At 45.6% G+C, this 130,296-nt stretch overlaps 3 protein-coding genes across 5 annotated transcripts in view; 1 reads left to right on the top strand and 2 right to left on the bottom strand.

Annotated features, from left to right (window-relative positions):
- Window positions 1-2,610, top strand: part of ZC3H8 (zinc finger CCCH-type containing 8) — a 26,449-nt gene extending 23,839 nt beyond the window's left edge. For both annotated transcript variants that reach the window (XM_045808931.2, XM_045808932.2), the window contains exon 9: window positions 2,025-2,610. The gene's annotated coding sequence lies outside the window, so the exon portion shown is untranslated. The remainder of the gene's footprint in view (window positions 1-2,024) is intronic.
- A 14,106-nt stretch (window positions 2,611-16,716) lies between these two features.
- Window positions 16,717-65,497, bottom strand: FBLN7 (fibulin 7). Its single transcript, XM_045808934.2, has 8 exons — window positions 65,224-65,497; window positions 43,418-43,577; window positions 38,488-38,658; window positions 28,269-28,394; window positions 25,369-25,506; window positions 24,279-24,416; window positions 23,047-23,185; window positions 16,717-21,225 (listed from the first exon to the last, which is right to left on the bottom strand). The coding sequence occupies exons 1-8, from the start codon at window positions 65,299-65,301 to the stop codon at window positions 20,853-20,855; spliced, it is 1,323 nt and encodes a 440-aa protein (XP_045664890.2). The 5' UTR covers window positions 65,302-65,497; the 3' UTR covers window positions 16,717-20,852.
- An 8,605-nt stretch (window positions 65,498-74,102) lies between these two features.
- Window positions 74,103-121,544, bottom strand: TMEM87B (transmembrane protein 87B). Of its 2 annotated transcripts, none has more exons than XM_087863671.1 (19): window positions 121,086-121,544; window positions 117,440-117,500; window positions 112,783-112,874; window positions 110,254-110,391; window positions 109,263-109,316; window positions 107,947-108,037; window positions 106,436-106,497; window positions 105,804-105,987; window positions 101,450-101,549; window positions 97,440-97,533; window positions 91,921-91,996; window positions 90,139-90,243; window positions 89,998-90,056; window positions 88,465-88,568; window positions 86,769-86,842; window positions 82,490-82,563; window positions 80,758-80,810; window positions 78,585-78,615; window positions 74,103-77,447 (listed from the first exon to the last, which is right to left on the bottom strand). In XM_087863671.1, the coding sequence occupies exons 1-19, from the start codon at window positions 121,242-121,244 to the stop codon at window positions 77,388-77,390; spliced, it is 1,671 nt and encodes a 556-aa protein (XP_087719797.1). In that variant the 5' UTR covers window positions 121,245-121,544; the 3' UTR covers window positions 74,103-77,387. The 2 variants fall into 2 exon arrangements, with proteins under 2 accessions (XP_087719797.1, XP_087719796.1); XM_087863670.1 differs by lacking the exon at window positions 91,921-91,996 and adding an exon at window positions 95,828-95,903 and having other exon boundaries at window positions 121,086-121,542.
- Window positions 121,545-130,296: the final 8,752 nt, after the last annotated feature.

Here is a 130,296-nt window from a genome sequence, read left to right on the forward strand (position 1 = left end):
TTTCCATTTATTTATGTCTTTATCTTCTTTCAGAAATGTTTTGTAGTTTTCATTGTACAAGTCTTTCACCATTTTGGGTAAATTGATTCCTAAGAATTTTATTCTTTTCGAGGTATAGTAAATGGAATTGTCTTCTTGACTTCCTTTTCAGATTGTTTACTATTAGTTTATGGGAATGCAGCTGATTCTTATGTGTTGACTTTATATCCTGCTGGTTTGTTGAATTCATTTATTCGTTCTAACAGTATTTTTGTGGAAGCTTTAAGGTTTCCTACATATAGATCATAGATTCTACGTATAGATTATAGATATATAGATGAATGTTTTCTTAACATGATAAAATATATTATACCTTATTAAGAAAAGTAAGCATCATGCTAAATGGGGAAACAGTAGAGGCATTTCCACTAGAAGAGTTTATGTCCAGTGGGACTGTCTAGTTTCTGAAAGTTGAATAGAATTCCCCTCTGAAAACATCTGTATCTGGTGCCACTTTCATTAAGAATGTCCTTGATGAAACAGTAAAAATTATTAATGTTGTGAAACCTCGATTCTTGAGTATGTGTCTTGTCAATATTATGCATAGCGAAATGGGAAGATGTATAAAGTATTTGTACATACTCAATGGTATTCTCAAGGAAAAACATCTGTGTGCTTTTATCTTAATTGCAAGCTGAATTAGCTGTGTTTTTTCATGAACACTCAACAACTGAGGGGCAGACTTTTTTTCAGATGTGGATGCTTGGCAGGTACTTCTTCACAAACGAATGAAATGATTCCATTACTTCAAAGAAAATAACTGAAAATATTTGTTATCAATGATAAAATTCTGGCTTTTGAGCAAAAATTATAATTTTGGAACATTTGATCTGTCTCTGTGAGGTTGATAGCTTTCCTGTACTTTTTGTAAGATTGGTTGGTGATATTAAAGACTGGTGATATTTTAAAATGTGGTGTTTTAAATAATGTATAATGTATAATGAAACGTTTGAAAGGTATGCATAAATTAGTAAGCTAAGATTTCCAAATAAATAGTGCATGGTGTTACAAAATTATGGGTTAAACATCCATCCAACCTACAATATAGATCCCTGGGGGTTTTTTGTTTTTTGTTTCTTTAAAGATTTTATTTATTTATTTGGGGGTGAGAGCAAGAGAGAGACAGCGTGAGCAGGGGGAGGGGCAGAGGGAGAAGCAGACTCACCGCCGGAGCAGGGAGCCGGACACGGGGCTCGGTCCTGGGACTCTGGATCGTGACCTGAGCCGAAGTCAGATGCCTAACTGACTGAACCACCTAGGCACCCCAGATTACTGGGTTTTGATGTAACAGTACAAAAAGTTCCTTCTTGTGGTTTCAGATTTTATATTGCAACTGGAAATTTGGTTGCATTTGCTTTTAGTATTTATTTGCCCACCACTTTATTTTTTTAGCTTTTCTGAATAAGTTTTAGCCTTTCTCATATGGAGTATATAGTTGGGTTTTGTTCTGTGAGCCAAACATGAAATCCTTTACTTCCTTTGATAAGTGAATTAAGCCCATTCACATTTATTAAAATTACTGAACATTTGGGTTAGTTTCTGTCATTTTGTATTATAGTTACTGTGTAAATTATGTTACATTTGTGTGTCTTCCCTCTATGATGCATTTTCTTTTTTTGCTCTTTTATAAATTTTGCTTTCTTCATCTCATTTTTATCCTTTTTCCACTTTTATCCAATAAACCTTATTAAGTTTCCATTAAAATCGGTCCAGTTTTGTAATATAGTCTACATTTTTGACATGATCTCTTTTTTTGTATCATTTCTGAGGTCAATCAACTCTTGTTTCATTATTTGCATTTTTTGTCTTAGTTTTGAATTTCAGTTCAGGTTTTTTCATATTCCTAAGCAGGGATATTTAATTCAGTTTGGATTTTTGTGTTACAGTTTGCTGCTGCTGCATGGTTTTTTGGGGGGAAGGGAGTAGGGGTGGCTAAGTTGATAATTTTCATTGGCTGATGTGTTTTTGTTGTTTTTTTCCTGTAGTTTTGTATAGATGAAGAATACTTATGCCTACGCCTGTTCAAGACTGTTGATTTGGAGTGGTTTACAGGAGTCCTCATTTAAAGCGCCCTCTTGTGTCACTATGATGTTGTGCATCTTCTTTAATGGGTGGTGAGGAGGGGACAGAATCTAGTCTACCATTGAGGGAATTAGTCTTCACCAAGATGTGCCAGTCAGTGGAACAAGAGAGGAGCATATATGGCAGAGATGCTGGCTGGTAGGTCAATGTTGTGGTAGTAAATTGCAGAAGTCTTTTCTGATTCAGTTTTGTCAATAAAGTAGGAAGCAAGGTTAGGCTGAATGAGGATAGATGAGATACAGGAGATCGAAGAGAGAAAACTCAGGTTTCTCTAAGAAGACATTGGGATAATAGGTAGATGATGACTATATGGTTAGATCTTTTCGTGTCATTAAATACATTTGCAACATATTTTTAATGGCTGCTCACAATTTTGTTTTATGACTTAAATTATGATTTTGTGTTTTTTTTTAAACCACTTAACTGTTTTTTCCAATTTCTTACTATTGTAAATAAAATGGAACAATGTCTCTTGCTGTGGCATCCCTACACTTGGAGTTCTTAACTTTTTTGTTGTTAAGACATGAGAATGGTTATCTTTCTCATTGGTTCATGAACTGTAGTGAGATTGTACACTTGTGTAACATGTAAATTTTAGAAGTGTGATGCTATCTTTAACACAATAGTCAAAGGCAGAATTCTCCAAGCACAAATCATGAAATTCAAATATGCACTTTTATATAGTGGTACTGATTATTATTAGAACAATACTGTGAGACTGAAACTGTCAGCATCATATTGCTTTATTGCTGGGAAGAATGATAGCATCACTGACTTGCTGTATACACAGAGTATACCAAAGGTAGCAAATTCTTAGCAAAGTTCTGTTTGAAAATATGAGTCAGTTACTTTGTTTGTAACCTAATACTGCTAAAGAAAGAAAGGGAATTGTGTGTGCTTCAAGCAAAAGTTTATCAGAAAAGACCTAGGAAAGAAAGAAACCAGGATAGTTCCTGGGCCCTTAGCATCGGGAGCGTATGAGCTAAGAGTGAGTTGTCTTTTCATGCGCCATTGCTGTCTGCCAGGGTGATTGGTTCACTCCCTGGCAGTGGCTGGGGAGGAGGGCAAGACAATGCACTAGAAGCTGCCAGAGGAACTCCGAGGAGATAGACTGAGTTGATACTTCAAAAGGATCCATTACAAAAGTCTTCAATAATTTAATGAAATTATGCAAAGGAGTGATTATATTACCTGTAGAATTGGTACTTTGTATCTTTTAAACATCACATACAATTCAAAGGATTTCCAGATCCTCTCATAGCTCACAATAGAAGGTCAATTTTATGGCAGACCTGTGTGTAAGCTAACCTCGGTCAGCAATAAGCTAGCACTCGTGCACACTTATCAGCTGTGGACACTGTGCTATTTTATTTAATACTGTTTAACTTTCTTATTTAAGCCATATTACTCTATGAGATAGATAATAGGATCAATGGCATAGAAAAGGGAATAAATAGAAACATTTACCTTCTATTTTTTCTATTTCCATGAACCTTGAAAATACTTATATTTGATCCTCTATGACAGTTCAACAGTTTATAACCTTATAATGTTACCTCATGTTCAGTTCAATACTGATGAGGTATAAACATTTACCTGTAAATTTCATGTATAAGAAAACAATTTTATATTCCAAGGGGCACTACCCATCTCACTTGTAAACTTAGAAGACCAAGGAGAGGTTTGAGGGACTGAGAAGTCAGAGAAGTTAAAAAAAAATCTTACTTTACAACTCCTGTTTTGAAGAGGCAAACATATTTGTGTCAGTGAAACCTCTGAACTTCTGTTAAATCAAGTTGAGGAGAGACCTGTTCTCCCCGATGTGCCCTTCATGCCTAGGGCAGCCATTAGGCTGTGGGTGTCTTACTCTAGGTTATTATTGCACCCTTCAGCACACTCTCCTGCCTCGATTTTCCACTTTCTGCTCTCCAGTTCACTCTCTTTTCCCGTTAGAGCCCATTTCCCAGTGTCCTGCTTGAGCCCTGCCCCCACCCCGAGCAGTACCCGAATCGAGATCCATTTGTCCGCCAGGTCTCCAGCGCCCCGCAGTATGGCCGTCTCGGCCGTACCACGCGCAGTTCCTGCTGCCTTGTGCGCCTCGCTGCCCCTCTCGGTTTCGTCCTGTGAAGGAAATGTCACTGACCCTGGACGCAGTTCCAGGCAGGTCCATGAGTACTAAAACCAGAATCAGTCAAAAAACATCTGGACCAGAAGAAATGGAAGACCACGGTGATAGGAAAGGCTGTACGTGGATTTCCGCATCATGTGCCGGCGTGGTTATCTCGGCTACATTAGGGTTATCTCTGATCTTTTTTAGAGCCGAAACAAAAAGGACGAAGTGGTTATCCGTTCAACCTCCCATTATCAGAAAGGAGGTGGCATGTAAAACCTCACCTCTCCTAATAATTCATGCAAACAGTTCTCACGTGGGTCTGCTTCACGAGTAGAATGAACACAATGTTCATTTCTAAGATTCGGTGTGACAGGTTTCATATAACTTTTTTTGTGGTCAGTTACTAAAAGCCCCAAGACAGTAAAACTCAGTTTTTTTTCAGTTGGTAAGACGATAGAAGTCGGGTGTGTAGTCTTTTGGTGTTTTGACTTGATCTGGTTGTAGAGCTTCAGGAATTCAGACCCAGAGATGTTAAATGACTTGTCCCTTGTCTTAATAGGCTTCCTGACTTCCAGCACAAGTATCTTAGTTCATTGACTGGTTTTGCTAAGCATAGCCATTGGAGGGTTCCTTTCAAAGATTTCTTCTGAGCTGTTGCTTGTTAGAGTTAAAATACTATGATTTGGTGATATGACCTAAGGAATATGGGGCTCATACTGCCAATTAGAAGCACGAATGCCGCATTTGGGGTTTGGGGAGATCAGAATATCTCAGGTCAAGCACCTGCTGAATGCTAGGATCATACATATGAAATCCTTTTCAATACCTGTTACAATCCTATAATAGGGATTATTATAGCAATAGTAGTTGTTATTACTATTTACTGATAAGGAAACCATGTTTATTAGAAGGCATTACCTGCCCTGAGTCTCCACAGCTTATATGCTTAATTGCAAACCATCACATATATTTTCTCCCTAACAGAATTGCGGTTTTGCTTAGGTATCCTTTCCTCCTCCATTATATCATCCGTGCTTTGTAGATGGTGGGCTTTGGCCTCAACCGTTAGGGTTGTATCAACAAAGATCTAAAGTTGTGGTTCTCAACCTTGGCTTCGCATTGGAATGTTTTTAAAGGGAAACTTAAAACAGTGATGCCTGGGGCCTGCTATCAGAACTTCTGATTTTCTTTTGGCAGGGGCAGGATACAGGGAGGCCTGAGGTGTGGACATGAGATTTTTGGTAGCTTCCAGGTGATTCTAAAGCATAGCCAAGGTTGAAAACCATTGGTCTCAGCAACTAATGGAAGTGCCATTCTTGCCGGTGGCTGGCTTAGGCTTGAAATATGAATCCCTGTCCTCTGGTACACTTCTGGGGAAGTTGACATCTCTTGAGACACAGAAGGAGGTTAGACATTGCCATGTCTAAATATGACACCCGGAACTGACGCAGCTGTCTTACGACCTCAAGGGGAGCTAGCTAACCAGCCGCAGGTGACAGAGAAGGAAGCTGGGGAGAAGCTGGGTCCCTGATAACAACTGAGCCGTGGAATTCCTCAGCCTTAGAAGATACCAGCCTTCACGTTTCACGTTATACCCAATGAGTAACGTATTTTCTTTACTCCTTAAGCCATTTTTATTTGAGTTCCCTGTTACCTGCAGCCAAAGGCAAGCTAATAAACATGAGCCAAGAATCAGACCTCCTTTCATCTGTCCAAAGTTCACGTTTCTCCCCTGACCACCTTCTTCCCTGAAGACAGTGTTCCCTCCGGCATGGAGTAGAAACTGGGAGGGCATAGATATATTTAAGGGAAAGGAGAAAATGTACATGTTGGGTCTGGAAGGATAAGATGCCCAACCCACCTCTAAGTGGTGTTGATTCCTGTGAAATTTGCAACACTCTTCACATTATTTAAAAATAAAGTAAGAAAAATGTAGACAGGGGCGCCTGGGTGGGTGGCTCAGTTGTTAAGCGTCTGCCTTCGGCTCAGGGCGTGATCCCAGTGGGATCGAGCCCCACGTTGGGCTCCTCCGCTGGGAGCCTGCTTCTTCCTCTCCCATTCCCCCTGCCTGTGTTCCTTCTCTCACGGGCTGTCTCTCTGTCAAATAAATAAATAAAATCTTTTTAAAAAAAAAGAAAAATCACATATTTTTTGTTGCTATATGTCATTCTGGATTACGTGTTTATTTTCATAGTTAACATCTCTGCATTGGAATGTATTTTATAGTTGATGGAATATCGTATTTCACTCAGCAGGTTATTTTTTCTTATTGGTGCATAAAAAATGATGGATCTTACTGATAAGTTAGTGACATTTAGATTTGATTGAATGTAATTTTAAAATTGAACTTGTATATGTATATAGTCAAAAGTTTACTGTGAAATAAACTTACGAAATTTATTTTGGATTAATAAATTATAAAAACATAAAAAAGCGTTTTTTTGTGTGTGAAGAAGAGTGGTTCCCTGTCTCCCAACTTCCCCTGCCCTCTTTGTGGTAGGCAGATTCTAAGGTGGCTCCCAAGATTCTTTGCTCCTGGTGCACACAACCTGTTTAACGACTTCCCTCTGTGGGCTTCACTTTGTGACGGATTTCACTCCCGTGATTATCTTACATGATGTGTCAAAGAAGAAGTGGTTTTACTTCTGATATAATTGAGATCTTAAATCAGTTGGTTTGGAATTTAATCAAAAGGGAGGTGTTCCCAGGTGAGCCTAAGCTACAAGCAGGTGAAAACTTAAAAGAGGCTGGGTCCTTCCTAAAGCCGAAGATTAGAACGGAGCTTCTCCCACTGGCCTTGAAGAACTAGGGTGCCATGTTGTGAGAGGGTCATGTGTCTAGAGCCGAGAACAACCCTCGAATGATGTGGAAGAAGTGAGAACTCAGTCTTGAAACCACGAGTTACTGAAATCTGCCAACCAGCTGAGTGAATTTGGAACAGGTGTTCAGGGCTCATTTTGTATATTCCCACCCCAGCCCTCAAACCAGCCGTTTCTCTAAGGAGCTCAGATGCCTTCTAATTGAGAAGAGTATTTATAATCCAAGATGTCGGTGCTGCGTATGCTTATTGCTATTGAGTTTGGTCAGATGAAGACGGGCCCCAAGAGCACAGATCAAAAAATGACAGTCTGGGGGGAATGGGGCTTCTGAGGCGCTCCGGCTCTGTCATACTCACTCTGGGGACCACTAGGGTGAGGGTTCTGGTTTTCACGGTTACTGTAGTTGGGCTGTAGATCTTCAAGGCTGCTGGGGAGAGGAGAATGAGAAGAGGGCCAGTCATTGCCACAAGGCATTTTACCAAGATTCAGCTGTTTTTCTTGAGTAAATTCTCTGTTGTAAGCCTTTAATTTCCAGAATTCTGAAAAAATTGGTTTTGACTGTTTTTGCCATTTTTCTCATGCCTTTTATGGAGTGGTGGATTTTCAGAGCTTAGTCTGCCATTCCGGAAGTAGAAACTCTGGTTCACGTTTAAATATTGTTTGACATCATAATACCTTCTCCCCCCCCCCTCTGCACTTTAGAGATATTTATTTGTGCCTGGTGTGAAGACTGAATGTGTGCCGGCTTCTAGTCCTTTCATTTCACAACTCCCCCTTTCCTGCCTTGCTGTCCAGGGACTCCTCTTTCTGGCAGGATGCTCTTTGTTCCCTAGTATTTGGGACCTTCACTCCTGTTCCAGATTTTTAACTACCTTTTTTAAGGAGTTCCACAGAAGTGGTCTTATTTACCATTCACATAAGTCTTAAATACAAGTTTCATATCCCAGCTGTGTCCTATGCAAAAATACTTCAAATTTATTTGCCTGCATGTGTTGCTTGGCAGGCATATTTGTTACATAATAATATAAACTAGACTTTAATCTTGGACTTCCTGAACAAATTTGTGATTCAGCCCCATATCTGCTGACACACCAGCTCTTTTCAGCTTTCTGTATGCCCGCGGATTGCAAGCCAATTTAAACTTCCTCGCGGAGCTGAACTCTGTTAGGTGAGCCCGGAATCAACAGAAATGCGCCTTATTTCAGCCAAATGCACATGAAACAGTCATTTCAGTCCATGAAGAGGGAAAACCTGGTCCCGGTGAATTCCTGATTGTCTCAGAGGCTGAATGCCCGTCCTTGTGCGGCTGTCAAGGGTTCTATGTTCTCCCCGAGCTGGGGAGACGATGTGCGCGGCCCCGCGGGAAGCAGAAGCCCGCGCAGCCTCCCTTGGCCGCTGCCGCTCCAGCCTGCCGGCAGCTCTGCAGGGCTGCGATCTTCGGGATGCGCCTCCGGCTGAATCCGTACCAGGAGAAAAAAAACAGAAAAGAATGACCCTGACTTTTTAAATGGGATATGCAGCGCCCCCCCCCCCCCATCTGGGGACCAAAAGGCAAGACAGAGAAGAGGGTGCCCGGTAACGAATGGGGAGACGCTATGGGTGCCCGTGGCCTCCGTTTTGCTCAGTCCCAGCGAGAATACCGTAGCTGTGCCAAGCGTGGTGTGGCAGCTGCGTGAAGGACCGTGACCCAGGCCTCCCGGGCCCACCCTCGAAACAGCAAGGCCCCAGGTCAAATCCCGGGATTGGAAAACAGGGGTTTAGGACCTCAGTCGTGCCTGCAGGGGTCATTCTCCCTGTTGGCCTGCTTTCCTCCGAGGCCTGGCCCCCATCTCTGTGGTCAGGGGACCGCTGTAGTGAACGCCGGACACGGCGCCCTTCATCCCCCCCACCCCCAGCTGGGCTCAGCAGCCCCTGCACTCCTTGTCTTAAATGGTCCTCCCTGATATTCTGGAAGCAACACAAGGGCATTCAATGTCTCTATCTTGTTCCAGGCTGTATTCCCCGCAAGGATCAGGCACATAGAAGACCCTCACTCAGTATTCATTAAATCATTATAAAAAAAATATTTGTTTAGAGAGAGAGCATGCAAGTGGGGGCTGACGTGTCCTGAGCGCACGTAGGCTGGGCTGAGCTATGACGTCCCGCAGGTTAGGGGTGTGAGATGCATTTTCCACTTCTCCATCTTTTCACTTATAATGGGCTTATAGGGACATGACCCCATCATGATGCAAGATCTGTACGTGACATTCACGTACACAAGGGAGGGGCCTTCGAGGCTTTGCCGTTCCTCCTGAGCCACCCGGCCTCCCTTCTCATTTCCAGACTCAGGACTCTTTAGCGCCGTCCCCGACTACCTAGGACACACTCGCGGTTGAGCTCCGCCCGCCGGCGGATCCAGGGCCCGTGGTGGAGACCGCTGGTTGCTCACCTGGGAGTTGATGCCCATCAGTCAGAGACCACCCGGGACCCGCTTAGAGTCAACGACGACAGGTTTATTATTTGCTGTGGCGAGGGAGAGGTTGCGTTTCGGGGGGCTGCGGGCCATCTCAACAGGAGGGAGTTAGGGAAGGAGAATTCGGTTCTCGATCCGAGAGTGCGTCATGGGATGGTCTCGGCGGGGGAGTCAGACTTCGTCAGCTGGAGAGCTGCAGGCAGGGTCGGTGGTCTTGCGTGTGAGTGAGCGAGTGTTGGAGTTTACGCTTGGACGCTTTGTGACGTGCACGCCCTGAAGGGGGCAGTTCACGGGGTGCGTGAGGCCTAGAGCGCTGCGCTGTGTCAAGTCGTGGTTTCTGTGTCGGTTCCCTGGTTCTGCGCCGCAGCCCGGCTGGCCGCAGAGCAGGTGCTCACTCCGTGTCGAGGGGAGAGTGTGGCAAAAGCCACGAGGGGAGTGCCTGTCTGACCACCGTGTCCCCCCCGCCAGCAGTGAGGGGACCGCGGTGCCCGGGGAGCCGGCCAGGGAGGTGTCTCGGGTTCGGGGCGGGCCCTGCCTGGCCTCGGAGGAGTTTCTGTGGAATTCCCATCCGGGTGTGTTTCGCCTCACTTTTGATCTAGATTATAAATCGTATCTTCTGTTTGTCTAAGAGGAAAAGGGAGGCACCTGGGTGGCTCAGTCGGTTAAGCATCCGACTCTTGAGTTCGGCTCAGGTCATGATGTCAGGGTTCTGGAACGGAGCCCTGCGTTGGGCTCCGCGCTCAGCGGGGCGTCTGCTTGAGATTCTCTCTCTCCCTCTGCCCCTCTCTCCTCTCTCTTTCTCTGAATAAATAAATAAAATCTTAAAAAAAAAAAAAGAGGAAAAAGAAATGCAGGCCATGCTTTCTGGGTCTTAGGGCACAAGTTGACTGTTACCAAGTCCTCCCCTTGCTCTCTAACGTCGCTTGATGTTAATGACAGCAGAGACTCTCCCGGAGTGTGCTCGTTCAGTGGCAAGCCACAGAGGGAGGGGGCTCCCATGGCGGCGCTGTGGGAGTAGGAGCCGCACCCCTTCTGCTGTGGGAATCCTGCTGGAGGGGGGAGAGTAGAGTGGAGGGAGGGAAGGGAGGGGAGACCCCGAGGGGAGAATGGCTTTGATTTTGTTTCCAGTCCTCTAGGCTAATCCAGGGTTAGGATTAAGCGTCCAAATTCCTTCCTTATCCCTGGAGTCAATGACTCTTTTTATGAAATATGCTGATTGAGCCCTTTGGGCTGGTACTGCAGAAAGAAGTAGAATTATATCATTACTAGTTGTAACATGAGCCAATTTCTCTTTTAAAAAAAGAAATAAAGGACACAATGTTTGAAAATCAGCCTCCGGAAAGTCCCCAATGTGACTCTGTACTCCTTGCAAATGGCCTTCTGGGACTCGAGCAGTGGTTACACCGACGAAGTGATCATCTTTCTTGACAAAGACAAGGATGGCCGGGCCGGGATGTGGACTTCCCAAGAGAGGCATGTGCGTGGCCGATCTTGGCTGCCCGTGTTCCCCGGGGGTTCTCCGGGTTGGAGACGACCCCTCCCCCAGCAGGGCAGATGGTGGACCCTCAGCAGCTGTTCTGGAGGCGAGCCTGGGATCCAAGGTGTGAATGTTTCCTAGGGTTGCTGTAACAGGCACCACAAACTGGGTGCCTTAAAACAACAGAAATTTATTCTCTCATAGTTCTGGAAGCTACAAGTCTGAAATCAGGGCTCTAAGGCGTGACCTTGCCTTGCTTCTTCCTAGCTTCTGGTGGCAACTGGCAATCCTTGGCATTTCCTAGCTCTGACTGTGGATCCAACCTCAGCCTCTGTCTTCTCTCCCGTAGTTGTGTCTATGTCTCTGTTTTCTCTTCTTATAAGGATACTAGGTGTTGGATTGAGGCCCACCGTCACTTTCATTTAACAGCTTACGTCTGTGAAAACCCTATTTACAAGCAAGGTCACAGTCACAGGTACCAGGGGTTAGGATTGAACATATCTTTTCAGGAGGACACAATTCAACCAACAACACAAAGCCTGCTCTGCTCCAAGGCGAGAGGTTGGGGTAGAGCTGGGGTTTGGCCTTTCCAACTTCCTAATGCTCTCCCGTGGTGCTGGGAAGCACACCTCAAACTTTGAGACCTACCATTCTAGCCCAGTTTTGCAACTGAAGATATCAGTCATGTGCCTGACTGTTCGTTTGTGGTAAAGCAGGTAGAAGGAGTTGAATTTATTCCATTCCTCCGTCTACAGCATAATCTCATCATCAACGATGGAGGGATTCTTTCTCCTTTATTTTTTCCCTTTCTGCGCTGAACCAGTCAGGCTAGTTACACTGGGGTAACAAACAATACAAAAATCTCCAGGGCTTGAAACCACAAGGACAATATGACACTCACTGTTCACGTCGTGGGTCAGTTCACTGCATCACTCAGGCACCTGAGCTGAAAGGGCGGCCTCCACCTGAGTGGGGCCAGCCGCCATGTTGGAAGCTAGAGGACTTGGGGGTTCCACTGGCACAGCCCAGTCCTTGGCCCTGAAGAGACGTGTACTACCTCTTAGCCAGGACTGGTCCCACCCCAACCACAGGGGACAGAAGTGCAGGCCTACCATGGCCCCCCCAGAGGTGAGAGAATAGGAATGGCCTCACCAAATTCACCAGTGTCTGCCAGGAACGCCATTTCTCTTCTTTTGTGGCTTGTTCATCACCTTGTTCACAGGTTTCCATTAAGGGTTTCCTATCTGTAGGAGGCCCTCACTCCTGTTTCCTTCCTATTCCTCTAATATTCCCTTTCCCAATCTATCATCTCAGGGCCCTGCTCTTTACAAACTGAATTAAAACCAGGTTGTTTATGGCAGCGATGGGTAGTCCCTCTTAACCCATTCACATTGGACCTCATGATTGAAGGTTCTTCAGTCATCAGTTGATGGACAAGTATTGAGCACCTTCTGCGAGCAGGCAGATGCTGGGGCTACGTCAGCGGGCGTGCAGACGAGATGTCAGCTCTCATGGATCTGGGAGTCAGGCCGGTTAGATTCAGACTGTATTGGGCTACAAACAGCAAGGACTCCATCTCTAGCCCATGGACACCGTAACCATGTTATCTCATACAACAGGAAGTCCAGAGGTGGGAAAGGTCCAGGTGTATTTAACTGGGACCCCAGCTCCATTTCCCTTGGCTCTGTTTTTAGCCAGGAGGCTTTTTCCTTACATGCTCTTCTCTTGTGGTAAAAAAAAAATGGCTTCCAGCAGCAACCGTGATGACATATTTCTTCCCGCTCAGTGGAAAAGAGACCTTTCCAACCATATTGTAAGAAAGTCCTTCCCTTCCCTCTGCCTGGGACAGTCCCTGGATGTATAGCGCTCACTGGGGAAGGCCCTGCAGGGCTGGGTCCAGCCTGGGTCTCTGACCCTCATCAGCCAGGGAGGACGCACCGTGTTGCCTTGGAGCCTGGAGGGTAGGGGGTGTGGTGGTGCCCTTCCCCTAAGACACAGGCTGCAATAAGGAATGTATTTGTTGGCTAGTGCTGCCGTAACAGAGTCCCAAAGACTGGGTGATGTCACAGCGAAACCATTTCCTCACAAGTCTGGGGGCTAGAAGTCTGAGATCAAGCTGTCAGCAAGGTTCATTTCTTCTGAGGCCTCGCTCCTTGACTTGTGGATGTCTGTCTTCTCCTCCCTCTGTCCTCATGTGGTCTTCCAACTGTGTGTATCTCTTTCCTAATCTGTTTTTACTTTTTATTTTTTAAAAAAGATTTGTTTATTTATATTTGCGAGAGAGAGCGCGTACACAAGTTCGGGGGGGGGGGCAGAAGCAGGCCCCCTGTCAAGCAGGGAGCCCGATGCAGGGCTTGATCCCAGGACCCCGGGATCATGACCTGAGCCAAGGCAGACGCTTAACTGACTGAGCCACCCAGGAGCCCCCAATGACCTCATTTTAACTGAATTACCTCTTTAAAGACCCTGTCTCCAAATACAGTCACATTCTGAGGTACTAGGGATGAGGACTTCAACATAGGAATTTTGGGGGGGTGGTGACAGAGTTCAGCCCCCACCAACGAGGGAAGGTGGTCTGGACAAAACAGGCTTCTTTTCGGAAGGTAGAAATGGCAAATGGATACTAGCTGGGCAACCAGCAGGGTCTGTGCTATGGGGAGAGACAGAAAAAAAAAAAAAACAGGTAACAAATACAATGATTTCAGATAGAAATACTTTTAAAGAAAATGCAGCAGAGTAAGGCCATCAGGAGGGACTGCCGAGGGTGAGCAGCGTTGGCAAGGGTGGCTGGGACGGCCTCTCTGACGAGGGGCTGTTTGAGCTACACCAAGTGGAAGGCTGAGCAAGGAGCACTGCGGGGAGGAAGCCGCAAACCCAAAGGCCCCCAGGCAGGAATGAGCCTGGCAGAGTCAAGGCGCAGAAAGGAGGCCCGTGCGTTTAGGAGCATCATGAGCAGTGGTCCAGGAGGTGGGCGGGGCCAGACCACTCTGGACTCTCGGGATTTGGGGTTACATTCTAAGATCCAGCTGCCTTTGGGGAGACACTGCAATTATGACTGAACATGGAGTGTGTTGAATTTCCACCTGGTCGAGTAACCGCAGAGATGTATCTGTCCCGTGGACAGGCTCGACTACCTAAAACCAGCATCGCTGGGAAAAAGACCCCCCCACCCCCACCCCAGAGGGCGGTGGTCTCATCTCCAGCATTCAAGACTGGGACCGCAACCAAGTCTGCCACCCCCTGCTGGCCAAAGGTGGGAATGAAGGAACCCGGACCGGAACTTCTACTAACCAGAGGGAGGTCGAGGAGGTGGGGGATGAGGAGCAAACCCTTCCTTCCTGTGATGGCACTTGGCGCCTTCGGTAGGGAGGACGGATGCGTCCAAGAAGCAGAGATCTTTGTCTTCAGAAACATGTCTGACAACTCAGCCAACTAGAAAGGGAAGGAAGGCGAGCCATTGTACCAGTGTCACTGTGTGACTGTAGTGAACACTGGCGTAAGCCAGGTGGACATACCCCAGAGCCTGTTTTCCCCCTAAAAAGTGTATCTAGAGAGCTTCCTGGAGATAAAGAACTAGATTGCTAAAATCTAATTTTTCATTTGGAGGTGGTCTGATTCAGAAAATTCTTTTAGCCCAAACCCGCTTTTCACCAAGTCGTGCACTGTCGTTTGTAAGTTAGCAGACTCCGTGGCTGTGCCAGTGCTGGGTTTTGTCTGGGATCCTCCTTGTGAGAGTGAGTATAGCAGGCTGTGGCCTGCACTTCCCGCTGGAGTTCCTCTACCGAGAACCATCTGAAGGGCTTACTTCTCCACCAACTGGTCCCGACCCTTCCAGTGGTCTCCTTCCCCCCACCTCGGACCTTGGCGAGCTTGCAGCACCATGCATGTTGGACTTTAACTCTTTCTACCATCGTCAAAGGTACCCTCTTGTGATAGAAGTGAAGATCTTATCTCTCAACGTAAGTCCTGTCTTAGGCAGGGGTCACGTGTTTGAAAAGGACACCCAAAAGAGGTTGAGCAAGGGAGGATAGAAAGGACACAAGGCTATCGGGTAAAACTCACAGGCTGGAAGCCAGATTTCATGAGGCATCGGAACCCGAAAGAGGAAACTAGAAACGGCAGTTTTAAAACATGGCCCCCAAATCCTTTAAAACTTCTCAATTCAACTCAGCTTGACTCTGTGAAGACTCACTGGTCCATGTCCACTCCCCTTGACTCAGAGGCTGCCTGTGACTACTTCAACCAACAGTGTGGCAGAGGTGACCCCATGTGACTTCTGAGGCTGGGTCACAAAGGCCATGCCTACCTCGTTTTCTGGAACACGCACCCCAGCAATCCTGAGGCACCGTGTCAGAAGTCTGATTATCCTGGGGCCACCACACTGAGACAGCTGAGCCACATGAGGAGCCCAAGGGTGGCTGTTCTGGTCATCAGTCCCCGTCTCCACGTTTCCCAGCCCAGATCGGACAAGCGAGTGAGTGAATGACCCTCGGGTTGTCACAGCCCTGGCCCTGGAGGCTTCCTAGCGGAGGCAGGTGCAGATATTGTGGGTCAAATACAGACCATCCCCCTGTGCTCTTTCTGAATTCCTGACCCACAGAATCCATGAGCATAATACAATAATGGGATATTTCATACAGCAGTAATAACCAGAACACAAAATTAGGCTCCCCTGCAAGTCCCCATGGTCTCTTGTTCCCTCTCTTTCCATGTCGGCGTCATTGTTCTCTCTGTGTAGATGCTTTTCCTTTGAGCCCAGAAGCCAGTGTGGTCATCCTAGGCCTTGCTTTACATCACTCCTTCATTCAAACACTCGAGATTCCGGGTCATCACTGCAAACACCGAGAGGTGGGGACCTCACTGTCACCACACACGATTACAGTATTGGCAGCGTCTCGGCTCCCTGGATGGTCTGCGTGCATTTGTGCATTTGCTGGACGCTGACCCCTCTCGTGCTGCTTCTATTCTCATAGCACTCACCCCTCTTTGAAATCATGGACTTTTCTTGTTTTCCTATGTATTATCTTCTCACTTGCTGAAACGTAAGCTCCATGAGGCCAGGACCTCAGAGAGTCGATCTTGTCAACTTTTGTGTCCTCGGCAACTAAAAAGTGCCTGCAACAGCATAGACATTCAGGAATATTCATGCAGTTCATAAACACCCGTAGATTTTCCTGTGTTCCAGGTAAAAGTCACGACAGTCCACCTTTCCATCCCTGCAGTGTGAGCGTGGGAAAAGCTGAGGCAGCGGCTGGTGGCAAGTGACCCATTCCGGTCTGGCTTCTTCGTGTCTGTCCTTGGGGCGTGTGACTCTGCAGGGATATTTCCTTCTAGGCTTATTTTCCTTTTTGTTCGCTAGTGTTGGAGATGCTACATTTAAAAAAATATGACTCTTAAAAGTTATCCAAAAACTTAGCTAACTTTCCGTCTCTCATGAGTCAGTGATCCGCTTGGCTGGACTCTCATTTCTTGCTGGTGGCTGTTGACCGCTGGGAGTCCAGGACAGGCAAGGGGGCTAGTCATGGAACGACCCTGCATTCGGGGCTCTCTGTCCTTCCCAAGGAAGGTCTGGTGGGTGTGCAGATGTGAGAACTACGGACACCACTGGGGCCTTCTCTGATTCAGGAATAGGAATTCCCATACACTGTCGCAGATAGAAAGCAGTGTAATCCTTGTGGAGGAAAAAATTGACCTCAGAGCTACAAAGGCGAAAATACAAGAAGACAAATGCATATTGCTGCAATACTTTTAATAGCAAAGGATTGGAAACAACCCAAATGTCAATCAGGTGACTGGTTGAATAAACAATCGTATGTATGACCTCATAATGGAACATTTAATAGAATATTCTATCCGGTTCTATGGAATGATATTCAATATATTGTTATGGGGGAAAAAAGCAAGACCAAGGAAAGTGTGAAATAGTGTGCTATCATTTATCATTTGTTTATATATATATTTATGAATTTAATAGAAGGGTGAAATGTAAAAAAATTTATCTAAGGCAGAAGGAGGAAATAGGTGGAGGGGACTGGGTCAGAATACAGATTTCTCTGAATGAAGCTCCTTTCATGGATTTGACTTTGGAGCCATGTAAATAGTTTACATAATTATAAAAAATTAAAATGAAAAAAGCAATTTTTCAAAATTTAAGCAAAATAAAGTGAACCATAACCCTGATTCAAGTTTGGAACATAGCCACTATTCTAAGTTATTTTAAAATGGTAATTTGACTGAACATCCCTAATGGCAAAAACCTTAAGGACAAAAAGAATTGCAAAACAAAATTTTAACTGTTTTCAGTAATTATTTTTTATGATAGTTTGGGCATTGTTATTCTGAGGATTTAAAACAATGTGTAATTATTTTGGTGATTTGGAGAAAGAGGTTTTTAGAAGGAGTAAAAGAAGAACAGACATAAAATCAGTAAGGTTACATTAAAAACCCTGTAGTCCTGAGTTGAATTGGAAGTACCATTATAAAATCATGTAGTTAAAAACACCCCCCCCCAAACTCATTGTACATATTTCCTAGTTCTGTCCACTGACACCAAGAGACAGTGACCAAACCACTACCAATGAGCACTCCTAGCACCCAGATTTTGGTCTCTAATTATTATTCCCCACTAAGAGGAGCCAGGGATCCCTGGGAATCACTGGATGACTTCGGGGCTGGGGCATAAAATCATAAGATGAGCTTCAAACATCTTGTCATACAAGATAATTACGAAATATCAAAGACCACTAGGGTCATGTGAAAAGGAATCAGCCAACTTAACACAGTTCCCAAGAGCCAAAGATGGGATAACATGAGTAACAGTAAAAGATAACAATTGCAAAGGACTGAAACACACATGAAATATGATTAAATCAGGAGTTCATAATGTTCTCAATGAAAAGAAAACAACTCTCACTGGACAGCTTGGAAAGATGCCAGAAAACCACCTTGGAAACTGAGGAAGGGGAAAAAGCCAAGATTTTAGGCTGCCTTCCTCTACAAACCAAACCTCAGGGTAACCAAATGAATCACTGATAGAAATTAAGTTTCTCTTTATAAAGTATGCCAGCTAACAAACAAAGAGGAAACAACAGCACCAGAATATTGTTTGCAGCCCCTAACGAAGTTACGAGTCTATGCAATAATCATGAACGGCTGCTCCCATCAGAAAAGAGAGGCAGCTAGAGAGTAAATGGCTCCCACCAGAAGTACCCATCACCACCAATAAAGTCGTCTTGCACAAATAAACACAACTGGACTCTGACTTAATCTCCAGATACAACTACTGATGCATAAGAAATGGGACAGAGGAACATGTTAAAAGACACTACAGAGACGCACCCGGGGAGACCCAGGCTGTGAGAAATTCTACAGGGCACACCATTCAGTACTGATTTCCAACAGGCCTCCAGTGATCCCAGTACGTGCTACCAGGTGAGAGCCGATGCTACATTTAAAGGAGACTCAAGAGACGTGTCCACAGATTACAGAGCATGGACCTAACTCAAACAAATGAAAACTCCTGAGCCACTCAGAAGTTTGAACAATGACTGAATAGTTGAAGGTATTAAGGAAATAGTGCTGATTTTTAAAGTGTCATTGGTATGGAGGTTAAGCTTTTTCAGAAGTCCTTGTGGTTTGGAGGTACATGTTGAAATATTTACTGATGAAATGATATGATGTCCAGGATCCGCTTCAGAATCATCATCAGGTGGGGTGAGAGAAGAGGTGGGGGAAGGTTGGCTGTGGGTTAATTGTTGAAGCTGGTGGTTTGCACGTGGGGTTCACCATGCTGTTCTCTCTACTTCTGTACATGTTTGCAACTATGCATGATAACAAGTTTTACAAGCCCCCTGCCAATGATAGGAAGCTCTCTTACCTGGAAAGGGGTGCAACTCCTAGCTACTCTGTTAACTCCTCACTACTCTGGCCTAGTGCATCCTGCAGCTAGGAAAGGACAAGGGAGAAGCTGGTTTCTCCAGGGGAAAGTGAGTGGTAGAGACAGTGCAGAGACAAGGTATTGCCCATGGAGGAAGGGCCCAGGCACCATCCACAAGAGGGGGTCCCAAGCTGCCAGGCATTCATATACTGGTGCTGCGGGGATGGGGGTGGATGTGGGATTTCATAAATGGGAAGCAGCTTTGCTTATGGTAGGTCCTGGTGATGTAAACCACTGGTTTACACTGGGCCTGTATGGCATCCAAGTCCCCACCATACGCCAGTCTAGGCGGGTGTATGATGGCAGCTACACTGCTCTGTAGCTCCCTAAATCACTCTTTGCCTGCTGGGAGGTGAGAGGCTTGCCCCTGGGAACCAGTCCTGCTCCCGGCAGGAAGGAGGAACGCACCGCTGTGACACTGTACTTTCAGGGTCATGGCCATGCTCTCGGATGGCCCTCCCTGGCGTTCTGCACAGGGCACTGGATGGCATGCGGGCTTCCAAGCCGAGTCATAGCACCATTTGAAAACACAAGGCTATGGCTAATAGTGTGAAGACAAGCTGTGACAACCCGCCAAGGCAGCTGTGCAGCCCCCGTTCTGCTGTTGGGAGAGACTGCAGCCAAGCCATGGGAGAAGGAACATGTCAGAAGCAGGTCTTGACTGTGTCTCGCTCTTTGACAAAATAAGACAAGGATAGGTTTTTCCTAGAAACCATCTTGGCGTAGGACTCAATCACTAAACGGGCAACACACCTTCTCCGGCTCTGTCTCATACCAAGGCAAATAGAAGGAATTTTAAAATAAAACATCTGATGAAATATCACCTAGATTAGCTTGTATTTGGATACTGAAATCTCCTCCCAATTCAGTTGGCTTTTAGGTTTTAACACGAATGCTCCGCACCCCAGCCCATGCCCCAGCCAGTGCTCACTTTCTTCAGTCACCTGGAGGGCACGGCCCCTTGGCTCCTCCTTCAGGAGTAGAAGGCCCTGGAATCAATGTAACTTCAAGCATTTTCTTAAGCTCGCCACAGCCAGATGTGGCCTTACCAATATCCTGTTTGGCCAAGCCAGATTTCTATTGGTGGTGTGATCCCAAGGTCACCTCCACATCTTTTTCTTGTGCATTTATCCCAGTGGGTCCAGCCTAGATTGGAAGAGAGCCAGGTGTCCCTTCCTAGAAGGCACTGGCCTAACTCATGTGCACGGACAGGCCAGGTGGGCACCAAGGGGTAAGAGACTTTATTTCTCCAGTTGCGAGACCAGGTTATGTTCTGAGATATGATGTCTCAAAAGGGAATTCATTCAGGCAGAACTTAGGCTTTAACGTTGGTTCCTTGGTCTAGAAGAATCTGCATGGGGGTTCCAGGCCCTGCCGTGGCTTTCTGATGAGAAGGCTGGCAGGCATGTCACAGAAGGGAATGCGGACAAGAGCACCGTGCTGGGCTGTGGCAGGAGGCCTGCTCCCTATGCCGCACGAGTGGGGCACGATGGGCCCCCAGCATGCTGGAACCGCTTCGTTACAAGGCTTGACTATAACCGTACAGAGGACTGACAGGCATCTCAGACACATACCATCAGCTTTTCCCTCCCCAGCTGGTTCGAACCCACAATGCCATTCAGCCAGCATTTTGAAAGACTGCCCACTTCCCTGTAAAGATTGAGAGAGTTAGTGCATAATCTATGGGAAGAGCTTAAAGCAGAGAAAAGAACACTGTGACGGCAGCAGTCGTAGCTGCCCTTCCGTGCCACTCCCTGCAAGAGTGTGCGGCCCTGCCCTAGAAACCTGGGGGCACGGGCAGGTGGGTGGGTGGGCGAGTGGGCAGGGCAAGGCAAGGTGGGGAGAGAGAGCCGTGGCAGTCTGGGCCCACAGCCAGATCTCTGAGGAAGCGAAATGAGCCCAGATCTCCACACCGCAGTGACCCCCCGGCTGCCTTAGAAGTCATAAGGGGACACAAAGATGGTGACCTTGGACACGTGGTTGGCTTGGAAGGAGCGATCCAGGTATTCTGACATGTCAACATCCACCTCTAGCGTCTGAGGCCCCTCCAGGGTCTGCACGAGGATCAGCTCCCCTGTCTGCCGGTCTGAGCGCTGCATCACAAAGTGGCCCCGGCTGTTCCCGCCCACGATCCCAAAGCGCAGGCTGTTGGGTCCAGGTCGGCCGGGGGCTGAGGCTGTGGCCATGCGGAAGAGCGTGATGGGCGTCTTCAGGTTGGAGGGCAGAGAAAGGTAATGGAAAGAGATGGTCTTGGGCAAGTGGCGGCAGGGTCGGCTGTCCATGGGGCAGGGGTTTCGCTCACACTGGCTGGAACAGAGAGGCAAAAAACGGAGGGAGTCAGCCTTGGGGAGACTTCGGGAGGGGCTGCTCTGACCTGGCTTGTCTGCCCCACTGCCTTCCTGCAGAGGCGTCCGGAGTGACCTTTCCCAGACACCAGTCCCTCAGCACAGAGGCTCAGAGCTGCTGGCAGGTGAGGGTGGCGGGGTGCTCCCCGGACCCACCTGTATATGTACACACGTACACGCATATTTATACATGCTGTTACCAGAGTTTTTACAGACAAGTGAAGCCGGGATGATAAACCAGGTGCCCCTTCTGCCCGTGCCAAGACCTTTCTCCATAATGGTGGGACCCCAGCACGCAGCTGGCAACACCCTGGAATGCGGTGCTCTGCACGAGGTGAACTCTGCAAACACCCAGGGTTTATTCTTCAAGAGGAAACCCTGCCTTTCTTAACCATTGGGAACCACGATCTTGTGGAAGTGTTTCTGATATTTCTCCACCTTATCCAACACATAGATACGATTTAGCATATTTCGTGACTCATATAATCACAGTTATGCAGGTTGAATATCGCATCCGGCTGATAATCAGGGATGTCCCCAGAGGCTATGACAGTACAGTCCCTTCACCGAGTGACTTCGGAGGAAGATCCTGGCGCCTTCAGTCTCAGTAAATAACTGCCCCTCTTCAGTGCCACTGACTTTCCTGAAGCTTCTACTCCGCTAGAGCCCAAAGGGCAGTTCAGGGGTCTGAGCTTGTGAGGTTAATTCACTCTAAAGACAATGCTAGGGCGCCTGCGACCTCTTTTTCAGAATTCATGTACTTCGTGATGGCTATTATTCCCCGGAAAGGCCTGTCTCCCAGCTTTTGAAGAAAAAACACCAACCAACCATTAGGTGCTGAGGTTCCTGGAAATCAAACCTCCGAAACCAGTGGAAAAGTCCATCGACATGATGCAAAGTGTAGGGGACATGCAGTGTGACTGGAACCGACCAGTTATTAGCCGCGTGAATAAGAGAGAATGCTCCTCTCCCGAATCTGCGTGATATGTACCTGCCTCCCGGTAAGGTCACCACAGTGGTCTGCCCTCCAGTGGCCCCTCACCCCCAACAGTGCTGCACCTGCGTGGCTATAATCTCATCATCCTGCAGGTCAGCAGGGGAACTCTTGGAACGTTACTCCTACCAGGGCAAACTGGGTTATTTATTTATTTATTTATTTATTTATTTATTTTTAAAGATTTTATTTATTTATTTAACAGAGATAGAGACAGCCAGTGAGAGAGGGAACACAAGCAGGGGAGTGGGAGAGGAAGAAGCAGGCTCATAGCAGAGGAGCCTGATGTGGGGCTCGAACCCAGAACGCCGGGATCACGCCCTGAGCCGAAGGCAGACGCTTAACCGCTGTGCCACCCAGGCGCCCCAATGGTTATTTATTTTTTTGCAAAGACTTTTTATTTGTTTATTTGACAGCAAGAGAGGGCAAGAGAAGGAACACAAGCAGGGGGAGCCAGAGAGGGAGAAGCAGGTTCCCCACTCAGCAGGGAGCCCGATGCGGGGCTCCATCCCAGGACCCCAGGATCACGCCCTGAGCGAAAGGCAGACGCCTAACGACTGAGCCGCCCCGGTGCCCCAGGGCAAACTGGGTTATTACTGCACAGAGCAGTGGTGCATTAAATGCAACCAGCAAAGGGAAAGGGAAGCTCAGAAAAGCCAGACTCCCAGCCCCCTGCCTCCCATCCTTCCTTGGATCTAACTGTATCTTTTAAGAACCTCTGCATCTGGCCCAGCCCCCCTGGGTGGGGGACCGAGGCGCCCAGCCGCGGCTGGCCCTGGCCGTACTCACAACGGGGAGGTTTTCACGTAGCTCACGTTGCCGCTGCCCTCCGGGCACTCCGGGCTGACGCACTGGAAGCCCCCACCGGTGTTGATGCACATGGTCCCCTGCGGACACACGAGCTGCGGGCTCACACACTCGTCGACATCTGAAATAAGGGACCCCCAGGAAGAGTGAAGATCCCCTGGCGTCCCTTCCATCACAGGACCCCATGAAAAACCCCGACAGGTGCTGGAATGTGGCGAGTTTCTAAATACCCAATACTTATTTTTCAAATGGGACACCCTGCCATCCTGCACTATGTGAAATCCAGACCTTGTGGAAGTGCTGCAGAACCACACTGGGGAGCACCCCTCCCCAGGGTCCTGTCCTTCCGCGGGGTAGACAGGTGACAGATGGGCCAGAAGTACAGGAGGGTGACCGGTCAGGGGTCACGATGCATCTCTCAGATCTGCCTCCTCCTCAGCCTACGGGGTCTCCCCTCAGTGGCTATTATCAGCCCCTGTAAGAGTCTTCTGGAAAGCCTTTCTCCTCAGCCTCACCCCTCCCCAAATGCAGATGTCCTCACTCTCCTTTGTGGGAGTTCTCTGCTGCTGCCTTCGCCCCACCTGGAGGCTGCTTCTTCCCAATCTGCACAATCCTACCTGGGCCTTCTTGAGTACTGGTGGGATGGATGGAGGGAGGGAGGGACAGGTAGATGGATGGATGGATGGATGGATGGATGGATGGATGGATGGATGGTTGGATGGAGGGATGAAAGGAGGGATGGATGGATGAAGGGAGGGATGGATGGTTGGATGGAGGGATGGATGGATGGATGGATGGTTGGATGAAGGGAGGGATGGATGGATGGATGAAGGGAGGGATGGATGGTTGGATGGAGGGATGGATGAAAGGAGGGATGGATGGATGAAGGGAGGGATGGATGGTTGGATGGAGGGATGGATGAAAGGAGGGATGGATGGATGAAGGGAGGGATGGGGAGGGAGGGATGCATGGTTGGAGAGATGGATGGAGGTGTCTTCTTTTCCAGTCCCAGCTTCTCTGATCCTTGCAGCAGAGCCCCACTAGGACGTCACTGGGGAGCAGCCTCTTCTCTCACATTCTACCTGAGCTCACGGGGGAGCCCTCTGCCTTCTCCTCTGCTCCTTCTCCCCCAGTGGCTCGGAGCCGCTGTCTGGGACCAGCCAGGCTCTCTCTTGCGCCCTGCAGCCACCTGCCTCTGCAGCAGCGTCACTCACCCTCACAGCTCTTCCCATCGGCCAGCATCCGGTACCCGCTGGGGCAGGCACAGCGGTAGGAACCTGGGGTGTTCACACAGGTGTGCATGCAGAGCCGGGGGCGTCCCTCCTGCCCGTAGAGCTCGCATTCATTCACATCTGGGGACAGAAGTGCCCAGTAAGACCAGGAGCCATGTGATGGACAGCCACCAACCATGACCCAGGATGGCTGTGTCTCAATTCCTGGTGGCAATGGCCAGTGTGGCTAAGTGGCTGGGCCTGGGGGGCTGGCCAAACCCTATACCCAGCAGAGCACCGGAAGAAGAGCAAGCATGCTCCTCTTCCTCCCCAGCCAAGGGCCCAGAGGGCTGAGCGGAGGGATGAGAGGAACCTACATGGTGGACCCTAGACAGGTTCCTCTGTCTAAGGCTGAGAACTAACGGGGGACCCTGCAGAGGCTGGCAGATCAGGCCGGCAGCCCAGACTACTGACCTGCATCCCAGCCCCACCCGAACTGGCCTCGTCTTTGGGATTGGAGGAAGAGGGTCTCATTTCTGCTGCTGTGGCCACTTTGGTAATCAGGAGAGGTTAGCTAAAGTTGCCTGCCTGGGTCCATAAACCTAAGTGGAGAGGGGAGCTAGAGGACTGAGTCCTGGAGCCCTGCACAGCGCAGGGGGCCTGTCTAACCAGCACAAGGACTCAGCTCCTCTCTGCCACCCGCCCCTGTGACTGCAGCCGGGATGGAGGGGAGAGGGGGGGATGGAGGGGAGAGGGGGGGATGGAGGGGAGAGGGGGGCTTGAGGCTCTTCTAGATGGGTGTGCTGGTTTGGATGGCACTGTGGCTGGGTTCTGAGATGGGGACCAGCCTGGGCACCCCCGGCTGCTTTCTCCACAGTCTTGATTTCTTATGAGCGCCTCTGATGTCTACATTTCAGCAACCATTAGGTCGACACGTACCTAAAACGCAAAGTGGGCCGGGCTTGCTGAGACTTTGCCCCACCCCGCCTTGCAGGTGCGCCCCGCATCTGGGGGGTGGCGGGTGGGAGCCCTGTTCTCTCCTGGGTCCTCCCCCTGCTTCCCCCCCTCCTCCCCCGACGGAGCCCGGGCCTACCCTGGCAGACGCTGTCGCCCGCGGCGCCGCTCAGGTGGAAGCCGGCCTCGCAGCTGCAGTGCTGCGTCCGCTCCACCTGCGCACAGCGCGGCGCGCGGCTGAAGGCGGGGTCGCCGGCCTCGCTGCCGTCGGGGGCCGCTGCGGGGAGAAGACACCCTCAGTGCCGGGCCCTGGCGCCCCTGGCGCCCCTGGCGCGCCCAGCCTCGGGCAGGGGCCGGGAGGAGAACCAAGACCGGGAAGCGGCCCCTTCTCAGAGCTTACTCTGGAGCAGGGAAAGGAAAGACAAGTGAGTGACCAGAAAGCCGCGGCCGCCCGGGGCCGCCCAGAGGGGCCGGAGCTCGGGGAGCGCCGCCGAAAAGCACCTTGCAGGAACCCGCACGCCTGCGACTGCACAGAGAGGGCCGGCAGGCGTGTTAAATCCACGTTTTCCCTTCAAGAGGCTTTACAAACACCAAAATGCTAACAGTGATTCCTGGAGTTTAAACCTACGGAATGTAAAACAGGACTTTTTTTTGGGGGGGGGGGGCGGGGGTCTTTTCTGTTATTGTAATTTTTAAGAAAAAGATTTTATTTATTTATTTGAGAGAGAAAGAGAGCACGGGGGGGGGGGCGGTGTGGAGAGGGAGAGGGAGAAGCAGGCTCCCCGCTGAGCAGGGTGCCCCTTGCAGGGCTGAATCCCAGGACCCGGAGATCATGAGCTGAGCAGAAGGTAAATGCCTAACCGATACCCATGTTGTAATTTTATACTTTTCTAAATTATCTAAGCTTCTGGTTTTTAAACCAGGAACATAATTTTTTTTTCTTTTTAAGATTTTATTTATTTGACACAGAGAGAGCACGAACAGGAGGAGGAGTAGAGGGACAAGCAGACCCCCCTCTGAGCAAGGAGCTGGATGCAGGGCTGGAACCCAGGACCCTAAGATCATGACCTGAGCTGAAGTCCGACGGGTAATGGACTGAGCCATGCAGGCGCCCCAGGAACATCAATTTTCTAATCAGAAAAAAAAATAAATTAGTTTTTGAAAGTTTTTGAAGGATTTAGGGCTCCCGTATGGTTAGGGGAGATGGTAGAGGAATGGGTGGTGAGAGTAATGATGCGGAAGAGGACACCCAAGGAGGTGTCTCCACGGCAGCGGGGTTCTCATAGTCAAACTCATAGAGCAGGAAAGCAAAATGCTGGGGGGGGGGGCGCTGGGAGAAGAGGAAATGGGGAATTAGTGTTTCAAGGGCAGAGTTTCAGTTTTGCAAGGTGAAAAAGTGGAGGTGGATGGTTGCACAACAGTGTAAATGTATTTAGTGCCCCTGGCCCGTGCACTTAAAATAGTTAAAATGGTAAATTGTGTTATGTATATTCTACAGTGGGGGTGGCGAGGATGGTGAATGGATTTAAAAAAGTATTCGGAGAGAGGCTCCCCCTAAGAGCTGGGCAGACACGGGCAGAGCTGACGGGAAGGAAGGCTCTAGGCTGGGGGACCAGGCGAGCAAGAAGCCCGGCCTTTGCTGGGTTAGTCATGGAGACCACGGGGTCACAAGCTGGCTTCGGGTTCACTGCTCCCTCCCTCTTCCCCTCCCCTGCGGAGGTTCTTGTCATGGGGATACTTCATATATAAAGTGCCCCCTGGACCTGCGGAGCGGCTGCCTAAGGTCCTGACCGCAGAAACCCTGACACGGAGGGTTCAGAACATTCAGGGTCCAGGACCAGCTCATTTGGGTTGAAGAGGGCCCATTTCTTGTTCCTTTCTGTTTGTAAGTAGGGGGAGAGGCAGTGGAGCTGTCAAGGAGACCCTGCCTCTGGCCTCTGTTTCCACAGAGTGCGGCTCCAGGGGGAGAGGAGTTGGGCTCCTGGGGGAGGGCAGCTGCATTCTGAGAAAGCTCCCAGCAAAGCTGACTCAGCTGAATGGAGCCAAGACAATTAAGCGGCAGATCTCTGGGGGCAGGACTGAACACTGGCCTTGGACTGAGTCTGATGCAAGAATATCAAGTACTGACAAAGTTCCTACTCTCTGGATACTACTGTTTCTCTACACCGAGATTCCACATAGAAATCCAGACAACCAGACAGGACACTCCAGGGATTTCTGGCAATGAAAGAGGACATCTTTAGGATTTGACTCTTTTATATAGGAAATGTGGGGTACAGCATAGTGTGGGAACCTTCATAGATTCCTTATCAGATTATCTTGGCCTCTGTGAAAACCGCCACTTTGTGGCCTCTAGACCTTCTGGCTAGGGATGTATTGAGACTCAAAATGTGGATAATAAGCTCACCACCAGGGGCACCTGGGAGGCTCAGTCAGTTAACTGTCTGCCTTTGGCTCAGGCCCTGATCTCAGGATCCTGGGATGGAGCCCTGCATTGGGTTCCCTGCTCTGTGGGAACCTGTTTCTCCCTCTCCCTCTGCCCACTCATGCTCTCTCTCTCAATAAATAATAAAGTCGTTTTTTAAAAAAAATCTCACCACCAGTCGAATGTCTAGTTGCACAGTCCTGAGGGGACTTTGGCCTGTATCAGTAAGTACTGACTTTGCAGAGTGTTATGGGAGCGTTTGAAAGGAAGAGCCATTCTGTTGATCTGCAGAGAAAGTGTGGACCAAGTGAAGGTGGAACAAGGAAGCTTCTCGGGCCAAATTCCCAGTCTGGGGAGCTTTCACACTGAGGGTCAGTCCCTCTACCTGCAATATCTTCCATGAAAAGGATCAAAACCCTGGTTACACAGAAGAGCTAAATTCCATCCCAGATAGCCACCTCAGGGGATCAGAGGGATCAGGGGTCGAAAAGCCCTCTCTCCAGGCGGGGAACTGAGCTCCTGCCACATCTTCATTTGGTGACCCACGACGGGGGGGGGGGTCTCCTCTCTGCAGTGGAACGTCCTCACCCAACCCCATGGCAGCCTGTACGTACCTGTCTGGGCCTGGTGCTGACAGCGGCTCCCAGTCCTCCCCGGAGGACAGATGCATTTGTACTGGGTGACTCCTTCCACGCAGGTCCCCCCATTCTGACAAGGCTGGCTGGAGCATTCGCTGATGTCTAGGAAAAGAAATCATTTTCAAATACAAATTCTAAAACGAACCAAAACCAAAGCTGGGTTACCTTCCTTTACTTCGGCTTCTACTCGCCCCCTCTGGCCTCGCCGCTGCCCCTAGCAGCAGGAGCTGGGCGGGGGCTGATGGAGCCGAGCTGCAGCCCACCCACCGTTCAGCAAGCCACAGAGCCATTGGCACACACCGTGCTCTCACCTGGAGCCCTGCCTGGAGGAGTGGACCCGTCACCCAGCCATGCTCCCCAGAGGCTCCGTTCCCTAAGTTACAGGGTAGGCTGCCCCAGGTGCCCACGCTACCTTTGAATCAAGCCAGACTGTCCCCCACACCTCTGCCTTAGCAGCCAGCACCCAGGAAGAACACAGTTTTAAAAAAAGATTTTATTTATGTATTTGTTTCTAGCACAAGTGGGGGGAGGGGCAGAGGGAGAGAGAGAACCCCAAGTAGACTCCACACCCATCGCAGAGCAGGACAAGGGACTTGATCCCGTGACCCTGAGATCAGGGCCTGAGCTGAAATCAAGAGCTGGACGCTGAACCGACTGAGCCACCCAGGCACTCCAGGAAGAACACCCTTTGAATAAGAACCCAATTCAGCGGAGTTATAAGAGGGAGAGATGGTCCATTATAGCTTCCAGAGAAGGGGAAAACGAAGTCTCTCCAAATTCCCACCCAGTAGCCCTCCTGTGCTCATTTCCTGTGCACCCAAGGAAGACTTTCTTTTGACTCTCGACTTTTCCTAAATGGTGGAAAAGGAAAATATTCCTTGCTCATACACGTAGCAGTCCTGTGGGAAAGCTATATATAGAAAGAGATTATATATTTAAAAATTTAATACGTTTCTGTGTGGTAGGATTCCAGGCAACTTTTCTTCATTTACACTTTTTTGTACTCTTCTGTTTTTCCACAATGAACTTTTCCACGATAAATTTTCTACTTAGAAAAAAATATATTTTTTTAAAACCCTCAGGCCACATCTGCTTGTTACGAATCCTTAAGCCCAGTCTTTTCTTTTTTTAAAGCCCAGTCTTAATGCACAGAGCACAGGCCCTTCCTCCCCAAGAGAGAAGTCTGTCAGTTCACTGACTTGACCACAGCATCTCGGGAAAGGAAACTGGAAACCTCTCCTTGCTGGCATACGAGCATCCTTTCCTGCTGTATCTATCAAGAGGAAGAAAGGTGCTTTGCTCCTGATGAGAACAGCAGCCTTGCTGTGGGTGGGTTGGCAGGGACTTCGGTGTCCCTCCTGCCTCCTCATTGCTGGGATGTTATATAGACTGTTGTGTGGCTTCTGTTAGTCATGAAAGGGCCCAGACCGTCCCAAATGCTGCTAATCCCCGGGGAAGGAGCCCTTTCAGCTTCTCAGGAACCTCAGCCTGGCTGTGCTCTCTCCTCCGTTCTGTTCTCAGATGACCGGTTTGCAGGAATGTGTCTGGAATGACACTGTAGACAAAGGCCACAGAGCGTAGAATTCCCATTTCTGCCCGTTGTCCAGCCCCCACATCGCTAACCCGCAGAGTCTGAAAGTGGGGAGACCACGAGGCCATGACGTGGTGGGCAGAGAGCCAGACAGGATGAACACTAGCAGCTTTCAGTCTGGCCCCAGCGGGAACGGCACCATCGTCCCTCTCCCCTGTGGGCCTCCAGGGGAAGGGACTGGGCCTGGCTGCACCTGGGGGCGGTGGGGAGATGTCACCGGCTCAACAGAGAAATGCACAGGTGCCCCAGGACCCTGGGCTCCGTCTCCCCGTCTGGACCTTGTTGCCCAGGATTTTCGTTTCTAGACAGGCTCCCCACACTCTTTCTTATCTCAGGCATTCCGTGGCCCAACGCCCAGTCCTGGCGCCCCATCTGTGTCCTGATTGAAGTCCAGTCGTCCTCACCTTCACATCTGTCCCAGGCTGTGGCTTTGAGTTGAGTGCAGGGTGGGTTCGGAGCTGTCGAGAGGGCAGAGGCTGAGGAGAGGCTGCCGACCCAACAGCATGGCTGCGGATCTGTTCTGTCTACTGTTCAGTGCGCACTTACCAACCCCCGGAGCTGAGCTGTGTGTTTTATATGCACGATCTGCTTTTTTCCCCCTTTTATTTCTAATCCTTTCCTGTGTTCTGTCATCTCATTTCAGATTTTCCATTTCCCCGCTCACCTCATTGCTGAGGCTTTCTAATTTTTATTTATGCTGTCCTTTCATAGTTTTTTTTTTTTTTTTTTTTTTACCTTTTTCAAATTTCTTCCCGCTTGTTGGGAAATATCAGGTAATAGTTTTCATCTGTTTCATGGCCATTTTCTGGCATTTCCTCATTGTCTATAGGGACTTTTTATTCTCTTTTTCTCTTATAATAGTTTGCATGGGATTTGACAAAAATCCTTTTCTGTTCCTCCCATTTGGGGGAGATGAGTTTTCCTAGATGGCCGGTCCAGCTTCCCGACTTTCCGCCTGGCACTTCCGTGGCTGTTTCTAGTGCGGCTCAGGATTTCCCCGCTCCGCCCCTTTTGTGCTCCTCTCCTGCTTTCCCTGGGCCATCTCTTCCACTTGCACCGACTTTCTTCGTTGGGCTCCATTTGGATCCTCCTCTCCTTAGAAGCTCCTCAATACTGGGCTTTGTCCTGGAAAGTTTCGAAGACCTAGGGGCCAGCAGCGCGCTCCAGCAACTGAGACTTCCTGTTGAAAAGCTGCAGCCCGCCCTTGCGAAAACCAGCCCAAGGAAAGCCAGAACTGGAGCGGGTCCTAATAAGATCATTAGCTTTCAAAGAAAAAGAAAAAAAAAAATCCTTTGGGCATCCAGGCAAGAAGACCGAGATACTGACGATGGCAACAGCAGAAAACTGCCACAGAAGACAGGGGTGCATATTTAACATACTCAGGGAAAGAAGAGGTGAGGCAGACAGCTGGTGTCCAACCAAACTGGGGTCCAGAGGGGGAAGTGGCCCACTTTCTGAAAGGGCAAGAACTCGGGGGATTGCCCCCAGTCCCTCTGGAGGAATAGGCTGGATGGGGACAGCAGTGAGGCTCCCCAAGGCACAGCATCCCAAGGAGGGCTTCCCGGCAGCGGTGTCTACCACCGTTTGGCCCAAACAAAACAAAAATCTTCCTTAGATCTGATCCAGCCCCTGGAGTTAGCTACCAGTTTATAAGAGATTCAGAGACCACAAAGGTGCAAACTTCCAGTTGTAAGATAAGTAAGTCCTGGGGACGTGGTGTGCAGCGTGGGGACTGCGGCTAACACTGCCGGGCTGGTGTATAGGGGAGTTGTTAAGAGAGTAGATCCTCAGAGTTCTCATCACCAGGGAAAAACCATTTCTTTTCTTCTTCTTTTTGCATGTCTGTATGAGAGGATGGATGTGAACTAAACTTGGGGTGGTCATCATTTCACGATAAATGGGGTCAGGTCCTTATGCTGCACACTTTAAACTTAACACAGTGCTGGATGTCAATTACGTGTCAATAAAACTGGACGAAAAAGAAAGAAAGAGATCAGAAGATCACATTAAATGACCCCTCGGGGAAGCAGTTAGCAAACTGCAAGGGATTGGGGGGGGGGGCGGGAGGAAGGAAGAAGAAGAGGAGGAGGAGGAGACTGTAGACTTTTATAAAAAGGTGTAAGAGAGGGGCGCTTGGGTGGCTTAGTGGTTAAGGCTCTGATTGGCTCAGGTCATGATCTCAGGGTTGTGGGATGGCGCCCCAAGCCTGGCTCTGTATTGGGTGTGGAGCCGGCTTAAGATTCTCTCTCTCTCTCTGCGCCTCCCCCCTTTCTCCATCTCTAATAAAAATAAAACAAAAAATTTCAAAAACCCCACAAACTTAAAAAAAAAGAAAAAGGCGTAAGAGACACATCAACCAATTGTAATGTGTGACACTTACTTGGACCCTGGTTCAACCATAGTGTTAAAACCGTGTGAGACACTTGGAGGAATTTTTACCCTGACTAGATATTTAAAGATAATAAGGAGTTTGCTGTATTTGGATATGTGAGGATTGTTATACTGTTCTTTCTACTTTAGTGCATTTGAAATTTTCCATATTGAACAGTGTTTTAAGATTGTTTTTCTTGGCATTATTTATGATTATGAAAACCTGCACACAACAAAGAAATAGTTCAGTAAAGTGTAGAATAGCCCTGGGGGCACCTGGGTGGCTCAGTTGGTTAAGCACCTGCCTTCGGCTCAGGTCGTGATCCCAGGGGTACTGGGATCGAGCCCCACATCAGGCTCCCTGCTCAGCGGGGAGTCTGCTTCTCCCTCTGCCTCTCCCCTCTGGCTTGTGCTCTCTCTCTTGCTCACTCTCTCTCTCTCTAATAAATAAATAAAATCTTTTTAAAAAAAGAGTATACAATAGCCCTTCGGAGGACGTGTTTCATAATCATTGAAGGTTATGTTTAGAAGGAAGCGTTAATGAAGATTTGCTGGTGTTAACATCTATACACAGAAGCTGTTGACTATGGAAGACTGGCGTACACGTGCCCAGATAAAAGTCTGGGGGGAAATTCAGTTTCTTAAACATGATCCCTCACGCATTCATGGATCACTCGGTGAGTTAGCCAGCCAGTCGCTCAGTAGCTACTAAGAGGCTCCCGTAGCAGAGGAAGCTCTTTCTACTCAAATCCTTTTTTCAAGGTCTCTGAGTAAAGGCCTCGTACACCGCAGGTGAGCGCGCTGTGCTCTATTCTGACCGCAAAATACCCTTCCAAGCCCTCGATCCCGTGCCACAGCCCTGCTTTTCCAGCCTCCTTGGGCTCCTCCTGTCTCCTGCACCCTCCCTCTCCAACTGACCAAAGGTCCGGAGCCACTTCTGTTCTGTCTCTACCCTCTCTTCCCCGCTGCTCTTACCGCCGTGCGTGGATTTCAGTCCTGTCATTAGGCTAGTAACTCCCAAGTGTGTATCTGTGCCCCACCCTCCCACCGTCCACCTGACTTCCCTGTTGGGAAAGGCAGTCTCAGGCCTGCAGGCTGTGGAGCCCCATTTGGCCGAATCCTTAACATGAGGTCAAGAGCCCACTCAACCCCCCCGTGCAGGGCTTACCGCTCCTGCGGGGTTCTCGTCCCTGATGCTTCACGAGGGGTCTTTTGCTCTGCTCACATGTGGATGTCAGTGGCCCTCGGCTTTCAATCTTTCAGACTCCATGGGAAGGGGCTGGAGAGGGGTCCCCTGTGCCCCCCAGGAATTGCTCTGTGTCAGTGGCTAGCCGCCCTATCCGGCCCCCACCCCTGAGGCTGATCTTGCTGTCTCCTCCCTACGTGAGCCAAGTGCTCCATCCAGTGTCTGACCGTGCCGCGTTTTCCTGGGTAACTCCAGGACTGGGATGCCGCGGGCAGTAGTGCCCGGAGTGCTCGCTGGGTTGGGTAACACAGTGTTCTGCTCGACGCCCTCCGTGGGTGGAATTCATGGTTCTCCGCTAGGATGTCGTACAGATGTTTTAACTTAACGTGGCCCAAATGGAGTTCTGGTTAATGACCCCCACAAGGTTGCTTAAAAACAAACCTACACTCATTGCTCAGTCTTCACTATCTCTATAAATGACACCATGTGCCCCCCAACATTCAAGCGGAGTTGGGGAGCCTTGACTTCTCTTCCACGCAGACAGCCCACATGGGGTCGTGGCAAGTTCTGTCTCTGGGTTTGCTTTCACTCTCCTCTGCCGTCTCTCTCCCCTGGACTTCAGTAGCCCCCACGTGGTTTCCCAGCTCCCTTCCTGTCCCCCCCACCCAGTGCACCTGTCACACAGCAGCAACCCACAGGTCCGATTCACACCTCTCTCCGTACACTTGCTTATTGTGCTGCAACTGCAGTCCTGCCTCCTGCGCGGCCTCCAAGGCTGCACGCGCTGGCCTGGGTGTCCCGCCCCCCGCGCCTGCTCTCACGCTCAGCTCACACCTGCTCCAGGAGCAAGGCTCTGTACTTTCTATGTTTCCCCAAACACGCCAGATTCTTCTCGTCCTTACGGCCTCTGAGCATTGTTTCTCCCTCTTCCTAGGACAGCGTCTTTCCCATGCCCCCCCACCCCACCCCACTCATCACGAGACCAGACCCCCTCAACACCCTTCCATGTCTCTGCATCCCCGTGACCGCCTCAGAGAGGCCCTCCCATGTTCCTGCCCCCATCGTACACATTCTCAGCCCCTTCCTAGATATCGTCAAGGCACTGTCCACAACCCCCCATTTCTTCACCTTTCCATTTGCCTATCTGTTTTGCTAGTTTCCACTTTAGCAGGTGAGCCCCCACGAGGCTGGGCTGTATCTCTAAGATTCAGTCTGAGTCGCTAGCATCAGAGCTGATGTTCAATGAAAATTGGTTGAATGAATGAATAAAGGTTTAAAAAAGGGGGGGGGGTGACTGCCAAAAACAATTCTTTTTTCCCAGCATGGGAGTAAGGGAAAAAGTTATTTATTTCTCTCAAGTTCTTTCTTTGGTTACCAATGTTGTCAAAGCAACAAGGCCTGTGGCGATGGTTCTCCCAATGCAGAAAGCTTCAGATCTTAAAAACATGCCCTTCCAAGAAAGAAAGGAGAAAAGGGAAACAATCCAGGGAGCCAAGTGGCTGCTTTCCATTTTGGAGCTCTGGAGCCTACCTCTGCCCACAGGGCTTTTTAATAGCAGGATTGTGTGTCATTTCCTTTTATGCCAAGTTGGGTTCATCACCTTCGTTCTGAGCATCCGGCTGGGGATGGGGTGAGGGGCAATTATTGAAGAGCTGCTACATCTTTCACTGTCACTGACATTTTGGGTCTTGAAACGAATCCCCTGTGATTAAGAAGATTCTTTTCCCTCTGTGGTCACAACACAAGGACCACAAGACTGCGGGTATGGAAAATGAAGCGGATGCATGCGTAGCTAAGATTCTAGGCCACTCGGGGGGGGGGGGTGTGGAGGTCACTGGATTGTCGAACCCCCCAGCTCACGTCCTGCTCACACTGTTAGCACTATTACAAGAGGTCACCAACCAGCAGATCGGAGCCCTCCTTCTCCCTTCTGCCAGGCTTGGGTGGCATGCCTTTGAGGCTCTTACTGGAGACAGCATCCATTAGTCAAATAAATTCCTGCTGAGGACAGAAGTGTCAACACTGGCACCATCCACAAACCAGGGAGAAGTCATGTGCCTGGAGCTGACTGGGCCCCTGGGCTGTGATGTTATCAGAGTTGTGTTGTTTTGTTTTGTTTTTTCCATCACCACCACAGGGTGAACTCCCACGCCCCGTTCACACTTAAAGAGAGGACGAATGTCCTTCTGAGATCTACGTGTGGACTGGCCACTGCCTCGTTCCCTGAGCCAATCTTTCCAGGGTTTAGATAGTGAATGTGGCCCCAGTAGAAGTCCCAGGTGGGCTGCGCCAAGCAGTCCTCAGGCAGGGCGGTCAAGGAAGAAGACAAATGGCTAGGAAGGAGGCTGAGGGCAAGGGGAGACAAAGAACGCACAGCAAATCTGGAATGAGGTGGTGAGTTCAAGGGCGAGAGTCAGGAAGTGCACCACGTTGGACAACGAGGACTTGCTGGCCGAGCTTGGCGTTGGTCCTCCAGGAAAAGGCGGCTCTCCACATCTCAGGAAAGGAGACTGCTCCGTGGGGCTGGGTGCCCTGATCTTTGTAAGGGCTAGCCTGGCCTTCCCAAAATGTCCATGCAGGTGGCGGTGAGCATGTGTGGGTAAGTCTCGCCTGGCCAGGGTGGACGCACACTCAGTCAGGACATGGCCCTACTGCTGGCTTGCTGCAGGCCACATTCTGACTGGTGAGGGCCCAAAGCGTATCACTGCTTCAAAATTGTCAGTATCTTCTCCTTCTGGCAGTGGCAAGATCCAGCAAAGTGGTGTTTCTCAAGATTTAGTTAACATCAGAATCACACTGAAAATGTAGATGGCCAAAGTCTCATCTATAAAGATCTCACCCAACTCAATAGGGTTTTTGAGGCCTCAGAGCCTGCCTTTCACAAGCTTTCTCGGTGACTCCGGAGCAGCTGAAAGTTTGAGAACCACGGCACACAAATCACGATAGGGTAGGACCCTCTGTTCCACGGAGGGGTCCTGCTGCGGGGCGGCAAGGCGCTGATATATACCTAACACGTGCAGGCTCAAGACGGAAGCTGGCAGACATGCCCAGGGTCCTCTGGGGAGGCGTCCTAGTCAGCTGCTAAGATGGAGCTGGGCTGCGGGGAGCATTTTGGGTTCCTACCCTTGTCAAGCCCCTATGCGTTCCTTTGGTCAAGCCATTCCTTGTGACTATGTTCCCAAGCCTCTGATGTTTCTTACACATTTGCCTAAAAATGCATTTTTTCAGCTGTCTTCTCCGATGAATTTTATCTTTTCATTGAAACCACATTGTGCTCACTGTAAATGCACATCACTACTGAGGACAGAATACTTGGACAATACCGGAGCAAGACAGAAAACAGCACATGGGCAAAACGTGCTTCTGCGCACAGTACTGCTGAGGGAGTGGGCTGGGGCAGCCCATCTGAAGAGCAGCATGGGAGTGCTTGGTTCAAAGGAGTGCGCTTGTGGCCAGTTGCCCCCAACTCCAAACCCAGGGAGACAGCCCCGGAGACAAAGAGGGGGGATCAGAAGACCTTGCCGGCATGGTGGAGAGCTGACCACCATTTGGGCGGCCATGACCGGGGGCATGGTCAGGTAAGCCGTAGGGGGCACCCCATGGAGGGTGATGTGGTCAAGGGAGCACCTGAGGGCAGCGAGAAAGAAATCAACTGGGGCCCATAACTCAACCTGTAAGTTAAGCATACAGACACCCTAGGCAATGACCATGAGATGCCATTGTGTTCCCACCTCCGCTGCCATAGTTTGTTACCTATAAGGTGCTTACCCTGGATGGAGATTTTTCAGGGTCAAGGGTAAATCCAGATACTGGCATTTCCCTGGGCGTGTTTGCCAGTTACCTGGCTCGTATTTCTAGGCTGGTTCCCAGCTAGGTCTGAGAGCTGGTCCCTGCAATCAACCTTCAAACCATTGTTTCTCCTAGGAGATGGGAAATGGAAGTCTAAATCCATGAATGTGGTTCTGGCTGCCCGGTCTCCGCATGTCAATCCACACAATCTGTCTTTAGAGATGATACATTTCCCTTTTCCTTTTCTTTTCTTTCTTTCTTTCTTTTTTTTTTTTTAATTAGAGAGAGAGAGGAGGGGAGAGGGGCAGAGGAAGAGGGAGAGAGAGAATCTTGAGCAGGCTCCATGCTCAGCACAGAGCCTGACTCAGGGCTCCATCTCACAACCCTGAAATCGTGACCTGAGCCGAAATCAAGAGTCAGACACTTAACCGACTAAGCCACCCAGGCGCCCCGAGATGAGATATTTTCTAATGTTCCATTACGTTTTCAAGTTCTCTATGCATTCAAATCCTGCTCTTGGCAACATATTTATATAACATTTGCATTTCCCTTTCAACTCTTGGGTTAAAATCATGAACGTTCTGCCCCGGCAGACGTCCTCTGGGCCCTGCTCTAAAAATGACTGGTACCCACGACTTTCTGACCATAGACGTCTGAAAAGCCTCTTCTGCTACAGAATGCTATGTCTGATTTTCCTCTACATCAAGAAAGTACTGCTCTCGAGCTGAGAAGAGAAACCTTTTTAGGCCCACTTCCTACCCCAGTGGTCACTCCTGGACCCTGTTTACACCAAGTCCCAAAGCAGACACAAAAGACGCCTGGGAATTTCCTTAACCCTACGGGTCATCAACAGCCTTGGAAGCTGCAGCCCCAGAACATCGGTAAGAGCCCGTCACCTGCGTCCGGAGCAGAGTGAGGCATTGAGGAGCACAGACTCTGGGGTCAGAGTGTCTGGGAGTGAATCAACTTAGCCTGCTCCCCAGCTGGGTGGGCTGGGGCAAGTTCCTCCATCTTTCCATGCCTCGATTTCCCCAAACGCAAAACAAGACTGAATTGGTGAGAGGGTTTGGCAGAGCCCCTGCAGGCCAGCCCAGGCCTGGCCCGGAGGTGAGTCATCGGGCATGTGGCCACTATTCTGCAGCTGAGGAATGGTGGAGGAATCTGACAGAAAGTGTCCAGCGAATGACCCTTTCTATCCAGCAGACTCCTGCTGGGCTGCGACAGGTCCAGCCCAGGGAGACGAGAAGGAGGGTCTGTACCTTTACAGTAGGGCTGCTCCCCCGTCCAGGTGCCGTTGGGAAGACACACCACGCTGCTGGGTCCAAGCAGCTGGAACCCAGGGTTGCAGGTAAAATGGACTTCATGATCCACTAAGTACTTGCTTCCAAACTTCCTGCCGTCCGGGGGGGCACTCAGAGCAGGACAGGACACTGTAAGGACAAAACGAAGGACCATGGTCACTTAACATCTCTCTCTGTTACAAGACTTCTCATCTCTAAGTGCTCCTGTGATGACTGCCTCCTCCAGGCCATGCACCGGGCTGGACATCGAATCCTCAAAGCACTCCGGGACATGGGGGATACGTGCCCCCTAGTGAAAGCTGAGCCGGCGCCTCAGAGACATGGAGGGCACAAGGCGTGGCAGCATGGGAGGGTCAGATCCTGGACCCATCCCCCCCAGGTGCAGCTGGCCCACCCACTCCCACCTCCCAGGAGCTCTAGCCTGTCTGGGTTTCTTAGGCCTTCTGAACAGGCCAGAGTCAGGCCCACTTCTAGGCCTTGACTTTTGCTCTTTTCTTGGCCTGGAATGTTCTTTCCCCAGAACATCCCCTCTCTGGCTCCTTCTCTCTACAGGTCTCAATCGAATGCTGCCACCTCGCTTAGTTCAAACCTCCCCAGGCACTCTCTACCCCTTGAGCTCACTTTGCTTTCTTCTTAGCATGTGTAATTATTGGAGGTGTCTTCTTGAGATATTTGTTTCCATATCGGTTGTCAGTGTTCTCCCTCCAAATGCAGCTCGAGAGGGCAGGGGCTTCACCTGGCCTCACATACCTGATGTGGCCCCAGCACCAGCCCAGTGCCTGGCACACAGTGAGTGCCCAATAAATAATTCTTGAACAAATGAAAAATTTTTATTGAGGGGCTTACCATGTATCAGGCACTATATTAGGCACTTAGGATAATTTGTGAACAAAACAGACAAAACCCAGATCTCAGGAAGCCCCCTTCTTTTTCTTAAAATTAATTAATTATTTATTTATTTTTATGTAAAGTTCGATGATTCATTAGTTGCGTATAAAGCCCCCTTCTAACAGGGACGCCCACCAATAACCAAGATCCACAAGCAGATGGCAGAGGGTGCTAAGAAGTGAGAAGTGTCATGCAGAAGATAAGGTAGGGAGTAATGTAGGGGATGCCAGGGGAGGGGGCCAATTTTGAGTGTGGTGGTCAGGGTAGGCCTCATGGGGGCAGAGTTGAAGAAATGAAGGCCAAAGCATGCAGATATCTGGGAAGGACAGAGGGAACAAGCTGGTGCAAAGGCCCTGTGGTGGGAGTGTGCCTGGCAGGTGTGAGGAATGTCAAGGGGAGCACAGTGGCTGCAGTAGAGTGGACTAGCGGGAAAGCAGTTGGGGGTGAGGTTAGAGAGGCATCAGGGAGCCAGAGAGTTTGCGCCGAGGCATGAAGTGGCCGACTTCCATGGTGATAGCAGCAGCTGGCAGCAGCCTGAGTGTGAAGTGTCAGGTGTGAGGCAGGGAGGAGAGGGGGCAGAAGCCGGGGATGAATGTGGTGTGGACCAGGGCGGGAGCTGGGAGCAGAGATGGGCGGCTTAAACGCTGGCCGTGCCATGAAGGCAGAACCAAGAGGATTTCCTGCAGGTGTGCTCCGGGCTGCGGGGAGACGGAGAGGCTCCCCACTCCTCCTCTACCTGCGGCTGGCTGCCTCCCACGGCCAGCACTAGTTGAGTCAAAGTCCCGAAGGTGGGACAGGTTGGATTTGGATTTTGTTTAGTTGGAAATTCAGAGGCACTTCTAAAATGCTTTTTTTTTTTTTAAGATTTTATTTTTTTTTGAGAGAGAGAGAGCACAGGTGAGAGAGAAAGCATGAGTGGGCGGGGTGGGGGGAGAGGAGCAGAGGGAGAGAGAGAAGCAGACTCCCCTCTGAGCAGGGATCCCGATGCAGGGTTCAATCCCAGGATCCCGGGATCATGACCTGAGCTGAAGGCAGACGCTTAACCGACTGAGCCACCCAGGTGCCCCTAAAATGCTTTAAAGTAAGCTCCAAGTGTCATTTGTGAAAACGCTCTTTGGGTTTTAGACAGATGGGAAAGCGGTGTTGCTTCAGCTGTGACAGCTGCCGCAAGTGACAGAGAATCACTCGGCGTCTACCACGACGGGAACATCGGCGCACATGGTGATCGGGAGGCTCCCTGGACCCTGACGGGCCTCCCTGTCCCAGCAGGCGGCAGGCAGGCCCCTGCGGCTCTGCCCACGTATCCCACCCGCGTCCTGCACGGAGCAGCCACGGCAGGCTGGCCTGGGAGGACGGGCACAAGCTGGCCCCTCTGAGTACTCACAGTGCCCTCTGGTTACCGGGGGACCCTTGCTATGCCCTTTTCCTCTAGTAAACGTTCGATGTGGGGCCCAGTGGTAATCACTTTGTGAGATGGCAGCGAGAGTGAGCGCACATCCCCGTGCGTGGCCGCTCCCAGGATGCAGCCTCAGTCCCTGCAAATAAACGTCTTTATAGCTCTTTTAAAATATCAACTACTTTAGTGTGCTGAAAGGGATTTCAGATGCTTTGGGGGGAAAGGAGTAGGGTTTCTTTGGGGATGAGAAATCTTTAAAATCTTCCAAGCAGAAATTCTACCTGCCAGAGCAACTCACAGGCGAATCGTACTTGAGTAAATACGACAGCATCTGGCACACGGCAGGTGCTCAGCGAGTGTTAGTGGAATTAAGAAATGGTACAGATCAATGACAAATCAGTTTGTAGCCACTTCTCAGACGGGAGCCACAGGCCTCTGTCCAGTGGAAGGACGTGCCCCTTGGCTAATTCACGATGAGCACGACGTGGTGAGGCGCCCGGGCCACGGGGAAGCTCCCCGCACCCTCGGGAATGAAATCACCGTGTAAGACAAGAGCTCAGCAGTGAAGCAATCGTAGAGCTTCAGGAACATGAATGGAATGAGGCTGCCTGGGTAAGCCCTGATGCCGATCGGGTGTGATGTTCCCCAGAGAGAAAGGCTGGGAAAATAGGAGGGTGATTCCTAGAAGCCAGAAAGGGGAAGGCCAAGAATTCTCCAGGACTAGAAATTATTCTTCCTGACTCCCAGGAAATGCCTTTAAAAAAAAAAAAAAAAAAGTAAATGATCATTTCCCTACAACCTGCAAGCTTCTGGCTCCTCCAGGTACAGCCCCCCCCCGCCCAGCCCTGGCCGCGCAGTGGGGATCCTGACAGCTGCTTGCCTCTGTGTCCAACACATGGGAGAGACAGATGCACTGTGACAATATCTAAAAAGAGAATTGGCCACTTTAAAAAATCCCGTATGGTTCAAGGAAGAAAGACCCTGAATCTGGCACTAAGAGGACCAGTAATGGAACAGGAGCTACCTGTCTGTTCTAGCGACAGAGGCCTCCGTTTTATGAACAATCGCTTGCAGGTTCTTCTTGGAAGCTCCCCGGGACCATAGGAGCTGTGATCCTGGAAAAGCAGAAAGGCTCCCTGCAGTTGAGCCTCTTAGCAGGAAAAAAAAATTCAGATCTAATACGTAGTACTGCTAACTCACTTCTTTGGCCTCGGTTTCCCCATCTGCGGCACAAAGGAAGGATGCCCTGCCCGCCTCTCGGAGTCTGGCTGTGGTGAGCCCCCCTGAAGGCTGGGGCCTCACGGCGCCTTGGAAAGGGTGAGGACTTTGGCGGGCAGGTCTAGCTCTGCTCCGGTGGAGCCAAGGAGAACAGCCGCCGACTCGGTGCTGGTGGGACTCCGGATCGGCTACCACACTCTCTGAAGAGGTAGGAAAACCAGCACCTTCCCCGGGAAACTTCATCTAACACAACAACGAGGGCCCTCGATAAATGTGTCTGAAGTGAGTAAATGACGTCAGACATTCCCGAGGTTCATGACTTCGCACATACGTGGTGACGGCCTCCCTGACCCGTGTCACCCTGAGGAGAGGCCACCTGGAGGCCAGGTGGAAGAAATCCAGTCACCCTTCCAATGGCCCCACAGTGAAAGCTGTGACTGCGACCACCAGGAAAATGCCCGGTGTCTGTCATAGTCCCACCCTCTGGGGAGGGAGTCTGGGGGACCCACTGGAACCTCACTGAACGGGAATTGCCCTCAGCACCCCCACCCCCATCCCCACCACCACTGGGGGACTCATGTCAGAGGACTAACTGTCATGCCTGAGAAAGTGACGCCAGTATTGTTTCATGGGCTATAGCAGGCATGACACACTGGTGTGGACGATGGTGCAGGGGCGGTTGTGTGTGTGTTCGGCTGGGGGTGGGGGCTGGGGGGGTGCGGAACTCTCTGTGCTTTCCATTCAGTTTTGCCGTGAACTTAAAAGTGCTAGAAAAAATTGTCTATAAAAAAAGAAAAGAAAAGAAAAGAAAGGATGCCTGGGTGGCTCAGTTGGTTAAGTGTCTGCCTTCGGCTCAGGTCATGATCCCAGGGTTCTGAGATCGAGTTCCACATCAGGCTCCCTGCTCAGCAAGGAGTCTGCTTCTCCCTCTGCCTCTTCCCCCGCTCATCCTCTCTCTCTCTCTCTTTGACAAATAAATAAAGTCTTTTTAAAAAATTAAAAAAAAAAGGAACCAACTGGGGTCTATCTGGGTGGGGACAGGGAAGGGGAAAGCAGCGCATGCTTTCAGAGCCGTGCCTTTCCACAATTCTGCAAGGATGATATGTGGACAAGAGTTATCAAGCCTAGAACGAACAGGTCTGAAAGGAAGCGGGTGACAGTCAGATGTGGGAGAGGAGAAGCAGCAGATGCTTCTTTGACATCCTCACTGCGTGCTCCCTGCCGGCCGGGGCTGACAGATGGGCCCGGCCGGGCAGCGAGGCAGGGAAAGGCCTAGGGATCTGCCTCCGGACAGAGGGAGGCGTGGGCAGGTGGGGGTGCGGGGAGAACGCACGGGGGAAGGGCCTGCGTGACGTGCGGGCCCAGCGGCGCAGATGCGGGACCCACCTGGGGGGGCGTCTGCGCCCACTCTGTTCACCGAGCTGTGCAGCGCCGCCAGCCGGCTCTTCATGCTGCGGATGCCCTCGGCGAAGCGGGTCTCCTGGCCCTTCAGCACCTGCTGCAGCTGGCGGATGGCCGTGAGGAGCTGCTGCTTGTTCAGACAGTTCTGCGGGGAGAAAGGGTCACTAGCACCACCGCTGTGGGGGCTTCGGTGCCACACGCCCGCTCGCAGCTTCCGGAAGCCACCCAGGCCCCTGGGCCCCCGATGCCCCCGCGGCTCACGGAGCGGCTGCACAAGGCGCCCCGACAGCTGGCGCTGAGTCAGGTCACCAGACGGAGGGCCCCAGCGCACAGAACACAGCGCCAGCTCGCTTCCCGACAAAAACAAAGCTCCTGCTCTGAGCCAAGGGCAGAATTGATGATTCTCAACGATCGGGGGGTTGAACGGTCCGTTCAACCCAAAGGGCCTTAGAGTCAGTCGTCTGTTCCTTCAAAAGACTCCCTCGTTCTTCGCTCTGAATTCATGCTCTGAAATCTGGGCTTGGTGACCTCGGTCTTTCTTTCTCTCTTGAACATTGTTAAAAACAGATGGATGATAAAACATAGAAAACAGGCGAAACAGGAATGCTCCATGCTTCCTGTACTTTCAAAAATGGAACAAGGCAAAGACAGAGAACCTCGGTGGAGTCAAACCAGCGTTCAGAGACCATCAACGCCCCGTGCCTGTTGCAAAGGTCTCAAAAAACTTTAAAACCAGAACAAGGGGGCAGGTGCTTATCACGATAAAGACTATCTCACTTAAAGCATCACACTTATTGATAAACATCCGAAGCTTTCCAGCTGTTACCTTTGAGAGTCAGGACATGAAAAGGAGTAAAGAAGGGGGTGAACACCGATCGCCATTGGCCTTGTGGGGGGGGGGCATCACCTGCGGGCTGTGTGTTACCTCGGCATAGCCTTGTCTAACCTGACTCGCATCACCTGCACAGAACAAAGGAGAACATTAAGAAGATAATGAGGGTTATCTCCAGGGACGGGCTTATGGATCATTTCTAATTTTATTTTTTATACCTAATTTTTTTCTACAACGAGCACTGGTTTTTATCATTTTAAAAATTTTGCTGAAAGGCAGCAGGGCGGCTGGGAGTCACGTGGCCGCCACAGCCTGGGTGGCTTCCAGGCTCGCCAGTGGGGCGCTGTGGCCACGGTGAAGACACAGCCACGGCCGCTCTCCCAGGGAGGCGGCCAGGCCGCGGCACCTTGGGGATTTCACCAAACAGATGACTCACTGGCCTGATTCAATGGATGCTTTTGACACAGCTGAATCCCCAGTCGCCCCTGGAGCTCGTTAATCCATGGGGGCTCCTTGGCCTCCACCCTACCAGGGCCTGACTGGGCCCGGCCCCAAACGCAGTTGCTGGGAAGAGAAGTTTTGTTTGTTTTCCTTCTTTCTCCCCCATTGTGGTCCTTCCCACGCAGGTTCTGGGGCACCGGGCAGTGACCTCCTGCCATCAGTCCCCTGCCTGCCCAGCACTGCAAGGCCACCCCACCCAGACCTGATTTCCTACACCCACCCTCCCTCCCTTAAAGAAAAAAAAGAAGCGGCAGCTGCTTATACACTTGATCTCAGCCAAAAGGCCGAGACGGGATAGGAAGTCGCTTTTACAGATGGTTTTGTGACTTGTGTGTGATTTACATTTGTGAAGTTCCTCACAGTTTGCAAAGCTAAGTCTGCTTCAAAGACTACTACTGGCTGGGAGCAACCCTGGGAAGGCCTGGAAGGTCTCTCTTTCATAGATGAAAATATATAGGATGCAAGTCTAGCGACATTCCCCACACCATGCAGCTTAGGAGTGATAGAGCCAAAATGGGAACCCCAGTGACTTCCGTCCCAGAGCTACCACCCCCAACCCCCAAGCCCCTCGGCTGTACGTGCCCCAGTGGACCGTTTTAGGTCCTGTCTCATATGTTCTTCACACATCCCTGTGTGGTGAATGGTTTTCTTGATTAATTTGCACTAGAAATTGTTGACTCTATGACCCAAGCAAAATATCCCACAGGAGCAGCCTTCTGACTCCTGAGCAAGCGTCAGGTGAGGGAGCATGGCAGTGAGGGTGGGAAATGGGGAGGGAGTTCAGGAAACATCCCTGACTGCACTGAGCCAGGCGAGGAACTGCCTCCCTTTTGTACAAGGTGGCCAGGGACCTGACAGCTGGGAGAGGGTTCTCTGGGTCACAGCTGCCCCAGGGGACATGGGAGGGCCACATTTTGAAGTGGGGGAGAGGAGACCAGTGCCAAGGCCTCTGCCAGGTGCCTTGGGGTGGTGCCATGGGGCTCCGGTAAGTAGAGAAAGAAGGTCAGAGTATGTGGAGGAAAAGGGGGCCTGGGTTCCACTTGGCCACTGGGCAGCCAAGTGCGTCAAATTGGCTGTTGGGCCCGGGCACAGCTGTCCTGTGTTTCTGGTGACATTTTCCAGAGCCCTTCCCAGCAGTGGACAATGGGCACCAACCTCCCAAGCCTCATTATGGTGAGATGTGCTCACCTGGCCAGTCACAATGGAAAAACCTTCAAAGACCAAGCACAGTAGGGCTGAATCCCGGGGCGGGGGGGAGGGCGAGGGCAAGGTTTCGGGCAGACTTGCTGAGGGAAGGTCTCGAAACCCTGGCCCATCCCTGCCTCCAATCTCACTGGGGTGAAGCTAACCGAACAAATAAGTATAAGAAAGAACTTTGTGAGCGCAGAAATAAACTCATGCACTTATGTTCAGTTAATTTATGACAAAGGTGAGAACACACAATGGGGAAAGAACAGTCCCTTAATAAATGCTATTGGAAAAATGGGACAGCCACATGCAAAAGGATGAAACTGGACCTCTATCTTATACCATCCACAAAAACGAACTCAAATTGGATTAAAGACTTGAACATAAGACCTGAAACTGTGAAACTCCTAGAAGACAACATAGGGAAAAGCTTCTTGACATCATTCTTGGCAACAATTTTTTGTATTTGACACCCAAAGCAAAGGCAACACAAGTGAAAATAAACAAGCGGACTACATCGAACTAAAAAAGCGTCAGCATAGCAAAGAAAACCATCAACAACATGAAAGGCAACCTATAAAATGGGAGAAAATACTTGCAAATCACATATCTGATAAGGGTTTAATATCCAAAATACGTACAAAGAAATAAAATCTTTTTTTTTTAAGATTTTATTTATTTATTTGACAGAGAGAGACAGCCAGTGAGAGAGGGAACACAGCAGGGGGAGTGGGAGAGGAAGAAGCAGGCTCATAGCGGAGGAGCCTGATGTGGGGCTCGATCCCAGAACGCCGGGATCACGCCCTGAGCCGAAGGCAGATGCTTAACCACTGCGCTACCCAGGTGCCCCTAAAATCTTTTTTTTTTTTTTAAAGATTTTTACTTATTTATTTCAGAGAGAGAGCACACACGAGCTGGGGAGACAGGCAAAGGGAGAGAGAGAGAGAGAGAAGCAGGCTCCCCGCTGAGCAGGGAGCCCCACGTGGGGCTCAATCCCAGGACCCTGGGATCAGGACCTGAGCTGAAGGCAGACGTTTAACCGACTGAGCCACCCAGGTGCCCCTAAATAAATAAAATCTTAAAAAAAAAAAAACCCACAATGAGATCACCTCACACCTGCAGAATGGCTGGTATCAAAAGGACAAGAAATAACAAGTGTTGGTGAGGATGTGGAGAAAAGGGAACCCTTGTTCAGTCTTGGTGGGAATGCAAATTGGTGCAGCCACTGTGGAAAACAGTGTCTGAGATTCCTCAAAAAAATTCCTCAAAAAACGCAAAATGGAACTACCATTTGATCCAGCATTTCTACTTCTGGGGATATATTCAAAGGAAACAAAATCACTCTCTCAGAAAGACATCTGCACCTCCGTGTTTGCTGTAGCATTTTTCACACTAGCCAAGATATAGAAGCAACCTCAGTGCCCCACAATGGATGAAAGGATAAAAAAAAAGTGGTATATATAAACAATGGAAGGGAATATTATGCAGCCATAAAGAAGAAGAAACGCTTGCTATTTGAGACGATATGGCTAGACCTTGGGGGCATTATGCTAAGTGAAATAAGTTGGACAAAGACAGATACTATATGAACACACTTATATGTGAAATCTAAAATACCAAACCACAGATACAGCAAACAGATTGGCGGGTGCCTGAGTCAAGGGGTTGGGGGGTGGAGGAAAGGTAGGAAAGAGGTCAAAAGGTATAAACTTCCAGTTATAAGATAAATAAGTTCTGGGGATGTGCTGTAGAGCATAGGGACTGCAGTTAACTGCACTGTATTGTACATTTGAAAGTTGCGGAGAGAATAGGTCTTAAAAGTTCTCATCACAGGGGCGCCTGGGTGGCTCAGTCATTAAGCGTCTGCCTTCGGCTCAGGGCGTGATCCCAGAGTCCTGGGATTGAGCCCTGCATCAGGCTCCTCCGCTGGGAGCCTGCTTCTTCCTCTCCCACTCCCCCTGCCTGTGTTTCCTCTCTCGCTGGCTGTCTCTCTCTCTGTCAAATAAATAAGTAAAATCTTAAAAAAAAAAAAAGTTCTCATCACAAGAGAAAAACAACTTGTAACTATGCAAGGTGATGTTAACTAAACGTACTGTGGTGAGTATTTCACAATATATCATATATTGATATAGCTGTCAATTATATTTCAATAAAACTGGAAAAAAATAAAAGAAAGTTCCCAAGATTAGAAAAGAAAAGAAAAAAGAAGAGAAAAGAAAAGAAAAAAGAAAAGAAAAGATCCTTGTGCTCTTGGCAAGCCAGGGTGCTGGAGTCAGGGCCAGGGAGGGTGCCAGGGAACGCAGAGAATTCTGGCCTTTTGATATGAGGCCTGATGGATCTGTACGGCAATTGCTACTAACATGGGATTCCTTGCTCCCAAAGGGCTAGAAATGGATCCCTCGAGAGCCATGCTCAGAACCCGGCGCCTGGAGTGGGACTTCGGCCCAGGCATTCTGGGTTCATCTGCAGAGCTGGGTGCTGAGGCGGGCATCCTTACAGACCAAGTCAAGTGCTCAAGACATCTGTATCATGGGAGCAAAACACGTCATTGGAGGGGACTAAGGAGCTCCATGCTTCCCTTGCCAAACTGCGAAAGCTTCATCCTTTTACTTGATCGTAAAAATAAAGCACATTCCCTGCCAAACAACTCAAAATCCTGAAAACACATCAAAACAAAGAACAAGTCCCATGATCAGAGACAACCACTGTTAACTTCCTGTTTGTTTTTAGCTTCTGGATCAGACACACACTCACATGCCCACAAGCATCATCTTGCATACCCTGGACCACAGAAGGCCGGTTCTAGATCAGCTCTTCGTTCTCCAAACCTGGGCGTGGCGTCGTTTCCATGTCAACCAGCATAGCCACTCGTAGGACCCTGGACCTCGATTTCACTTCTGACCTCTGTGCTCTTTTCAGTCTGGGGAGGAGCAGTGGCATGGGAGACAAGTCAGTTCTCCTTTGTCCATGTAGCCCTTGGCAAGGTTGGTCCGAGGGGGCTGCGAGGGCCTCCGGGGCTGGGGGACAGGAAGCAGGCCCGACACTCCGTGTCACCCACCTGCACTGCCACAGCAACAGCTGGCTTGGGCCCGCCCCTGCCCATCTCAAGCTCTCAGACCCCAACCATAAAAAGCCACCATGGGCTCCATGTTCCCTTTCACAGCCAACCTCCCATTCCGGTGGGAAGGCTCATGGAAGCCATGCCTGGGCAAAGGTCAAATCCAGACAGGGCTGGCATGCGGAGGGCTCCATGCAGGGAAGGAAAGGCATACCCCAGAGGCTGAAGAAGTCGCCGCTCAGGGCCCCAACTTTCATGGGCCTCTTCCAGGGCCCTCAAGGGGCCCTCGTTTTTAATATTTTTCTTGAAGAGATCCCCTCAACTGGTGTAAGTTTCCATCCTTTCAAAACCTGGCTCCACGCCTGGCTTATGCCATTGACAATAAATAATGCAAAATAGTTTGTTTCTTTGAGTTAATAACCTTCTTTGAAATGGAACCAAGAAGAGACATGCAGCGAAACTCTTCCACCTTTGAGGAGAAAAGACCAGGATTTGTGGGGTCTGTGATCAAAGCCTTCAAAGGGGTAGACACTTCATGTCACTCAAGGCCGATGGCAGCATCTGCAGAGAAGATATGAGCCAGTGATGGAAGTAGCAACAGAAGTCACCCCACCTAGCTGTTCCCAAGCTGGGGTGGAGGTGGCATAGATGGTTCCGGAACACACAGGCCAGTGTTAAGAGCTGGGAGGGTGGAGGCATTGGCCCAAAGGCTCTTGGAAGTAACGCAGCCACAGAACTGCGCTCCACGCATCCTGCCATCCGCAGGGAAATCTTGCCCACCTTCCCCTCAACTCGTTCTCTCATAATATTTACTCCAGAGGATCTAAAGGACACTTCTCGGAGCTACGACAGTCCCCTTTCTCTGAGACTAACGAGTGGCTTGGGAGATGTGGGCCTCTAGAGGCATTTTATACCTCAAGACCCTACCTGCCGGGCCAGGGGTGGACACAGACAAAGATGTTATGTGCCCCCTGCCCCAGTTCACCCCGTCACCATGCCAGAACCCAGTAGGCCTGACCCCTGCCACTACACCAGGCCTCCCGGCCACTTGGGTTCAATTTATAAATGCAATTCAAGACCCAGAGCTGGCTCTCAAGGCACCTAAGGGCATGGGTGAAACTCCAGTGTGTGCATGGCGGGGCGGGGCGGGGGGGAGCTTAAGGCTCTTGTTCTCACGTGACCTGGCTCGATGGTCTTCCTTACAATGGCAGTCTCGATACAGCGACAATTCCCAAGAGCCACCTCGGTGACAGTAGCTCCCGAGACCCCTCCAGGTGGCCACGGATGACCCCTCAGGCATCAGAGGGGCCGTCTCTTGAGCTGGTTTCTTCTAAGCCACAGCTATGTGTCCTGTCAGCATTTTGTTAATGGGAACACAGATGTTTTGATGCCTTTAGGTCTAGGAAAGGACAGAGCAGCCTTGCCAAATGTGTGCCTGCTAGCCAAGGCTCGAAGCCCTCCACGTCTGAGTCATGTCGGAGTCGTGCATGTTTTCTCTCCAGAAGTTATTTTAATTTTAAACCAAGTCAGAAGCGGGTTATAACTCCTTCGACTTCTCTCATCCCGGTGACCTCTACCCAGCCCCCAAGAAGAGGAGAGAAAGTGGACGCTTCTAGGGGAAGTGAGAGAATTTGGCTTGGGGACTTGTCCAAGGCCCTTGTATTGGTCAGGGTTCTCTGGAGAAACAGAACCAACGGAATGCAATTGTGTGTGTGCACATCCTACTGAGGGAGACAGAGGGTGAGAGGCGGATTCATTTTAAGGAACTGGCTCATGCAGTTATGGGGGCTGAGAAGTCAAAATCTGCAAAGCGTGTGGCTGGCTGAAGACCCGGGGAAGAGCTGACGTAGTGTGGATCCGAAGGCAGTTTGGAGGCAGAACTCCCTCCATCTTGGGGGATCCCGGTCTTTCGGCTGGGGCCCACCCACATTATGAAAGGCAATCTGCTTTACTCAAAGTCTATGGGTTTGATGCTAATCACATCTAAGAAAAATGACTTTACAGCAACACCTAGATTCTAGGTGTTTGACCACATATTTGGGTGCCATGGCCTAGCCAAGTTGGACACATAAAATTAGCCACCACAGTCCACCAGCTGGAGCCTCCTTTTGGGGTCCTGGACCCCTGGGGTGCTCAGGGCATCTTGGGTTTTTATGCTGGCCCTCCCTAATTCTATACTTACACCCCAACCCCCTTTCTTGTGTAACTTTTACAACGACCACGGGAGTGATGACAACAGAGGGGGCCCAGAGCAAGCCCTGTCACCATGCCTCATACAAGGAACTCATCAGATGCTCCCAGCAACGCCAGGATGGGGGCACATTATTACGCCCACTTCACAGGCCACGGTGACACGTCCAGGATTTAACCCCCAGCATGCTATCTCCAGACCCTGATGCGATGGGATGGCTGGGTCTGCTCTAAAGACGGGGTCCACCTCTGCCCATCTCCTGACCCTCTTGGTTTACAGCGCCCATCTCCTGACCCCCTTGGTTTACAGCGCCCCCTGCTGGCCCTGCTGGTTACCTTCTGGACACCCTCCCAGCCCACCTCTGCCCTGGCCACTAGGCCCATGTGAGAGCAGAACACAAGTTATAGATAACTTGGAATCTGCATCACTGAGCGTAGGATCTGAGCTCACACTAGATGAACCAACCAACAAATGGATAAATGAGGAGTGAAGGAATGAAGTAAGTGTGAGGCCAGGACAGTCGTGTTCATCTCATTACCCAGGACCCCCTTAATCTTTCACAGGCTTGCTGCCCAGGTAACTTTCGCCCAGTCGCCGCCTTCACCTGCAGACCTGGTTGTGTCTTACCAGCACCGGCATTATCTTTAGCAAACACAGTGCCCAGCCCAGCGGGGAGCTTAGTTCACACACACGCATGTGCATGCCCCCCCCCTACACACCACACACACACACACACACACACACACACGCACGCACAGAGCTGTGCTGCACAACCAGCCCCGGTCTCCTGCTGGTACGAGGGCCCTCCTCTCACCTCTCGCCACAACTTGAGGACCTCAGAGCCTCAGAAATGGGACACGTTATGCCAAATTTAATATAGTGCACCTTTTCATTCATTCATGTATTCACGATTCCACAGATACTTACCTCATCCCCTACTTCAGGTCAGGCACTGCTGTAGGAGACAGAACCCTCTTTATCTCGGCTAGTCCTCCTTGCAGCCCGATTAGGTGGGCACCATTATCTCCATTTTACAGCTAGAGAAACTGAGGCTAAGGGACACCCAGCTGGTGGATGGCATGGCTACCTTGCGCGCCACGCCGCGTCTAGCCCATCGATTCGGAAGGCATGTTCTGCCTCTTTCTTCAGCTTATGGGAACCGGGATGAGGGTCTCAGAGAAGCCCCCCACCCCCGTCTGCTGGTGGCCCCTCTCGGCCCCCCAGGCTTTCCCCGACACACACATAGACCCTTCCAGGAATGTGCACACTGGGCTGTTGTTTGCTTCGGTGTGTGGCACACACGTGTGTGCGTGTTCACACATGACCCGAGAGTTCTGTGACTTATGAAAATTGACATCTGGGTTTTACCGGAAAACCGTGTCTGCTGTGGTTGACTTTGAAGAGGGGGAGGAGGGAGGGCCTCATTCCGGCCGGAAGCCTCAGCAAAGCTAATGGGACCGACAAAATGTCTGCTTTGAGCTTGGGCATGATGGGAGATTCGGAGTCTTGGGAGTCGTTATTCTTAGAGTAAGGACTAGCCTGGATGGTTGTGAAGGCTAAATAAAAGATGTGCTATGCTTCCAGATCTTCCTACACTCTCCAGCGAACCGTCCCAGGTGTTTCTGGGTGGGCAGGCACTGGTGAGATGGACATGATCCCGGCCCGGCCCATGGCATGTGTCCCACCTGCTCTCCCCGTGTCCTCCCCTGCCCCCTGTGATCCATGCTTCCCACGGTCAGAGGCCAGACTGCATCCCCTCCTTGCTTAAAACCCCCCGTGGCTCCCCACGGATGGGAATAAGGCCAACCCCTACTGTGGGGAGCTGAGAGAGCGTGTTCTTTCCCTAGTGCTGGTGAAACAAATCAACATAAACTCAGCAGCTGAAAGCAATGTGGATTTGTTATCTCATAGTTCCGTAGGTCAGAAGTCCGACATGGGTCTCGCTGGGCTCACATCAAGGTCAGTTCCCAGGTTTCGGGGATGAGAATATAGACATCTTTGGGGGCTGTTCCTGTGCCTACAGAGCCGTGTGTGATCAAGACCCACCATCGCCAGCCGTGCCCAGATCGAGCGCCCTCCTCTGTCCAAGGAACTCCGGTATTTGGACCTCCTCTGTGTCTCTCCATACGCCTCAGCAAGCTGGTTTCCACCCTAGGGCCTTTGCACTGGCTGTTTCCTCTGCTCAGAGTAGTCTGCCCCTGGTCCTCAGAAGTCGGGTCCTGGGGCGCCTGGGTGGCACAGTGGTTAAGCGTCTGCCTTCGGCTCAGGGCGTGATCCTGGCGTTGTGGGATCGAGCCCCACATCCGGCTCCTCCGCTACAAGCCTGCTTCTTCCTCTCCCACTCCCCCTGCTTGTGTTCCCTCTCTCGCTAGCTGTCTCTAACTCTGTCAAATAAATAAAATCTTAAAAAAAAAAAAAAAAAAAAAAGAAGTCCGGTCCTGTCCTTCCACTTTCACGGAGAAGTGCCCTTCTCAGAGAGTACCTGCCTGCTTCGTGGAAGGAAGCCTCGGGGCCTTCCTTCCAAACAGCGCCCTGTTTCGGTTGTCTGCCTTTGGATACTTCCCACGTTTATCTTGTTTTTCTCTTCTTGCTCAGTAAGCTACGTGACAGCAGGGCCTGTCCCTGCCTCAGCTTCCCCTCCCCTACCCCGTACCGAGCACTTACTATGAACATGTTCTCTGAATGTCGTTCACTTTCTCCTTACTACAATCCTATGAGATGCGTGTGTCTCTTATCCTCACTGTTCATTGGAGGAAATGGATTCATTAAAGGCAGGACCTTGCCCCAGAGCACTCAGCCAGGAAGAGTGGGAGCCAAGACACCGACCAGGTACTGTCAGTCTTTTCTACTTGCTGTACTGCCTCGGGCCCTGCTGCGTCCCCCGGCCTAGTACAGCACCAGGCCCGCAGCAGGATGGGCTCTCAGGACACAGTGGTTGAATGAGCACATTATCTTACTTGTTAGCTTCCTTCTGGGAGGGTAAAATCTTGAATCCTGCAATCAGACAAAAGGCCTAAATCACAGGAGCCCCTGAGGTCATACGGACATGTTCAGCTGATTCTAACTTGTTTGTATGCTTTCTCACTACAGTGTAAATGACTGATGCTTCTCTGGAAGCAGCTTTTCTTTGTTTCTTTAACTCTGTGGTGCTTTCCCTTTCTTCAGAGAAGCTGGGAAGCATCGATGCCCTTGGGTCCCTGGGCAGTGAGCCCAGTTACAGCTGATGCTCTCTGACCCCAGCCCCTCCTGCAGAGATGAGGGACACAGCCCAGGTGTGCAGAGGGATGGGTTCCTCCTGGGCTTGCAGGGTACCTCCTCTTGAGGGTCGAGAGGTACTTTAATCTCCAGCATAAAGAGAAATGTCTGAGTCACTGGCTGATCCAGAGGGCAGCAGTGCGGCCAACGTGCAGCTTGGGGACTTTGGGGTGCCTAGGGCTGCCGCTAGCCTCTCCCCAGCCCTCCCCAGTCTTTGATGTACACAGTTGTCAGGTTTCAACCTTACTCAGAAACCCAAGCCCAGGATGAGCACCTTGGGCCTTGCTTCCCATTTAGCTGCCTCCTGAGGGAGATTCAGCCGCCCAGACTGCCAGAGGGGCACACGTTTTTCTGCACACAGGGAAAATAAATGATTACTTTCTTGACTATAGATTTCACCTACTGAAATGGGTAGATTTGGATCCTGTCAAAGTATAGGGACTTATCTTTTCTTTTGTGAAAATGTAATGGCCTAATTTTGGGACCTAGGCAGTTACTGAAAAGCAATGGAAGACTCTGGTGGAGGGTTTGAAAGGATGTAAAAGTTCTACCCACCCATGGAGTCTGGCCCGATGTCTACAGGGCCCTTGGGGCTGCATGAGCCTGGAGAAGGTTGGCAGCAGTCCAGCAGCCCCATCATTGTCCCCGCAGAACAAGAGAGTGACCGGCACGGTCAGGCTTCTGTCAACAGTCTGGAAACGACCCCTCCTCTGGGGACATCTGGAGTACGGGCAGCTGGCTGCGAGGCAGGGCTGGGTGGCCACGGAGGTAGTGCCGGCACCCAGATGGTGAGGGGAGCAGCTGCACAGGGTGAGATGGTCTGGTCTGCCTGGAATCAAGTGTGGTGTCACACAGGATTGCTCCTCCGGGGTGACCAGGTCTGGCAGGGCAGCGGTTCCCAGCTAAAAGACTCCAGGCGACCCAAGATAGCACGGTGCTGCGAGGTCACACTGTCCTTCCCTGGCAGGCCACACCTCAGTCCTCGCTGTCCACACTGTCAATACCCACCACCCAAGGCGGGGGCCAGAAACTACCCTCAGGGAGCAAAGGGGCCTCCATCCTTCTCTGTAGTCAGGGCTGTTCTGGAGAGGACTTGAGCCCCATTCCTGAAGCTGCCAGGGAGAGGAGGACACTGCTGGAGAAGGCCCAAGGTGCCAGGAAGGCCTCTGTGTGCCCTGTCCTCACCCTGACTGCACGCGTTTGCCTGGACACAGGTGCCCGTGTGGAGTACATCTCTGGTCCCTCTGAGGGAAAGTTGGCAGAAACAGTCACAGTCCGCCCCCAACCCCCTCTCCGGCCATCCCCGGCATCTGCAAGGAGACTGTGCCGCTTTCCCCATAAAGATGGAGATGTGGGCGCCTGGGTGGCTCGGTCGGTTAAGTGTCTGCCTTCAGAGTGGGTCATGATCCCCAGGTCTTGGGATCAAGCTCCTTGTCAGGCTCCCTGCTGATCCGGGAGACTGCTTCTCCCTCTGTCCCTCCCCCCTGCTTGTGTTCTCTCTCATTCTCTTGTTCATGCTCGCTCTCTCTCTCGAATAAAGAAATAAAAAATCTTAAAAAAAAAAAAGATGGAAATCTGTTTTCCCACCTCCTGGATCTACTCTGGCCTTGACTTGCTTGTGCCTTGCTCTGGCCAACAGAATGTAGTGGAAGCGATAGGCCAGCCCCAAGGCTGGATCCAGGCTAACCATGTTGTCTAGTTTCTGTCTCTGATGTTTGGCCATCTAGGGCCTTGCTGACTTGGCACAGACTGCCCCTCTCAGGGCTAGCAAATTCCTAGAGGTAGCAAACGACTCAACACCCACCTCCCAGCACACCTTTGATATGCAAGCCAACCAGTCCAGAACCATTCCCCCTGCTTTATCTGGCTCTAGCACTTGCGAGGCACTAACAGCCCCCCAGCCTCCCCCTCCATCCTCCTCCAGTAGCCCCAGGGTCATGCATCAGGCAAGTAGAGGCAGCCCTACACCATAGCCCTCTAAAAATAGTCAAGCCAATCCCAACTTGGTTAGCCCCCTTACCCTGTCTCATCCATTCCTTCCCCAGAAACCCCAATAAAGGCTTTCTAGAAGTTCCTTCCCTGTCTCTGCCTGCTGTTCTCTCCTGAGGCCTCACGAGGTCTGGCATGCCCCATCCTTGTGGGAGCTCTTAGTAACAAACTATCCTTTCAATGGCGGCGGTCTCCTGACCTGCTGGCATCACCATACCTGGATAACCCCCAAATCCCAGGTTCATTTTTTAAAAAGATTTTATTTATTTGAGACACAGCGAAAGAGAGAGTGCACAAGGAAGGGCAGAGGGAGAAGCAGACACCCTGCTGAGCAGGGAGCCTGATGCGGGCCTCCATCCCAGGACCCTGAGATCATGTATTTTAGAGCAGGGTCTCAAGAAGTCTCGCGTGTTGTGCTCAGCTTCAGCCCTCTACCACCACAGCATGTGCAAAGGCCAGGCTAGCCTGCTGGAGGGAGAGTGGTTGTGTGCGGCAGAGCCGAGATACAGCACATGAGCCGCCCTAGACCAACCAGCCCCAGCTAACCTGGCAGCTGCCCGCAGATGAAGGAGGGGCCCAGCCCAGAGGGGCCAAGTCTGGAGCAGACCAACAGAACAGCCCAGCTGAGCCCAGCCCCAGTTGCCCCGCTGGTCTGCCAAATCCAGATCCAGAGCAGCTCTTTCACAACCAAAAGCAGGGTCCCCGTCCGTTTTGATCCTGGCACCCGGGCCACTGGAGGCACCGAATACTTGTTTTGTGAAATACAGGTCCGTTCACCCCCACTCTCCACCCCCGCTATCTGAAAGTAGAGTGTTCCAAGGAAACCTTTTTGTAAGCCAAGGTGGCAGAAAGAAGAGATGGAATTACCATTAATTCATACGGAAATTAATTTGAGCTTTCCCAGACAAAGCCCAGATGCTCCCAGACCCAATTTAAAGCTCTGGCGGCCGAGGCTTAGAGGCTGAGTGCAGTTCCTGGGGAAGGCGCTGAGTGGCGCCACTCTCGCTGCTCTTGGTGCCGAAGCGGCTGTACCCGCTCGCTGCAAAACTAACGCTGATCGCTGTTTTTGCTTTTCGCTTTTTTTCATAAAAGCGAAAATCCTCTTGGGATTTCCTTCGGCGAGTGAAAACAGGTACTAATGTAGGTCTTTCCTAAAAAGCGAAGTGGCGCCATGCAAACTCTCAAAAAGTGGGGAATACCTGTACCCCTATTTTAGATCTGGATGCTTCACGTGTGCCTGTCGCTTCAACCCATCCCCATGCATTCGTGCAGGCACCCCTGATCAGTCATGGTGTCCTTTCACTCTGAGCTCTGAAGCGACCAACAAGCCATCGCAACCTAGACAGGGGGCAGGCCCAGGCGATGGACCCGAAGCAGCAGCGCAGCTGACCTGGATAAGCTGACCCCGATCTGCGGGGATCTGCGGGCGACGGACAGGCTCGCTCGGGTTTTCCTTCCTTCACCCCTCATCTCATTCATCGCAGACCAAGTAATCCTTCTCGAATCCCCCTTCCCCGCCCTCCCCTGACTCAGTCACTAGGGGAGAGTGGATGGGGCAGCCGTCCTCCCCTCGCTTCTGCCTGTGGCCTTGCTCCCCACCGGAGGATTCCGCGGCCACTTTCCCGGGCACATCAAGCCCCCCATCCACAGCTTGGGGATAATGGGGCTACTGCTGACTGCTTTAAAGGGTTGGTGTAGAAAAAGGGTAATATCTACAGTAGGAAAGTGATTTGGGAATGCCTAACGACAGCAAATTAAAACATCATTTTGCTGGGGATGCGTTCAAAAAAACAAGGGAGTAAGCCAAGAAAGAGGAAGAGGTATGATCTATAAAACATAGACTGCAGCTCAGAAGAGCAGGCAGCCAAAGTCAGGGTCAGCGGGACTGGGGAGTACAGGCTCCAAGGGAAAGCAGCCCGGACAGAACATGGAATAGTAAAGAGCTTCTGGAAACCACTGTGCTTATGAATTTGACTGAGGGCAATGTGGGGAAAACTTCAGGACGACCAATGAGTTGCACAAGAAAGAAAGTTAATCATAGTAGCCTATTCGGCTCTGTGTGAACAATGGAACAAAGCGTCTATCTGTCATTACAGGAAATCGATCCTTTAGAAATGTGGAGTAATCTCCAGGGTATTCAAAAGCAATTGCCTCGAGAGACAAGGCTACAGATAAATGTTTTGAAAGCCACAAACTACCAAAACTCGCCCAAAGAAGAAAGCTAACCTAAATAGTTCTGTATCTGTCAAAGAAATTGAATTCATAACTCAAAACCTTCCAGAAAAGAAGCCTCCAGGCCCACATGATTTCTTTGGTAAATTCTACCAGACATTTCAAGAACTGACACAAATCCGACACAGTCTCTTCCAGAAAACAGAAGACAAGGGAACACTTCACTCATTTTATGAAGCCAGCACTACCCTGGTAACAGGACCCTGCAAAGACGGGCCCAGGGGTCAACAAACCTTACCTGAGGAGGGCCAGGGAGTACATACTTTCTTTTTTGAAGCCCATATGGTTTCTGTCGCAACCTCTCAACTCTGCAATTGTAGGGCAAAAAAGCAGCTGCAGAAATATGTAAATGAATAGATGTGGCCAGATTTGACCAGCAGTGGGCTGGATGTGGCCCAGGGGCCATAGTTTGCTGACCCCTACTGTACACCAATATCCCTCATGAAAACAGACAGAAACCCTCACAAAATATTAACGAATGCAATCCAGAAATATAGAGAAATATATATGAATAGAGAAATAAAACCATAACCAGTTAGATTATCTGGGACTTCAAGGCTGGTTTCAAAATAGAAAATCAATCAAGGTCATCCACCTTTTTAACAGACTGAAGAAAAACCACTGGATCATATCAATTCAAGCAGAAAAAAAGTGACAAAATTCGACATCCATTCATAATATTCCATCAAACTATGATTTGAAAGAAATCTTAACTTGACAAATGGCATCTACAAAAAACCTATAGGTAGCATCACACTTAATGTTAAAAAAAAGAAACAAAAAAACTGAATGCTTTCTCCCTAAGTTCTAGAACAAGGCAAGGATGCTCACTTCCCTATTCAACATAGCACTGCAGGTTTCAGCCAGCGTAATAGGGCTAAATAAATAAACCAATGGTGCATAAATTAGAAAGGAAGAAATAAAACTGCCCATATTCACAGATGACACAATCGTTTATGTAAAAAATCTGAGAGAATCTACAACAAAACAAAACAAAACAAAACAACCAACCTCCATAATAAGTGAGTTCCATAATGTCACAGGATACAGGGTCAACATAGAAAAATCCATTAGATTTCCGTATACTAGGAATATACCAGTGGAAATGAAAATTTAATAAAATAATACCATTTAAAAGAGTTCCAAAAATGAAATACTTAGCTATAAATCTAACAAAGCATGTTTATGTTGAAAATTTTTAAATGCTGATGAAAGAAATCAAAGATCTAGATAAATGGACAAACATATTATGTTCACAGATTGGAAGACTCAACATTGTCAAGATGCCAATTCACCCCTAATCGATCAATAGCATTAATGTAATCCCAATCAAAATTCCAGTAGGGTTTCTTGTCTATAGGAAATAGACAAGCTAATTCTAAAATTTTAATGGAAAGGCAAAGAAACTAGAATAGTCAAAACAATATTGGAAAAGAATAACAAAATCTTAACATCTACCTGATCTGAAATCTTATTATAGAATTGCAGTAATCAAGGTAGTGTGTTACTGGCAGAAATAGTCCCATACCTGTGTGACAAACTCATCTTTGTCAAAGTTGCTGTGATAATTCCAAGGCAATTCAACCATCTTCTCAACAATGATGTTGGAACAAAGTGATACCCAATATGAAACTCACACTTTGTGCAATCATTAACTCCGAATGGATCAGATATAAATGTAAAAATGCAACACTATACAACAAATTGGAAGAAAACACAGAAGAGAAATTTCAGGACCTGGAGTGGGGCAAAGAGTTCTCAGACTTGACACCAAAGGCATGATCCATAAAAATAAAATAAAAAAATGATTAGTTTAGATTCACCAAAATTTAAAATGTTTGCTCTGGGGTGGACATTAAGACAAGCCACAGGCTGAGAGAAAATATTTGCAGTTCACATATCTGAAAAAGACTAGCAATGAGAATATATAAAGAACACTCACAACTGAACAATAAGAAATTAATCCATTTTTTAAACGGGCAGACACTTTACCCAGTAGACTGCTCATGGCAAATAAGCACATGAAAAGATTCTCAATATTATTAGTCATTAGGGAAATGGAAATCAAAACCACAATCAGATACCAGTGCATACCTATCAGATGACTTGGAAACAAACCAACCAACCTGACAATATTAAGTGGGGAGGGTGTAGAGTAACAGAGTCGTTTTATCCACTGCTGGTGGGAAAGTCAAATGATACAACTAAGATGGAAGACAGTTTGGCAGTTTCTCACAAGGTGAACTATACATTTACCATATGACCCTGCAATCTCACTCCTAGATATCTGCCCAAGAGAAGTGAATGTTTATATTCACACACACACAAAAGCTGCATGGGAATGTTTATAACAGCTCCATTCGTAGTCACCAAAAAGTAGAAATGACACCATAGGTGTCATTCCATTCAGTGGGTGGACCAGGGCACAGACTGTGGTACGCCCACACAACGGAATATGACTCAGTCATAGTATTAGTAAAACAACTATGCGGACCCAGAACAACACAGAGAATCTTAAATGCATTAGGCTACATTTTAAAAAGCCAGACTCAAAAGGCTATGCATTTGTCGATTCCATTTATATGACATTGTGGAGAAGACAAAGCTATAGCAAAAAAGGACAAATGGGTTCTGGGGTGACGGGACAGTCTCCTGACTGTGGTGGTGGTTACCACTTGTGGAATATAGTTCTATGGTCAAAATCATGGAAATGTGTACCAACAACTTTTTTTTTTTTTTTTAAACTGAACTATAAAAAGCAAATGGGAGAAGGTCACCAAAAGAATGAACTTCTAACGGTGGAATTTGGAACCCTGTGACATCTGTTCACAAGAAGTTTTGGGGAAGGGGAAGCCTTCTGAACCACCGCACAGACAAGGAGGATGCTGAGACCCTGCCCTCCTTGCTCACCTAGAGCTGCTGTGGGGAGGAGAGGTGCAAGGGTTTGCTACATGTTTCCCTTTCTCATCTCCCCAGCAGGGCTACTTCTCTTCCACTGGGAAGGCCACAGAGTGGACAGCAGTTTTAAGAAAGGGCCCCCACTTGTGGGATCCCCTCGTTGTTCAGCCTGCCCTCCTGCCCCACCACCAGCTGCTCCCATCCAGCTAATCACAAAACCCCTGCAAAGTGACTCAGGACAGATGTGCTGACAAGAGGGACAGAAGTGGAACACCATGGAGGACTGCAGGAGAGGGGATGATACTGTCCATCCCCATGAGATCACTGCTCCAGACCCTTACAGAAAGCAGCCTCCCCCTACCCTGTAACACACACACACACACGCACACACACACACACACACACACTCACTCACACGAAGATACCCCACAGATATGCGTGACCAGACACAACCACTCACTCACGCAGACACAGTCATGCTCACGGGCACTGGCACACAAACATGTGCTCACACACTCACAAACACACGCCCATCATGCTTCCTGTGGGCTTGCACCTGAGAGAACAAAGTGAGCACATTTCCTGGTCAGCCGGGGCTGTGCTCCGCTGCGCTGAGGAGCCCTCGCTGCCTCTAGCTAGAGGTCCTTCGGTGGCCATGGACCGTGCCCATCTCCTTGTGGCAGCAGATGGTCCCATGGGTGCCAGTCACTCTCCAAACATGAGCCGAGTCTCCACCGGCCAGAAGGCCTTACGGTTGGGTTCACGAGCCCTAGGCTTATACTGTGTTCAGATCAGGTCGACTCCAGCTATTGCCACGTCCCCTCAGGTCCTCGCAAGTCCAATCCTTTGTCCACTCCGAACTCCCCTGTCCTTGGCCCTTTCCTAGGTCTGCAGCTTTTAACGCTGAAAGATGGGGTTCCACTGGGTCTCACTCATCTGCTTGATTCAAATCACTAGGGACAATTAAAAAAAAAAATACTGATGCCTGACCCCCAACCCAGATCAGGTAAATCAGATTCTCTGAGCGTATGGCTGGCATCAAGATTTCTAGAAGCTTCCCAGGTGACCTGATGTGCAGCCAAGGTTTACCCTGAGACTGCCCAGCTTGGTTCAGCTCAGAGCAGCACCAGCATGACCACACTCTATTCATTCCGTGAACTCCAGCTAGGTGGGGTCCCTGGGTAAAAATCCCAGATATGGTCCCTGGCCCTGGAGCCCTGTAGTGGAGAAGACAGACAAACTCAAAATCTACCAAAAGAAACCATTACAAACTTGATCAGTCCTATTCCAGAGCCCTTCATAGAACCATAATAGGAAACACAAAGGCAGGGAGGAGACCTGTCTAGCGAGGGGTTGGGAAGGCCTCTGCAAAGAGTTGCTTATTTGAGCAAGGACCCAAGAGATGAGAAGAAGCAGGGTAAGGAGTGTTCCTGGGCCTTCTTTATGGTTTACCTGTCAGGCTCCCGCAGGCAGGGGGAGGGAGGGGAGACCCCTCAAACACATAAGACTTTGGGTGAAGGACAGTTTCACTAGAATGTTTAAACCAACTTCTATGGACAATACCTTTTGCTCCCTTTCCCCCTCACAAAGCCCAGGGAGGCGGGGATTGGACCCAGATCTTCCAGGACCAGAGCCTGAGGGGGCTCCCTTTTCTGCCTCTGCAGCAGCCACAGACATCTGAGAATTGCCAGGGTCTCACCTGTCGTCCAGGTGACCCGGAGAGACAGCAATAGGGCCCCAGAAGATGAGACAGTGGCAGAGCAGGTGGCCCAGCATCTGTTTGCATGTCCTGTCCTTTCTGCCCCTCTCAGGGCTCCCACTGGATGTGCCCACCTTGTGCTTTTTGTTTTTTTGTTGTTTTTTAAAGATTTTATTTATTTATTTGACAGCGAGAGAGACAGCCAGCGAGAGAGGGAACACAAGCAGGGGGAGTGGGAGAGGAAGAAGCAGGCTCCCAGCGGAGGAGCCCAATGTGGGGCTCGATCCCAGAACGCCAGGATCACGCCCTGAGCCGAAGGCAGATGCTTAACGACTTAGCCACCCAGGCGCCCCAACACCCTGTGCTTTTGGCCTTCATCTCTGGGCCTGGTGTTTTGTTTTGTATTCTGCAAAGCGGGTGGGAGATCCCTGGCTCTGTTGATGGGTTCACTGTGGCATCAGACTAGCCTCTGCTGCCTGGTGGCTGAGTGGCTTCTGGCTGACCACTTTTTTTTTTTAATTTTTAAAAAAGATTTATTTATTTATTTATTTATGAGAGAGAGAGAGAGAGAGAGAGAGAGAGAGAGAGAAAGCATGCACAAGAGGGGAGGGGCAGAGGGAGAGGGAGAGAGAGTCTTAAGCAGACTCAGGGCCGAGCATGGAGCCCCCACGAGGCTGATCTCACCACCCTGAGATCACTACCTGAGCAGAAACCAAGAGTGGGACGCTTAACCAACTGCACCTCCCAGGTGCCCCCTACCCCCAACTTCTACACTCACATCACCCACCTCTGGTCTGAACTGCGTTCTCCCTGCCTGGAATCCCTTCCTGCACCCCAGGAGCTTATAGGTGCCCGCCTGGTTCAGGAATTTAGACAGTAAACCAGTGTCAGTGGGAAAGGGGAAAGGTTTGGAACCCAAGGAGAGGGACTGAATTTTCTCTACTCCTTGGCTGCGTGACCTTCAGTAAGCCACAATCTCCTTGGGCCTCCATTCCCTCCTCTGCAAAATGGGGATGGCAATGCTCCCCACCTCACAGGGCTGCTCGGAGAATTAAGAGTGTGAAAGATGCTTAGGGAAGAAGTGGGCAGTCATCAGGCTTCCAGTAAACACGTGCAGGCTTTCCTTCTGCCTTAGTTATGGTTACTGCTGTGGATGGTATTGTTGGGGTGGCTGCCCAGCTGCCCACGGGCCACGCCCACCACAGGGGGAGGGGGTCCCCCGTGGCCAGAGCCCGTCTGGCGGTTGGTGGCTCAGAATTCAGCAATTCCAGTTCCACCTTCCGCCTGTCGGAAGATATATTTTTATCTGCATTCTTGGCTGAATTTCAACCATCGATTCTTACTGGTTAAATGTAAAAGTGCATCTGGTCAAATAAATAAATCCAGTGAGGCTGAAACGAATACCAACGGCAAGGAGAGAACAACGAAGCAGCAAGGGGCCTGTCGAGCTGGGAAAGAAAACGCAGCCCCAAACCCAAGGCCGTCTGAGCGCGGGATGAGCCGGCTTCAGAAACCTCCCGGCCCCGCTCTGCCGGCTCGGCGCACACGCCGCTCACCGAGTCCGCGCGCGTTTAAAAGTCGGCGGCGGTGGGAACGAGATTTCAGTTAGAAGTTTGAATGTTGGGAGCTGGAGGGCGGGGACAGTCTCCACCCTCACAGGGTGACCAGGAGCCCCCCTGGAGACCCAGCAAAGCCCAACGCACAGACATCCCAGGGAAACCTTCCTCCAACCACGCTCGTCACGCGGAGCCCTGTCCCCCGCGGACCCGCCCGAGGCTTCCCAGGCGCCCGGCCCGCGCTGCCGCTCGGGTGACAGACGGGGAGTCCCAAGAACCGCTCCGCGCCCCCAACCCAAGCCTCCCAGGGCTAAGCGACAAGCCCAGGGTCCTCCGGCCTCGGCGTTGCCCGCCCGGCGAGCGGCACGGGCGAGAGGCGGGAGGGCACTGACCTGGGAAGCCCGCGACGCGGAGCCGGCGAGGAGCAGCAGCAGCAGCAGCAGGAGCGCGCGGGGAGCGCTGGGCACCATCTTGCCAGTGGGAACCGCTCGGCCGGGGACGGGGAGACGCCGCGTCGAGCCGGCACACGCCGCGGCCCCGGAGCCGCTCGCGCAGGGAGGGCGGCGGGAGCCCGGGAGCGCGGCCGCCGCCGTCTCGGGTCCAGGTGCGCCGCGCGCCGGCCACGAGCGTCCGCAGCCGCCCGCACGAGACAGCCCCGGCGAGGCGGGGAGGCGCCAGCCCCCGGGCCGAGGCCGAGGAGGAGGGGCCGCCCGGCCAGGAATGCGCCTGGGAGCGCGCCCAACCCGCGCGGCTCCCCGAGGAGGCCGGGCGCGACGCCGAGGACGAGCGCGGGCATCCGGAGGGCCTCGCGGGCCGGGGCGGCCGAGGCCGCGTGGCCAGTGCCCCGCACGCGCGCACGGCGGCGAGCCCGCCCCGGGCGGGACCCCGTGACCGTCCCCTGGCCCCGCGGGGGAGACCGAGGCGCGCGTCGCCAGCCACGGGCGGCGGAGCGGCGATCCCGCTGCAGCTCTGCCCTACTTCGCAGCCCGCGACCGGGACACGTTCCTCCACGGCGTTCAGAGAGCGGGACGAGCTGGGCCGGGAGATGGGCTTCGTAAACTGCGACTGAGTTCTCCCTCGAGGAGACGAGTGTCTTTCTAAATCCTGCTAGTGGGGAACAAGAACACACATGCACGGGGACCAAGCATCTACAGCCCTCCTCGCTGATAGTTCTCCCCTCCCCAACCGGAAGGAGGAACTCCGTTTAAACGAAGGGCTGGTTATCAGAACTTTCGGATGCTTTGCTGAAGTCGGTGGGAAATCCCGCTGGGAAGGGCAGACAGGAGTGGTCTGAAGTCCCCTGCATCCAGGGGCTGTGCGAGGAACCAGATGGCCTCAACCCCAAGCTCCTGGAAAACATTATTTAAGTTCTTACTGGAAGAATGTTTTCAGAAGGCAACACTGCAGATGTCATGGTGCACACCAAGTCTGGCCAAGCCTCAAATCTCTTTTTCCTTTCCGCATTTAGCAGAGCCCGCTCAGAGCTCAAGGAATGGAGCTCAGAAGACTGTCATCTCAGACCAAGAGTTCCACTGGAAGGCAGAAAGGAAAGTTGGAGTCCCCTGGAAAGCGCGGGCGTGGTGTAGGCTGGCCACCTGAGCATTCATTATCCAGGAAATCCTACTGTGCGTCTCCCTCCACCTTCCTGTCACAGGAAGTCCAGCGGGGCCCATGTAATCTTAGTTTGCGTTCTTGGAGACCGAGCAAAACGTTGCTTTTCCCTGTCCAAGTTGGAGGGACCAGGCAGCAGTGGCCCAATCCCAGGAAGCCTGTGGAAATTACGGTTTTCTGCCTCAATCTGTCATGTGTTTGCCCTTCATACCAAAGCCAGTGCACCCCCAGCCCCCTTCACTTACCCTCCTCTCTCCCTCCCCCTCCCACTAATGAAAGATTGGGTTCTGGTGGGTGTGGCCATGTTTAATAAGTATTTTATCCCCCCTGCGTTTACACAGTGACGTGCCCTGGAGGACCAAGACTTCTCAGCCCGCTCTGGCTGTGCACCGGGAGCTACACTTTGGCAGATGGAAGGAAGCGTTCTCTTCCCCTCTCTTGCCCTCTGTGTGGGTTCATAAAGCTGAATCTGGGCATGGGTGAGTGACTTGCCCAAGGTATGTAAACCCCGGACTCAGGCCCCTCCCGGAGCTGTGCTATTTCCAGCACAGGCTACCTTTCGCCTCAGCACCTTTCACTTAAATACAGGAGCATAGGACTTCAGGAATTTCAGCCACAGTTACAGAATTTTTGTTTTGTCTTGTCGTTTTCCTTTCCTTCCTTTCCTTTCCCTCCCTCCCACCCTTCCTCTTTCTTTTTATATTTTTTAAGCATTTCTAAATTTCAGCAGGGATTTTTTTTCCTATCTACTAATTTCTGTTTGTTGCCCTTGTCCTATGGCCACCTTCCATTTAGCACTCTGGTGTCTGCTCTGAAGTAACCTTCTAAGGTCCCAGTGCCCCAGCAGTACTGCCCCTTCTCTCTCTGTCCCCAACTGCTCTTGACCTGCAGTGGTCAAGGCAGACCCCTGCAGCCCAGAACCTGTCAGGGCTGTCTGAAAGCAGACTGGGAAAATAAGCCCAGTGTCCTATATTCAGGGCTCCAAAAAACATTTGATTTTAACAAAATGGGACTATCCTCTATATTACTTCTTCTGTTTCCTCTATATTTAGTTTTCAAGAGAATATTCCAGAATGTCAGGGATTGGCAGGGTGGGGGCGGTCTACACATCTAAAGAAAATATTTTTAGGGGTGCCTGGGTGGCACAGCAGTTAAGCGTCTGCCTTCGGCTCAGGGCGCGATCCCGGCGTTCTGGGATCGAGCCCCACATCAGGCTCCTCCGCTATGAGCCTGCTTCTTCCTCTCCCACTCCCCCTGCTTGTGTTCCCTCTCTTGCTGGCTGTCTCTATCTCTGTTGAATAAATAAATAAAATCTTTAAAAAAATATTTTTAAAGTTTTTGACAGAATCAGTGACCATCTCTTGGGATCAGTGCTTTTGTTGATAGACTTGTGTTCCCCGCGTAATGTGGGAATGCAAAACAAGACAGGAAGATTTGCTGTAGAAATCTGTTTAACATCCAAACAGAAGCAGCATCCAGCCTGAAACAACCACACCAAAGCTGGCCTATAGGGTTCTCTGGGTCCCTTGTGGTACCCCACACCATGTTGCTTACTCTATAGGGGTTCCTATGCTTATTTTGCCTGTTGGCTCATTTGGGGCTGCTTCTCTCCCTTTCCCACTGTCACCCCACATCTGTGATTCTAAATGTCATCAGCCCCCACCAAACACCTAAAAAAGGCCCGAAGAACAAAGCCCAGCATGTTAGCCTGACCCAGGATAATCGGGTAGGAACAGGGGTGGGGGGTGATCTAGAAGGAGTTCAGGGATGGTCCAATTCACTCATTACATAAATATTTTTTTGCATGCCAACTTGGGGCACAGCCCTGTGTGAGGCACTACAGCACACTTCCACACTACATCAAGGAAGTGAGCCAGAAGTTTGTTCTTTGGAATCATAGCACCGAAAGGGGTTACAAACAAAAAATACATTTATACCGTCTTTTGTAATTATCTACATAATTACCTTTACTGGTACCACTTATGACTTCATTCAAGTTACTGTTTAGTGTTATTTCATTTCAGCCTGAAGGACTCCCTGTAGTATTTCTTGTAGGGCAGGACTGCTAGCAAAGAATTCTGGTTTTGTTTCTCTGGGAGTGTCTCTATTTTTCCTTCATTTCTTCTTCTTCTTCTTTTTTTTTTTTTAAAGGATTTTATTTATTTATTTGACAGAGACAGTGAGAGAGCGAACACAAGCAGGGGGAGTTGGAGAGGGAGAAGCAGACTCCCCACTGAGCAGGGAGCCTGATATGGGGCTCAGTCCCAGGACCCTGGGATCATGACCTGAGCCGAAGGCAGACACTTAATGACTGAGCCACCCAGGGGCCCCATTTCCTTCATTTCTGATAGATAGTTTGCCTGGATACTGAATTCTTGGTTGACAGGGTTTTTTTTCCCCCTTTCATTACTTTGGATATGTTACCCCATTGCCCTCTTGCCCCCATGTTTTCTGATGAAAAAACAGCTTTTAATCTTATTGAGTATCCCTTGTATGTGATGAGTCACTTCTCCCTTGTTGCTTTCAAAATTCTGTCTTTGTCTTCTGCCAGGTTGATTATGATATATTTCAGTACATCACAGGATCCCTATGAGTTTATACCACTTGGAGTTTCTTGATCTTCCTGGATGTGTAGATTAATGTTTTTCAACAAGTTGGGTAGTTTTCAGCTGTTATTTTGTCAAATATTCTTTCTGCCTCTTTCCTACTCTCCTCTCAGATTTTCCCATTATGCATATATTGATATGTTTGGTGATGATCCACAGACCTCGGAGGCTCTGTTCGTTTTTCTTTTTTCTATTCACTTGGTATTCCACAGACTGATTAATCTCAATTGACGTATATTCAAGTTCACTGAGTCTTTATTCTGCCTGATTAAAACTGCTATTGAGCCTCTAGTAAATTCTTCATTTCAGTTATTGTACTTCTCAACAGAAAAGTATTTCTATTTGGCTCATTTTTTTTTTTAAGATTTTATTTATTTATTAGAGAGAGAGAGTGCACATATGAGACAGAGCACAAGCAGGGGAGGGGCCGGGGGAGAGGGAGAAGCAGGCTCCTGACTGTGCAAGGAGTCTGACACAGGGCTCGATCCCAGGACCCCAGGATCAGGACCTGAGCCAAAGGCAGATGCTTAACTGACTGAGCCACCCAGGTACTCTATTCACCTCACTTTTAAAATTGTTATCTCTTTACTTATATTATCTATTTGGTGAGCCGTTGTTCTCATACTTTATTTCTTTTGATACCATTTCCTCTAGGTCATTGAACATATTTAAAATAGCTGACTTAGGGGCGCCTGGGTGGCTCAGTTGATTAAGCGTCTCTCTTCTGCTCGGGTTGTGATCCCAGAGTCCTGGGATTGAGCCCCACATTGGGCTCCCTGCTCAGCGGGGAGTCTGCTTCTCCCTCCCTCTGCCTCTTCCTGTCTTGTGCATGCTCTCTCTCTCTCTCTTGCTCACTCTCCCTCTCAAATAAATACATTTTATAAAAATAAATAAAATAGCTGACTTAAAGTACTTATCTAGTAAGTCTTTCTCAAGAAAATTTTATATTGATTGCCTTTCCCCCCTTATTTCTTTGTGTGTGTCATAATTTTTTGGTGAAAACTGGACATTTTAAATAATGTGGCAACTCTGGAAGTCAGATTTTTCCCTCTCCCCAGGTTTTTTTGTTATTGCCCCTTTTTGTAATGTTTGTTTAGTGACTTCTCTGAACTAATTCTGTACCATCTTTATTTTTTAATACATGGCCACTGAAGTCTCTATTCAGTTATCTGGTGGTCATCTAATTATTGGACAGGATTTTCCTTAAATTCTTGGAACCAACAAATCACCCAGTCTTTGTCAGGGTGCTTGTGTGTATGGTAAGACACATCTTCAACTCTCATACAGCCGGTCTACAACTCTGCCTTAACCTTCACTTCCTGCTTATACTCTGCTGTGCAAAGCCCGACATATGCACGTGGCCTTTAAGATTCTCAGAAACACATTGGAGCTTTTCTTTTTAGCTTTACTTTTTGAGGCTTTTGGTTAGTGTGTTGTTTGCTCCCATTGTTACTTATTGCCTTGGGCAGCTACAACATTAAAACACTTGACTGCAAATGTTTTTTAACAAACATCCCCAAAGAAGAAGCTTTAACACTGGCCCAGCTCTGGCCCAGGTCAAATAAAGACAAGCCTTGCTAGTGGTGAGTTCCAAGGAACCACTAGACCAGTCAATGAATCCAATCCTTTGGAAATGAGATTTTGAAAGCTCTCCAGCTCCATTCTGCTCCCTACAGTACTGGGAATGTGGGCCCTTAATTTTGAAGGCCACTACTGTGCTGGGGAACAGAGTAGGGGAGTAGGACAGATGGAAGGAAAACTTGGTGTTCTTACTGAAATTCAGGAATTTTTTCGTGAGTAAATACTCCTTAGGTTGCTGCAAGACTGGTTCATTTCCAGAGTTCTGAAAGCTAATTCTAAAAGTTTTTATGCGTTTTTCATTGTTTTTATGAAGGGACAAACTTCCAGAGGTCCTTCGTCCCTAATTACCTCTGATGTCACCCCCACATCATTCCTTAAGGTTTACTGAGTTGGACTCAAGTCAAACTTTGTCTCCTATGTTAGCAGAAATCTCAGTTCTACTTTCTTAGCTGTGGAAGGGTTGCATGGAGTGTGTCTCATAAGCGCATCATACAGGGTGAGCCAGTGATTTGGGAGCTTTGTACACAGATGTGGTGCTTACCTTCTTTGTGTTTCTCTTTCGGTAATTGTTTAACTTTCCAGCTACTGCATTTCTCATCTCTGTCTTCTTCCAATTCAGCAAGGAAAAGATCAGGGTTTATATCCAGTTTTTCTCTATACTTGGTGAGAACTGTGGCCTGCAATCAGTGAAAAAGCCATAAAAAATGGGGAAATCGCCCAGTGCAGTTCCCTTCGTCCAAGTGTGGAGTCCTTTCCTTTGCCTCCCCGCTTTGTGTCTGTTGCCAATGTGTTCATGTAGTTGTCATTTAAATTTTGTCGAGAGTTGTTACTTGTAGGGAAGTTTGGTCCAATAGAAGGTACTTCTCCATTATTAGAGCTTGAAATCCACAAACGCCTTTTATAATACGATTCATTATTTCTTTTTTTGCGGGGACGGCGGTACTCTTTGTGTACACTTTTTAAAAGTTTTTTATTTTATCTCTAAATTTGTTTCATGGCATTTGGGAAGTAAATTGAAGAAAAATTTAAAGGCGAGAATTACAGACTAGAACTCTTCGGAGATGCTACTTTGGCACCATCTGCTGGATAGCTTTTAAAAGTTTTCCTGTACATAAACTTCCATTGCGGTTTCTTACTACTTTTCCACAATGATTTAAAGGAAATACTGTCAAAATCATTTACATCTGAATTCAGTCCCATACCAGCTTATGTTAAGAGGAATTTAGCAATAGTAGTAAATAATAAATAGAAAGGAGTAAACAGTAAATCCACCATCAGTGAAGGGGCAGTTTTCCTGGGAAACTTCCATTGCAACCCATGTAAATAAGTCTTAGACTATGAATTTCACACAAGAGGACTTTATTTCAGCTGGGTCTCAGTAGCCTCCATGACCATCACTGATGCATTTTTTTTATAACTTCGCTGTGCTGTGAAGGCCTGAGCACCAAGCACTTCAGATACGTGAGCTTAATCCTATAACAAGCAACCATGTACCTCCCCTCTGCCCAGGACTTTGGAAACCCTTCAAAGGTGCCTCCCACCGGTAATATACTAGCTTTCCAACTGCCAGGAGGGTGACTTTGGGCAAATTATTTAGCCATGCTCAGTCTATTTTCTCATCTATAAACTCACTGGCTATGGAGACTCCAATGGTTAACAGAGCCTGCCACTCCGGGAGCGCTCCCAACCCTCCCTAAACTGTCAGCACTGTTATTACAAGAGGCCTCCTTTTCCTCCGGGGATCACCCATCTTGGCCACTCCCAAGGCTGGGAGAATTTCCAAGAATGTTCATGTTCCATCTACTTACGTGGGGCAGGTGGGATTTTATTTATTAATGGATTAAGCTGTGTTCTGAGACCACACGCATTTCTAGATTTTCTGATATCATATAGCCTACTTATGTACTATCACTTTTTAGATATTTATTTCTCCATATGTTTACCTTAGAAAATAGAAAGGCAGAAGTTTTTCTCTCCCCTGTCCACTGCTCCCAAATAATCTGTGGCAGAAGTCACTAGCTGTCCACCCAAATCCATCCTCTCCTTCATAGATAGAATTGGCAGGCGCATGGCTCTGACCTCCCAGATGCCTGGCAGTCTGTGTGGCCATGTGACTGCCCGTGGAATACACTCTGAAGTGATGAGCAACCCTTCCAGGTTTTGCCCCACAAAACTTCCCAGGCTGTCCTTTCTCCTTCTGTTGGCTACATGCAGATGACAGGCCCTAGGAGCTGGAGGGCCCACAAGAGAGAAACTTTGGGTCCCTGAGAGATGTGTGGGGGAAGGTTGCCTTGCCCACCTCCATACCCACCCCAGAACTGTTGCATGACCAAGAAATAACCTTCTGAAATGTTGAATCACGTTGTGAGCACAGCTCAACTAAATCTAAACATTAATCATGAATGCCATCATGGTGCATTTTCACTCAATCCTTTCTCTACTTTGTGTTTTCATGGATAGGAGTTCACAACAGTAACTTTGTATCTTATTTCTTACAAGTATTTTTCTGTTATTATGAATTCTTCATAATTTAATGGTTGCAGTATTCCATAAAGTAGCTGGCTAGACCATAATTCACTTACTATTCTATTGTTGACATCTGTTTCTAATTCTGTCTCCACTTTAAATAACAAATTTTACAAGTACATTATTATAAACCTGTTAATTTTTAAAATTCCCCCATCTTATATTTTGCATTAAAAATATTTTATTTATGTATTTACTTATTTTTCAAAGATTTTATTTATTTGAGAGAGAGAGAGAAGTAGCAGGACAGAGAGCATGGGGGGGTGGGGGAGGGGGGACCGAGCAGGGAGCCCGAAGTGGGACTCAATCCCAGGACCCTGGGATCACGACCTGAGCTGAAGGCAGACGCTTAAGCAACTGAGTCACCCAGGTGCCCCTATTTATGTATTTATTCAGGGGGGGAGAGAGAGAGTGCACACGCACAACTGAGGGGGAGAGGGAGAGAGAATCTCAAGCCGACTCCCCGCTGAGCACAAAGCATGATTCGGGGCTCAATCTCACGACCCTGAGTTTGACGTTTGACCCTGAGTTCGTGACCTGAGCCCAAGAGTGGGCCGCTTCACCGACTGAGGCTACCCAGGCATCTCTTTGCTCACTACTGAGGTTGAACACTTTTCCATATTTGTTAATCAGGGCATCTCCTGTCTTAAGACTTGTTTAAAGCCCGCCATCTATTTGGGTTTACATTTCCTGCAGCTTTACATAATCTAGCTTTAACAGATACTAAAATCAATCATCCGGCGGCGCTGGGTGGCTCAGTCGTTAAGCGTCTGCCTTCGGCTCAGGGCGTGATCCTAGGTCCCTGGGATTGAGCCCCACATCAGGCTCCTCCGCTGGGAGCCTGCTTCTTCCTCTCCCGCTCCCCCTGCTTGTGTTCCCTCTCTTGCTGGCTGTCTCTCTCTCTGTCAAATAAATAAATAAAATCTTTAAAAAAAGAAAATCAATCATCCAGAATTTCAGAAAGCATTTTATTAAAAGTCAGAACAAATATTAAGGCACAAAAATACATCAACTTTTCAAACAAAAATCTTTGAAACAGTTTTGTCCTACATTCAAAGCAACTTCTTCCAAATTATACAATAATTTAACCCTTTTAAATAGAAAAATATAACTTCTCAAACCCCTAAATTTTCTCCTCAAATACATGAACGCCTTCCTAGTTCTAACGAAATCTCTCAACGCAGTACTGAGCTTCTACATACACCGTACATTTCGCTAAAATCCTACTTTGTCACTTATATACATTTGATATGTTTAGAACTTTAACCAATATGTTAAACTTCTTTCTTGTAAGTATAAGGCTTGGTGTTTTATATTGCTTATTGCATGCTATTGATCATACAAAGGACACACTAAGAAAACTAGTGATTTTTAAATCGAGCATAACATCTCTCCACTTTAAACCAGTCATGTATAGCTTAGTGCAATAGACTCAAACCCCTTTTATTTATTTTTAAAGTAAACTCTACCCCCAACGTGGGGCTTCAACTCACGACCCCAAGATCAAGGGTCGTATGTTTTACTGAAGAATGAGCCAGGCAGGCACCTCAAACCCCTTTAAAAAAAAAAAAAAGATATAAAAATCAATCTTATATGTACATTTTTTATACTTTCAGTCTTGACATTATAGTAGTGCAAACAAAATGTACTGTATCACAGAGGAAAAGCTGGTTTTCTCTACAGGATATGAAAGATTTAAAAATTATCTTCTTTACCGGAAAAGTAAAGGAACATCATCTCTCAGTCTTAAAAAATTCACATATTCATCTATTTTTCCTTATTTGTGAAATAAATTAACTACCCTTTAAAGCAGATAATTAAATGCTAATCTAACTCAAACCATGAAAATTCCCTTGAAAGCAAATTTCACATATCATATAAATCTAACATGACTTGCATAAGAACACTTCAGCATTTTGTCTAGAAACACATAAAACTGGACTCTTCTCCTCAGATCCCTTCATTTATAGTGAGTCCTATCTTGATGGTATCCCAAGAAGAAACCGATCTGATAAGCTCAAAAGCTCTGATGACCAGTTTCTGGACACTTCGTGCAGAAGCTGGGATAATGAGCTGTACAATGGCCCCAGGTATCACTTCTCCCCGGTGTCCTTCAGATGAACCACAGCTACAGCCCTAGGACACCCCCTCCTGCTCATATCAGGCAGCTAAGAGGACCTTCCATAGGAATACTCAATTCAGGTCAAGAGACATCAACTGACGACACAATTACCACTGAAAGTGACAGATACCATATATACCCTTTAAAAAAACATTTCTGACAAGGTTATCAGGAGGGAATCCCGTTTCCTCTAGAAGATGAGAAAAGTTTGCATTTCAGCCTGTAGCTGAGCTATACACGTCGCATCCTTTATCTTTCCAGCGGCAGAAAGAAGGGTTTTTATACCCACTACTGAGGTTATGCCAGAGGCAGTGTCCCTTGTGCTCACCATCGACCCCCCACTCCTGCCCCACTACATCTGCAGCTCCTATAGGCTGGAAGCGAGGACCCTGTATTTCACACTTTAGCTGGAGCCATATGATGAGCTTGGGGTCTGCCTCGACATCTGGGAATGGTAGGAGAGAAAAATGTTAGGAATGAGAAGGTAGGGTCACCTCCAGGTCTGAAACAACTGGGCCCAGGGTAAAATACACCAAAACCAGAATGGACATAAATGCTGGGAAAGGTAGTGGGTGAGGGGTCCATTATTGTGGCAGAAATGGAAATAAGGAATGGAACCCACACTAAGGGACACTCCTTTCCTAGGAAGGATGCCCCAAACCATTCAGTGTTTCCTATTGGAAATAAATCTGAAAGTTATCTTTCAAGACACATTACTACTAGAAAATTTTTTTCCTAACCCCTATGACACGAGTAAATGAGAAATAAATTGAAAAGGCAGTCTCTTGAAGAAAAAAATTTGTTTTGTGGCTTCACGATGAAAATAAATTAATGGTTATACTTAAGTGTTTGTACTGGTTAAGACTTTAAATGCTTCTCAAAGTTCTCTGAAGTCGTTCTCAATTCACAAGGTTAGAACCTCTTCAAAGAAAGATATACAAGAGTCTAACTTTTATTCCTATTCTAAATGTCCACTAGCCCTGTATCTTTGGTCATGAAAGCAGCAAAACATTCACATTTCCATCATTCTACATTCAACTATCTTTCAAGTTTAGAATGTTCTGTACTTAAAAAAATATTAAAACAAAATTTCAAATCACATATTACATATATAATGTAACAAAATGATGTGTAAAACATGGTTGAAGTTTAAGAAATTACTTACAAGATTAATAGTGATATACTGTGCAGGTAAATATGTTTCATTATGAAACCAAATAAACCAAGATTACGTAAAGGATGTAATAGTGTCTACAAGGCTCCCTGGTCATGGGTCCCCGGCTTGCCGGAGAGGAACCCCGATGTGGCCACGTGTCAGCACCTGCCCCAGACAGATTCAGCAGCAGCTCGTGCGTGCGCATATGGCCTGAGTGAGGGGACAATGGCAGAGCAAATCCTTGGAAGTGACCATCGAGATCTCTTTCCTGTGTACTTGTGCTCCCCTGAGCTCAGACAGAGAGGACCCAACTCTGATTTGGTGTGCATGGTGATATTTACAAACAAGGACTTTGCATGGACCCGTATGTATACGTATAGACACCCACACCCACACCCACACACCAAAACTAACCATATAAACAGGCTTATGTTCTAAGGCTAACCAAGTTTTACTTAATTTCAAATCACTTCAGTATAAAAGTCAAAGAAAACTATTATTGCATCTAGTCACTACAAACCCAGGAGACGAAGGCGCTGCTTTACTACATTACAGAAGAATGACATCATATACTCAAAGGTTAGTGGAAGAATAGCAGGAGTGCTTATGTAAAAGGTACTTTTAAGTCTGGAATTGTCATATTTTCCAGAGAAATGAGAAAATCCAAATCCGCATCCTTGCTACCTCTCAGCTAAGGGCATTTGGGCATATTTCTTTATCATAATACTTTTCTTAGATTATTTCCAAATCCAGGCAATTTGACGGACATGAAGCTGACATTCCAGAGTAGCTTAAAACGGTCGCAGAACCCTCCTACCACCTGAATTCTTAGTTGTAATACACAGATTTCCAAGATAATGCAATAAAACCTCGTTGTACTACATCAAAACAAAGCTCTCTCATTCTTGAGGAAGTCCTTCACCGTGAACTAGGTTTCATTTCTGTGGGTTCCAATCACATTATCTTTTCTGAAGAGAACATTTTTTCTGCCATTTCAGATCTGGTCATGATTTCCTGAAAAAACAACAACAACAACAAAAGATATGCTTGTAAATGTTGATGCTCCTTCCAGAACATAACAAAATTCTCTAATCTTTCAATGGTCACAGTTTTGTGGGGGATTAAGTATATTCCATGGTACACACAGAAATATTAGATACAGAAAATAAACACCAGATAATCCACACTTCTAGTGATGGATGGCCAATATCCATTGGCAAGTTCAGAAAACTTGAACATCCTGCTAGCTGGAAAGCATCTGGAGTTCAGAATCACCGGTGAGAGGCAGGGACGGGGCTAACATGGATTTCTTAGGCATAGTTCATCCGGGGATCTGCCTCACTTTACACAATTCATGTATTTTGAAATTATAAAATTATTTATCACATGAATCCTCCAAATGCCATTTTAAAGCAATTCTCCATGGTGTATCTTTCCATAGAGTTCTAAATCCTGAAGTTCAACTGCTTTGTAGCCAAGTGCATGTCCACTGAAGCCTCCTCAAAACCTCCCGCTATGGTCCGGTCAACCTGCTGCGGCCGGTCACCGCCCTTACCTTCAGCTGTGGCTTCTCTCCTATTCCCCAGCCACCACCTAAGTCACGCCTCGGCCACCACTTATTTCCCTCTACGGTTCCTTCCTGAAAGCTCCTGTTCCCCACATCCACCCTTTGTCACAATTCAGACTTCTTCTCGTCTTGGGCTACCCTTCAATGTCCAGATGACCCATAACTCATTTTCCTCCCCCAAACCTTCCCAAATCCACATCCTCTATTCACGTCTCCTGCTTATAAATGAAAATGAGATAGAAACTCTATTTAATACCCCAGCAAAATATCTCAAATAAAAGAAATTTAGACAAACTGCCATCTTAAAGTATTCTGAACTCTTACCAACGTACAAGATGTTAGAAAATCATAGACTTGAAATCTTATAAAATAATTCTCCCTTCCTTCATATCAACAAGCACTTATCTTGCTCCTGTTTTAAATGAGGATCGAGTTCCTTTACACTTAACTGACAAACCAGTGCACTGTCTTCCAACCTGCTCAATTTGAAATCATTTTATAAAGTTCCAGAATTTCTTTCTGAAATCCATTTCTACTTTGTGAAAATAACAGCACCAAGAAAATAAGCAAAAAATATGTTTTACCTCATCTGAATCCACTAACACTGGAAGAGCTCTGAAACAAAACAGAAACAGATGACAATGTTATTAAAAGTCTAGTGTATGTACTAACGCTGAATACAGTCATATTCAGTGACCTACAAATTCTCAATCCTAGAGGAACACAGCCAACAGAAATAAACACCTAGGTTCACCAACACACATGGAGAGGAATTTTCATACTGTTCTTAAGAGTCCCCAAACTAAAAATAGCCCATGTGGGTCAACTAGTATGTTCACACAATGAAATACTATGCAGCAAAGAAAATGAATGGATTAGCAAGGGATACATTTTTTAAACTGACACAAGTAATCTACAGTTACGAGACGTCAGGACAGCAGCATATTTTGGAAAGTGGGGTTGTGATTTGGGAAGAAAACAAAGGGGTTTTTAGGGCACTGATGATGTTCTTTTTTTTTTCTTATCTGGGTGCTGGTTACACGAATGTGTTCATATTGAAAATTTATTGGAGCTTAGGATTCTATACTTTCCAGAATGTGTGCTATACTTAAAAAAAAAGTTCAGTTAAAAACTGAAATGTGAAAATAATCATAACTTCAAATGGAAACAAGGCAAGATGAGCAATTCTAGAGGGAAATATGTTGGAAGAATATCAATGAATATACCATACAAATCAGTAATTCCAAACACAACTGACATCCAACTATGGATTTATTTTTTAAGCCCCAGCCATTTTTCACTTTCAACAGCTGGACAAGTATCGAGTAGTGATGTGTCATCTAACTGATGTCATGTGCTTTTGTGAGAACTTAACAGGAATGAATACGCTTGACTGTAGTAATCATTTCACTATGCGTATGTAGAGCAAATCTTCACGTACACCTTAAATATGTACATTAAAAAAAAGAGGGATGAGTAAACATACTATGAAAGGTGGTATTTATGGAATCAAGTACCTGTTTAATTCCCATATCATTACTACTGCTGACTGGATGTCTACCGGTGAAGGTACTGGACAGAGTTATACAATATAACCTTCGCCTGGGAAAGATAGTATGGATAAAAAGAAAAGCCAAGTGTAGAGCCTCAATGAGTGATGGATCCCCCTCACTGAGAGGGAGGGCCTGGAGGAAAAGTCTATCTGCTGGAGCTGCAACACGCAAGTGCCATCACTGCAAGACTCCAGGGGACGCCACTTACAGAGCAGGCTACGGTGAGGGCAGAAGAAAGAGAACCAAGAGATGAGCCAGGTGTGAGAAAGGGGCCAGGAGAGATTGTTTGTAATGCTTCTATTAAGGAAAATCCAGGGAGAAGACTGCTTTAGGGGAAACATGAACCAGAACCTGTGAGACCCAGAAGACCACGGTCGGGTGCTCAGCACTCTGGAGATAAACACCAGCAATCTTAAAAACAGTTCCTCTGTGAGGTTAATGACTTTAAAACTTATTAAGATGTATTGAGTGCACTGAAGAAGGAGGTGAACTCTGCTGTGTCTTTTATGGCTTATCAGAGGTAAGGAAAAGTCATTATGTCTATCTCATAATAGATTGCATCATATGTTAGATCTAGTCAAATCATCCTATGACATGCAAACAGAATTTCATACTCGACAGGAACTGTCTAAATAGGAAGTAAATGGGAGCGGGGAAGGGAAAGAACAGGATATGAAAACGTTATCATATCTGGCTATCCTACTGTTTTCTGTGGCGGAAATAGCTACACAGAATTCTTGTGTCAAACAGGATCTTGATCCTGATTAGCTCAAAGTTCCTGAGGGGCTTTGTCTGCACTCTATTCTTCTGATGCTCGTGTTTTTCCTCCACAGCTTCCCCACCATACATGGCATTGTTGTTCCATGTGTTTGAAAAAAATGTTTTATGTATGTTTGAACTTTTCCATAATAGGAAGTTGAAACAAAATTGATTCTAATCCTGAAAAACTTAGATGAGAAAAGGCTGGAGTTGGTTATACGCTACAAGTATTAAAGTAGTTGCTGTCCAGGGAAAAATGGAGGAGAAAGAAAAAGGCAGGGTGTTTTCTTTGTATTCTGACATGAAACCAGTCATTCGCTAGTGATGTAGGCCTATAAAAACATATGGAGGTATGATGTTTGAAAAGCACATGACAAAGTATGAGAATTATCTCGTTATACGATATCCTAAATTTCAGACTTAAACTTTAACAGAGGATATTTACACATCTGTGAATGAAGAGGGAATATTTTCTTCCACCCACTTCAAATCTTCATCCTGTAGAAGTAAATATTTATATATTAGCATTTGCTTAGTATCACCTGAAAGGAGAATTTTAAAATATAATGTATATAAAATTAAGCATTAAGATTCAAATGCATGATTCTTTGCATTTCTACATATCCTAAGAAGTTGGCACTTATGCCACACAGAAATTCTGCCAGTATTCTCTTAATAAATTTGAACTTGGAATTTTGTACTTCTTCTTGGTTTTCGTTAGATGCAAGGTGTCATTCTGTCCTGAAAAACCACAGTAGAAACACAGTTGATTTATAAGACAGAAAATTGCAAGAATATTGATTTTTATTGGTTTTTGCTCCCAGTACTCATTATGACTAATTTGTTAATGTTTTTATATCATGAGTTTATAATTTTTCAACAGAAAAAGATGACAGTACAAATACTCTAAATTTACAAAAGCCTATTTACTTCTGTCGCTTATATTTCTGTTCATCTCTCTGCTAGGAGACAAGAAAAGGAAAGCAGGTCAGTCAGCATACCCGTTTTTTAGCAGAAACCTGTTTATGGTTATCTCACTGGGAGAAAGAAAAATAAAAGGCATACTAAGTATTTTGATTTATAAATAAAATAAAATAAATCAAAATGCTTCTTTGTAATCTACCTGGCTACATGGAATACTCTTTCTAGTATTAATCACATCTTGCTCACCTGGGAGAGAGACAAAGCGACTGAGCCAGTATTAATAGGAACCCCAATTCTCTGAGTCTCAAGTAGAAATAAGTCTTAAGATAAGGCTTCTGATCAAGAGCTGACTGCCCTTAATTTAGGGAAATGAAAAAGTATTCCCTTGATGTGCTTACAAACATTTAGTTTTAAAATAAACTGAGACATATCCCTAAAATAAAAGGAAAATATTTTAATGAATTTAAAGTTTAACAGCTCTAATGCCAGATAAAACTGTTGCAATTTTTAAAAAGTTTAAATCACCATAAAACTACTCAAAGAACACATTCTAAAAAATTATTGATTACCAAAAATAAAAATGAAAAAATTTACCAAAACCAACAGATCAAACTGTTCTTGTGGATCATCTGTTCCGTCAGAACTTATAAGCATAAATTTTATACTCTATTAATCACAGCATAAACAATTATAAGAAAGCAGAATATAAAACTGTATGAGAGGCACTTCCACTATGACTAATTCATATGCATAAAATATTAAAAAACTCATCCCTACTCTCTATTTTACCATTTTCTTCAAGCTTCCACAGTTCTATAACAGATGCTATTTTTGTTAACTGCACAGGCAATACACAAAGTCCTTTCCTAACAAATAACAGATGTTATCTGAAATGGCTTCAAAAATCACTTTAAAATGTCGAAAAATTAACAGAAGCTTCTACTATGTCAAAGCTTCTCCGTCTTTAATGTGCATATGAGTCATCTACGGGATCCTGTGAAGCAGCCGATTCAGATTCAGTAGGTCTGAGTGGGCCGGAGCCCGCGCATCGGGCAAGCTCCCAGGTGACACTCACGCTGCTGGTCCAAGAAGGGCACCCCAGGAGCCGGCGTCTACCGCGGTTACAGTCGTCAGACTTAACTAGTATTGCTGCGTGGTAACACTGAATTTCATACAAAAAACCTCAGCAGAGAATGGTTTCCTAATAGTTGATGACTGTGACACAGGCTCTATTACATACAGACTCTACTCACAAAATTATCAGAAGTAGCAGGTTTGGCTGTTCCGTTGGAAACCGTTTTTGAGACTCTCAATTTTATTCCTTCAGCTACAATGAGAAACATTATGGAGAGAAATATATAAAATTATAAAATACTATTTTCCTTCATAATCTCACATTTAATAACCCAACACAGATCTACGCATGTATTTATATCTATATAGATTCATATATAGATGTGTACGTATACATACACACACTATTTATATACGTATATTTAAAGGAGGGTTAATAGTAGAAGCTTCGGGCAGGGTGCTGGCTTTAACATGAAATATAGGCGGGATGGCAAAAATTAATAGATTTCACAAATATTTGCCCTAACAACCAGGTTTTCAAGACGCCAGTTTGAATTCTAGTTTTAGAGGAGTTTAAACAAACAAGCAAACATATATACATGTTTCCTTAAAGAGTTTCACTACATTTTAAAGTTTATGGATTTAAAAATCTATAGAATTTTTAGTCTCATATTCAAGAATGAAACACCTTTGTCTACGCCTGTACTTCTCTGATGTGTACATTTTGGAATGTTCCTATGGTAAATATAAAATGGGAAAGAGAAGGATTTTCTTCCTTCCTATTTGACCGAGGCTCTCCCTTCTGCCAGCAGTTTCAGAGCAGAGGTGAAGAGCGTGAGTTCCGGAACTAGACTGCCTGACCTAGGATTCTGGCTCTCCCTACGCAACCCTGGGCAAAGAAGTACACTTTCTGTGACTCAGCGTCCCCAGCAACACAATGGGATGGTACTGACATCTACCTTACAGAGTTCTGATGAGCATTAGACAAGGTACCTGACACGTAATCTCTGTCCCATAAGTAATCATTTTAGTTATTGCTGTAATTTGCAAATTGTGCTTCTCCATAAATAAGGACAATTGGTATATGTTTGATCATAAGTTAATATAATACATGAAGATGAGGTTCCTCAATCAAAAAACATTTCCATGGAGCATTTAAAATCCCAACATTTGAGATCTGTTCTCTTAATGGGGCAATACACTGATTTTTAAAACTGAGGTACAACATAGATAATAAAAATACACAATTTTAAGTGTACAGCCTAAGAGAGTTCACAAACATACATACTTGTGTAACTACCATCTCAACTGCGACATTTAACATTTCCATCATTATAGAAGGTTCTTTAAATTCCTTTCCGGTCAATTCTAATCTTACCAGAAGCAACCATTGTTCTGATTTCCATAATCACCACAGCTTAGTTCTGCCTGTTTTGGAACTTCATATATAGAACCATAATCCATGGACTCTATATTCTTTAGGATTTGGCTACTTTCACTCAATATAAAGGTTTTGAGATTACTTACATTGTAGTGTTTGTTACTTTTGATATCGAACAGTAGCCCATTGTGTGGCTATACTACAAATACTTTATCCATTCATCTGTTGATCCAGTTTTAAACTATTAAGACTAAAGTTGCTGAAAATAATAGTGTACATCAGCATCTATCTGTGAACATCTGCTTTCATTTCTGGCATATCTTCTGGGTAAATATCTTGGGGTGGAATGGCTGGGTTGTATGGTAGGTATATGTTTACCGTTTTAAGAACCAAATTACTTTTTAAACAAGTCTTACTACTTTCCATTCCTTCCAGCAGTGTCTGAGTGATCTAGCTGTTCCGCATCCTCTCCAACATTTCACGCTGTCAGTCTTTTAAACTTTAACCATTCTAGTGCATATGTGGTGGTATCCCACTCTGGTTTAATTTGTTTTTCCCTGATGACCAATTATACTGAGTACCTTTTCACATGCTTGTTGGTCATTCCTTTGTCTTCTTTGGTGAAGTGTCTATTCAAGTATTTTTTTGTCTTTTACAAATGGAGTTATATTTTGTTGACTTACAGGGATTTTACTTATATTCTGGATACAAATCCTTCCTCAGATATATGTACTGAGGATCTTTTATTCCAGTCTTGGGCTGGATACATGTTCTTTGTCATGTATCATGTACGGAGAATCTTTTACTCCAGTCTAAGCCTTGCCTTTCATTTTCTTATGTTTCTCTTGATAAGTATTTAAACTTTGGTGAAATCTAATTTACCAGTTTTTAAAATTTTATGGTAACTGCTTACGTCCTAAGAAATTATCTAACCCAAGGTTATAAAGATATTTTCTTGTTTTCTTTCAGAAGAGTTATAGTTTTTCTTTTTGGGGGGGACAGAGGGAGAGAGAGAATCTTAAGCCGGTTCCACACCCAGGGTGGAGTCCAATATGGGCTCAATCTCACAACCCTGAGATCACGACCTGAGCCAAAATCAAGAGTTGGACACTTAACTGACTGAGCCACCAGGGCCACCAGAAGAGTTATAGTTTAAGTTTTCACATGTAGGGTCTGTGGTCCATCTTGAATTAATTATTATGTGACATCTGCGTAAGGAGTCTAGGTGATCTTCCCTCCATGTGTTTATCTAATTGTTCCAACACTAGTTGGTGACAATACTATTCTGTCCTCATAAAATGTCTTGGTGCCCTTGTCAAAAATCAGTTGACAAATGAGGTTTCCAGTTTGGAGCTACTTTAATAATTGCATTACATTCATTCATTTATTTTTTTCATTTATTCATTCATTCATTCATTTATAGAGAGGGGAGGGGAAGAAGGATAGGGAGAGAGAGAATACCAAACAGGCTCCACGCCTAGCATGGGGCCCAATGTGGGGCTCAATCCCACAACCCTGAGATCATGACCTGAGCCGGAATCAAGAGTCGGACTTTCAACCGACTGAGCCCCCCAGGCGCCTCTATTGCATTCCTTTTAAAAACAAAACTTTTAGAAACCTATTATATTGAATCAATTTGGTACTTGTAAAAGTACATTCTTCAGAATGTTATTACTTAATGCAATAACAAGAACAACAAAATCAACCGACCACATATGTGTGGATTTATTTCTGGACTCCAGTTTGATGCACTGCTGTGTTTCTCCATCCTCCTGCCAATACCACACTATACTGATGAATAGAACTTGAAATTTTTGTAAGTCTTGAAATTACTGTAAATCCATTAATTTTATTTTATTGAGATAAAATTCCCACACTATCTTGAAGTGAACAGTTCAGTAGATTTCAGGATAGTCAAGGAATTGTGCAACCATCACCACTAATTTCAGAAGATTTTCATCACCCTAAAAAGAAATCCCATGGCCATCAGTAGTCACTCCCTACTCATTCCTTCCACCAAACCCTGGCAATCACCAATATACTTCCTGTCTTCTACGGATTTATCTTTCGTGGACTTTTCATCTAACTAGAATCATATAACTTGTAATCTTTATGATTGGTTTCTTTCACTTAGCATAATGTTTTTAAGATCTGTCCATGTCGTAACTATAAGAATGTCTGGGCTCTTCTAGGTCCTTCTCTTTCCCACATACATTTTAAAATCAGATTAACTGGGGCGCCTGGGTGACACAGTCAGTTGAGCATCTGACTCTTGATTTTGGCTCAGGCCATGATCTCAGGGTCCTGGAATCGAGCCCTAAGTTGGGCTCCATGCTTAGCAGGGAGTCTGCTTAAGATTCTCTTCTCCCTCTGCTCCTCCCCCCATGCTCTCTATTATTAAATGAAAAAAAAAAATCAGATTAACCGTTTGTACTTTTTTTAAGGTCAGTTAGAATCATGATTGGGATTGCACTGACTCTACTTATCAGTTTGTGGTACTGACTGCTTAATAGTATTGAGAGATAAAATTCACAAACACGTTACAGCTCTACACTTACTTATTCTCAGCAACTGAATTATGTATTGATGTTGCCTTAACAAACGCTTAAAGTATTATGGTAAAATTAATAAAATGATAAAACGCAGAAATTAACTGAAAGACGAAAATAGCACCAAAACTGTAATTAGAAATGGTTTGGGAAAGAACAGGAAATTACAGATATATATAATTCTGAAGAGCAAGAAGATGTGACTCAAGGAAATTTAGCAATCATCATTGAGAAGAAGATTATCAGGAGCTAAGCACAATGTAAACTAAATTGTTGGTGTGAAACAGTATACCTACTTTATTACTTAGACTTTAAAAGCGAACAGGTAACAAAAGCTCAAACTACATTAATGATCTTGAAAATTTCATTACTGACTTTTCCTTTTGTGACTGTCTACCATAATAGGGGTTTTGGCAGATATCGTTTTAAAATTATTTTAACAGGAAAAAAGTGTATCTGACTTTGCATAATAAGTAAAGGTACAAGGTGCAATACAATGGTCATTTAATAAGAAAACATATCACTTACTTAAGTTTTCAGATGGTACCATAAATTCTTCAATTTCATCATCAGAATCATCGATTAACGGCATGAAGGCATATCTACATCAGAAACAAGGAGGAGTAGTTTTATTAGTGCATTTAAACCTGTTCGGTTTTCAGTTCATATCTAAAAGCGTCACTACATACAAAAATATTTACATTTAAAAAATATGCAAGTAATGAATCATGGAACTTTATATCAAAAACTAGGGATGTACTGTACGATGACTAACATAATAAAAAATATTATTTAAAAAAATAAAAAATTTCTTATAAATTCAAATAACAAAAATTTAATTATCTTACTTTCAATTTAGGGAAGATTATTAGCAATGAAACAGTGAAACTGGAACTCTCAAGCCCCTCTGGTCAAAGTGTAACTGGATAAGATCTTTCTGGAAAGCAGGGAACTTCCTGCTGCACTTTTTTCTCCCTGTCAGGTTTACCCTTCCTGCCCACTACTTGTTAACTTATCCCCTAACAAAAGGTAGATTGCTAATCTTACCGGTGAAAAGAAAGCGTACTGACTGAGCCACATTTGCTAGGTCAGAAATACATTCAGAAAGCATTGCTGATAATAACAATAATCACAGAAACAAACTGCCTAATTATTAGGGACTGCTTCTATAAATCAGGCTACATTCATATTATGGAATAAGAAAGAGCCATTAAAAATAATGTGGTAGATCTAGTGGCATCTGGCTGGCTCAGTCACAGAGCATGTGACTCTCAATTTCAGGGTCATGAGTTCAAGCCCCATGCTGGACATGGAGCCTACTTAAAAAAAATGTGGTAGATCTATACAAGATGATATGGAAAGATACATCTTAAATAAGAAGGTGCAGAACAGTGTATATGTGTAAGTACGTACTTATGTACAATTACTATATACTTTTTAAAAAAAGATTTATCTATTTATTTTAGAGAGACAGAGAGAGAAAGTGTGCGTGAATGCAGTGGGATGGGGCAGTGGACAGCGTTAAGCAGACTCTGCACTGAGTGCGGAACCTGACTCGGCGTTTGATCTCATGACCCTGAGATCACGACCTGAGCCAAAACCAAGAGTCAGACACCTAACTGACTGTGCCACCCAGGTGTCCCAATTATTATATACTTGTAAAAAGAGAGGGAGAAACACACACACTGGTATATACCTTTTCATTTTTCCCTAGAAGGGCATTCAAGAAATTTCACAGCCCCTTCCTTGGGGAAGAGGAGTGGGGCAAGGGCAGGTGGGCCTTCCTATCACATGCAGCCAATGGTACAACCTGAACTTACCACTTGAGCTCCTTATGATTTTGGTCCTACCTTTCTTTTCCAGCTTTATTTCCCTCCACTGGAAGTAGTATCAACCAAAATGCATGCCTCAATAGCCTCCAAGGTATATCATGTTTTTCCCCACTACCTCAGAAAATGTACATTCTTTCTCAGCTCCATCGTTCAGTGTTCTGCTTCTTTCCTCAAGGAAGGTGCTGCCTTTCAAGGAGGCTTCCTCATCCCCTGGACTTCCTAGTTTATACATCTCTTATTTCACGGTCTTGCATTATGTCTGTCTCCCTACTTGATTGTGTACTCCTTTAAAAGCGAGGACTTCCTCAGTTTGTATGAACGTGTTTTTATTTGAACACAGTAGCAGTGATCAACAAAGGCTTGCCAAACTTGAATTTTCCCGTGTTAGGTACCTCTGATTGTTTGCTGATGGTCTCCACAAAAACATTATTACAATAAGGATAAGTGAAAAAAGGAAGCTCCAAAATGCATCATCAACCCAGCGTTCCATCCAATCCTATAACAAGGACAATTCAAACAGGAAATGTTAATGTTCTGATAAACACAGATAGATTTCCCATACAAATAGTGTACAATGACAAACACTAATGAAATCTTTCCAACTAGTTCATCTTCCAGATAAGTTTTTTAAGAAAATAAAAACTAAGAAATGCTATCTTTATCAAATTAACATGAATGCCTCCTACTTCAGCCTTATAACCAATCATATAAATAAAACCCTAACACAAATTATATACTACAGGATCATAAAGAATTAGTGTTTAGGGATGCCTGGGTGGCTCAGTTGGTTAAACGTCTGCCTTTGGCTCAGGTCATGATCCCAGGGTCCTGGGATTGAGTCCTGCATCTGGCTCCTTGCTCGGCAGGGAGCCTGCTTCTCCCTCTGCCTGCTGCTCCCCCTGCTTATGCTCGCGTGCTCTCTCCCTCTCTCTCTCTGACAAATAAATAAAATCTTAAAAAAAAAAAAAAAAGAATTAGTGTTTAAAGGGGCTTCTGAGATCACTCAATCTATCTTCTAGATGAGAACAGTTGTGAGGCAGGGTAACAGGAGAATCAGAAGCAAGTTCACAATGGGTACTTTCAACATCAATGGTATTAGAAATTTCCGATGTAAAGATCTTGATGCAATATTTTTCCCAATAGGTTATTTTGCTTTTAGTAAAACAGGAGATTTTATTATATGTTGTTTGAAATGTTTCTAAGGGCTGTTTAACATTATAAACATTCCTTTCCATCAAATTTTAGGTTCAACAGAAAGATTTACAAAACAAAAATAAAAATCCAGAAGATATACTTAGAACTCCAAGTGAAAAACCCTAAGGTGAGGGGAGGAGAAAAAAGAAATTCCAGGAAAGTTCAGTTTCTTCTCTCACTAAATTATCCCTAAGGCAGAAGTCTAGGATGCTCAGAGGGCTGTCTGTAACATTTATTTAGAACTAGAGACTAGCTTTAAATCAAGAAGCCCCCAAAAAGGCCTTTTAAGTTTTAAATCTAAGAAATGTATCTTCTACCTGGAGAACCTGCAGAGAGTATCTCCTGAAGGTTCATGATGAGTGTACCATCCTAGAAACATGTCAGACTTAAGGTTTACAGTCCCATTTAAGATAACAAAAACCCAATTTCATGGTATACAAGAAGAAAAAGATTTCCTGTTATCTTAAATTATATAGGAAGGTAATTATTTTTCAAAATATATAAAGGGGAAGTTGAGAAAAGAACATAATTAGAAAAGTAGATTTAGGAGGAATATTTTCAGATTCATTTAAAGGAGGGAAAAGTCCTTTAATCCTATGTAAAATAATTCAAACTAAACTAAAAGTCTCTACTAAAATTACCTGTTTATAAACACAAACTAAATTCTTCAAAACTACCCAAAATAGTATAATTAAAAATGAAAACTGTTTAAATAGGAAGATTATACTTACTGATTGACATTTTGCAATTCTAAATGTCTTGGTTGTCCACACCATAAACACTATAGAAGCTGAAACACACCAAAAAGTCACCTTTGAAGGAACATGAAATACTGAAATAATTTATTATAGTAAGAAAATTAAATAGCTTACCCAGTACGGCAAAGATCAGAGTATTTGTAAAGTGCCTGTATAAAGAAAACTTCACCGTGTTCTTTCTTAGCCTTAGAGTCTTCATAGTTTGTGCCAAACTTATAAATATGTGCAAAAAGTTAAGGAAAAACATTTTAAATGGTAATAAACAGTTTAAAAACAACATAAGAACCTTCTGCTACATTTCTAAAATTAGTACTCCTAAATATAGTTCCTGTAAAAACAAAAAAATCTTATTTTAGCCAATACTATATGATCATGATACTGATTTTATCACAGGTTTTGCTTTATAATTTACCATTGTCTGAACTAAACAAACTTTGAGGAAGACAACGAGCAAGAGGCCCTATGATGTTCTCCTTCAAGGCCAAGCTCCCACGACACAGAATAGAGCAGCATATACACTAAACAACGAGCCCCCTTAGGCCAGACACTCTTACGGATCACATTATGACATGCCCTTAGGCTTGTGCTTTTGTCTCTGTTTCTTTCTTATTTTTTTCTTTCCAGTCTACTCTATTTTAATCCTCTGAATGACCATAATTAAGAAGCGAGGTCATCTATCAATTCCATTGTATAAACTGAAAAATGAAATACGTTAAATAAAACAAATCTGCACTTAGGTCAGGAGAGACTTCATTCAAAAGATTATTGCAACAGGCAGAGGCTTATTGTAATGGGGAGGCTGTTCCAACTCTAAGATCTGCAAGAGTCCCACAGGTCAGGCCAGACGGGGCTTTGTTTTTATAGGAAGGAGTAAACAAGACTGGAAAGCAAGTGTGGGGAAGTGGGTGGCATGACTGGACAGCCGCTCAGGAATGACTTTCCCTGAGGTGTGCAGATTCTTAAGAGGGGCCACTGAGCAGGACTGTGGTGGACGAAAGCTCAGGGACCTAGGGAGGGAGGCTGCTCAGTCTGGGCCAGGCTGATCAGTAGGTACACAGCTCTGTGTCTGGCCTTGTCATAGGTAACAAAGGGGCATCTGGGAGTCTCGTGGACTTATGTCTCATGTAAGTCCTTTGTAGTAAGCCTTTTCCCAGAACACAAAAGGGTGGGGGTTTTCTTAACCATGGCTATTTTCCAGGAGCACAGGGATCAGGTAAAGCTCAACACTGCCGAGTATGAAGCAGCAAAAACAGGCTTCTCCACTGACTCCTCGGCAGTGAAGCTGGGATTCAAGCCAGAGCTCTCTCTTCGTAAATGGGAGTTGCTTCCTCTGGAGCACACCGCCAAGCTTTGTTCATGAACCGTGTGCTGAAAATAACAGAATGGAGCAAAAGAATGGAAGTGGCAAACTCTGTTTTATGCCTATTTTAAATTCCAAATACTTCATGAATCAGAAGCTTCATGGTAGTACTCAAATTACCAAAACCGCTATTCAGTCTTCCAAAATGACCAGTGAGTTGCAAAAGAAAATCAACGTCTAAAACAACACAATTCAACCAATTAAGGCCACTGTTGGAACTTACAAAAATGCAAACATGCTGTATTCCTTCAACGTTATCAAGACAAATACTTTTTAAAAATTCTTGATTAAAATGAATTTTCTATGTTAAAGATATGGTCACACTGAATAATTCAAAAGTATTTCTGAGAAGCCGAGGAATAAAGAGATCAAAAGCAAATTCAAAACTGCCAAAACCTCCACTTACCAAGACACTGTTAAATTTAAATAAAGCTGAAATCATTTCTCCTCTCGAAGGAAAGTGGTTTTGAAAGCAAACAGGCCCAGTCATCCTGAGGTGAGAAGCAACGTGAACGCGTTGCTGCAGTAGGAAAAGGATATCCACCAGCACAAGCCAGAATCAAGGAGAGAGAGAGGGAGACTGGCCAGAAGCACAAGATCAGAGTCATTGGCCTGCAGCAAAACAGCAAACAATTAAAACAAGCAGAAAAAAGGAGGGAGAGGGCTTCATGAGAAAAGCAATGGCTTTGAATCTTCCGAGTTATTTCTTCTTTTACTTGAGCACCAGATTCTTACAGGAGACCTATGTTAGGTTCAATAAAGCAAAGAAAGCAGGGGCATTACGCAAGCGCTCACTCCTGTACGTACACACACCTGCTTCTTTTGCTTGCCATTTGTAACCACTTAAGACATTTACTCTTCCTGCACGGAAAACGCAGACTTTTCATTTCGGTAAAGAAAACTGCCAACTAGCCATCTAAAAGCAAACATAGGAAATTCACGTTCAAGCTGAAATGGATACTAAATTTTCTTTCTCTCACTATGAAACACTAACCAAGATTATTTTAATTTCTGGATTTATGACTTTTATTTCAAGCATCTTTATTAAAAATATTAATCATTACGCAAATTAAATCTTTTGCCTTGTTTTCCTTATCTCCCCACTCCAATTTGGCTCATTATGTGTTGGAACGGACTAAAGTCAACACTGTCCATGAAGGAGATAAATTACCCTCATTCAAAACCAGATGGAATTGGGCCTTTAGAGCTGCTTGTCTTTGGAATTTTCTGCCAAGCTGCATTACTGTTTTTCCCAGTGAACCACCTTGTGGGTGGTTAAGAACAAAAAATCTTTGAAGTACGTATCTGTAAATTACCAGGAAAAAAGATAACACAGATTTTTAAAAATGCCATGTCTATAGCTCAATTACTTGACTGAAGAACAGACTAACTTATTAAAGGCTCCAAGCATATATAATTCTGGGGACAAGACAATTCCAAATTAAGCAGTTATCTTTAGCTCACTTTCTCAATGCACGACCACAGAAGGGAGGAAGTTAAGATCGGAGCCGGCAATGCAGAGACGAACAGCTAGGTTCTGCCTATCCTGATGCCGGGTATATTCATCCTGCCTGCCCCTCCTCAGGTCAGCTGAGCAACCCTAACAAGTGATGCGGCTGCAGCCACCAGGAACCACAGCCCTGGGGGATGAGCGCTCATGGCCAGGGCACTGGTCATGGGCAGAACCGGGGAATGTCGTTCACCTTGTTAACAGAGCTCAATGTCTTTAAATGTGTTTTCATGTGAAAAATATAAAAATGACACTACATAAGATTAGTATCATTCTTGGAAAAGATACGACGTATTTAACTATAATTTTTTCAACAAACTTGGATTCTAAACCAGCAGCTTCAAAATAGAAGTAGAACAGATTTTTAAGCAAGTTCGGTCAGAAACAACCCTTTAAATCAGGTGTTATTTCTTAACTAGATACTCCTCAGACAGTCGGGAATCATGCATATAATTTTGGAGGTTTTTAAATGCTCCACTGCAGGCAAAACTTTGTGGGGTGTGTGTTTTTCATCTTGTGAAAAGAGGCTCCCCAGCTTTCATTCGACTTTCAAAGGCATTTTTGGTCCCAGTACCCAAGCGAGGCTAAGGACCACTGCTTTAGAGAGTAGGGATGGTAAATTAAATGGCTTTTTTCTTTTGTTTTTAACTTGGAACCATACTAAAAATTCACAAACAGGGAGTTTAAAGAGCAGACAGACTGGGTTTAGAAGAAACTACCCACAGGGGACTCAGAAAAGGCCATGTTTGTTAGCATGCCTACAGAAAGGGGGGCTTCTTCGCAGAGGAGGAACACAGGCAAACTCAAGCCCTCTGGCCTTCCTGTGAGAGACAAAGATGAGCAAATGGAAAGAAATTGCAAGGAAACAAAAGAACTTTTAATTTTAAAAGCAAAAAGACAAGTATTGAAGAGAGTGGAAACAAACAAAAAAAACTTGGTAAAAATAAAATCTATCTAGAGAGAAGAGTTTCAAAGAGGATGCAAATGCAGAAGAAAGAGATAAAAATAATGTTCTGGGATATGCGTAACAGTGCATCCTGCTCTGACCAGGTCAGTGTCTTTAGCGTTCCTTCCGTTTCCACGAATGTATGTTAGAGGGCTCTGCCTCAGAGTTAAAAAGAATGGAATTTCCCAGACTCCACTGGAGTCACTGAAACAGTGGAGTGTCTTCAAGGATGGGTTACCATGCCTCTTGAACTTCCCCTGCTGTAACATGGCTTGTGCCCCACCAGCGTCACTGAGCCTGCTCTCCTGCTGTCCCATTGTGACCGGTGGAATGACCAAAGCCAGGCGCACCTTGGCAGTTCATCTCTCTATAGTACTGGCCACTGCTGACCACCCCTCCTTACCAAAGCTTCACCCCAGGACCAAAAATTTTAAAAAAGCCATGCATGTTAAAAACAAAAGAAAAAAGCCATGTATGTTTCTACCCCCCACTGGGCACCATCCTGGTCCTCTTCTCACTGGTCTACATGTTCTTGGGTCGCTTCCATGGGCTGCAACCTTCTCTCACATGAAGATGACCTCCAACCTTCATCACCAGTTCCAATTCCAGACTAGGATTTCCAACTCTCCACTTAACACTAATGCCCTAGGCAGCTCACACTTCATCCATTATGGTCCCTTCCCTAAGTTCATTGCCTTGGGGATGGCAACACTGTCCCCAGACACCCAAATGAGACAGCAAGACCTCTCTGGAGCTCTCTCTTCTTTTCCCACCCACTTCTACTAAGTCTATCATCTGGAGTCTTTTTTTCCATTCTCTCTGCCCGATTTTTAACGCTCACCATCTCTTTTTTGGACTACTGCAAATGACTCTTCACCAGATTTCCTATCTCTAGACTCTAGACTCTCCTTTCCCAGGTCATTTTTATATTTTTATTTTTATAAGATTTTAAATAATTTCTACACCCAACTTGGGGTAAGGACTTGCAACCCTGAGATCAAGAGTTGCATGCTCTTGGGGTGCCTGGGTGGCTCAGTTGGTTAAGCATCCACCTTCGGCTCAGGTCGTGATCCCAGGGTCTTGGGATCGAGCCCCGCATCAGGCTCCCTGCTCAGTGGGGAGCCTGCTTCTCCCTCTGCCCCTCCCCGTGCTTGCGCACACACTCTCTCTCTCTGTCAAATAGATAAATAAAATCTTAAAAAAAAAAAAAAGAGTTGCACACTCTTTTGACTGAGCCAGCCAGGTGTCCCTTCCAGGTCATTTTTAAATGTCGTTCTTGAGTTCTTTCTAACAGATTTCATCATGCTACTCACCTGTGCGGCTCTGATTCCCCTTTCCTTTCTCCCTGCAGAAGGAACTTGACACTCTTGAGCACGTCATTCTATCCTTCCCTTCTGGCCCCACGTTCCATGACTCCCCCACATACGTCCACTTATAGGCAAGCTACTCTGGGACGTTCTATCACTGCCCCCATATTTTCACGCTTCCAACTATCTGTTCCCATCAATTCTTCCCAGGATGCCTTTTCCCCAATTCTTTTCCCGGTTAATCCCATCTGTCCTCCTAGTCACAATTTAATGTCACCATCTCTGTGGAGTCGTTCCTGATTTTGGCACTAGAATTGCTTTCTCTTTCCTCTGTTTGCAGAGCACCTCTTTAAAATGGCAATTATTATTGCTATATTGCTCCTAGTTATGTGTTTGTCTTCCCTACCAGAGTGTGAATTCCTTAAACGCAGGGACAATACCTTTTTCTTCTCTGCCTCCTCAGCATAGGGCCTGCAGTGAGTACTTAAGTTTGCTGAAGTAACAGAAAAAAAAAAAGATATTCTTTGTTTGGGGAACTGTTGCTTTTTCACCTTCAACTAAATTCCTATATTGAGGTAAAAAATAATGTATACCTACATTTCTTTCTATTATTATAAATACAAACTGAAAATAATCTGCCTTTAATGATACAACAAACTACTTTAGGAACATGGTAAAGGATATGAACCATACAAAAATGGAGTCAATAACTGCCAAAATAATGTCACCAAAAATAACAGCTAAATGGTTAGAACCCTGAAAGATAAAAATAGGGGGAAAACCTGAATGTGAACGTTTCATTATAGAAATTACTATATGAAAAAGAAAAACAATTTAGCTCATCCCATCACTTTACAAAAGCCACATAACAATTTTATTCCTAATAAAACTGTGCCTAAGCACATGGAAATTTTTGTTTTGGCAGCAACAGATGTTAGCTTGTTATCTACCTGTTCAATGACGATGTAAAATTGTATTATGGAACGGCAAATAAAACATGTCATGTCCCCAGCCCCACTTAGGTCAACCACTTCAATCTCTCCCCTCTCCCCACCAAACCTACCGCCAGGGCCACTAATGAAATGGAATCCTGATCTTTCCTACTATCTGTGATGGGACATGAAAAAAAAAAAAAAAAAAAGGAAAGGAACTGTGGAAGGGTAAAAACAAACCATAGTTGAGACATTTTAATCACAAGTTGACAGAAAATCATACCTAAAAGCTATATCTAAGATGTTGGCTATGTAAAATTTTAAAGAAATACAATGTATATACTATATAGTGGGATATTTATCTTTTTTCTTTCTAACAAAGACTAGTTACGGTAAATTATATAAATGCAAAGCTCTTCACTAGTCTGTAAAAGTAAAATAAATGTACCCTTCAAAGAGTCAAAGATGAAAAGAGTAGGTGTATCTCATATAGAATACAGATGTACTGAAGACAACAGGAAGAAGATGAGTAAGGCTTTTAACAAACTGGACAAAGGACCTGCTTCAAGATCAAAATATGTGAAGTAAACTTAAATGGCAACCTAAGATCATTCACTCTATGCAGTGATCTGATTTACACATCCAGTCCAAAAAGACATTTTGGGTAAAAATTACTAGGTTCTTTGAATCAAGCAAAATATAATAAGCTGCTTAATCACTCAGTCATCAACCATGTTAAGTAAAACCGAGAGCTAGAGATCTAGGGGTTTTTCCAGATGTAAATGTTCTGCCTCTTCTTAGAGAGTAAAGCAGTCCTGCCCACATTGCCCAAGTCATTTCCCCATGGACACTACCTTCTCAAGGTTCTTCCATGAATGGAGTCTGCTGAATCCCCAAACACTTGGGTCCACAAGAGTCAGAGAATACTTATAACCAAATGAGACTTACGAGTGAGGAGATGTAATATCTGCATGTGTGAAGGGTACAGTTAATTCTGTTCACTTCCACATGTTTAGCCCAAGGGTTAAGGAAGAAATGAATGTGTTCAGACTGCATAACAATAAAGACAGATGTTCTTTATAATGAATAACCACTAGCGTTTTTGAGATGGAGCTAATTCCTGGGCTGACATCAAGAGGTACCTTCATAATTGGTCATATTTTAAGAAGTGCTCTGTCTAGACTTTTACTACTTTTAGGAAGTATTTAAAAAGGGAAATATTCCATAGGGGGAAGAAAGCTCAAATTGGACCTTTTTCATAAATGTCCTCTCTTTAAAAATTCATCTCAGGAGATATAAAGTAAAATCATATTTTATAGCAACAACAAAAAGGGATGGAATGGAATTATGTGGTTTTTACCCCAATAACTCTCATCACGCCTTCAACAGCTGCGAAGATAAAGTAAAGAATCCCAAGTCCGACCACCCGGTGCATGACTGTTCCTAAACGGGGCCTAAATGAGAAAGAGGAAACAGAAAAAAAGAAAAAGAAAAAGCACTGGTAAGTAAAATGCTTCCAAATACAGTAAATGGTCCCATTTCCAACATAGAGAAGTCACTATCTAATCAAATCAACCTGTTCCACCCCTGGCCTCTGCTTCCTTGGTTTTAAGAAACAGCCTATATCCGGGGCACTAACAGGCTCAGGAGAAACAGGCGTCCTTCTCTAGTACTAGGAAGCTGTACTGATGCCCACGAAGCAACATGCTGAAGCCCCCCAGGTGCCAAAGGGTTAGCATAACCAGGTGCTCACTGCAATGGCTGGAAGAGTAGCCTGAGGAAACCTAGGAGGCTAAATGCCAACTTGTAAGTGTCACTGGCAGAAAGAGCAACTTAATTCTTTCATGAACATTAATTAAAAACTGTTCTGGGAGAACTTTTGTTAGAGATAATCCACTGATTTTCTGACTTGGGCAGAAAAAGAATAGGGATATTAATTAGGAGATCGAATTCTATTCCCTTTCTTCTCTCAATGCCCCAAACAAAAGTGTTAACACACTGTAGTTTCCATTCTTTACATCGAAAAGAATTAAAATAACATTTTTGATTCTTTAAAAATATCAATGATTTGGGAAAATGCAAAGACTGTGATTTTTGTGATGAGTAATTTGAAAACAAAACTGAAATTTCATCAAATTTGCATATCATATAGCACAAACATTTCAGCTCAAAACTCTCTTGCCAGAGTAATTAGAAAAAAAACTGATTTTGGAAAAACACTTAATGTAGTCACTTTAAAACAAAATTTAGCTAAAAATTAAACTAATATCCACAACTTATAGTTAAGAGTCTATATCTGATTTAGTTCATCTAAATTCTGACCATTACAGCCCCCTAACTGGAACCTTCCAACAGCCAGAACCGTGAGTGCTCTGAAGTTCGCAACTAGAACTGTGAGGTACAAGATTCCCCACAAGGACTCTGTGTTCTGTATACTGTATTAAGGCCAAAAACAAACAAACCCCCAACACCCTAAAAAGCATTTGAGAAGGAATCTCAATAAATACCCAGCGGAAAAAAGGTTTCCTGGCCAAAATCTTGCTAATTACACCAATCTCAAGCTCACAAGCATACATGCGTGCATTCAGTGTGTATTTACGGAGTGCCTACTATGTGCCAGGGACTCTGCTGGAGCCTTAAGAAGCAGCAGAACACAGGCACAGCTCCTACTCCATGGAAGTCACACCCAAGTGGGGGGAAGAGAAAACAAATCCTAACATATGCATCAAGCGGCGCTAAAAAAGGGGTGAGGGTCAGGGTGACCAAGGGTGTGCACTGCACTGGGAATCCTGACAGCACTAGCCTCCCTGGGAGAGGATGGTGAGTAGAGACAAGAGTGAGGGAGCAAACCACGCCCAGGATCTGGGGGGAAGACGCATAGAGGCAGTGGCCTTTACGGCACTATGAGGAAGTGTCTTTTGTGTTTAAGGAACAGCAACAGCAAGAAAGCCAGCAGGATGGAGCAGGGTGTTCTAAAGGGAGAGTGGCAGGAGGTGAGGTCAGCCATCTAAAAAACCACAGAAAGGAATTGGGTTTACTGAGTGAGATGAGCAGAAAAGTAATGAGATCTTAGTTATGTTTAAAAAGGATCATCTCGGCTACTACTGTGTCTGAAAAGACTGACAGGAGACCAGGGCAGATGCAGGAAAGCAGTTAGGAGTGCAGTGAAGTCATCTAGGGAAAGAAGATGGTGTCTGGACCCAGGGTGGTGGCTGTGGGAGGGAGGGGCGGGTTCGCTCTGGATGTGTCCTGACGTTAGAGCCGAGAAACTGGATGAGTGTGCCCCAGGGATGCGAGTCGCTGGAACAGAGGTCTGGGGCCTGAGCCTGGGGCACTTCAGTGCTGGAGCTCAGGAAGACATAATCCAGCAGGGGTGCTGGGGAGGAGCAGCCAGGGCTCCAAGACTCAAGCTGCCACAGGGCCCGAGCACAAAGGCCGAGCAAGGCCATGTGGTTTGGCAACAGAGGTCCAGGTGATTGACAAGAGTAGTCTCAATGGAGTGGAGGCAAAACCTCACTACGGTATGTTCAGAAGAAAACGAAGGAAGTTGAAGTGGCAAGTACAGACAGCGCATCTGAGAAAAGATGCTGCACAGGGATGAAGAGGAAAGAAGGAGACGCAGAAGAGAGGGCCGGCTGGGATGGAGGGAGGTTTGCTCCGGAAGATGACCGAATGAACAGCATGCTGTGGCAGTGACGCTCCTCGGGAAAACTGACGACCCCGGAGGACACAGAGCCGGCTGCTGGAGCAGCTTCTTTGACACATGAGAGGTAATGGGATCCAGAGCACGAGGGCAGGGGCAGGACTTAAGAATGTGCCTCTCAAGAGGAGGAAAACACTGTATGTGCTCCAGATGGGGGGGGGAATGGTACAGATTTGGTGGCAGGAGTGCACTGAACTCCCTTTTGATGGCTTCCATTTCCTCAGGGAGAAAAGAACCAATATCGGTTAAGATGGATGTGGGTAAGGAGTCTGAGACTGGAGGGGAGAGAAGGGGTAAAATAGTCTTCTGGAGAGTGGGAAAGGGACAATCAATTGGCAAGAAGATGTAGAAACTGCCAGGGGCACTCAGGATTCACTTAAAGTTCTGGGTCATGAAGGGAAATGAGCCTGCACTGTGGTCAGGAAGAGTCTGCTGCTCGGGTATGAGCCTGAGGCGGACAGAAAGCTGGATTTATCAAGAGAGGCTGACAGAAAGGCAGAGGGCTTCAGGTGTACACGGCTGTTCAGCACCCTACAGGATCGATGGAAGATGGCAGGATCGAAAGGCCAGAGGCCACATTAGGGTCAAAGAATGAAATGGGCTAATCTATTAGAAAAAGTAAATGGGAAAAGAGAAGGTGATAGTTGAAAAGTCAATGCTTAACATTTGCAATGATAAAGAGGGTACAGTTAAATACAATAATAAAGTCTACAAAGTGGCAGTGGGAATCAGTAACTGAGGTGAGGGGACAGGTGAGACGAGCCGAGGTGGGGAGGTGAGATCAGGTTACTCACAAGATCACCCACATGGATACTGAAATCACAGGGAATTCTGACACATGAAGTGTTGAGAAAGACAGCGAAGCAAGTACTCGGAGAGTTAAGGGATGAAGGGAGAAATCTGGAACTTGAAAGGCAACTGCAATAAGAAGACAGAGCAGGTGATCCAGACTGAAAGCTTGAGCTTCTGGGAATTGGAGTTTTAAAGAAGAAGGAAGAACAAAAAAAAAAGGGGCAGTGAGGATAAAGAGGACAAGCTCTTCCATGGTCACTCCCAGTGACTCACGGGCATGGGAGAGAAAAGATGGGGCCTGAGAGGGTCTGGAAAAAGTAGGGTCCTCACTGGACGGCCAGGTTTCAATGTGAAATCTGCTGACCTGGTGTTTAGTCCTCTCTCCCTTACAATACTCAAATACAATCGTAAAAGCATAACTTGGGGTGCCTGGGTGGCTTAGTCGGTTGAGCGTCTGACTCTTGATCTCAGCTCAGGTCTTGATCTCGAGGTTGTGAGTTCAAGCCCCACATGGGGCTCCACGCATGGAGCTCCATGCTCCAAAAAAAGCATAACTATGTGTCTAGGAAAGAGAAAATGGTTTGAACTTTAAGAATCATTTAAAATTTTCCTATCCTTAAAGCTGATTACTCATTCATCTAACTATAAAAAGCCACTGGAATTCAAATTCAAGATCTTTATTTGAGGACAGTGTAAAGTGGTCAGTACATGGAAATCCCTTAAAAACAAGTCCTTGCAGGTATTTCCCTATGGGGTTTGTATGATGATACTGAGAAGTGTCCAGTTTCACTGGTCACTTTAAAGGTCACCATAATGTAGATGGGAGGAGTCACAAGACTGGAAGCTCGGTATCTTTCCAACACGCCAGTACTTACTTCACAATGCCGTAGCCCAAGCTCACAATGATCACAAGGAGGCGAGCCAATGTCCTCTTAACCGCAGATATCAACTCCGCAAATATCAATAAACCCTGGGCTGAGGGGAGAAAAGAAAAGAATTCATTCTGTATACATCTAGAGGCCTGCTACCAAAATTCTAAATACGTATCGTCTGTAACCTCATTCGGACCCCAGATGAGCTAGCCATATTTACTTTAAAGGCCATCTAATCCAACCAATGTTTGAAAACCTCAGTGGAGGGGAATTTGTTACTCCTGGAGAATTCACCCCGTATTTGCTAGCTCTATTGGGCACAGCTTGCTTGCATCTATCTAAAAGCTGTCTCCCTCAATTTCCCTCTATTCTTGTTCTTTCCCTTGAGACTACAAAGAACCATATCCCTCTTTCTGTCCTGTAATTATTTGAAAACCATAAGGTCCTCTAGAGTTTTCTTTTTTTCCAGGATGCCATCATCATTTATTCACTTATGCTCCTACTGTGTGGTTATAATAGGAAAAGACACACCATGATCACCGCTCTCATGAAGATTATATTCTGCTGAGGAGAACTGAATAGACAGAACACAGTGTGGTGAGTGCTAGAGGCAATATAGTATCTCCCAGGACTGTGAGGAAGCCAACCTAATCCACATCTGAAGGAGGTAATAGTGGGTTCTCAGAAGAAATAACATCTAAATCAGGATTTGAAGGCCTAGTAAAAATTAACTATTTGGGGAAAATAAAGGGAAAAGCAAAATTAATGGTCCATGAAAAGGCATGGAGGAGAAAAGAGGAAAAGTAAAATATACTGCAAGAAGTCAAAGTTCAGTATGTCTGCAGCAGAGTGTAACGAGGGATGTCAAGAAAAGAGGCGGTGAGAGAGGCAGGGAAAATCACGGAGGGTTTTCAGGCCATGTTATGAGTCTGGATTTTATGCTAAGGGCAGTGGGAAGTCAATGACAGTAAATAAGGGAGTAAAAAAGCAACTGGTAAACTACAGCCCACAGGCCAAATCTGGCCCTACATCTGCCTTTGTAAATAAAGTTTTATTGGAACACATCCATGCCCGTTTGTTTACATGTTGACTGTGGCTGCTTTTGTGCTGCAATGGCAGTTGACCAGTTGAAACAGAGACTGATGGCCCACAAAGCCAAAAATATTTACTATTTGGCTTTGCAAAAGAAGTTTGCTGACTCATGGAATAAAACTGACAGCTTGATTTTATCAAGATTGCTCTACTTAACGGCTTTGAAAGGAACCAGGCTACAGGCAAGGAAAATGCTGAGGCGGCTCTTCCAGAAATCCAGGTAAGAGATGATGAGAGCACAGTGCTGGCAGTGAAGTTGGAGAAAACCGGAAAGACATTCAGAAAACAGTAGTAAGTCCACCTACTTATTCTTGTTTTCAGCTCACAATTCTCCAACTTATCCACAAGGAATCAAAGGAAACCTTGTCAAATGACCTGTAGACAGATGTGGAACTAGAGGGAGAGGAAGAGGGTGGCAGGAAGATGGCACCGAGGTTGACTGGCTCGGCCATCCAATGACAGGAATACCTGGAGGAGTATTAGGTTTGGACTAGAGTGAGTCAAGTACAAGGGCGGGAAAGGTGAGTTCCTTTTCTGCCATACAGAGACTGAGAAGTCTGCAAGGCATTCAGAAGATGGTCAGACCAGCTACTAGGTCTGCAGCTCAGGACAGACATCTGGCCAGGCGGTTAAGCTTCAGGAGGAAAACAATGGATGAACTCTCCAAGACAGAGGAACGTGAAGAGGTTTAGGATGACAAATGGTTAAGGGTGGTGTGTTTTCAAATTCTTTCATGAGCTGCTCGATCTGGACGAATTCCCTCTTGGAAGAAAGTGATTATACAACCTTCCTGGTACAGCTGGACCTGCAAAACAGGAATCTCAATGTCTTCACTGCTAGTCCTCCTGCTGTTACCTAAGGTTGTAGGAGCTGGTGGGAGGCAACCACTCTATAATTGCCTATGTTGAGTTTATTCTTCATCAGCTTCAACCTTTAAATCCTTTAAAAAAGTTTCCCATTTGTATTTTTGCAATTTGTACTTCAACCCCAAGTTCAAGGTCTTGCCTATTAAATTTCACCTCTCCATTCAGGATATCAAAACTCTTTGATCCTTCAAATGACTCCAGGTGAGAAGGGTCCATCTAAAATTATTGTCTATACCCCCAGTATTAACAACTCTGCTAACATCACATCGACCACAAAATTTTAGCAAATGCTCTCCACATATGCATAGGTCTGCAATGAACGTTAGTTGAATAATAAGGATAAACCAGCAACAAGGTCTGAAACCTGTGAGACAGAGGTCATTTAAAACCTTCTAATGCAGTGGTTCTCAATCCTAGATAAACACTAGAATCACATGGGAAGCCTCTCAACAGACCCAATTCTTAGGCCTACGCCAACCAGACTCTCTGGCACTGGTATTGTTCTAAAGTTCTTCAGTAATACTTATGTGCAGCCAGGGATGAGAACCATTGCTCCAGACCAGTGCTATCCAACAGAAGTTTCTGGGATGATGGCAATGTTCTGCACATGTGCTACCCAATAAAGTAATCACTGGCCACGTGTGGCTACTGATGCAGCTAGCACAACTGGGGAAGTGAATGGCTAATTTTACTTAAACAGCCAGATGCGGTTTGTAGATACCACACTGGACAACACAGCTTTATACTGACAAGACTGATGGGCGGTTATGTGCACGAGCCCTTTAGACATGGCTGCACAGCCAGTTGTCAGCTCACATTTCTCCACCTTGTCCACAAGAAACCACAGTAGTCAAATACCTTGAAGAAGTCCAGATATACTAAGTCAAGAAGCACAAAAGAAGTCAATCTGACATGACCTATTCTTAAGGTCCCTGTGTTGGGTCCTAACAATCACCGTTTCCTGTCCCTGCAGTGATTTTTCTAAAGTCTAACCTCCCAGAATCAGTGCTAAGCAAGACAGCCTGGGTTACAGACTTTCTTCACACTTGGGAAAATCAGAAACAGTAGCAGCCATGTGGTCTTCTGGCACCTCTCGTTTTCACAGGACTCCTCGAAGACACTGACAGCAGCCTGCGGTTTCTCTTCCAAGGCTTTCTCGTGTCATCTCAGACAGAAGGCTTAAAGTCCCTGAGGATGGCAAGTGGCCTCTTATCCCTTCATGTTATCTTAGGCTGCTGTTCCTCACTGACGTTCAGGCCACCCACCACCCTCCCTAGACAAGAGATGACCACCACTAAAAGCAAAGGAGCTCAACTCCCTTACTTAATATTCAAGAATGCTCTCCTCCCCAGCCATAAGCAGCAGCCTCACCCATTCTTCACTATTTGGTTCAGAGCGTGCGCGCACACACACACACACATCACTAAAACCTCTCATAGTGGAATAAGATCTCTAATATGCCTCCCTGGATATTTGTCCTTTCTTTCTTCTCTTGAACATAACCTTTTATTTTGGAAAATTACAAACATTCCCCAACATGAAGAAAGCAGTATAGTCAACTCCCCTGTACCCAATACTCAGCTTCAATAATTATCAACATTATGCCTGATCGGTTTCATCTGTATTCCAACTCACTCTTCTTTTTTTTTGGAGTATTACAAAAATAAATAGCAGACATAACCACACCCTATGAAAATCTGTACAAAGATCATTTTAACGGATCACTCAGAAGCACACTCCTGAGTGCTTTCAACCCTTTCGAGCTACCTCCCTTTCCAAAGCTTCGGCAATGCAATTGTACTTTTACTTTTCTGGCCTTTTTGCACACTACCTTCTAGAAATCTGGGGCATACATCGGAGATGCCCAACTTCCTGCCTTCCCCGTGTAAGCCGTGAGGGGCCTCCAATGGTCACGTGAAATTCTCTGTGAGAGTGAGGAGACAGAGAACACCAGACGGCTTACGGGCACCATCCATCCCCGCACTACTGATTTTACTCCCTGGGGTCAAATGTTCCTTCTTTTTTTTGGGGGGGGGGGGGGGAGGAGAAAGGAGAAGAAAGAATAAGGGGAAAACACAGAGAAATATGTTAAAAGGATCAGTAGCACCTAAAGTGCCCCTGCCTGGAACTTGTGTTGTTTTAAGTCAATCACTAGAATGGGAGTTTTCTTTTCCCCAGGAGGAAAGTGAGGGAAAGCAGGGGAACAGAAAATGAGGACAACACATCCACTAGCCTAGATCAGAGCCCCACTTTGACATCCCCTTCTTGGCTCTTGTCCTCTTCATCTCAAATGCGACTGTTCCCAAACCACTGTACAAAGGAGGCCTCCCACAGCTCTGCTCACAAATGCTAGGGGCCTCCTGGATCATACTGCATTTACGGAGAGAGTCACAGCTTACTTGATAGCCCAGTGCTGCTGATGTTCTGATATTCAGAATAAAAAACTGCTTTTTCAAGCATTCCCAGGAAAATAACAGCTGCAATCCAGAACTGAATTCTTAATATATCTTTCCAATAGCAGGCAGACCACATCAGCCAGAGTACGCCATATAAAATATAAATGATGCACATCACCATGTAAAACTGGAGGAAGAAAAGCAGTTTTAGTCAGTTAAGGCTTGTGATCATTTGAAAATGGACATTTCTTCATTCAAGTATCTAATCTTTTATTTTCCTGTCACTCTGGGACCAGAAATGGAGGGTATGCCAAAGCATTAGCCACTAAGGGATTCCACTACCGAATTCTTTAAATTGTTAATGTTTCCAATTAGGATACAAAATTCATTCTTTTTTTTTTTTTTTTAAAGATTTTATTTATTTATTTGACAGAGACAGCCAGCGAGAGAGGGAACACAGCAGGGGGAGTGGGAGAGGAAGAAGCAGGCTCCCAGCGGAGGAGCCCGAAGTGGGACTCGATCCTGGAACACCAGGATCACGCCCTGAGCCGAAGGCAGACACCTTAACGACTGCGCCACCCAGGTGCCCACAAAATTCATTCTTAAAAAAGGAAAAAATGATGAGAAATACTCACAATCATCAAAGGCCAATCTGATGCAGAAATATATCCATGAGGCCCAATCATAGAAAGAGAAACTGGTGAAGATGGGGATAAAGAAAATAAGAATTAAATGACCCATTAATCTTTTCCTGTATTTTTAAATGTAAGCTCATTTCCCAGAAGGCTCTAAGAACACAAACCGAGCTAACAAATGCTGAATTTTTACTTAGCACACACAAAGTATTGGATAATTACTAGTCATTGGCATGTGATCTCATCAAGATACCTTTACTTGTATACATGCCGTTGTCAAACCTCTGCCAAAATCTGATCTTACGCAGACAGCAGAGCAGTACTGGCCTTTGACTGGCCCCATCCTGAGTCACTGACCTCACTGAGGACTCTGTCTTCTTTAATGTAATTTAGGGTAAATTACCGGATTCAAGCATCTAGTTGGGGTTTTTGTCTAAGACAACAATAATAAACAGGGTGCCAAACACAGTACAAAACTTACAGGTCTCAGTAATTGCTCCAGTTACTAACTGGTGGGGTCTTAAAACTCCCTGCTGGAATCAGGGGAAAAGACACGATACCTGGGAAGGTGGGAGGAACGCACTAGCCTAGGTAGCAGAATGGCTCCAATGTCCCTGGCTCTCTTCTCTGGCCCATTATGTCATTTCTGGGAAGAGACCCTACTTCTCACTCTTCTAGAGCAGCCACCTCCACCAGCCTCCCCTGTGGTACACCAGTTCTGTGCCTCCTCTGAAGCAATGCCTATGTCAGCTCAGGACTTTCTGCCTCCTCACTGGACTGGGCAATGCCTGGCTTCACCTCTGTGTCCCTAGTGGATGAATTAGAGCAATTTGCAAATCCGCAGCACCCTCACATGCTCTTGGCTACTACTGGTCCAGCAGACACTCACTCTGGAAAATGACAGCCAAAGCAAGTCTAAGATCTCTGAAAGCATTCATTCTCTTAAAAATTGCCTTTTGTAAGCCCACTCTTGCATTGGGCACTAGGAACCATATAGCTTAATGAGACACACAGGGCCTACCTTGGGGGCCTAGGGGGTGCGCAGGGAGCTCACAGACCCACAGAAACCACAGTTGGCAGATAGGCTACTTCTACTCCTAAGCTACAGACAGATGCTTTAAAATAAATTTAAACCCTTGATAATGGCCATTTTCATGAGACAGAATATAATCTACTTCAAATACAATTAAAATGTTGCCTACTCATTTCTATATTAGAAAATTCTTTTTTAAATCTGAAAGGATGAAGAATTTTATATCCCACTATAGTTTGAAATTTTAAAAATTTACCTTAATTTTAAATTTCCAATCCATTAAAAAATAAATATTACAGATAAGATAAGCATACAGTTTTAAGTCCCCCAGATAAACAGATTATTTATTTTTGTGATTAACAGAAGTTAATTTTTGAAATTAACTAATCTACATTCAGAAAATATAGATTTGGGTCAACGACAAAAAAACAGAACACAGTAAATGCAGACAGCAAACATGCGTGCAGTTTAACTATACCATTCAAATTCCATCTTGCATCTGTTTTTTCCGTTTTAATAGAAACAATAAAGATATGAAACCCATCTCTCTGTGTTCTGGCTACAACATCCTGAAACAGGAAAAAAAAAATACCCTTTATGTTATTTTTAAAAACTGCTGTATAAGCTATAGTTAAAAAATTGTTCACCACATTGTAAAACAACTTTTAGTAATTGAATTGGGTTACTTTTTACCGTTTTAAAACAATGAAAAGAAATGGTAGGCAGTGGAAGGATAGTGGATTATGGAAGGATTTCGCCCATTTTCCCCCCATGGTCCTCTCAGACCCAAAGCAATGAAGGAAGAAAAAAGCTTTTTCTACTGTTCAGTTTTTCCTCTTTTAATATTTTTAAAGGATCTCCCCCAAATGCTATCATTCTATGTTTTACTTAATAATACCATTCAAAGATTTTTTCTAATATTACTCTTTCCGTATTTTACCCTAATATCAAGCATTCACTTGTTAAATTTGGGTGTCTTAAATTGAACTGGGGGAGTAAGAAGTCAGGTAACACTGTTAGAAAGACTGTACAGATTCAGTACATAGGTTTAATTACTGAAATTCCTTAAGATTTATGCTACTAGCAGTCCTGCTGGGAACGAAATTACCCACTGTAATGCCTAGAAATGCTCAATGCCCCACATAACCGGATCCAACTTTTCACATTCATCCTTCCAGAATATTTCCTATCCTTCCCTTTCATTTCCTACTCCTGCTACCTGCAACAGAGTCTGTGCTCGTTTGTCCCAGCCACTCCAGAGTGGATTGCCTTTCCACTATGAAACTCCTCTTTAAGATCACCGAAAAACTTAAGGAACATGAAGAGTCAATGGCATAAAAGGAAATGTTAAGCCCTCCTAAACCCACCTTCAGTCCCTACACTCAACTGCTTCCAACCCTTTCCACGTCTTGGTCTTCTGACTTGTAGGAATTCCTCCAAATACCAAATTCTCTCTCCCCTGGTGCTATGTTCATGGTTTTTATTTCTATACATCCTTAATGATGATCCAGACCAGCCCACTGTTACGCTAGGCATTTGAAAGAAAGGCTGCAAAGAAGTTAACCTTAAATTACAACTTCAAAGGAATTTTTAAACAAAGTCAGAAATAAGTATATACAAAATTCATATAGACACACATAAAAAATATACTATTTGAAATAATGCTTCTTTTTTCTTCCCTGCTTCTAATCACCCTACTGTATATTGCTCTCCAAGTATCTGTCCATCGCAGACTCTTCTCAGGCTTACCAGAACTTGTATACATTTGATTTAAAGACAAATAAAATGACTTACTGTTGATCTTTCCTGGTTTGAAACATTTCTGGTATTTATAATTAGTTCCTTATTCTGGAGAAAAAGAATAAAATAATTCCATTTTATATTGGTGCGTTTCTATGGGGGAAAACTGCTTAAACAATTAAGAAAAGAATGTTTTGAAAAAAGTAAAGAATCAGAGAACACATCCCTAGTAACCCAAACATGAGTAACAAAATCCTACTTTTGAAAAATTACTTTTTAAATCAGGATAGTGGTTACCTTGGTGGGGAAAGTATTAGGAACCAAAAGGTGGGAGGTGGGGGTGGGGGGTGGGGAGTTTTAGGTGCTAAAATATTTTGTCCTTGATCTGGATCTATATTGATGTGTTCGGGTTCTGAAAATTCATCAAGCCATACGCCTCTGATACTTACGCTTTATGTTTATTACACTTCAACACAAATTTTAAAAACATCTTTATTATTTTCACTGAAGACATATTTTCATTTCAGAATTTACAGAATAAAAATGTAAGTTACAATGACCCATAGTCACAACCCATGGATGACTGCTGTTAACATTTCAGAATCAAATCTTCCAGGCTGGGAGGAAGTAAGTGCATAAGAGAGGAGAGAGTGTTCAAGTAGGTTAGATGCTGATAAGTCAAGTAAACTGACAGACCTTTAGTACCAGAAACCTTGACTAGCTGTTCTGATGGAATGATGGGGGCAAAGGTCTCACTGGAGTAGATAGAAGAGAGAATGACAGAGGAACTGACAGCAGACCAGGACAAGGTTGATGAAAGGGTTCTTTTTTAAGGGTGTTTCTGTAAAGGGTACAATGAAATGGAGTAGCGGTGCCAGGATCTTGCTTGTTACATACTATTACACATACAAAAGAACTGCACCAGACATTAACAAATTAAGCACCTTTCTTTATCAAAATACTGATAAAATAGAATTTAAGTTAATACTTGTATTCACTGAGAGTAAAGTACATTCTATTTTGACATGGCAAGACAGATACTCACAGTCAGCGAGGGAAAAACCTGTAAGTCACTGTTGCAATCTAAGTTTTCATATTTTGTTGTCCAACATTCACCGTTCTTTAAATAATGGCCACAAACGTCTTCATCAACACTCAGATCCTGTGTCTGTGACAGCTCCTCCTGCCCAAGGTAAAATTCGATGTTATAATTTATCTCCACACTTCTTATTCAAGAAGATAAACAAAACTTCGCATATAAATGGTATCAAAGATTCATTCAGTTTGGAGCACTTGAAAACATGCAGAACAAAATACCAAAAAGAAAAATGTTTTGGATATCATTTTAAGTATGACAAGGTCATCATAACATGTTAGCCACTCCAAGGCGCTCAGATACAATAACACATAATACAAGTATAACCTTAGAGGAAGAAAAGTGACTAAGGTATATTACCACAGGAAATGGTTCATAGAGAAATAAAAAATACTTTGTCCTGAGGCTACTTTCATTTTATGCCATGTACGAAAAATTTTACCGAGAAAGAAAAGCGGCATTTAACTACAAGAAAAGCTAAACCAAAGACAGATTAATAAAACTAGGCTTCTAATGGTGGCTTCCAGTCATCAAGAAAAGGTCAAGCTGGCTTCTCCTGGCCAAACAGGAGACAATTTGAGCAAAATAAATAAAAAACCAGTAAGAGATTATAACCCATGTAACAAAGTAAAAATCAATGCATCTATGCTGATGATTGCTCAGCTGAATAATTAACAGGTAAGATAAGAGGCAAAGAGAGAGCTCATCCTGATGGCAGAATGTTAACAAAGCAGAAGAAAAGACGGAATTAGAAAATCACCATTTAGCAATCATCAGAGCAGTAACTGATTCATTAGGCAAGAATCAAAAGATATTAAAACAAGCATTGATGAAAAATCAGGATATTCACATACAAATACAAAGTATTTCCTCACAAATTATTGTTAACAACGAAGAGAAAAGTAGTAACTTTATAGTGGAGAAGCCTGGTAGAAACTTCCTTAACCAACTGATCAAAGTTAGCATTACCAAAAATGGAACAAACCAGAACTCTCCAGTATGCTTGCCAAAAACATAACCTGAACCAAATCATGAGGAAATATCAGAAATATTGGGGGGCGCCTGGGTGGCACAGCGGTTAAGAGTCTGTCTTCGGCTCAGGGCGTGATCCCGGCGTTATGGGATCGAGCCCCACATCAGGCTCCTCCTCTATGAGCCTGCTTCTTCCTCTCCCACTCCCCTCGCTTGTGTTCCCTCTCTCACTGGCTGTCTCTATCTCTGTCAAATAAATAAATAAAATCTTAAAAAAAAAAAAAGAAATATTGGAATTGAGGGACATTTTATAAAAACAAATGGCTGTACGCCCCAAATATATCAATGTCAGGAAAGACAGAAAAAAAAAAGCTGCAGAAATGCAGTGTGATCTTGGATCAGGAAAACAATAAAAAACTGCTAAAAAGGATGTTTGGGGGACATTGGCAAAACTTTAAAAGATCTGTTTGTTAGGGGTGCCTGGGTGGCTCAGTTGGTTAAGCATCTGCCTTTGGCTCAGGTCATGATCCCAGGACCCTGGGGCCCTGGGATTGAGTCCCACATTGGACTCCATGCTCGGCAGGGAGACTGCTTCTCCCTTGGCCTGCTGCTCCCCTTGCTTGTTCTTGCTCTCTCCCTGTCTCTCACAAATAAATAAATAAAATCTTAAAAAAAAAAAAGTCTGTCTACTAGATAACAGTTTTGTATCAATGTTAAATTTCCTCAAGTTTATCACTGTGTAATCTAAGTGAGTATCTTTGTTCTTAAGAAACACACACTGAAGTATATAGCGTGAAGGGGCAAAATATTTGGGGATAAAGTCACAAAGGCAGTATTTGAGGAAAATGGCACCTTTCATCCCATATGGAAAGATAATACAGATAAGAATATGGAAACCCACGCATCATTCAAGCTAGGAGCCCACAAGGAAATGGCTGTGAGCAACTATCAGAACTGTCAAAATACACACTTTGCTGAGGGACACGGGAGCCCAGTGGACACCCCAGGGGCAAGAGAAAGCCTAGCCTGACCTTTTTCCTCCTCTCACATGCTCCCTCTCCTTTCCCTGGGGGTCTCCTTTCCTCTCCTCACCTCTCTGAGATCTGCTTCTACTCACTAAAGCTACTTGGCCTCCCTAAAGTTCTAGGTGCCCTATAACTAATTTTTTGAATGAAGTAAAACTTTTACATTTCTTCCTTAAACTACGTTGATTTTTATTTGTATGTGACCCACAACCCCTTTATTGATGGTTTCTACATGTCTGACTTAAATATTTATTAACATTTTTCATAAGACAAAAGGAAACTAAAAGATGTTTCCTTCCCAGAACGCATATACTTTGATATAATTAAAGCATTTCTTGCCAAAGTCCCAAAATAAATCTGTGGTACTTTTAAAACTACAATCTATATTTCTGGCCTCCTCACCTAATGAGCTAATAAATCTTTATACTCATAATTTTTCCTTCATAGCTTTTTATACATTAAAAAGTTGCATTTTACTTACCTCCAGCTTAGAATATTCATTTTGACAGGTATAATGGTTCAAATACCACTCTATGGTAAACTTCACAGGCCCAGAGCAACTGAATGACTTAACTGTTTAGAAAAAGAAAGTCTCATTTATAGTCATCATATATATACTCCAATATAAGCTTAAGGTTTTGAGAATGCAATTTAAAATAGGCTACTTTAATGAAACAGTGAATAAAATATTACCTAATTTCTCCCAAAAGTCACTGCAAAATGAGATAAATTCATTAAATTAAATTATTATAGTTAACCAAAAGTTGCTATATTACTATTCATTTAATCTCTGTATTAAATCTAGAGTTAAAAAACAACTGATTAGCCAAATATGTTTCACTGCTTACTCTAAAGTCACTCTAAACTGTTCTCTTCACTGACTTATCCATTCAAAAAATACTGAGTGAGCATCCCTTGTGTGTCAGAAAGAGACATAATGGTAAACTGAAACAATCCCTGTCCTTGATATAAGAGGTACTGGAGAGAGGAGGGTTAACAATTAAACAGGCACCTTTGATAGAGTTAGGGTCTGAGAACAGGGAGTCAAGGGGAGCCCTGGGCAGGGCACCTAACATAGTCTAGAAGAGCATGAAGAAGGAGTACCAATAGGCTTACTAGAGGAGAAGGCCTTTAACGTGAAGAGCAGGAATTAGCTAGGTGATGAGGAGAGTGGAACAGTATATGCAAACGTCCATGACCCTCTGAAAATAGTTTGCTATGGTCAGAACACAGATTAGGGAAAGGGGGAAGAGCTGAAGCTGGGTAAAAGTGCTGGAGAAAAGTCATAAGGGGTACTATGCTCTGCTAAGGAGTATTCCTTTATTTTGAATATTACAAAGCACTACTATATGTTTCAGGCAGGAGGGTAACATGATTAGACAGACTGAAAAGGATTAAGTCTAGAATTAGAAAAAGCTCTTTTGGGAGTGTTATCACAACATGGCAGTTGGCTTCCCCTAGAGTAGGTCATCAGAGAGAGAGAGAGAGAGAGCGCAAAGAAGAAGCCACAGTATCTTTGATGACTTAGTTTCAGAAGTGATATGCCATTAGTTCTGTCACATTCTCTTGGTCAGACCAACCTTGATATAATATGGTAGGGGACTACATAAAGTCATGAAAACCAGGAGGCAGGGATCACTGTGAGCCATCTTGAAGACTGGTAACCAGAGGGAACCCAACCTGAAGCTAAGACTGGTAGAATTTCTGGGGGAGAACACCCAAGAGTTGGGAGCTGCCTAGAGAAAAAGTAAACGAAATCTGGACAGGGATATCATTGAGCCTGTCTGCATAGCACCCAGCCCCTGCGTAGAAAGAAGTCCAATGATTCTCAGAGGTTACACAGGGCTGGGAATTAGTTGAGTTTCCACTAACCAGAGTGGAAAGGCCTCATTAAATATACCAAGCACTGGGGAGAAATGTAGCAGGGTCACACCTTAGAAGTGGTGCTAAGTTAGCCCTACAGTAAAGCTACTCCACATCCACCCTAAAAGAAATTAAACATAAAACTGGAAAGGATCAAACTGACCCAAAAGAAACTCCTGTCTGCCAGAACAAAATTGTTAAAGCAATACAACATATTTTAGCACTTAAAAATGTAACAGTCATGGGGCGCCTGAGTGGCTCAGTCAGTTAAGGATCTGCCTTGGGCTCAGGTCACGATCCCAGATTACTGAGATTAAGCCCCTCGTCAGGCTTCCTGCTCAGTGGGGAGTCTACTTCTCCCTCTCCCCCCCCCCCCACTTGTGCTCTCTCACTCTTTCAAATAAACAAAATCTAAAAAAAAAAAAAAAAGTAACATTCATGACTTCCACCATCCAAACAAAAGCTAGATATAAAAAGCAGAAAAAGTTGATTCATAATCATGATAGATTAGCCATTATGACAAAGGTGGAAATGACAAAGATGATTAGCAAAGAATATTAAAACAGCTATTATAAATATTTTCCACATGCTCAATGATGTAAAGGAAAATATGAAAATACTGAGGAGGGAAAGAAGATATTTGAAAAAAGGAACCAAACTTCTAGAGATTAAAAAAATACAATATTCAAGTAAATTCATTGTATGAGATTAATAGAGATTAAATGAAATTAAATACTGGACAAGAAAAGATCACTGAACTTGAAGACAAAGCAATAGAAAGATCCAAAATGAAGCACAGAAAGAGACTGAAAAAAATTAACAAAGCCTCAGTGACCTGTGAGGCAATATTAAGCGGTCTAACATAAGGGCAAATGGACTCCCAGAAGGGAAGGACAGAGAAGTGGAGAGAGTATCTAAATCCACGATCAATGTAAGAGATGAGATTTTTTTCAGTGTAGCTATATAGTTGTTCCAGCATCATTTATTGAAAAGACTATCTTCTCTCTAAAGAACTACCTTGGCACCTTTACTGAAAATCAACTGACTTTACAACATGTGGGTTTATTTCTGTGCTCTCTGATCTGTCTCATTGTTCTGTACGTCTACCTTTACACCAATACCACACTGTTAGGATTACTGTACCTTTACGTTAAGTTTTGAAATCAGATAGAAGTCTTTCAACTTTGTTCTTTTTTAAAAATTGCTTTGGCTAATCTAGGTTTTATTGTTATTTGTATATAAATTTTAGAAATAGCTATTCAATTTCTACATTAAAGTCAGCTTGGATTTTGACAGAGATTAACTGAATTTATAGAACAATCTGGGGAAAACTGACAGTATAATGTTAATAGATTTTTCATAGATGCCTTTACCAGCTTGAGGAAGTCTCCTTCTATTTCTAGTTTTAGAATTCTAAGAGTTTTTATGGGTGTTGTGTTTTTTCCAAATGCTTTTCTGTACATATTGAGACGATCATATAGTGTATTTCTTTTATTCTGTTTATACAGTGAATTACACTGAGAGATTTTCGGCAGTGATTCCACAAGCCTGCATCATGAACGGGGTAGCAAAAGAGGGGTCACCTATATGAAAGCCAGATGCCTGATCCACCACACGGCATGGACACATATCCAAGGGACTAATTCTTGGCTTTGCAGGCACTAAAATCTGGTTCTGTGAGAACACAGAGCCTCAGTCTCACTCCTTCACCGCACCACCAGTAACAGTAAAGTGGTTGTGTAATGATTAACTCTCTCCCTTCACATGCCTTCCTGGATACCCAACGGTGATGAAGGTTACCCGATGAGCGTGGCACCAGAACGAGGCAGCGCGGGATGCTGCATCTACACCTGCTAGTGACAGGTCATAACCACAGTCGTAGTTCAAAAACACTTCTCTCCCATCGGTGCTGCTAGACCTCTGCTTTAACCTGACTAACCACTGTATTTTTTTATGCCTTTGCTTCTAACTCCCTTCTGAGGCCTCATTCTTTCTTTAGATATGTTAGTACCACTGTCTTGAGTGTGGTCTACTCTTAGCTGATCGCAAACACTACATATTGATTTTTTAAAACAAATTATGTGTTTCACTGGTACATATCACTTTTTTCCTCCATTTAACTTTTTTTGTCTGCACCTCCTAAATCCTACCTGTCTAGACACTGAGATTTGAATTCATTAAAGCAAACAGATGCCAATTTTTTTCCTCACCTACTTCGGACTTCAATTTCTTCTTATCAAGTTCTTATCACCACTGACGATCTATGATATCAATGAGCTGCTTTGAACCATCTCTGCTTTCTAGCTCATAGTTGGCCATCTTCCCTCACCAAAGACCCACATATGACAGAATCACCCAATAAGATTTGAACATGATGTGATAGAGAAAAGGGGCATGGCTTTGGACTCCCAGGAAGCCAATTTAATCTACCCAACAAAAAAACTATTCCTTTATCCCAAAACTTTAACCCTGGCAACCAACTTACCTAGTCAAGTTACTGGAAACACTGAGAGGAATTAGATTACAGTACATATGATTTGCTGCATACCCATTAAAAATATTAAAAACCTCAAGATCTATGACTTGGTAGTTCTTACACACCAGTATTTAAAGTCCTAATTAAAATGTTAGTGTCTAGGGGTGCCTGGGTGGCTCGGCCTTTGGCTTGGGTCATGATTCCAGGGTCCTGGGATCAATCCTCACGTTGGGCTCTCTGCTCGGCAGGAGCCTGCTTCTCCCTCTCCCTCCCGCTCCCCCTGCTTATACTCTCTCTCTGTCAAATAAATAAATGAAATCTTTAAAAATAATAAAATAAAATAAAATGTTTGTGTCTAGTAATTTTTACTGTAGTCTACGATCATGTGTATATTTATAAAAGTTTCAGGGGCATAAAGGCTTTACCATAATCATGACATCTCATATATTCATAAAAGGAATTTATCTAGTTTTGAAAGCTGGGATTCAGAGTAAAATTTCACAGAAGTGAAATACTTTTTTTGTTGAAGCCTACTTTATTATACTTTAATTATAATTTTTGAAGAATGATTCATATTACATTTTTTGAGATAGGATCAGAAAAATCCATTCTTGAAAATAACCAAGGCCTGACCCAAACAAAAGAAACCCTGAAAATGTTAGAACCACTTAAAAACAAAACGTTTGCATAGTTTAAAATATGTTATATTAGTTTTATTAATATATCAGTTTATATTACATTACATGATATTATTCATTTATAATATACTGTTGTTAGTATATTAATTTATTGTACTTACCAGAAAATCTGATTTCAGTAGAGTTAAACATAGTCTTTCTAAATATCAAAGGTCCTGATTTCTAAAATGAAACACAAGAAAATACAGAAAGATCTAGTTAAAAATTTTTTTTCTCTATTTAGGAGTACAGTTTTACCTTTGAAAATACACAGTTCTAACCCTTGCACTCCTGTGACCAGAGTGATTATTATTTAAAAATGCAAATCTGGTCCCATCACCCACTTGCTTAAAATCTTGTCCCACGTGTCTACTCTCTAAGAGGATCCGGAATGCCCTTGCTTCCAGTGTCTCAGCCTGGGACCAGCAACACACAGGAGGTAAGGGCTGCTGCCATGTACCATTATTGCTGCTCAGGCAGGGGACCTATCTATGTATTTGCAGTTGCTTTCTCGATATCTCTTCGAATGTACTTTATGGTTTTCCACTATGTATTTATAACAGACCAATTCTTACTGCCACTCACAGGCCCCTGCATGATCAAGGCCTGCCCACCTCTCAGCACCTTTCTCTCAGAGCTTTGAAAGCAGGGTATTCCTTCTGGCTCTCAGGACCTTAGTAGTCAACCTGAAAACTTACTTAAAAACCCTTCCCTGTCACTCTTTATTCACCTTGTTAATGACTTCTTACACTTCTCAGCCCAGTTCAAGAGCCCCTTCCTCAGGAAGTCTTACACCAGGTGCCACACCAGGCCAAGCCCTCCCTTACACAGTCTCTAGGACCCATCCTTCATGTCCCTTTCCACAATTAAAATGAAATAATCCATTACTTAGTTATTTAATGTCTTCCCTCACCAAGAATAAAAACGACGTGAGATGGGACTGTGTTCAATGAACAAGTGGTTAGAAATGAAAAACACAGATGACAGGCAGCTCTTTCTTGGTAACCTTCCACCCCAACACAGTTTCAACAATAACAACAAATCCCCCAGCCCAGACCCCTCTTCTGACCCCCGGATCCACGTACCCAACTGCCTTAAGGTCATATCCATCCTAGAGGACAGACATTTCACAGTAACCTGTCCTAAAGCAGATACATTCCTCTCTGCTCCTCCCCAACTCTTTCTACACTACCCATGCTGGTTGCAGGTGATGCCATCTTCAGTCACCCCAGACTTGGCTCCTTCCAGCCCTCAGCTCTATCACTAATCTCCAAGGCATGCCTACTTAATCTTACAAACACTTCCCAAATGTAGTTCTTCCTCTCCATCCCTGCCACCACATTTCCACTTCAGGCTCTCAACATTTTCTCCCTCCCGCTCTGCAATAACCTAACTGGAAATTCTGCCACCAGATCTGAGCCTATAATTCATTCTTAGACAGCAGCCACAGTGATTGGTACTTATGTCTAAAATCCTTCAATGGCTCTCCTTCATTCACACCCAAAATTTGTTACTGGTGGCCTACGTGAACCTATAAATGGGGTTTGTTTGGCTAACACGGGAACTTTTAAAAATGTTTTGAATTAGTTGACATGATAAAAACATGGATTCTGGTCTTCACTTTAAAAAAGAGACTTGGCAATCCTGTGTTTACATTGCCATGTAAGAGCCACCAACTGGAGCCGAATGGCAGCTGCCCTCTTCAGAAGGAGCACGTAATCTATAGGACACAGCTCTCCCAGCACCCTGACTCTAGCTCACTTCATCAATGACATCACTGGCCTCAGACCCTAAGGGTCCTGGAGTTCAGACTCCTGGCCACAGGTTCAGGGCCAAGCTGTGGGAGCCTTAGGGTAGCCTGAGTCCCCTTTAACACTCCTACCAGAACCTCATTCAGCAGAAACACTAAGAATTTCCTGCATTGCTCCTTTTAAACTCCCTCCTTCTTCTTCATCCAGGTAACATCAACTCAGCCTTAAAGACCCAACCAGACACCAACTCTAGAGAGCAGAGTGAGGTGACCCCCTAGTGCTCCACTAATATTCCAAGGATGCTGCCGAGTATATAACTACTCATGAATCTGTTGTCTCTACTACTATGTGAGCTTCTTGAGAGAAGGGACTATTGTCTAAATTCATCTTTGCAACAGCAATGGCCAGTCTAGCACATTGTGCACAGCAGGTGCTCAAACTATTTGTTGACCTTTACAATCAAAAGAAGCATTTCTTGATACATTTGCAGTACAAATAAATGAAAGCTTCCATCTCTTGTCTTATTCTTAAGGGCAAATTCTAACAACTTGAAATGGGGTGAAAATCAGCATATTCTCTGCAAAGAAGGGCTTTATGGACTGCTACTGATCTGAGGTAGGTAGGACCCAAGGAAAAATTTACCTTCTTTATGCAGGAAGCAAAGTTATTCTTTCTCCAGGGCCTTTGGAATTTCACCATCCAAAGTATAGCTGGCAAAGACCTTTACAGATATGGTCAAGTAGTTTAACAATCTGTGCACAGCTCATTCACTTCCAGTACTGTTTACTCTGACTTAGTTTATGATATTGCCATTCACTAAAGAAGCAACATGAAACCACAAGTGTGGTTCTCTGAGTTTTGCTTTTTACTGTTCAGAGAAATTCAATAATAGAGATGTGCATGCTATATCGCTGACATATATAATGGGACACCAACCCAGAAGAATCTGGGAAGAAACGGTGGCATCGGGTCTTAAAAATTCAGAAAGAGACCTAGTTTCCTTCCTGTGTAGTTTCTACGCTGTAGGAAGTATTTGCAGCCTCTAGTACTAAATTTTTCTGATCGAGTAAATCAAAATATAAGTTTTCCCTTTAGGGCTCAAACATCATTTTAATGCATGTGGAAATTATTCATCTTAGAGCAGAGATGGATGAAGCATCTGACTAGAAAAGCAAGGGATAAGGCCTCTTCCCGATTTCCTGTCCCTCTTTAGCAAGACTTTCCAAAATTCCACTCCTGCATCGCTCCTACATCATCTCATGTGACTACTGGATGCCAAGTTCTCAAATGGCCTGCGCTGGAAAGGAAGTTTGCACACACTCATGCCTCCAGACTAGCCTTTCAAACACTCCTTAATCTCCCATCCCACCTCATCTCCGCACACACATTCCCGGAACTGTGACAGGAGCCCTAGAGAAATTTCAGGAACCCCAGAAGAGCGAAAGAGAAGTGGGGTGGCTGTCACACGTTTTCTCCTCATTTAAAGAAAAAACCGAAAGCGGCACACGCGCTTTTAAGTTTATGTTGAATGAAGTCTAGTTAAGTCCTTTCCAAAGTGGCCTCATGGGTGTGGCCCTGCGGCTGCACCCGGACCCAAGGTGGGGTCAAATGGCAAAGATGCCGGCCCGAGCGAGTGCCAAGGGATCCGGGGCTCGGGTCTGAATAAACAAGAACTTGAACGAGTCAGAGCGCGTCAGAGCACAGCGAGGGGCCAGGACCTCGGGAAAGGCGATCCTTAGGAACAGTACCAGCGCTCAGAAGGGAGAGCCGTCCCCATGCACAAGCTTCTGACTGTGATCTTCCCCACAGCCCAGGTCGGGCCGGAGGATGGGGCTCTCCTCGTCCATAACAGACGAAAGGCTCAGGGAGCATATCACGGAGCCGGAGCAGGCCCAGCAAAGCCCAGATGAACAAGTCCCGGGCCGGGCCCGACTCCGGGCCCGGGGGTCGGGGCGAGCTCCGCGAGGACCCTGAGGGCCCGAGACGCGCCACGCCTCGGTCTCCACACTCCACTTACGTCGTTGACTGTCGCTGCCCAGAGCCCGAGCTCCGGGACGGCGCCCACAGCCGCCGGGGCCCAGCACAGGAGGCAGAGGGCGACGCGAAGTAGCGAGGCCCCGGCAGGAAGGCGGGGGCCGGGCTGGAGCCGGACCCCGATGCGGCAGGCGGCGGCCATCTTGACACGGAAGCCGCACCTGGCGCTCCAAGGCGCCCGCCACGCCCCGGGTCCGCACCTGGTGCAGCTCCGCCCCCGGAAGGCGGGTTCGGGTCGGGTGGTGTGGTTCCGACTGGGAGGTAGACGAGGGGTTTGGGCTTCGGCGAGGCCGCGCGGTTTGGGCCCGGGGAAGCGAGGCTGAGGCCCGGGGCCAGGCGTGGAGCTAAAGAAGCTAGAGCGTGGCTAGGAGGGGGTGGGCTGGTCAGAGCGTGGAGGCGGGCCTCGAGGCCGGACCGGAGTGGGGAAGCGGAGCCCGGAGAAGAGATGCGGACGGGGCCAGATTTGGGGCGTGGCCAGGTTTGGGGCGTGGCCGGGCGGGGAGGTGGGACTCAGGGCCGGGCCCGAGTGTGGAGGCGGGGCCGCTGGGGTAGGCGGGGGTGTGGGCGGGACCATACTGGGGCGGGGACGGGCTGGGAGGCGGGGCCGGCCTGAGGCCGAAAACTCAAGTCCCAGGTTTCACTGTGGTTGTGGTCCGACGCTTAGTGGAGAGTATGGGATGGTTTCGTGTCAAAGTTCTGCTCCTTGTGTCTCAATTCCTTGCATCCTCTGCACGTGCCCCTACCCCAGTCCTCTCAGCTCAAGGGAAACAAACTGTTCTCTAAATTCATGGAAAGTGGTCTGGAAAGTCCTTTGAGGTCAGGGTCAGCTGAACCCAAGGCACTGTGTTGTAAGTATAACGTCGGTGGCACAGTTAGTAATTTTAAGACAAATAAAGCCTCCTGGTTACTTAAAGCTGAAAGGGGCAGGGCTTACATCTGTCTTATTGTGTGCTTTGCCCAGCATTTTCGTCTGTGAAAGCTTGCTGTTAAAGAGAACTATTTTATTATCAAATGTAAGTAATGTCCAGAGGAAGAATACACTCCTGGATTAATAGTGTTATAACGTAAAATGGGATTGATTTATAGTCAAGAGGCTCTCTCTGCCTTATCAGTCACCCTAGTCACTTAGTCAGCCAGTAATTATTGAGGGTCTAGGCCAGAGTTCTGAGTCGAGGCTCATGTGTATGTATAACTGTGAAGATTGAATTTGTGATAGTTCCTTTTCACAAGAAACTTGTAATTATAAATAAATATTTTTTATTGTGTCAGATTTTTATTGTTTACAAATGCCTCAGATAGGCCCCTTGTTATATACAACCATCAAAATTCAAGAGCACGGAGAGAGGTTTCTGGAACACTGGCCAACCCTCACCGGTAGGTGGCACTAGCAGTTTGAAACTATTTTATATAAATTCGTGTCTACTCTAAATGTCTTTGTAATCCTGAGTGTTTAGCTTCCAACTTCAGTTGATGATGCTATATATATACATCTGCTTAAAATCATTAAAACCTTAATTCAGTCAACAAATATTGTGTGCCTTACTGCTGGGTATTGCACATTTGTACTGATTGCTGGTAGTAGACTCGAAGGATTTTACATTATTAAAGTACTAGTACTTTTGTCATTTAGATTTTGTGGCTTTTCTATTAAAACCTAGTTTTCAAAGCAGATTAGAACTACTGTCATTGACATGAGCAAATCAAGCAGCATTGCTCCTGCATCCAAGGAACTGCCTGGATAGGGACAAGATCAATACAGCATAGTCCCTGAAATGTAAAAAGATGTCCACATGTAAAAAGCCGATTGTACAAAGGCAGAACAGGTAAAGCCTTGAAGTATGGATATCAAGATTGTATGGGGGTAATTTGGTTAATTTTTTTCCAAGAGTCCTTTATCTTTTAGAGATTTCCTTCCTGTTTGCCCAGAAACAGACCCTGTAATAAAGATTTGAGTAATAGTAGTTCATTTGAGAGATGCAGGAAACACCAGTAGGGGAGTGTTATGGGCTGAATTTCCCCCCCAAAATGTATATGTTTAAGTCTTAACCCCCAATCCCTCGGAATGTGACTGTATTTGGAAATAGGGCCTTTAAAAGAGATAATTAAGGTAAAAACGAGGTTGTGTAGGTGGGCCCTACTCCAATATGACTGGTATTCTTATTAGAAGAGGAGATTAGGACACACACACAAAGACCATGTGAAGACTCAGGGAGAAGACAGTAATCTATAAGCCAAGGAGAGAGGTTCAGAAGAAACCAACCCTGCTGACACCTTGAACTCTGACACCTTGATGTTGGACTTCTAGCTTCCAGAGTCATGAGAAAATAAATTATGTCCAGTCACCCAGTCTGTGGTACTTTGTAATGGCAGCCCTGGAAAACTGATACAGGGAATGAGCAAATGCGAGAGAAGGGATACAGATAATAAAGGGGGCATTATCACATCAGCTACTACTGTGGGCGAAGGGAATGTAATCCCATTGAGAAACTTAGGAGAAAGGTGTGAAGCACATGCCTCATAATCATCTCACAAGGGATGAAGGAGCTGAGATATTTATATCTTCATACCCGTTAGTCCTTGGTTAGGGTCTGTCCTGGGGGGGCACCAATGACACTGGCAGTTCCAGCCTGCTATGGGCAGGACACAGTAGTTCTCCCCACTTTGGAGGAAAGCCTTTAAGCAAAGAGATGCAGACCATGAGAGCTAGAGTCAATTTAGGCACACTGAAGTGAAAGGGCAGGAGGAATACGGGCAGGGCACTGCCAGGGATCACTGCAGAAATTCACCCCGAAATATTAACGTAAGTTTACATGATGTCTGGGATTTGCTTTAAAATAATATAAGAGGGAGAGAAGTGAGTGGGGACACAGGTAAAACAAGATTGGCCATGAGTTGATCATTTTCTAAGACCTAGAGATGGATACATGGGCATTTACATTACTATCCTGCCTACTTTTGTGTCAGTTTGAAATTTTCCATAATAAAAAGTTTATAGGGGCACCTGGGTGGCTCAGTCTGTTAAGCGGCTGCCTTCGGCTCAGGTCATGATCTCAAGGTCCTGGGATCCAGCCCCGCCTTGGGCTCCATGCTCATTGGGGAGTCTGTTTGAGGATTCTATCTCTCCCTCTCCCTCTGCCTCTCCCCCTGCTCAAACTCTCTCTGTCTCTTTCTAAAATAAATAAATAAATAAATAAATATTTTCTTAAAAAAGGCAAAGAAAAAGGACGTGTTACATACAAAAAGACAAAGATAAGAATGACATAAATTTCTTGTCTGAAACAATACAAACAAGAAGACAATGGAGAAACATTATTTTAAAAGTGTTGAAAGAAAAAAATTTTTCAATCTAGGAATCAATACTCAGCAGAAATATTTTGCAAAGACAAATGAGAAATAGTCATTTTCAGATTTATAAAAGCTGAAGGAATTGATCGTGAGAAGACCAGCCTGTGAAGAAATGTCCAGAAGATGATTCCAGGTGGAAGACTGAATTCATAGAAAAGAATAAAGAGCAGTGGAAATGGTAACAACATGTAACTATATAAGATCTTTTCTTATTATTGAATATCTTTAACAGATATTTTACTACTTAAACAAACGTAAAAATACCATTTTGGGGTTTATCACATGTGTGAAATAAAATCTATGCATCAAGAGCTTAAAGCCCAGGAGGAAAGAAGTGGAAATGTATTATTGTATAGTTTTTATACTATGCTTTAAATATATATCACTTGAACAAAGCCTGTGATAAGTTAAGCATGTAACTATAAATCTTAGGATAATCACTAGAAGAACAAAAACTGATGGGAGGTAAAATAGAATCATAAAAAGTATGATTATTCCAAAAGAAAGCAGAAAAAGTAGATAAAGGGAATAAAGAACAAATAGGACAAATACAAAACAAATAGCGAGATGGTTGCTTGAAACCCAATCATGTATCAATAATCATATTAGATGCCAATGGTCTAATTATCTTAATTAAAAGGCACTGATGTCGGATTGGTTGAAAAAAAATCCAACTACATGTTGCCTACATGGAAGGGACTTTAAATATAAAAACATAAATAGGTTAAAACTGAAAAGCATGAAAAATTATATGATATGCTAACAATACTAAGAGGAGAGCTAGAATGACTATTTTAACATCAGGCAAAGTTTTCACAGCAGAGAATATTATGAGGGATAAAAGAAAGGTAATTTCATAATGTTAAAGGGGTCACTTCATCAGAAAGACACAACAATCCTATATACTTATGCACCTAATAACAGAATTTAAGATGAGTGAAGGGAAAACTAGTTGAAAATCTATAAAAATCCATAATTATAGTCACCCCCCAAAAGAAACCCTGAATTCATTAGCAGTCACTTTTTAAAAAATATTTTATTTATTTGTTTGAAAGAGAGAGAGAGAAAGAGCCAGGGGGAGGGGCAGAGGAAGAGGGAGAAGCAGACTCTCCGCTGAGCAGGGAGCCCAATGCTCCTGAGTGGAAGGCAAACGCTCAATGGACTGAGCCACCCAGGTGCCCCTAGCAGTCACTTTTTGTTCTCGCCTCCCCCAGCCCCAAGCAAACATTAATCTACTTTCTCTCTCTATGGATTTGCCTATTGTGGATATTTCTCATAAATGGAATCACACCATATGTTGTCCTTTGTGATTAGCTTCTTTCACCCAGCATATTTTCAATGTTAATCCACATTACATCATGTATCCGCACATTATGGGTGAATAACGTTCCAGGGTATAGATATCGCACATTTTGTTTATCTATTCATCATCCACTGATGAACGTTTAGGTTGTTTCCACTTTTTGGTTATCATGAATAGCACTGCTATGAATATTTGTGTATAAGTTTTTGTGTGAACAGGTTTTCAATTCTCTAGGGTATACATCTAGGAATGCAACTGGTGGGTCATAATGTAAATCTGTGTTCTAACTATTTGAGGAACTGCCAAACTATTTTTTAAAGCAGCTGTACTGGGGCACCTGGGTGGCTCAGTCGTTAAGCATCTGCCTTCAGCCCAGGGTGTGATCCCGGGGTCCTGGGATCGAGCCCCACATCGGGCTCCTTGCTCTGCTGGGAGCCTGCTTCTTCCTCTCCCACTCCCCCTGCTTGTGTTCCCTCTCTCACTTGCTGACTCTCTCTCTGCCAAATAAATAAATAAACTCTTAAAAAAAATAAAGCAGCTGTACTATTTTGTGATATCAGCAATGTACGAGGGTTCCAATTTCTCCACATCCTTACCAACACTTGTTATTAACTGTCTTTTAGATTATGCCCATTCTAGTAGCTGTGAATGGTATCTCACCATTGTTTTTTTTTTTTTTTAAAGATTTTATTTGTAAGTAATCTCTACACCCAGTGTGGGGCTTGAACTCACAACCCTGAGATCAAGAGTTGCACACTCCACCAATGGAGCCAGCCAGGTGCTCCTCACTGTGGTTTTGATTTGCATTTTCCTAATGACTAATGATGTTGAATATTTTTTCATGTGTTCATTGGTCATTATATATCTTCTTAGGAAAAGTATGTATTCAAATCCTTTGCTCTCTTAAAAATTTTTCCCTTTAAAAATTAGGTTGTCTTTGTATTGTTGAGTTGTAGGAATTTTTTATATTTCTAGATATAAGTCCCTTTTTATCCAGCCTAAAGATGTCTGTCTTTTCAAATAGAATGTTTAATCCATTCACATTTAATGAACTACTTATCACTGGCTGAACAGGGAACACTGTGAATGCAGGGCAGACTTCAAAATTTCCTGAACTTGAAATATATTCTCCAAGCTGTAGACAGATCCATAAATAAAAGGTAGAGGCCTTATTGCCTCAAGATGTTTAAATACAACACTGACCAATGGCTGGCTTATTACTAAACCATGCTGACCCAGGGGTGACCCCTTAAAAGCCAGACTTAAAAAATGAAAACAAGAATAATTTTTAAAAATTAACTAAGCAGAGACATCAGTGATCAAATACTGTAGGAGAAACACAGTCTACAGGATTAATTCAGACAAGCCACTAAACAAAACAAATAAGAAAACAAACAGTGGTAACAACCACCTCTGGAAGGAGGGACAAATTAGAATTTATAGTTGCTGTTATATATGATCTGAAATATCCAGTTTCAACAAAAAATATGTGAAATATGCAAAGAAACACGTTAACTCATACATAGGGAAAAAGTAGTCAGTAGGGCTTGACCCTAAAGAGGCCCAGATAATAGATTTAGCAGATGTTTTATTATTTTAAAAAGCATCTACTTATAAATATGTTCAAAGAACTAAAGAAAACTATGTTTTAAAATTTTAAACTCAAAATCAAATAGAGAATACAAACAAAGAAATACAAGTTATTAAAAGAAAAAAATGGCACTTTTAGAGTTAAAAGTACAATTACTGAGGGGCACCTGGCTGGCCCAGTCTGTAGAGCAGAAAGCTCTTGATCTTGGAGTCATGAGTTCAAGCCCCACATTGAGGGCAGAATTAACTTAAAAAAAATTTTTTTTAAAAGGTACAATTACTGAGATGAGAAACTCTCTAGAAGGACTCAACAGCAGATGTGAGCTGGCAGAAGAAATATTTAGCAAATTTGAAGACAGATCATTAGAGATACTCTAATGTGAAGTGTAGGAAGAAAAAGATTTGAAGAACTACAAATTTATGTAACAAGAAATTATTTTCTATCTTTGGAGAAACTATGTTAAAAGAAGCCATCAGGACTTGTGGAGTTAAAGCAGCAGTCTACATTCCCTTGAACTGCCCAGACCAATGCGGTATAATGCAACTTTGGTTTTCAACCTCCAGTGGATGGCCCTTTAATTTTAAGTTTGACAGGGCAGAGCCTTAGAGCTGCTTCCAGGGAAAGCACATGCTCTCTAGTTCTGAGGTTTGTTAGAGTCTAAACATCATCTACAGGCTTGGCTTCAACAAAATGTGCAAGTCAGAGCATTCTGAAGAATATTCTTTAAAAGAAAGTATTCATCTGAAGCCCCGTGTTCCCTCCTCTGGACTGTTATTCAAGACAGCAAGGCTGTTCTTTGCAAATCTCAATGTTCAGAAAAGAGCCTTCTTCTCAGTGAATATTAGTAAATGGATAAATTGATCACACGTGTCCTCACAGGACTGTTGTTTGAAAACACTGCCTTGGTTAGAATTTATAACCGTGCAGTCTCAATAAATTCATGAATTAATTTCATATTCTTGTGTCCTTAAGAGGTAGGAAGGGTTAATATATAAAACAGTCAAGTTGCTCTTTCAAATATCTATGCATGGAATCCCATTTCAATAGAAGGCATTGTACATGAAAATATTCTGAGGTAGTGGTCTTTGGGTTACAGCTTCTAGAAATAATCATTACATTTTTTTAAAATAAGTTTTTGTTTTAAAGATTTTATTTATTTATTTGGGGGGTGGTGGAAAGGAGCAGAGGGGGAGAGAGAGGGACAAATAGACTCTACACTGAGCATGGATCCCAGGACATTGAGATCACGACCTGAGCTGTAACCAAGAGTCCCACACTTAACCAACTAAGCCACTCGGGTGCCCTCATTACATTTAAATACAATTAATTTAAGTAATTTAGACATGCTTATGTTAAAGAGAAGGGCAGTTTTACTTCTGTTCTGGGAGCTTTAAAAGAGAGGATAAAATCTACATATAGAAACATCATGCATTACTGAAATGTTCATTAAAGAAAACAAAACTTCCCTTTTTTCCATTTGTCATCCAAGGTAACTAAATGTCTTTAGAGAAGTTAAGTTGCTGTCATAGCTGGTTTATTTTGGGGTCAATTACTTTCCCATTGACTCAGCAGAAGTTCCCACTTGTTGCCATTGACCAGGAGAACTCACAAAAGTCCTGACTTTCATGAGTCAGGATTTGTCTGGCCACAGTCAATCTGATTTGCCAGATAAGAGAATGTGGTTTGGCCTGTTTCCTGAGCAGGAACTTCTGCTTGGTCTGGGGTCATGGAGGCAGAGGAAGAGCCCCCCCCCATCCCAGGAAGGCACTCGGACCCACCTCTGGACCCCCAATCTTGTTGATAAGGTCACTACTGTTTGCCATCACCCATACACGGGGGTGGATGGGCACTGAGGCTCCCAAGGAGCCAAACTCCAGGATGAGATGGATAGGAGAGGAACCTCTGGGCATCAGAGTGTAGAGAGTTCCCTGCCTCTGAGCCCAGGAGCCATCGGAGGTGAGGGATGATGGCGTGTCTCCTTCACTCTGCCAACTTCCTCACCTGTGTGCATCCCTGGCAATGGTGAAATTCTTTCATTTCTGAGTGAGTTTGTGTCATTTTGGAGGGATTTGATAACACAATCAGGGAAACTATTTCTAATATGACATATGGTGAGTTTGTACTGCATAAAAAACGAAAGTGGGAGAAGCTTCTAATCGGGAAAATCCTCTAATAAGTATAAAGTACTTTCAAAGACCTTGCCTCCTCCCCTCCCTACAGAAACACCCAGGGGGTTGCAGGAGAAGGGATTGCTATTTTTACTGTACACTTATGGAAACGTGGGCTCCAGGAGAGCCAGGTGACCTGCCCAGACTGCCCAAGGAGTGCTCCCACGAGCCTCTGCCCTTGGCTGTGCAGCCCAACTCAGGAGGCTCTGATCGTCACTTCTCCTTTCTACTTAGGAAAGGAAAAAAGAAAGGAAGGGAAGGGAAAGGAAGGAGGGAGGAAGGAGGGAAGAAGCAAGAAAACCACCCCCGAGGCAGAGCTAGTCCCCACCTGTAGGTCACAAAAGTATTTCGGGCATTTGTTTATTTCTCTTGCCCTCTTGCTTTCCCCAGCCCCGTCCCAGGCAGCTGAAGACAATGACCCAATTTGTTTCTCTCTGTTTTCTCCCCCCCCCTTTTTGCCCATAAGAGCCACTTTACAAAAGTAATTTGAGTTTTTACAGAAGGGAATTTAAAAGGTTATTTTCAGTTCATGCTCAGGAGACAGTACAAGAGTTTCCCAGTGATTGGGTCTTCTGAACGTTAGTTCTTCAGAACCTTCAAACATATGAATGTGGCTAAGAAGAACCACTGTGGTACCAAAGTTCTCAGTGAGATTTGAAATCTGATTAATTGTAGTGCAGCTTCATTCCCCTCTTGGGAAAAGGAAGCAGGGATGGGAAGGTGCTGCCCGTCACAGCCCATTTACTCAAGGTGCTTTGCTACTGGCTGGAGATGAAGTGAGTTTCTC

This window comes from Ursus americanus, chromosome 7 (assembly GCF_024610735.1).
Source record: "Ursus americanus isolate L20-20 chromosome 7, mUrsAme1.1.p, whole genome shotgun sequence".
NCBI lineage: Eukaryota > Metazoa > Chordata > Mammalia > Carnivora > Ursidae > Ursus > Ursus americanus.

Coding starts and splice junctions, on each gene's coding strand:
- FBLN7 (XM_045808934.2), bottom strand. CDS start 65,301: ATGGTGCCCAGCGCTCCCCGCGCGCTCCTGCTGCTGCTGCTGCTGCTC. Junction 38,659..43,417: donor GGGCGCAGACGCCCCCCCAG/GTGGGTCCCGCA, acceptor TTGTCCTTACAG/TGTCCTGTCCTGCTCTGAGT. Junction 21,226..23,046: donor TACGTGAAAACCTCCCCGTT/GTGAGTACGGCC, acceptor TCTCTGTTCCAG/CCAGTGTGAGCGAAACCCCT.
- TMEM87B (XM_087863671.1), bottom strand. CDS start 121,244: ATGGCCGCCGCCTGCCGCATCGGGGTCCGGCTCCAGCCCGGCCCCCGC. Junction 105,988..106,435: donor CAGATTGGCCTTTGATGATT/GTGAGTATTTCT, acceptor TTCTTCCTCCAG/TTTTACATGGTGATGTGCAT. Junction 77,448..78,584: donor TGTTAGTGGATTCAGATGAG/GTAAAACATATT, acceptor TTGTTTTTTCAG/GAAATCATGACCAGATCTGA.